This window comes from Gopherus evgoodei, chromosome 4 (assembly GCF_007399415.2).
Source record: "Gopherus evgoodei ecotype Sinaloan lineage chromosome 4, rGopEvg1_v1.p, whole genome shotgun sequence".
Classification (NCBI taxonomy): Eukaryota; Metazoa; Chordata; order Testudines; family Testudinidae; genus Gopherus; species Gopherus evgoodei.
In genome coordinates this window covers 140,125,092-140,250,111 of record NC_044325.1, presented here as the reverse complement: position 1 = coordinate 140,250,111, position 125,020 = coordinate 140,125,092, and the positions used below count along the sequence as shown (strand labels likewise).

Sequence of the window (125,020 nt, the reverse complement as noted above, 5' to 3'; positions counted from 1 at the left end):
CCTTTAGTTAAGTTTGATAAGAATGTTTGGTGGTTATGGCAAAGGCCTGAGCATCGTGAGTGCTGGTTCCATTCCTGACCGTGACACTGAATCCGTATCTGAACTCGGGCAAGTCAGTTTCCTGCTGTGGGCCTCAGTTTACCCATCTGTTAACTGAAGACTACAGCTGGTCAGAAAAACTTCTGATTCAACAATTTGCCGATTCAGCAAGACCAGAACATTTCACAGATCTGGCCCAATTTCACTAAAGAGCCAATGGAACTAGGAAGGTGGAACTGTAGGGAACCTGGCACATTTCAACACGCTGGAGGTGGGGGGGACTTGTTGGCCTCTAATCTTCTGCTACAGAATCCGAGTTGATGTCAATGGGACATTGAACTCATGGGCAGAAACATGTAGACACTCCTGATGAGCTACTCTGAGCATGGGCAAATCTAGGGGCCAAATTTTGCTCTCAGGTACAGTGCGCTCAGCTGCAATCAGTGGGAGTCACTCGTATCCTGCTTTGGGGTAACGGTGCCCCAGAATTCCAGTCCTGGCTGTACTGCTGACATTTGATGTGACAGAGGGCAAGTCACTTTCCCTCTCTGCCATATGGGGTAGGAACACTTTCCTCCTTACTTATTTACCCTCACAGCCGCCTCGGGTTGCCAGTCTTGGCTGGACGTCTTCCTGGAGGCTTCATCACATGACTTAATCTTGAATTAAAGTTTCATCCTTAGTTCCTGGAGACTCCAGGATGATCCTGGAGGGTGGGCAACCCTGCAGCCTCCTCTTTTGACATTTGTGAAGGCACTTTGAACTCTGAAGAGTGGATTTTTATCTCCGCTACACCACCATAACCTAGAATAATTCAGCATTGGGCTGTTCCTTGCTAGAAAATTAAGTCACGTGGGAACGTGATGGTTGTGTCTTTGCTCTCTGTATAATGTTAAGAATATGTGGAAATCACACAGCCCCAACTGGGTTCCAAAGAACTAGGTTTACTAACTGCATGCAGATAGACAAAGACGACTACATGGGTATGGTGCTGCTTGGGCAGGATTCCAGTGGCTTCAGCAATAGAAGACAAGGATCCTGACTTCAGCTTAGCCTCCCCACCCAGATCTGGGACTGGCAGGGCAGAAAGCCTGGGTGCTCAGCCTCCATGCCCCCTTCAGCTGCAGGCAGGCAGAAATGAAATTGACAAGAGCGTCTCAGGCTGCCTGCTGGGGAGCTGTCACTTTGATTTTCCTGACTGGGAGTTGACTATTTTTTGGCAAAACCTGAAGTTTTCCCATGGTTTTGCAAAAAGGGTGTTTTTCTTGGGAAATGGTTCAGACAAATTATTTCCCACCAGCTCTAGTAAGAACCAATGGTACTCAGGGCCGGTGCAAGGATGTTTTGCTCCCTAGGCAAACTTTCACCTTGCCCTCCCACCCCCGCGCAGCAGCTCCCCCTCCACCCTGAGGCACCCCACCTGTGACAGCTCCCCACCCTCCATCCTGAGGCACCCCTGCCCCGCCTCCACCCCAAGCACCCCTTCGCGGCTTCACTTCTCTCGCCTCCCAGGCTTGCGGCACCTAAGCTGACTGGCACTGCAAGCCTGGGAGGCGGGAGAAGTGAAGCAGCCACGGTGTGCTCAGGGAGGAGGCGGGATGGGGGTGAGCTGGGGTGGGGAGTTCCCCTGCGTGCCGCCCCTACCTTGCTTGCTGCAGGCCGCCCTCCCTGCGCTCCCCTGACCCAGCTCCCTCTGCCTGAATGCCAGCGGTGGTTGAAGATCTGGCCACTGCGGTCACTGTCGAAGAAAATGCCGCCCCCCGAATCCCAGGGCCCTAGGCGACCGCCTAGGTTGCCTAAATGGTTGCACCGGCCCTGATGGTACTAAATGACCAGCCCCCAGAAGGCATGTAACCGTAGGGCACATTTTGTGGCTAGGTTGTGCTAAGAACAGATTCAGCTTTCTCTTGGGATCTGTGTAAACTGTCTGGTCAGTGGTGTGGCCACAAGATGTATGTGGCTCTGTGACAAGTTCATAGTTCCCCTTGTTTGCTCTAAGCCCCTGCACCGCCAGCCTCACAAGTAACTTTTGGAGGGTCTCAAAATGCTCTTCATAACTGTCGCCAGGACTAGTATATTGTCTTAGTAAAACTGCGTCCCAGGAATGACCTATGATACGCAGCCCATGGCTCACTGCCAAATAGCAGGTGCACAAATGATTCCAAACACTAGCTGGTTAGATTGGGTAAGCCTTTGCCTGTTAATCTGGAGACAGGGTTGGGCGAGGTTGATCATGGAAGAATGCTCTTCATAGCTAATGAGGCAAATCTAATCTCTCTTCCATGTAAAGTACACTGATCCGCATGCAATATGGGCTTTATGGTAGGGTGACCCAGATGTCACATTTTTATAGGGCCGGACAGTCCTGTTTTTTGGGACTTTTTCTTGTATAGGCACCTATTACCCCCACCACCACCTGTCCTGTTTTTTCACAGTTGCTATCTGGTCACCCTACTTGATGGGATCCTTGAAACGGCCTCTATAGGGGGTGCTACATTCACTCCAGTTAACCTTAGATAGCTTTCCAGAGCTGTCTCTGTCCCTGGCTGTATTGCAAACAGTAGTGGATGCACTTGAAAAAATGTAGGCATTGCCCTCCGGTGAAATTTTTGCTTTCATGTGTGTTACCTTGAAATCGCTGTAAATACCGACAGCCCCATTCTTTTCCTGCTGATGCTATAAGGGTGCATCATTCACTGCAGTTAACCTTGGATACAATTTCAGCCTCCTGTAGCTGCTGCAGCTCTTCCTCTACCTTTTGGCCCTATCACAAAAGGTTACTCGATGAGTTCCCAACATTAAGCACAATTTTTGCTTTTATGTCTTATATTTGCTTTCGGAAGCATTGGGGAGCAGTGACTTGACAGAATTTCCATAATCTCAGCAAATCTTTCATCGGTTGGTTAAACATGTGTAAGGCTGTGCAGCAAGTTATGGGTTTCAGCTGCCATTACGCTCCGTAAAGCCACCAACTTTTTTTCATCATAGATATTGTTAGCTATGTGCACTGTTCCTGTCTCGCAATATAGGTAGCTCAGCCCTCTGCTGAGCAATCAGACAAGTAAATGTCACCCAGACATACAAACATTTATAAAGTAATTCTTTTATCTACATGAGCAGGTCACTACCAGTTCCTGTGTTGCAGGCATCCCAGGATTAGGAATCTATCTTCATCACCAGTTGTGATTTTGCTCACTCGAAAAAAATGGTATGTTCCTACTTCATGTTAGCGAACACAAGGCAACTAACATGAGATACAATCCTAGTGGCGACAAGGCAATACATGGTTTTCATGTGTGGGAGTGTGACATTGTCTAATTACAATATGACCTTGCAAATCATTGTTGCTACCGCTGTTATATAATTGCAACAAATCTTATGCAAAGTGTGATGTATGGCCAGAAAGGGTTAAGCATCCTGCAGCATAACTGACCCAGAGTCTCATAGACTTCAAGGTCAGAAGGGACCATTATGATCATCTTGTCTGACCTCCTGCACAATGCAGGCCACAGAATCTCACCCACTCATTCCTGTAACAAACCCCTAACCTATGTCTGAGTTACTGAAGTCCTCAAATAGTGGTTTAGAAACCTCAAGGTGCAGAGAATCCTCCAGCAAGTGACCCGTGCCCCATGCTGCAGAGGAAGGCGAAAAACCTCCAGGGCCTCTGCCAATCTGCCCTGGGGGAAAATTCCTTCTCGACCCCAGATATGGTGATCAGTTAAACCCTGAGCATGTGGACAAGACTCACCAGCCAGCACCCAGGAAAGAATTCTTTGTAGTAACTCAGGGTATGGCTACACTTGAAATTTCAAAGCGCTGCCGTGGCAGCGCTTTGAAGTGTGAGTGTGATCGGAGCACCAGCGCTGGGAGAGAGCTCTCCCAGTGCTGCATGTAAACCACATCCCTTACGGGTGTAGCGTGCAGCGCTGGGAGCCGTGCTCCCAGCGCTGTGGCACTGATTACATTGAGGCTTTACAGCGCTGTATCTTGCAGTGCTCAGGGAGGTGTTTTTTCACACCCCTGAGCGTGAAAGTTGCAGCGCTGTAAAGTGCCAGTGTAGCCAAGCCCACAGATCCAACCCCATTAGAGAAATGTTAGAACAGCATGTAAATGGTAATTAAGGCCATTCCATGGTAGGTAGGCTAGAACGTTGAAATGCAAACCTGTAGTGTTAGAAATTAGAGGGAATGCTAATTGTTTGTGTGTACTCATATCTTGTTTGATGCTAGCCATGTAAACAGGCAGTTTTTGTCTGTCACTATAGCTATTGATTCAGAGACCAAAAGAACATACTAACATTTAGATGAACTGTAAACATATTAACATCACTGTGTTCGTTTCTCTTTGAAACGTATAGCAAATCACCTGAGAATGATAGAAAAATGGGCACTTGTCTAAGTTAATCCGTAGCTAATTACCAGTGATGCTTAGGAAATGGATCTACTTCAAAAGTCCCCATAAGTGCCTATTGTTCACCAAAGGACTTGGAGCTGTCACAAGGCAGCCTGAAATTGTATAAAGATGCCTTGGGTCCCAATTCTTTTTATCTCCGATCTGCTTGATGCTTCATGCAGGGGAAGCTTAAGCCACAAGGCTGAGATCTCCAGTCTTAAACTGGATTCACCCTGAATATAGACATTGAACTATAACCTATGGACTATTTCTGAAAGAACTCTTTGTAATTGCAAAGCTCTACTATGAATCTGAGCTCAGAACTGTTCTCCTGTCGGTATGTATACTGATTTTTAATCAATACTCTTGCTCTTTTCTTTTTTAATAAATTTTAGTTTAGTTGATAAGGATTGGCTGTAAGAGTGTATTTGGGTAAGGTCTGGAACATTCATTAACCTGGGAGGTAATGTGTCCGATCCTTTGGGATTGGTAGAACTTTTTTATATGATGAATAAGATTTTCAGTAATCCTCATCATATTTGACTTGGATGTCTGGGTGGAGGACTAAGGGCTTGGCTACACTGGAGAGTTGCAGCGCTGGTGAGGGGGTTACAGCGCTGCAACTCAGGATGTGGCCACACTTGCAAAGCACAGCCAGCGCTGCAACTCCCTGGTTGCAGCGCTGGCTGTACACCTGGTCTGCCTCGGGTGTAGCGATTCCAGCGCTGGTGATGCAGCACTGGTCAGCAAGTGTGGACACCACCAGAGCTTTTATTGGCCTCCGGGGTATAAGGAGGTATCCCAGAATTCCTGTCCACAACAAACCAGAAGAATGGCTGAACTCCGATCTCCCCATAGCTACTTGCTAAAAAACAAACACAGCTGCTCTGTGCTCCAGCGAGCGAGCCAGCGAAGGCAGGAGAATTGCTTTGGAATGTTCAAAGCTGTTTGCTTGAGGAGAGAGGGGGGAGGGGTAATGCTGAGCAACTGTTTATGTGGTCTGATGGCTATTTAGGAGTGCATAATTAGCATTTAGTGAATAAGAGACAGGTGGGGGAAAGGTCAAAACTTTTTAAATGATTGAAGGTAGGCACTATGTATCTTCCAGTCCTTACAACTTGCAAGGCAGGGAGCTGAGAACAGTGTCAGCTGCAAAAATCCACTCTCTCTGTCTTCCCCACGCTCCCTGTCACATTCCATCCCACCCCCCTCTTTTGAAAAGCACGTTGCAGCCACTTGAATGCTGGGATAGCTGCCCACAATGCACTACTCCCAACAGCGCTGCAAATGCTGCAGATGTGGCCACACTGCAGCGCTGGTAGCTGTCAGTATGGCCACACTGCAGCGCTGGCCCTACACAGCTGTACGAACACAGCTGTAACTACCAGCGCTGCAGAACTGTAAGTGTAGCCATGGCCTAAGGGTTTGGCTACACTTGCAGCTGTATGGCGCTGGGAGTTAAAGCTGTCTTCGTACAGCTGTGTAGGGAAAGTGCTGCAGTGTGGCCACATTTGCAGCATTTGGAGCGGTGCATTATGGGCAGCTATCCCAGCATTCAAGTGGTTGCAATGTGCTTTTCAAAAGAGGGGAATGGGGTGAAGTGTGACACAGAGCGTGGGGGAGAGAGAGTGGTATAAGATGTGTATAAGAGAGAGTGGTATAAGATGTGGACGGGGAGTAAGTTACAGCGCTGTAAAGCCACCACCACACTGAAACTCTCAAATGTAGCCAAGCCCTAAGGCTGGTTTACTTCAAGGGAACTGTATTGTTGGTTTCTGGGTAACCAGTGAGGTGTTATAGAAACTGGGTTGTGCGGATTTGGTAAATCTTAGGCCTTGACTACACTGGCGCTTTACAGCACTGCAACTTTCTCGCTCAGGGGTGTGAAAAAACACCCCTGAATGCAGCAAGTTACAGTGCTGCAAAGCGCTAGTGTAAACAGTGCCCCAGCGCTGGGAGCGCGGCTCCCAGGGCTGCAAGCTAATCCCCTCAGTGAGGTGGAGTACCTGCAGCACTGGGAGAGCTCTCTCCCAGCTCTGGCGCCGTGACCACACTCACACTTCAAAGTGCTGCCACGGAAGCTCTCCTGTGGCAGCGCTTTGGAGTTTCGAGTGTAGCCAAGCCCTAAGGCCTGAAGAGTTGCAGTGCTGGTAGTGGCTTTACAGCGCTGCAACTTACGCCCCGTCCACACTGGCAAGGCACATACAGCGCTGTATCTCCCAGGCTACAGCGCTGGTTGTACTCCACATGCAGGACCTGCGCCAGTGTTTTTGGTGCCCTAGGTGCACGGCCATTTCACCGTCCCGCGTGCTGCTCCTGCGGCTTTGGTGGAGCTGCCGCAGGCGTGCCTGTGGGAGGTCCACCGGAGCCGTGGGACCAGCGGACCCTCCACAGGCACACCTGCGGCGGGTCAACCGGAGCTGCCTGCCGCCCCCCAAGAAAAATGCAGCCCCAAAATAATCCTATCTCCCTAGGTGATTGCCTAGGTCTCCTAAATGGAAATGCCGGCCCTGTCCACATGGACGAGAGGAATAAAGAGAACAGCGCTGGTGCTGCAGCGCTGGAGTGCCAGTGTAAACAGTGATTAATCTTACTACGATGTAACTGACCTCCAGTATTTTCCCATAATGCTTTTAACTAAAGAACTCTCTTTGTTTTGTTGGGAACTCGGGGCTCCCGGAGCGGCTTATCTAAAAAACAAACACAGCAATTGTCTGCTGGAGCAGAGGCAGACAGGGAATGTCCACAGCTAGTGTTTGCCTGAGGAGAGAAGCAGCATGGCTGGTGGGGGAGGGAGTCCCTCGGAGCAGCTGCTTGTCTGGTCTGAAGGCTATTTGCATTTAAGAGTGAATGAGAGAGGGGTGGGGGAAGTGGTCGGAATTTGCAAGGCAGGGAGCTGACACAGTGTCGGCTCCAAAAATCCACTCTCTCTCTCTCTCTCTCTCCCTCCCCCAGGCTCCCTGTCACACTCCATCCCACCCCCCTCTTTTGAAAAGCACGTTGCAGCCACTTGAACTCTGGGATAGCTGCCCATAATGCACCACTCCCAACACTGCTACAAATGCTGCAAATGTGGCCACACTGGAGCGCTTTCCCTACACAGCTGTACGAAGACAGCTTTAACTCCCAGCGCTGTACAGTTGCAAGTGTAGCCAAACCCCTGGTCTTCCCTAGGGGGCGGGGTCGATGTAAGATATGCAACTTCAGCTACGGGAATAGCATAGCTGAAGTTGAAGTATCTTATTTTGACTTACCTCCCACCCTCATGGCGCGGGATCGATGTCCACGGCTATTAAGAAATGTTGTTTTGACAAAAATGGAAAATGTCTCCCTCAAAAATCAGGATTTCTTTGAAATTTTGTATGTTTTAACCCCAAAACACTGTTCAATTGAAATATTTAAAGTTTGGAGTTTCTTTTTAAGAAAGTGGAAGAAATGTTGATGGAAATAAAATGTTTCCATTTACATGGAAATTTTTTACAGGAAAAGAAATGAACCAACCAATTCTATTCTAGAGCAATGTCTATATGAAAGACTTTACAGTGGCAGAGCTGTGCCGATGCACCTGTGCCACTGTAAGATCTCTCGTGTAGCTGCTCTTTGCCAGTGTGAGAGAGCTTCCCCATCAACATAACTAAACCACCCCCAATGAGCATCAGTAGCTATGTTGGTGGGAGAAGCCGGTGGAACTTATGTGACCCTGGTTTGTGTGTGTGAGTGTGTGTGTTTTCACACCCTTGAGCGACATAAGTTTTGCTGACATATGTGGTAGTGTAGATATGACTTAGATTTACACTGGGGTAAGTGAGAGCAGAATCTAGAGAATGTAACCTGATATAACTGCTCGGCTCCACCATTAGGATTGCTATGGGTTTGGGTTAAACCTCTTGAAGCTGGTAGGAATAATGGCGGTCTTTCATTCAGGATAAATGTAAAACAGAATGGACTTCCTTCAAGGCATAAATAGCTGAAACAATAGAAACCTCCACCCAAAGCAAAACCACAGGCAAGACGGGAGTAGGAGCCAGCTTTGAGGCCCAAAGGGAGTTCTGTTGCGCTCACAGCAGAACAGAATTTTTGGGCTGAAATTTTTCCACAAAAATGCAGTTTTGTTTCAACCAAAACATTTTGAAAATTTGTTTTAAATTCACCAAATTGTTTCAGTTGAAAAAACAAATGAGTGTTTAGTTATGACATTTTATAAATGAAGCTTTTTGAGTGAGTCACAACAAATTTTGTTTAGAAATGTACTCCTAGTTTATTTATTTATTTTATTTATTCATGAATAAGCTCAAAAGCAAAACCAAAGGCTTTGTTCTGGGTTAAACAATGCACTTTGACCCCCAAATTTTTTTTAAAGATCCAATGATCTAAAAAAAATCAGTTATTCACACAGCTCTAACTGTGATCCGATAACTCAGGATTGAGGGATCGATTGGACTGGAGTGGTGTGTCTGTGTGTGTGAGGGAAGAAGAGAAACACCACAGAAACAAATTCAGGAAAGTCCTGGGAGAGTGGCTCTGAGACAGAGCATAGAAAGAGGGAGATTTTGGGGCTAAGTGCTAGCTAGAAAATGGCTTGGAACTGTGAGCAAAAAAACTTTCTCCTGATGTTTGATTCCTGTTGTTTTCACGGAAACAGGACTTTGTATGGTCTTCGCAAGTGAACCAGATTGTATCAAAGAAATACCTGACTCCAACATGACTTTCTTCTCCTAAGCAAAACAATCAGCAAGGCCTTGAATTTTGGCTAACCGCTAGGGTCAAAAAGAGAGAACTGTATCAAATTTCTATCCATTGCTGGCTGCAATGGATTTCTTCATTTTTGGCAAGGAAGTTTTGGAGCAAACAGATAAGGCTCCAGTGTGTTGACATTTTGACAACACCTTTCTTTTGTTGTGAGCAGATGTTTGCTTCTGAGCAGACCTTAATTGTTTGATCTTGCTGTCAAAGGTGCTAATTGCTTTACAATCTCAGCACCCGACAAAAGGAACAAACATCTTCATACTTCACGGGAGAAATAAAATACACCACGTGTTGACGTTTGGGTGAGCACCGTGATATGAGAATTTGGGTGCCAGCACATAATGGAGCAGGGGGCAGTGCCCAGGATATAAAAGTAGGAATTGTAGATTAGATGCGTCAGCCTAGTTTTGCGGCAGTGACCAACGTGTTCTGATCAGGAGCTGCTTGGTGGAAAAATCGAGCACCATGAAGTGGCTCATCCTGGCTCTGGTTTGTCTCCAGCTCTCAGAAGGGCTGGTGAGGTGAGTATTCCAGAACAGATATTGTAGTGAGGAGTGCATAGAAGTATCCACATAGTAAATAAATGAAGCATTTCTGTATTCCGCTAAGTAATGTCCTTATGTTCCTTACAAAGTGCTACTAATTGTATGATATTTGTAAATATATTTCTTCCTCTGCTCAGGTGTCCTCACTTTGGGTGGTAACACACTGATCTGTAAGAGGTACTTAAGCGGAAGGAACAGCATTATGGCAGGATACAGAGAGGAACAACATGAGAGATGCTTGGGAGGACGAACCATTTCCTGAGCTGCTCTTGTTCTTACAGAGTCACTCTGAAGAAAGGAAAGTCTATGCGAGAGGTGATGAAGGAGAAAGGCATTCTGGAGGATTTTCTGAAGCATCACAAAGTTGATCCTGCCAGGAAGTACCACTTCAATAATTACAATGTCGCTGATGTACCAATAGCCAACTACCTGGATGTGAGTATTAAAGCTCTCTCCCTGTCTCCTTTCTTTATGTAGTCTTCCTAGCCTTCTTTCCTTCCTTATTACCTAGTCAATCTATGTACTTCTGTGGTTATAAGTCAAAAGATCCCTCTTTTCAGTCTTTGGAAATCTGTAAATATTTTGAAGTGGTTTGGATGAAAAAATCTAACAGAATACAATGAACACACAGGTTCTGCTTCCAATTGTATTTCCGTTTGGAGTAAAAGCAGAGTCTGGATTGCCCTGCTTCCTCCCACTCCCACTTTATCATTCCCAAGTGTTTGCTGTGTTCCCTGAGACTCATCATGTGTCTACTCCAGAGACTGGATGTCAAGAAGTCACAGTTCTGTTCCTGGCTCTGACTGACTTGCTGGGTGAATTGGGCAAGTCACTTCTCTTCTTCATATCTCAATTCCCCCATATGCAAAATAATGGACCACCCCTGTGGACCTTAATTCCTTAAAAGCTGTAAAGACCTTTGGCATCTTCAAATGGAAGATGCTAGAGAAATCAAAATGTTGGAAAATGATTAAGAGCACAAAGGAATCTCCCGGCCCACACGTCTTCTCTCTTTGTAGTCCTTCTACTTTGGAGAGATCAGCATTGGAACTCCGCCCCAGAACTTCTTGGTTCTCTTCGACACGGGATCCTCCAACCTGTGGGTGCCCTCTACTTACTGCCAGACTGAGGCCTGTTGTGAGTACTGCTCAGCTGTTAAATATTCAGTAGATGCGTGTCCTGGGTGCATTGCTTCTGAGAAGTGGAGTCAAATTCCAACTAGGCAAGAAGCTACAGCATCTTCCAAACCAAAAATGATCCTCTCAGACAGTATTTGTGAATGTCATACTAAGATATCTGCTAGCCTGCTAAAGCTCTTTTCTAAGCCTTGAATACAGTATGAATCACTCTTTCCTTATAAAAGGTACTACAGTTTTCTAAAGTGGTAGTCCAAAACTCTACAGCTGAGATACTGCACTGTAGAATAGTGTAGTGTGTATACTAAAGTTTAAGCAGTCGTGCTGGGAGACAACAAATGCTGTGAATGGCATAACTATTACCCAGAGTTTTAGCTGGTATAAATTGACTTCAATAGAGCTACACTTATTTATATCAGTTGAGGATCTGGCACATAATTCTTAAATGTTATGGTTACAGGTACAATATAGGTAAATAAAGAAGATGGGCATTAAAAAAAGTCTGAGGTTATCTGGCTTAATATCCGTGCTTTGCTCTGTCATATAAGAACTCCTGGGCTGAGTCTTGGTCCTGTTCTTTCACTCCATGGGAAGTCAGCTGTTGGAGAAATGCTGCCTCGTCAGGGCACTCAGTCCGCAGTTGGATGGGACCGGCTCAAATCACATTGCAGCCACCAAAGAGAATGGCCATGATGTTGTAATCTTGTTTTTAATCTAGCCAATCACGCAAGGTTCAACCCCAACCAGTCATCCACCTTTTCCAATATTGGAGTGACCTACACCCTGGACTATGGGTTTGGAGACCTGACTGTGGTTTTAGGTTACGACACAGTGACAGTAAGTGAAAGTTGCGCCACCCCCGTCACACATTGTCATTTGAGCTGTGTCTCTGGCACCGTCAGAGAGCATTGGGATTAAAAACATGTGGGGTTGTGGATAATAAAGTCTTGTTTTGAATGCAACTTATTGAAGCGCGTACCCCACATAGCAGCAGAAATACGTGCTCTGTTGTTCTAGTTTAACTGCAGTGGGCTTGGAGACATTTATCTGAGGACACTTTATGAGCTAAATTCCACTGGCCTCCATGTTGTGACACCAGCAGTGAATTTGGTCCTGTACATACGATTTTTATGTTGTTAATTAGACCCTGTTAATACAGGACGTAAGGGCTTGAGAAACTTGCACCAGTTTTAATTTAAGATGTGAGTTTAAACCGATTTAGTAAAATCGGAGCAAACCCCAGGGTGGATGCCCTTGTGTTATTTTGAATGGCTTATTTTGGTGTCATTGAAGTTGATCAGGAACATAAGAGTGGGTCAGCTTCGTTAAGCAAAGTGACATAAAGCCACACTTAAAGCGAGAGAAGAGCTTCTACAAAGGAGTTTGCACCAGTTTAGCTGAACTGGTTTAAAAAATGATATAAGTTAAACTTGTCTTGTGTAGACAAGCCTTGAGTTAACCAGTGCATAGGTGAGTTAGGAATAATGCTAGCTATACTGACAATTACTTGGCACAAATTCGATTTTGCTGTGCCTTGAATTTTCTTTTCTGATTGAGACACTGTCCTCAGCTGACTCCCATACCATATAGAGTATATGCAGCTGCATAGAGAAGCATTAGGTCGGCATCTAATCTAATGATGTGCTTTATCAGACTGTCTTGAGTGTCAGCCACCCTTGAAAATGAAATAGTTGGTTGTTTTTGTTGTCAACATTTAGAATAAAATTCTAGCCAAGAGCAATGATTTTTTTACCCTGGTAGATCCAGAACATCGCCATTGAGCACCAGGAATTTGGTCTGAGTCAGAATGAGCCTAGCAGTCCCTTTTATTACACGTATTTTGATGGAATTTTGGGAATGGCTTATCCTCCCGTAGCCATACCGGGGTACAGCACACTTATGCAGGAGATGCTGCAGCAGGGACAGCTTACTGAACCCATCTTCAGTTTCTATTTCTCACGGTAAGATCTCTCTCTCACACCCCTCCTTTGTATTTTCAGTCTATATTTCCACCTCTTTCTCTCTCCCCACCATATATTTACCCTTTAGTCTGGTTTCTTACTGTCAATCCATCACCCAGTCCCCCCATCCACATGTATCTTACGCCCCATGCTCCACAGGGCAGAATTTGATTCCTGTCTGATATTTTAACCATTTTGCGTTTCCAGGCAACCCACGTATGATTACGGAGGGGAAGTCATCTTGGGAGGCGTTGACACCCAGCTGTTCTCTGGCCAGATTACCTGGGTACCTGTTACCCAAGAAGTTTACTGGAAGATTGGTATTGAGGAGTAAGTTCTGTTTGCAATCCTCCCTTTATTAACGTGGGCGTGAGCCTTTCCTCTTTATTGTCCACGGGCACTTTCCAGCTGCAATTAGTGAAGTCAGCTGCCTTTGGTGAACTCTACTTTTCTGTGCTTGAGGCTGACCAAAGGAGGGTTTCTGTCCCATTCTCTAGCTAGCCTAGAGAGATTATTACTTACACAAGATCTGATCTTGGCCCAGGATAAAGGTTGGGTCTGGATTTCAGACATTCTCAAAAGATTTTGAATCCAGGGTTTTGGTTCAAGTAATGCTAAAAGTGCCTCTTCTAGGCCCCAATTCAGCAGAGCTCTTAAGCAGTATTTTTAAACACGTCTAAGTCCTGAAGCAGCAACTTAGAGATAGGGGGATGCTTAAGTGCTTTGCTGAAGAGAGAGGGAGATAAGCATGCACTGAAAGTTAAGTGTGTGCTGCTGTCCTTTGCTGAATCGGGGCCAGTGACAGTGCTTGGCTTTATAGAATAAGAGGCCACTGAACTGCACATTACGGAGTATCTGAAGCCTTGTGCTCTTGGCTCAGCCTGCATCAGAGGCATTCTTGTGGCTGATAGACGTGCACAGTGAACTCTGTTGGGTTTCCCTCCTTAGGTTCACTATTGGACAGCAGGTGACTGGCTGGTGCAGTCAAGGCTGCCAGGGCATTGTGGACACTGGGACGTTTCTGCTCACCATTCCACAGCAGTACATGGGGGACTTCCTGCAGGCTGTGGGTGCCCAGGAATCCAATGGAGAGGTAGGAGCAACAGGTGCCTTGCCGCACTGCTGAGGACATCTGTGAGGGATTTTGCAATGTCTGACACGAGGAATCCAAGACACAAGAAGATGAGACTGATGGGCTTTTGGGTGATCCTACAAGGGTTTCTAGAAGAGCTCAGGGGTTTAAACCAGAAGTTTAAAGCTGCTGACAGCCTTAAGTACATCTGGGGAACAGAAAGTCTCCCCTGAGTTTGGGGAGAGAGCTTCTGATCTCCCTTTCCCCAGTGTAAATCAGAAGCAAGTCTGCTGAACTCAGTGGGCCAGATCATTGGTGGTATAAATGGGCGTAGCTCTGGAGTGATGTTGATTTACACACCCTAAAGTGCTGTCTCAGTGTAAAGTCAGCATGAGATCTGAAGCAGGCCGAGTGGGTGTACCATTGTGGGTGGCCACACATCAGGCAGAAGAGCATGTGTGAAGCTGGTGAACTGCTGCCTATGTAATGGCAGAGTGCTGCAGAGGTGTTTTTACTAGAGCTGTGTGAATAACTGGTTTTGCAGTTTCTCCAGACAACCAAAAATTCCGGGGAAATATTTAGTTCTGTTCCAAAAATGGTCGTCATCTTTCAGCAGATTGGTAAAGTTTATGTCAAGCCATCAAATCTGGTGTGAGCATTTCCCTTGATAACCGATAGCCCCCTGGTTAGGGAATGGGAGAGCCCCCGGTCTGAACTGCTGCTCTGGAGCAGGGACTTGAAATCAGAGTTTCCTCTCTCCCAAAGGAGTGCTCTAACCACAAGGGCCTGGCTATTCTGGGCTGTTACCTGCAAAAATCTAGGGCACTGTGCCTATACGCTATCGAGGGCTCACGGCATGACCCGGTTAATTTAGGTACCCCCACCTTCTCCCTACCGAGGGCTTAGGGATGAGTGTAAAGCACCTACCCTTACTCACGGGGCTCAAGGAAAACCTGGTCAGTTTAAGTACCCGCCCTTACCCACGGTTCTCAGGGCCATACGGGTCTGCGGGATCTTTTCCCGGTGAAGACCCTCACACAGCTGTGCTCTGAACATCTATTTATTAGCAATGTACAGAGAACACATATGTCAAGCCAATCTCTTATGCTCATCACTCCCAATATACAGACAAACTTCACCCAGTCAGGATTCACTCGTCCGGGAGTGCCGGTTGATGCCTCTGCACGTCATGGTCATGCAGAGCGCTCAGAGTTCTAGCTCTGGTTCCCAAAGAACATTGCTTTTTATTTGCATTACATAGGTAAACTAGTGACCACCTTTAACTTCACTAAACCTATGACATTATTCGATCCCCCTAGGTAGCAAAATGTAACCTGTCGTGCACTAGCACCTATGTTTCCTACTCCCTGCTCAGATCTTTTTCATGCTTTATCTTTCATGCCCGAATTGTCACCTATTTATAATCTTCTTTGTTTGTGCACATGATCAGCATAAATTCTCAGGTCAGAGCTTATCTGATCTATTTCACCGTTTGTTGGGGTCTTTCTGTATCCTCCCTAAAACTTCCCAGTGCCTGGGTGTCGCTACGTTACAGCCGTTGGTGTTATAACTCTTGGTGGGGGCATTCCTGAGGTGGGGATGCCTTAAGCACTGGAGTAATTTTTTCTCAATTTTAGTGGCTGATCAAGGCTAGTTTAGTATAGGGGTGAGTCAAGTCACAGGCTTACAGGGCTGGCTTGCTCTCGATTGCTTCTGTTGAAGCTTGTTCCCCTTTGTATAAAAGCTTAAATATTTATAATGCCAAAGAGATTTAAATCATTCTCTGCCTGATTCTCATGTTGAAATGGAACAGCTTCAACAGGAGAGACTGAGAGAAACACACCCCATAATAGCCTAGTGGTTAGAGCACTCAGCACAGGAGAGGTCTGAGTTCAAGTCCAGCTACTGGGTGGGGATTTGAATGTAGACTTCCCATCTCCCAGAAAGGGCCCTCACCATGGGGCTAAAAGTTATAAAGAGGGAACACATGTCTGAGTGTTGGCATGTGGTTTACTGGCCCTGAAAAACTTTCCACAGCTGAAACTATCAGGTCAAGTTCACAAATAGTTTTGGTCCACCTGAAACTGCATTTTTCAGCAAAAAGCTTCTCCCAGCTCTAATTTCTACCCTCAGTTGGGTAGAACTGTAGATACCATATAGTGGCCATTCTCCTCTGTTGGGAGCAGCCTCTGCTCTAGGTTGTTACTGTCTTAACCCGCTCTTGTTCTTTTCTTCCACAGTACGTGGCTGACTGCAGCAACGTCCAGAACATGCCGACCATCACCTTCATCATTAACGGATCTCAATTCCCGCTGCCCCCCTCCATCTACGTCCTCAATGTATGTATTACTTTAAAGGCAAAACCAACTTCTATCTTAGAGAGACAATGAACCATGCATGGTTTCCCAATCAGGAGTCAGAGCTTTTCTGCAAAGGCAGAGACCTTTCCCCAACCACCCCACCCCACTGTAGCGCTGTTTGCCTGTCATTTCTAACAACACTCAAAAAATGATGGGGTGTTTGGGTTCCAACAATGTGAGCTTATGGGAGCCTGCTCCTGCTCCCATCAAAACCATTGCGAAGCTCCTAAAAATTCTGTTGGCAGCCTACACAGCCCTAGAGACGTGTCTAACTCTTTTTCCCTCTTACAGAACGATGGCTACTGCAGTGTTGCAGTATCTTCTCAGAACGAGCAGCCAATCTGGATCCTGGGTAACATCTTCCTTAGGGAATATTATTCTGTCTTTGATATGGCTAACAACAGAGTGGGCTTTGCCCCATCAGCCTAGCCCAGCCAGGCCTCACCAGAACCGGATAAAGGCATTCCCTTTCCTGTCTAAATCTTCTCTCCTGGACACTGTTGGAATCAGACTGAGTTCATATGGACAAATTGAATCATTCTTAATGTACCTTGCGTACAGCCATAACTTGCTTTTGGCTTGTCGGTAACAATCAGTGCTCTCCAAATGTATTATTGTGAATAAACTGCAAAGAGTCAAATTCCTTTTTGTTGAGTGAAGATGGAGCCCAGCTGTTTGTTGGTGGTATCACAACCTTATCATCACACACCACTTGCTACTCAGGTATAAAGGAGGAAATTAACCTCTCAGTGATCCATTTCTGCCCCAATTTCAAAACAGCTAAGCACTTAGCAGCTCCCATTGAGAACAATGGATTAACCCCCTCTTTTGTTCCTATTAGGAAATCTTCTGCAGCACAGAATGACCTTTCTTTGCACAGCTGTAATGGAGATGCCGATTCTTGACTAGCTGGCAAGGGGATGTGGGCAACTTCATCCCCTGATGTTTGCAATAGGCTTTGAGATTCTCAGATGAGATGGGGATAGCGGGCCAAAATGTGGTTGCTGTGAAGGAGGTAAAGATCCTGTTTGTGCTCTGTATTTACACGCTATTACCATCGCATAGACACCCTGAGGCTGTGCCTCTGTTCCTATCAAGACTACCCTAACCAGTGGAATAGTATGTAGTAGGGCTCTCAAGCGATTAAAAAAATTGATTGTGATTAGCTATGCAATTAAAACAATTAATCACACTGTTAAACAATAATAGAATACCATTTACGTAAATATTTTTGGATGTTTTCTACATTTTCAAATACACCTCTACCCCAATATAATGTGACCTGATATAACATGAATTTGGATATAACACGGTAAAGCAGCAGGGAGCCCCAGGCCCTTTAAAGTACCACCTGCGCCCCTCTGCTTTACCACTTCATGTCCGAATTAGTGTGGAGCCCCAGGCCCTTTAAATCACTTCCTGAGCCCCACTGCCAGAGCTCCAGTGGTGATTTAAAGGGCCCAGGGCTCCCTGCAGTGGCTGGAGCATGGGGCCCTTTAAATCGCTGCTGGGGAAGCCGGTCCGGTCCAGCATGGCTTACTTTAACCTCTGGATACAATGTGGTTTCACCTATAACGCCGTGAGGTTTTTTTTGGCTTCAGAGGACCATGTTATATCACGGTAGAGGTGTATACTGATTTCAGTTACAACACAGAATACAAAGTGTACAGTGTTCACTTTATATTTATTTTTTATTACAAACACTTGCACTGTAAAAAACAAAAGAAATAGTATTTTTTAATTCACCTACTGTGGTGCAAACTCTTTATCATGAAAGTTGAACTTACAAATGTAGAATTATGTACAAAAAAAAACTGCATTCAGAAACAAAATAATGTAGAACTTTAGAGCCTACCAGTCCACTAAGTCCTACTTCTCGTTCAGCCAATCGCTCAGAGAAACAAGTTTGTTTACATTTGCAGAAGATAATGCTGCCTGTTTCTTGTTTACAGTGTCACCTGAAAGTAAGAACAGGCATTCGCATGGCACTGGTGTAGCCAGCGTCGCAAGACATTTACATGTTAGATGTGCTAAAGCAGGGGTGGGTGGCCAGCCTGTGGCTCTGGAGCCACGTGCGGCTCTTCAGACGTTAATATGCGGCTCCTTGTATAGGCACCGACTCTGGGGCTGGAGCTACAGGCTCCAACTTTCCGATGTGCCGGGGGGTTCTCACTGTTCAACCCCTGGCTCTGCCACAGGCCCTAACCCCACTCCACCCCTTCCCGCCCGCTCCCCTGAACCTGCAGTGCCCTTGCTCCCCTCCAGAGCTTCCTGCATGCCACGAAAGAGCTGATCTGGAGGTGTGGGGAGGGAGCAGGAGGCGCTGATTGGCAGGGCTGCTAGTGGGTGGGAGGTGCTGGGATCAGGGTGAGGGAGCTGTTGGGGGGCTGCTGACATATTACTGTGGCTCTTTGGCAATAACAATATAACAATAATAACAATATAAAGTGAGCAGTGTACACTTTGTATTCTGCGTTGTAATTGAAATCAGTATCTTTGAAAATGTAGAAAAACATCTACATTTTTTTTAAATAAAATCCAGTTGGTATTCTATTGTTTAACAATGCAATTCAAACTGTGATTAATGGCGACTAATTTTTTTGAGTTAAGCATGTGAGTTAACTGCGATTGATCAACAACCCTAGTACATGGAGTTCCTGATTTCCCATGACTGCAGCTTTAGTTTCGCCTAAGGCTGGTTACTGTTTCACATGTTGCCAGTGCAGAGCCTAATACGGAAACACAAGCTCAGCCTTAAAGAGGTGATGGACTAGGAAAGAAAACAGACAGTAGTTGTCCGAACTCTGCTCCCGCTGAAGTCTCTGGGAGTTCCGCCATTGACTTCAAGGGGATCAGGATTCGGAGGTGCAGCGCAGGCCGGCAGAAGAGCTGCCAGGATGGCTGAGGACTCAGCGGGTAGGGTTTCTCTCAGCTGATGCGTGTGGGGAGCTGTCCACTGAAACTCCTCACCTGCTAATGCGTTTGCAAATCGGCCTTTGGCTACTGCTGGAGAAGGGGAACCTGGGCAGGAAAGCATGAGAGGGATTAGATACTACAGTCCACAGCATAGTTCAGTTCGTGTCTAAAGCATGTTGTCGCTTCGTGTGCTACTGGAAGGTGCTCTGATACTATGGTGATGAGCACAGTATAAGAATCTATGTAGACTAGACTAGAATTTCCAGGAAAATGCAATGCAGCCCTTCCAGCACTGTGTGTGTGTGTGTTACTATGTATCTGGGTCCATTGAATGAGACTTTATGATCCACAGTTATTGGATTACAGGGCACTTCTGTAAGGTTAAGGATTTACCCTGGAGAACCTGCTTATTACTATTTAATATTTATATTACAGTAGCAGCTAGAGGCCTCAATTGAAACTGAGGTTTTATTGTGCTAGGTGCTGTATGGACATATACGAGAGAGTCCCTGCCCCAAAGAGCTGACCATCTAAATACACAAAGGGTGGGAGGGGAAACTGAGGCGCGGTGATTTCTACAGCAGGTCAGCAGCAGAACTGTGGCAATAATGCAGGTCTCCTGAGTCCCAGTGCACTAGCCGCTGCCTCTTGGTCAAAATATCCTTTCTCCTCATGGTTGTGTATTGTGTTCTGTGCTAATTAGCTGCTGCCATCCATCCCAGAAGCAGCTGCATTCTGGTAGCGCTTTGGTAGTCTGTCTATAAATGTTGGTTTCCCAGCCCACTCTTCTTCGGCCCATTTTGTCTGAGGGAAAGGAAGCACACAGTGACCTCAAAGCCTGAGGGCTTGAATGCAAATGCTCAGCATAAAGGACCCAAAGAGTCAGATCCTGCTTTCATTTAAATTGGCATAAAACCAGCAAGATTCCACTGATGTTAGTGAGGTTCCTTTACTCACAATTTTCACAGTTGCAAGAAAGCCCAATTTGGCCCCATCATTTTACCACTGAGAAATGTCCCTGGGCCTTTATATTTGGCACAAGGAAGGGCATGAAAAGCTTTTAGATGTAGTCATGTGCCAGGGCAAGGGCTGTGAGCTGGGGAACTTTGTTTCAGTTTCCAGTGCCCCTCATTTCAGAGCCAACTGTTTGCCACCAGGAAGCATCTCGGCCCCTTGTGGTGGCATGCTGAGGCGCATGCATCGCTATGGCAGAATCTATAGGGAGCAGCGGGTTGGGAACTTCCTTGTCTGAAGGCTGGGAAAGGAAAGTGCTTCATAAACTAGCCAGAAGGCATGAATGTGCCAAAGCAGAACTGCGAGAGCGTGCTAACGTTGCCCCAGATTTGAGAGGGGGTGTCCCCCATATTTTGGTGCACAAACCATATTGTGTGCATTCAGCCAGCATGAATTAATAAAACAGAACACCACATCGTTAAGGGTTAATTTGAAGAAGCAGAGCTCCTGGAAGCAAGGTCAACGTTACCTGTAGGTTTGCAGTTTCTGCTAATCGGAATGGGAGGAGAGGAGAAAAGAGTAGACATATTGAGACTGAAAGAAAATAAGGGGATGAAAAGCTTGAATTTGGATGCCTTTGAGAGAGAAGCTTATTATGACTAAGATTGTTAGGAATGTTTGTTGATAAGTAGTTTACTGAAGTTAGGAGAGGTGATGATCCAGTAGAGCAGGGGTTCTCAAACTGGGGTTGGGACACCTCAGGGGGACATGAGGTTATTATATGGGGGGTTGTGAGATGTCAACCTCCAGCCCAAACTCCGCTTTGCCTCCAGCATTTATAATGGTGTTAAATTAAAAACACTTGTTTATATATTTATAAGGGGAGTTGCGCTCAGAGGTTTTCTATGTGAAAGGGGTCAGCAGTAAAAATGTTTGAGATCCACTGCAGTAGAGGGTCAGTGTGTGTTTTGTAAAGTTATAAAAAGACTAGATAATAGAGCGTACTTTGGAGCAGTTCTCTGAAGCTATCCTGTGAGACTCTTTCCTGACACCTTACTCCCCAGTGGGGAAGCCACCAGCCATCCTCACATTCCAAACCAGTCACATTGAAATAATGTGGCATTGGGGTGTTAGGAAGATGATCTGGTCCTGATAATGCCCATCACCAGCAGATAAAGAAACAGATCTTAAGATGGTTAAAGAAAACTTCATTTGATAGCATCCTGCCAGGAAGAAATCACTTATCAATGGTTGTGGTTGTGAAACCTCCATTTCTGTATTGTTTTATCTTTATGGCTCCCACTTTTCTATTGTTAATCTGCCTGGTTCTCTAATTGTTTCTGTCTGCTGTATAATTAATTTTGCTGGATATAAGCTAATTAGGATAGTGGGATATAATTGGTTAAAGAATTATGTTACAATATCGACAAGGAGTCCGGTGGAATCTTAAAGACTAACAGATTTATTTGGGCATAAGTTTATGTGGATAAAAAACCTCATTTCTTCAGATGCATGGAGTGAAAATTACAGCTGCAGGCATTATATATTGACACATGGAGAGAAGGGAGTTACCTCACAAGTGGAGAACCAGTGATGACAGGTCCAATTCAATCAGAGTGGATGTAGTCTACTCTCAATAATAGATGAGGAGGTGTCAATTCCAGGAGAGGCAAAACTGCTTTTGTAATGAGCCAGCCACTCCCAGTGCCTATTCAAGCCCAAATTATGTATTGTAACATATGTTAGGATTGGTTAGTTAAATTTCAGTAAAATGATTGATTAAGGTATAGCTGAGAATATTACCATATAAACTGGGGTCAAACAGGAAGTGGGGGCAAGGGAAATTGGAATCATGTTTGCTGGGAGGGAACGGGAATAGGGAATGGGGAACAGGGACACAGGCAAGGCTCTGTGGTGTCAGAGCGGAGAAGGGAACACTGGGGAACAGATTCTTTCGGTGTATAGAGATAAGCTTGACTGGTGTGAAGGGCTTTGGAATATGCTTGCTTGGAAACTAACCTCAATAAACATTGCATTGTCTGCGCTTCGAACTTCTGGTCTTCTGCTTTCTGTCTACGTGACAAGAACCAGGGGAGAGGGTGCAGGCAAAGCCTTCTAACATACCATCTCAGATTCTAGATAATTATGTGGGATGTTCTAAGCCTATTGCTTATGTCTGTGTGTGCATAAATCTAATAAATTATAGTTTTAGATAAGAGCATGCTGACTTGTATCAATTTTCATCAGCTGAAAGCGCTGTGTTACCATTGATTTATTCCTGATGCTGACTGGTGTGAAACTATTAAGTCACCATTGCTGTGGGTTCTGAAAACCCTGGGTAAAGCTATTTCCAATGCACTGCTGCCTGAGCCCCCGTTGCTGTCCAATGTCCCTGAGGCCTCCTTGTATTACATCTGTTCAAACAGAGGATCAGTAAAAAGCTGTTGTCAGGGCATGTGTGATCCAGCATCCAAGAAGGGGTTAAAAAGGTCCACCTGTGTAGCTACAGGGATATCTTGGAGAGTTCCTGGAGGCCTCACCGTTCCTATTATTTCAAGTGGCAAGAAGAGGAAGGCTTACACCACATACGGTCAACCGGTGGAGTGCCTTGCCAGAGGATGCTGTGAAGGCCAAGACAACAACAGGGTTAAAAAAAGAACTAGATAAGTTCATTGAGGATAGGTCCATCAATGGTTATTAGCGTGGATGGACAGGGATGGTGTCACTAGCCTCTGTTTGCCAGAAGCTGGGAATGGGCAACAGGGGATGGATCACTTGATGATTACTTGTTCTGTTCATTCCCTCTGGGGCACCTGGCATTGGCCGCTGTCCGAAGACAGGATACTGCACTAGATGGACCTTTGGTCTGACCCAGTATGGCCATTCTTATGCTCTCACAATGAGCTTTGTCCTCAGATCCTGTGCAGATCTAGGACTGTGGGACTTAGCCCCTGAGTTCATGTTACAGAAGGTGAGTTGGTGTCAATGACACTTACCTGTTTTGAAGTAACTCCTTAGGAAGTTGGGGCCCAATTGTGATGTCAAGCACAGTGCCCTCAGCTGCAATCAGTGGGAATAGCTGAAATCCTGTCCTGGGAAAACAGTTCCACAGAATTCGAATCCTGGGTTTTCCTGCCTCGTGTTTGCTGACGGACGGTAAAATCCTAGCGATGACAAGACAGTTAGGGGTTTTCACGTATTGGAGCAGCTCAAGATTAAGAAGTTGGTGGAGCCTATGGTTTACCTTTTCCTGGTCACGTGTTAAAATCACAACACCTTTTCTTTGCTAGATTCTACCTCATTTCAGGGCTTATCTACGTGGTAAATTACCGTATGGCAAGCGAGGCTGTCGATCTACAGTGAATCTTTTTGCCATGCAGTAATGGCTACTGCTACAGTGCACAGAAAGTCTCCAGGTACAGCTTGGTGCACTGTGCTTTCAAATAGTAAGCCAAGCCACACTCTCGCACTTTCAGTGTGCCGGAGCAGCGTTTGCATGGGATATTACTGCGTAGGAAGATGGGGCCCTGCAGTGTCACGCCCTGGCTGGCTCCACAGTAGTTTGCCATGTAGACAATCCCTTAATACCACGTGTCAGTTTTTCTGAGGTAAGAACACACCTTTTTCCTAGTGGTGACAAGGCCTTCCAGCACTAAGTGACTTCAGATTAGAGCTGGTTGAAAAGTTTTTGTCTTAAGTTTTTTTTGTTTTTTGGGTTTTTTTTTGCTTTTAATGAGCAAATCGAAGCTTGCTCCAAATAAAATTCTGATCTTAATTTTTAAAATTTTTTAAACAAAAGAAAAGAAACGCAAACACTTTACACTGTTTTTTGTTTAAGTTTTTGCTTTTCAATGGAAGGTCAAGAAATTTTGATGCAAATTAAAATGTTTCCCTTTCATTAACATTTTTTGTAGGAAAAATAAATTTTATATACATTTATACACTTTACATAACTGCCCCTTCATTAGTATTATCAATTTCCATTCAGTCTAAAGAATGTCTAAAGAATGTTTTCCTTTGTTTTTGAAAAGAATGGGCTTGTGTTTGAAGCAAACAGATAATAGTCCAGTGTGCTGATTTTTCGATAAGACATTCCTTTGTCAGACGCAGAAGTTTCCTTCTTATTGGACCTCAATCATTTGATCTTGCTATCGAAGGCATTAATTGCTTTATAATCTCAGCACCCAAGAAAAGAAATGAATTTTTAAATACACAGAAGGTGTTGACATTGGATTAGTGCGGTGAGATAGGAAATTGGGTGTCAGCAATTAATGGGTATCCTGGGTACAATACCCATGGTATAAAAATAGGGACTCCATATCACAGACTTCAGCCCACTTCTGCTGTGGTGACTGACACATTCTGTACAGGAGCCGGCTGGTGGAGAAATCGAGCACCATGAAGCGGCTCATCCTGGCCTTGGTTTGCCTCCATCTCTCAGATGGGCTGGTGAGGTGAGTATCCCAGTGCCAGTATTGTAGTGATGAGGACATAGAAGTACCTAGACAGGTAACAGAAATACGTCAGCATTTCTGTATTCAGCTAAGCCATGCCTTTATCTTTCTTTAGACCGTCTATAATTTCTGTGGTATGGGCAAATCTATTTATGCCTCTGCACGGCCTTCCTCACTTTGGGTGGTAGAACATTGACCACTAAGAGGTCCATAAGATGAGGGAACAGCATCATGGCAGGGACAACATGACAGGTGACAGAAGGATGAACGCTTTCCTTGCTGATTTCTGAGTTCTCTTCTTCATTCTGTGCAGAGTCACACTGAGGAAAGGCAAGTCTGTCCGAGAGGCGATGAAGGAGAAGGGAGTGCTGGAGGACTTCCTGAAGAACCACAAAGTAGATCCAGCCAGAAAGTACTACTTCAATAATTACAATGTTGCTGAGGAACCAATAGCCAATTACCTGGATGTGAGTATTAAGGCTCCTTCTCTCTCTTCCTTGGCTGTTCTATAGCTCTAACTAGCTATTCCTTGCTTATTACCTACCTACCCACACAATTACCTAATGCATCTATGTACTGGTATGGTCCCATTAGTCTCAGACCTTGGAAAACTAAGTATTTGTAGAAAAAGGGATGCTTGGGTTCTGCTGTTTATTTTCTGCTTTGTTACTCTCAAGTATTTGCTGTATGTTCTCTGGCACATTTCCAGAGAAAGGTGTTAGGATTGTAGTATGGACTGGGAGTCAGATCTGGGGGTCTGTTCCTGGCTGTGCTACTGAATTCTGGGTGAGCTTGGGCAAGTCACTTCCCCTCTTCATGACTCCTTTGCCCAGTATGCATCAGGGGAATAATGGTAAACATCTTATCTCACCCCTTGTGAAGCTTAGCTTGTTAATGGCACTAAAAACCTTTAGGATCCTCAGCTGGAAGTAGTTAGAGAAGGACAAAATGTTAATTTAAAATGATTAATAGTGCAAAGGAATCCACCTGCCCCCACGTCTTTTCTCTTTTTTACAGTCCTTCTACTTTGGAGAGATCAGCATTGGAACTCCGCCCCAGAACTTCTTGGTTCTCTTTGACACTGGCTCCTCCAACCTGTGGGTGCCCTCTACGTACTGCCAGAGCGAGGCCTGCTGTGAGTACAGCTAGGCTCCTTAGCATAGGTGCATATCCTGGGTGCATTGTTCCTGAGAAGGATAGTCAAATTCCAACCAGGCAAGAAGAACTAGTCCTCTCAGACAGGCTTTGGCAATGTCATACGCCCCTATCTGCTACTCCTGTTCTGGAGAGCTTCACTAAGCTATGGCAACAATATGGATCGCTCTTTCCTCGTAAAAAGGTACTATGGTATTCTAAAGTTGTTGTTGACAACATCAGCAGTGGTGCTGTAGTGTGTTCTGAAGTTCAAGGAGTCACGCTGGGAGGCAACTACTGCTTTGAATGGCATAACTATTGGCCAGGCTTCAGCTGATATAAATTGACATAGGTGCATTGGTTTCAAAAGAGTGACATTGATTTACAACAGAGGACCTTGCCCAAATTTCTTAGCTACTCTGGTGTTGGGTGCAATAGAGATAAGAAGATAGATAATGTTGGTGACGTAAGAACTCATGCTCAGTGGTTAGTGCAGGGGTCAGGTTAGAGGAGAAGATGGTAGTCAGGAACTGGAGCTCAGGATCTGAACTGGAGTCAGTGGCCCCATGCCAGAAGCAAGGGTCAGAGAGTTAGGAATCAGAGCGGAAAGTCAGGACCCGGTTTCCTGGAGCAAGGCAAGGTGGGAGGCACAGAAGCTATCACAGCTGTAGGCAGATGCTTTGAGCAAATGCTGTGCCACTGCTGCTGCCTTAGGCAACTAGTTTGCTGACTCTTCACAGCAATCAGGCAGCCTACCACAGGCCAGCTGTGCTCCTTAGGTTGCCCAGGGCTCTGCTACAAGCCCTGATTCCTGACAGATAGTTACATACAGAATGAGGTGATGCGCTTTGCATTAGTGTTCTTCTCTGTTATACAGAAACTCCTGGGCTAACTCTTGGCTCTGTTCTTTCACTCCATGGGAAGTCAGCTGTTGGGAAATGCTGCCCTGTCAGGCTATTCAGTCACCGGGTGGATAGGAGGCGGTCAAATCCAAGAAAGTCACCATGATCTTGTTTTTAATCCAGCCGATCATGCCAGGTTCAACCCCAACCAGTCATCCACCTTTTCCAATGATGGACAGACCTACACCTTGAGCTACGGGAGTGGCAGCCTGACTGTGATTTTGGGTTACGACACAGTGACAGTAAGTGAAATATGCACTGCCCTATCCTGCATTGCCATTCACACTGTCCAAGACCAGAAGGGACCGTTGCGATCATGGAGTCTGACTTCCTGTATAACACAGCCCATAGCACTTCCCCAACATATTTCTTAGAGCAGAACTTTTAGAAAAACAGCCCATCTTGATATCAAAATTGCCAGTGATGGAGAATCTACCACAACCCTTGGTAACTTGTTCCAATGGTTAATTACCCTCATGGTTAAAAATGTATGCCTTATTTCCAGTCTGAATTTGTCTATCTTCAATTTCCAGCCATTTGATCATGTTAGACCTTCCTCTGTTAGCTTGAAGAGTCTGTCATTAAACATTTGTTCCCCCAGAGATACTTTTAGGGTGTAATCAAGGCACCCCTTAACTTTCTATTTGTTAAGCTAAACAGATGGAGCTCTTTGAGTCTATTGCTATAAGGAATGTTTTCTAATCTATTTGGGCTGCATCTCTAAAATCATCAGACTGCGTTACTATTAAAAACAGCAGAAATCACTGATAAAACTTTTCTCTAGAATATGTGATACATTGCTCTAGTTTTACTGCATGGGACATGGGGACATTTATCTGAGGATACTTCATGAGCTAAATGGTTTCAGTGTTGTGACACCAGGGATGAATTTGGTCCTGTACATTTGATTTTTATGTTGTTGATTGGACCCTGTTAATACAGGACATAATAAGGGCTTGTGTACATGAAGCTTGCATCAGTTTTAACTTAAGGTGTGAATTTAAACCGATTTAGTTAAATCAGTGCAAACTCCAGTGTTTACAGTCCTATGTCTGTTTAAGAGTGGCCTATTTGGGTATAGCTGAATTGATCAGAAGCATAAGAGGGCACAGTCATCTGATTTTGTTACTGTAATTTTGTGTAAAATTCCAGGTTAGAGTGATTATTTTCTTCCCTGCTAGGTCCAGAACATTGCCATCACCAATCAGGAATTTGGTCTGAGTGAAGATGAACCTACCAGCCCCTTCTACTATGCCTATTTCGATGGGATTTTGGGAATGGCTTATCCTGCCATGGCAGTAGGGGTCTCCTATACACCTATGCAGGAGATGTTGAAGCAGGGCCTGCTTACTGAACCCATCTTCAGTTTCTATTTCTCCCGGTAAGATCTCTCTCACTACCCCTCTCTCTGTCTCCATTACCACATATAACACTCTATTTTCCCATTTCTCTTTCACATTGTACCTATCTCTCTATATATCATATACCAACTCACTCACCCACTCTTTATTTGACTCTATGTATCTATACATCTGCTCACCCACCCACCCACCGCTATGTCTCTTTTCCCACCGGGTGACACGGGATGGATCACTTGATGATTACCTGTTCTGTTCATTCTCTTTGAAGCATCTGGCATTGGCCGCTGTTGGAAGACAGGATACTGGGCTAGATGGACCTTTGGTCTGACTCAGTATGGCCATTCTTATGTCCTGTCTGTCGGTCTACTACCATAAGTACCCCTCTGTTTATTTTCTGTCTGTCTAACCATTGACCCCCACACACCACACATACCATCCCACTCCCCATCCACATATATGTTACAACTCCTGCCCCATAGGAGGGTAGTTTGTGTAACACATGTCTGATGCGTAACCATGTATGTTTCCAGCCAACCAACATATAATTATGGAGGAGAAATCATCTTTGGAGGTGTTGACACCCAGTTGTTCTCTGGCCAGATTACATGGGCACCCGTGACTCAAGAGGTTTACTGGCAGATTGATATTCAGGAGTAAGTTCTGTTTGCAACCCCTCCACCCCCCCTACCCTTTATTAACATAGGCATCGGTCTTTCCTCCTTATGGTCTGTAGGGAGCCTTTCTGGCTGTAATTAGTGGAGTCAGTTGCCCTGTGTCAACTCAAACTCTCCCTGGAGGAGGATGAATTTGGATCAGATCTGGATTTCAGGCACCCTCGAAAGGAGTTTGGATCCAGGTTTTTGGTTCTAGTAATAAAAGCTCCTAACCTAGCTTTCTATTCTGCAAACCAATTTGAACTTTAAACACATGAGGAAATCCCATTCATGTTAATGGGACTTAAGCATTTACTTAAAGTGAAGTGTATGCTTAAGTGCTTTGATGAACAGAGATGGGCTTAAGCTTGTACTAAGAGTTAAGCGTGTGCTTCTGTGCTTTGCTGAATCAGGGCCAGGGACAATGCTTGGCTGTATAGAATAAGGGTGCCAGGGCTGCAGGTTATCGTGTATCCAAAACCTGGTCTCATCTTGTATCAGAAGCAGTTCCTTTTGCTGACAAGTTGCTATAATGATGTTTCTTGTATTTCCCTCCTTAGGTTCGCTATTGGACAGCAGGCGACTGGCTGGTGCAGCCAAGGCTGCCAGGCTATTGTGGACACTGGGACGTTTCTGCTCACTGTCCCACAGCAGTACATGGGGTACTTCCTGCAAGCTGTGGGTGCTCAGGAAGCCAATGGAGAGGTAGGAGCAACAGGTGCCTTGCCGCACTGCCGAGGACGTCTGTGAGGGATATTGCAATGCCTGACATGAGGAATTTGAGACACAAGAAGATGAGAATGATGGACTTTTGGGTGATCAGGCACAGGTTCCTAGAGGAGCTCAGGGACAGAGTCTTAAAGCTGGTGATGGCACTAATTACAGCTGGGGAACAGGAAGTCTCTCCTGAGTTTGGGGAGAGAGCTCCTGATCTTCCTTTTCCCAGTGTAAATCAGAAGTAACTCTACTGACATCTGTGGGCCAGAGATCTGGCTGGTGTAAATCAGCACAGCTCTGGAGTTGTGCTGATTTACCTCAGTTGAGGAGCTGGCCCAGTGTAAAATCAGCAGGAGATCTGAAGCTGGCATGGTGAACGTAAGCGTGTGTGGGGCTGGTGAAGCTGCTGCCCATGTGAGGGCGGAGTGCAGCAGGGTGGTTTCTCCCCTCTATTGGCTAGAAGGGTCGATACCTGGCAGTGCTACTTGCATCTATTGGAGGCCCTGTAAGGACAGCTTCTGCTCTCGACTGTCACAGCTGTAACCCTCATTTGTCTTCCGTTTCCACAGTACGTGGTAAACTGCAACAACGTCCAGAACATGCCTACCATCACCTTCGTCATTAGCGGATCCCAGTTCCCGCTGCCCCCCTCTGCCTATGTCTTCAACGTATGTATTATTTTAACAGCATAAAACACTTTTATCTCACCGAGACAGTGACCCAGCAGGAAGCCAGAATTTCCGTGCAAATGCGGCGACCTTTCTCCTGCACTGCAGCTCTGTTTGCCTAGGCTGGGGTGGTTGCATTCCATCACTGTGAGCTTGTAGGAGGGCCTGCTGCCGCTCTCATCAGTCACTGCAAAGCTGCCACTAATTCTGCTGGGGCTTCCATGGCTAGCCTACATAGCCCTCTGCCTAGTCAAACAGCCCTGATGCCACCTCTCTCTGTTTTTCCCTCTGATAGAATAATGGCTACTGCACAGTTGGGATTGAGTCCACGTACCTGCCTTCCCAGAATGGACAGCCCCTCTGGATCCTGGGAGACGTCTTCCTCAAGGAATATTATTCTGTCTATGACATGTCCAATAACAGAGTGGGCTTTGCCCCATCAGCCTAGACAAGCAGTTCATCCGCCTGAATCGGACGAAGCCTTTCCCTTCCTCTTTTCCGCTGGACACTGATGGAATCAGACTAATTTCATATGGACAGATTGCATCCTTCTTCATATGCCTTGCATAGCTTTTCTTTGGTTTGCATGCAACAATCAGTGCTCTCCAAATGTATCATTACAAATAAACTGCAGTGAATCCAATTGTCTTGTGTCGTCTTTGGAGTTTGTTGAGTGAAGGTTGAGCCCAGTTGTCTGTTTGTGGGTCCCGCAACCTTATGATGGTGCACACACTACTCACTGGGACACAAAGCAGCAAGTTAATCTGTTGAGTCCTTCTACACTGCCGTAAAAACCCTGCAGTACCAAGTCTCTGAGCCCAGCTCTGCTGACGTGGGCTGGGGCTGCAGGGCTACATATCACAGTGTAGAGGGCTTGGGCTCTGAGACCCTCCCCACTCATGGGGTCTTGGACCCTGGGCTCCAGCCTGAGCCTGAATGACTACCTTGCCATTTTTAGCTCCGCAGCCTGAGCCCCGCAAGCCCGAATCAGCTGAGCCAGGCCAGCTGTGGCCATGCTCTGGGTTTTTTATTGCAGTGTAAAGGTACCCTCTGTTATCCACTCTGGGCCAGACTTTTGAAAGAGCCGGACGCTTAGGCTATATCTACACTTCAGTGCAAGCGTGGGCTCAGACCCAGACTTGAGCCCAAACCCCTTTCTGTCTACACACACATCCCTCAAACTCCGTCCCAGACCTAGGGTCCTATCATTAACTTTCCTATTATAAATCAACCTCTGTGGTCTATGAGGGCCTGCTTCCAGACAGTTATAGCAACCTGCTTCTGGGCTGGTAAGGCTGCCCCCTTGCATGTATTGTTACACTGGAGGGTTAGGCCAAGCTGCTCACAAAGTTCCATATGCAAGTTCTGGACCTGCTGCTGGTCATCTGAGGTCAGCATGACAATGTGATCCCACCAGTCTGTGCTTGTGGTCCTGTTCCAGAAGGGCTGGTCTGCACAGGGGGCATCAGTGGCTATACCGGCTGTGTTGAGCCACATCAGCCAGTTCATGTCTGCTGATGTCAAAATGTCCACCAGTAAGTCATGGAAGCGCTGCCCGTTTCCTGACACAGAAGTGAAAGCGCAAGCCACAGAAGCTCTTCAAAAGGCTCCTCCTCCATGTTGCTGGCACCTGTAGATGGGAGCGCACAGACCAAAATGGCGGCCCGGCAGGTTGTCTTGGTGGGCTGTTCAAACTTCCTGTAACACGCTGGGTGGACAGGCAAGGTTTCCCACTCTACACCACAGTAAAAGGACTGGAACAGCCACATTTCAGCAGGGTGCTGGGAAGTCCAGGGAATGGTTGATTTGATGCGTGTCTGCGTGATGCAGTGTGCGCACCAGAGCTCCAGGTTTGCACCCAGATTAGAAAATACTTAAAGTAGGGTTAACCATCCATGTAGATCAGTAGTTCCCAAATGGGGGTTGGTGAAATATTACTGGGGGTTCTCGGGAAAAAATTCCCTAATGGTGGACAGAGCTGTCCCTAGGGACTCCGGACAGCTTGGGGCCAGCAGCCCAGAGCCCCTGGATTTCCAAGAACCCAGTGGATCAAAGCAAGTATATCGATCACACTGAGGAGTTTTAAACTTCAAGACTCCTTATAAGAAATGGAAAGGGAGGTGGATATTTTTTGCTGTTTTTAAAATGAAATTGGCAGCTAGTATAGTTTTTAAACTTATTATGAAGAACAAGTTTAAGCTTTGTTGTAACATGTGTTGTTTACCTGGACAGTTTAAGACCTGCATGCGTGTGTAGGAGGAACTCTTAAGTTCGCTTCTTAAATAAGGCTTCATGCTGTTTCACATCTGATACTCTTTGATTTCCAAGATCACTGCTTTTATAATTTATACTCAGGTAAAGGAGAAAATCCCTGGAAATATTCATTTTTAGGAGGGAGTTCGTGAGACTTGACATTTTAGTGAAAGGGGTTCACGGGTTTGTTAATGTTTGGGAACTAGTGGTGTAGATACTCAAGGTCTGGAGTTTTTAAACTAAGGTGAGCTGACTTGATTCCCACTAACCTTGGGCTTACATTGCAGTGTAGACAGACCCTTTGAGGACAATGAAGAATTCCTCCTATATTCCTATTGGAAACCAAAGTTATGAATTCTCTTTCTTTGCACAGCTGTGATGGAGAGGCTGATAGTTACCTAACTTACACAAGGAAGCTTCATTCACTGATGATTGTAATATATTCTGAAATTCTCAGATGGGAGAGGGCGTAACAGGACAAAATGTGGTTGTGTTGAAGGACGGAAGGACCCTCTATGTTCCTTATGCATGTACAGTATTCATAAGAACATAAGAATGGCCGTACTTAGTCAGACCAAATGTCCATCCAGCTCCGTATCCTGTCTACTGACAGTGGCCAATTCCAGGTGTCTCAGAGGGAGTGAACCTAACAGGTAATGATCAAGTGATCTCTCTCCTGCCGTCCATCTCCACCCTCTGACAAACAGAGGCTAGGGACACCATTCCTTACCCATCCTGGCTAATAGCCATTAATGGACTTAACCACTATGAATTGATCCAGTTCTCTTTTAAACACTGTTATAGTTCTAGCCTTCACAACCTCCTCAGGTAAGGAGTTCCACAGGTTGACTGTACGCTGAATGAAGCAGAACTTCCTTTTATTTGTTTTAAACCTGCTGCCCATTAATATCATTTGGTGGCCCCTAGTTCTTATATTATGGGAACAAGTAAATAACTTATTCCCTTTCTCCACACCACTCATGATTTTATATATCTCTATCATATCTCCCCTTAGTCTCCTCTTTTCCAAGATGAAAATTCCTAGCCTCTTTAATATCTCCTCATATGTGACCCTTTCCAAAAACCCTCATCATTTTAGTTGCCCTTCTCTGAACCTTTTCTAATGCCAGTATAATTCACATGCTGTAACACTGCATGGACATCCTGAGGCTCTGGTTCTGTTTCTAGACAAGACTATCCTAACCAGTGGAGTGATATGTGGTGCCCCTGCCTTTTCATAGTTGCACCTCTGTAGATTTAGTTTTGCCTGAGACCCGTTACTGTTTCACACATTGCCAGTGCAGAACCTAATACGGAAACACAAGCTCAGCCTTAAAGAAGAGATGAACTAGAAGAAACCATGAGCAGAAGCTGTGCAAACCCTGCCCCCATTGAAGTCTCTGGGAGTTCTGCCATTGACTTCAATGCGCTCAGGATTCGGTGGTGCAGCTAAGACAGAAGCAGACAGCACCGATGAGCTGCTGGAGTGGCTGAGGATTCAGGACAGAGGAAGGTTCTGTTATGGGATGAAGCTGATAGTGGGGAGCTGGCTACTAAAACTTCATCATTTACCAGTGAATGGACGAGAAAACTCCATCAGCCATGAATGCAGCATTAGTTAATTGGCCTTTGGACACCAGTTAAAAGGGGCGTCTGGCCTGGAGCGTGTGAGAGAGATTAGATATTACAGTATACAACGTGGTTCAGTCTGTGTCCAAAGCACGTCGTCACTTACTGCAGTACTAGAAGGTGCTCAGACACTGTAACGATGAGCATGGGATAAAAACCTCTACAGAAAAGAAATTCCTAGCAGGTGCAACGTGGCTTTTCTGCTATTATGTTCCACTCAATGTGTGTGGGGTCCATTCGATGAGATCTAAAAATCAGGGAGGTTTGATTCCAGGGCACTTTCATAAGGTGAAGGATTTTCCCTAAAGGCCTTGTTGTCGTTATCATTACTTAATATTGATATTACAGTAGCACTTAGAGGCCTGAATTGAAACTGAGGCTTATCAGGGCTGCCTGTCGGGGGTGGGGGGCAAGTGGGACAATTTGCCCCAGGCCCCGCAGGGACCCCGTGAGCCCTGGCCTGGCGGCAGTCCGGATCTTTGGCAGCATTTCGGTGGCAGGGGGCCCTTCAGTACTGCTGAAGACACGGCAGTGACTAAAGGACCCCCAGTCGCCAAAATACCGCCAAGGACCCGGACCACCGCAGGGTGAGTAGAAGCACCGCAGCTCCCCTGCTTTGTCCCAGGCCCCCTGAATCCTCTGGGCAGCCCTGAGGCTTATTGTGCTAGATGCTGTACAGATACATAAGATCCGGAGCAGCAAATTAACTCCTCTGAAGCAAAGAGAGAACACACCCATGGTCTGACATTTTGATAGGAGCTTTCTCTGTTCTGAGCAGCCATTTGGATCACAATCATTTGACCTTGCTATCTTTGAAACATAAGCCTGGCTTAATTTGCTTAAGCTACATTGAAATAAAGCTAACTGTTTATTGAAACAAGAACTGTCACCGAGGGGTTTGCAGTGGTTTAATTAAATTGGTTTTAAAAGCTTTTTAAGTTAAACTAGTGCAACTTTTTCATGGAGCCAAGCTCTGACTTAACCAGGGCGTGGGTCAGTTAGGAATAATGTTAGCTACACTGACCATTACTAGGCATAAGTTCCACAGCTATACAGATGCCCCCGACTTACGCAATAGTTCCGTTCCGGAAAGCCTTGAGTAACTCAAATTTTGTGTAAGACGGAAATGTATACCCATACGTTAAGCAAAAATTTCTGCAACTTGAAAATCCTATTTCTGGCTTATGGAACTTTTCCATAAGTGCGAATTCGAGTAAGTCAGGTCTTGCGTAACCCAGGGAGTGTCTGTATATATAAATATATAGATATTTATTTGTTGTTTTTCATCTATATAGTGGCCTTGAATTTTCTTCTCTTAGATAGTGTGGCCTCCACTAACTCCTGCCCCAGATCAAGTATATGCAGCTGTTAAGAAAAGCATCAGATCAGCATCTAACCTTTGTGAGATGCTTTATCTCATTTTTTTGAGCATCACTTACCCTTAATAATGAGACAGTCATTTGATTAAGTTACCATAATTTTGTGTAAAATTCTAGTTGGGAGCAATTATTTTCTTCCCCTCTAGGTCCAGAACGTTGCCCTCAGACACCAGGCATTTGCTCTGAATGAGGATGAGCTTTCCAGCCCCTTCTGCTATTCTTATTTCAATGGGATTTGGAGAACAGTTTAGTCTGTTTTAGTGATAGCAGGACACAACACAGTTATGCAGGAGATGGTACAAAGCAGAGCCAGCTTACTGAACCCATCTACAATTTCCATTTCTCCTGGTAAGATCTCCGTCTCTCTTGCTATAATTCTCTATATCACCAAATGTTGCTTGTCTGTCTTCTGTGTCTGCCAACATATAATTATGGAGGGGACATCATGTTTGGAAGTGTTGACCTTCTGCCTTTCCCTGGTCAGATTACAGGGACATCCATTACTGTCAGTTCAGTACTGAGGAGTAAGTCCTGTTAGCAAATCCCTGTTATCAAAGTGGGCATGAACTTTTCCTTCTTATTGTCCTTTGGGGAGGCTCTCCAGATGTCATCAGTGGAGTCAGCTGCCCTGTGTCAACCCATCCTCTCTGGGCAGGAGGCAGAACAAAGGAAGAAACCCCTGTGCCAACCTCAAGATAAAATGGAGGGATTACTGCTTAAAGAGTGGTCTGAACTTGGCCCAGGTGAGCTTGGCATTGGGATCTGGATTTCAGACACTCTCAAAAGGTGCTTGGAGCCAGTAATGATAAAAAGCTTCTATCCTAGGCCCCAGTTCAACAAAGTTCTTCAGCATGTCCTGGACTTTAGATACATGAAAGCCCTCAAAGTTAGCTGCATGCTTTGATGAACAGAGAGGGAGTTAAGCATGCCTTGAAAGTTAAGTGAGTGCTTCTGCCCTGTGTTGAATCAGGGCCAGTGACAGTGCTTGGCTCTATAGAATAAGGGTCTCTGAACTGCAGGTTGAGTATCAGAAGCCTTGTGCTCTTGGCTCAGCCTGCATCAGAGGCATTCTCGTGGCTGACAGACGTGTACAGTGAAATCTCTTGGGCTTCCCTCCTTAGGTTCACTATTGGACAGCAGGTGACTGGCTGGTGCAGCCAACGCTGCCAGCCCAGGCTATTGTAGACACCAGGACGTTTCTGCTCCCCATCCCAGAGCAGTACCTGAGGGTCTTCCTGGAGGCTGTAGGTGCTCAGCAGAAAGACCAGGATGTAGGTGCTACAAGCGGTTTGCACAGATGCTGAGGAAGCCCTGTGAGGGTTTTTGCAATGCATGATACAAGGACTCCAAGACCATAAAGCTGGGCTGCGGTATGTTCAGGCAAAGATTCATAGAGGAGCCCAGGAGCTGGAGGCTTAAAGCTGGTAACAACATTAACTACATTTGCAAGTAAGTTCAGAATGTCCTTCTCTGAGTTTAAATTTGGAGAGAGAGATCCTGACCTCCCTTATATCGCTGTAAATCAAAAATAAATCTACTGAAGCCCAGGGGGCCTATCACTGACTGGTGTACATCCACGTAGCTCTGCTGAAGCCTGAGGAGTTATGTTGACTAACCTCAGCTGGCCCAGTGTAAAATCAGCAGGATATCTGAAGCAGGCTTGGTGAACGTAACCTTGCTGCTGTTCCCATGCAAGGCAGGGGGCAAGGGAGCATGTGTGAGGCTGAAGAAGCTGCTGCCCGTGTGATGGCAGAGTGCAGCAGGGTGATTTCTCCCCTTTGCTGGATAGAAACATTGATACCTGGAAGTGCCAATCTCCTCTGTTGATAGGCACTGCAAGGGCATCCTCTGCTCTTGTTTGTTAGACTTAACCCCTCTGTTTCTTTGCTTCCAGAGAACATGGTTGACTGCAGCAATGTCTAGAACATGCTAAACATCACCTTCTTCATTAATGGATCCCAGTTCCCTCTGCCTCCATGAGTTTCGGTGCAGATTCAGAGACCTTCCCCCATGCTGCTGCTCTGTTAGATTGTTCTTTCTAACAGCTCTCTAAATGATGGGGTTAGTCTTCTAGTAATGTGACTTTCTAGGAACCTGCTCCTGCTCCCATCAAAGCCACTTAAATCTCCCGGTGCTTATGCCAGGGCTTCAGGGTTTAGGCTACGTAGTTAAATCACAGCACTGAAGCTGCCCCTGTCTGTTTTCTCTCTTACAGAAACATGGCCGAGGTTGAGATCACTTACTTGCCTTCTCAGAACGGATGACTTCTTTGGATCCTGGGTGATGTCCTTCTCAAGGAATGGTCTTCTGTCTATGACATGGCCATCAACAGAGCGGGCTTTGCCCCATCAGCCAGGAGTCAGCTGGAAAGGACCACACCATTCCCTCTCCTGCCTAATCTTCTCTCCTGGATGCTGATGGAATCATACTAAGTTTATATGGACAGGGTGTATCATTCTAAATGTACCATGGGTACTGTGTGAACCTGCCTTCTGCTTTTGTATATTAATCAGTGCTCTCTACATCTATTGTTGCAAGAAAATGGCAATGAGTCAAATTATCTCTTGTCTTCTTTGGCGTTTTGTTGAGTAAAGATTTAGCACAGCCGTTTATTTGTGAGTCTTGCAGCCTTCTTATTGCACACAAAGTAATCAGTGGGTATAAGGAGGCAAATTAATCCCTCTGTCATATGTTTCTGGCCAGACTTTCAAAATAGCAGGGACCTCAGTAGCTTCCCAATGTGAACAGTGGAAAATCTCCAGTATGTTCCTATTGGGAATAATGGGTGCTACTCTGTGCTGAGCACTTGTAAAACTCCTGCCATTTCATTTAGGTGCTTAAATGGGAACTGAACATTATGGAAAATATGGTCCTTCCTAGTTGACTTTTAATTTTAAGGGCCAGACTTTCCAAAACAGCCTCTGAAATGGCACTAGTGGATTTCCAGGTCTATGTTTCTACATGGACAAATATCAGGTTGGAACCTCAGCTAGTGTAAATCAACCTAACTGCACTGACTTCAGTGGAGCTGAGCCACTTTACACCAGCTGAGGATCTGGCCCTTGCATCTTTGCACACAAACTGGATCGGGGAAGGGGAAACCTTGTGGTTGAGGCACAAGACTGGTGCTCAGGACAATTGGGCTGTAGTTTCCTGATCTACTTCAGACTCCCTGTGTGACCACTTGAGATCACATCTTAAACCTGCTGAATACCTTGAATTCACATCGAATTCAATGGGAGTTGCAGGTGCTCAGCACCTTTCAGGATTTGACCCATTACTTATCTGGGCTTCATTTTCCCTACTGTAAAACAAGGATAACACTGACTGACCTCATGGGGGATTGAGAGATTTAAATTAGTTAATGTTTGTAGAGTGCATTGAGATTATCAGCTGCAACGCAGCTGAAAAAATGTCAGCTGTTGCCGTGTGACTGCTTAGATCAGGGCGCAACATACAGAACTGTTTGATTTTCATGTGTAAATGCAGTTTGCACACACAAGTCCAGGTGTTTGCATGCGCACACACAAAAACCTAGAGATGAAAATGTATGGATACAATTTTAGGGGTTGTCTGAAGGTCTCTTGAAAAACTTCATTCTGAACAGTTGCTCTCAGTTTGAGATGAGCCTGAATTGGGGAGAGGAAAGTTCTAAGCCACCCAAACTTTGGGACAAGTTGGCTTTGGTTCTGAACTGCTAGCCTCACTCTATGACTCGTCTTCAGTCCTCATAGTCTGTCTCTTTATTACTAACAGAATCACAGCATTGGGCGAATGGCTTTACGATCCCTGTCCCACCTGGTTCATCAGCTGCAAGCAGCTTGCAGGCTAATTTGGCTAGGTACTACAGCAGAGAAGAAACAGAGTGAGCCATCATATTCACCATTTAGCATCATCTTGGAAATCCTCAGCAACCCGTCCACCTGGAAATATGCCTAACTTGGGAGGTGTTGGATGTGCAGACAGAGCAGTGACATGAACATCCCTTTATCGTCTTAAAACCTCAGTGCTTTTCTGCACATAAACATCAGGTCCTATGCATTCAGGGTGGGATTTTCCAAGGAGTCTGAAAGGTCTAGATGTCCAAACCCCAGTGAAAGCCAGTAAGATTTGGGCTCCTAATTCCATTACACTCCTTTGAAAATTCCAGCCTCAGCAGCTGGCTGTATTCACCTAAACGGGGGTAAAGATTGCTCAGGGCCCAGCAGGAGAATCCGTTCTGTCTTCAAATACTAACACTGAAAAGTTAACTCTAAAGACCCATGGGGGAGAGTGAAGGTTCTATTAATACTTTGCAGAGACAGAGGCCTTTCATCTTTGGATCTCAATGGTGAGATAATTTCTCCTCTTCCCTGCAAGGAGGTAAATAGTTTACAATGGGCAAAACCATGGCACAGAACATGGAATTGACTTGCCTGAGATTACACTGTGAATCAGTGACAAAATGGGGAACAGAGACCAGGTGTTCTCCTATTTCTTCTGCTACTTCAGCGTGTGACATGAGTGTAACTGAAAGCTGGCTTTGGCTCACTGATCACACTCGTTTGAGAGATGTATCATGGGCTCAAGGCACCAGGAACAGCCTGCTTATTATGTATAACTGATGATTGTTATTACCATGTTCTGGAAGGTTTGATCTCGCACTACTATAGTGGGGTTTCCTATGTGATACAATTACAAACAGATTCAGTATTTCTTATTCCCCTGATCCCTTCCACATTCAGCCACCCACCAACCCTTTCTGGGTGTGTTTCCAGAATCCTTTGCACTGATTCCCATGCCTAATCAATGGAGGTAGCTGGGACATCAGGAGAAGATGGTTTAAGAGATGCTCTTGAGGTCTGAGCAGGACCCAGTTGCAGCCAACAGAGCAAGCCTGTTTCAGGAATGGAGCTGGTTCATGAACTGCCCAGGTGAGCAAACTTTGTACTTCTTTCTCTTCTCTCACCTTCTCTTGACCAAACATTTATACTGAAGAAGTGTGTAAGGAGGGGAGCCTGAGGGCTGAATTTGCTTCAGCTGAGTTACACACTTTACAAATATTTTACATTAACACTTTAAAAAACATGTTATTTTCATCTACATGGTTTAAAAGCCGCAGGAGCTGAATGCTCTGATTGAGGGTGTAAATCTGGCTATAATGCCATTATCTTCAGTGCCGTTACTCCAGACTCTTTTTGGTTTAAATGAGAACACAATTCACCTCACAACATGGACAAGGACTAAAATATTTAAACTCTGGTGAAGTATCTCATAAATAAAATCCATTTCACTTAATTTTATAAACATGCACCATCTAGTGGATGTTTTATTTTCTGAAAGAAACTTTGGACTGAGGTGACTAAAATACCTGAGTCTTTTGACTTCTTGATGACTCCAATTTTCTTCCTAATTTATCAGCAAGTTTGTCCCCCCTTATCAGATCCTAATCACCTCATGCTACTGTAACTGGCAATACATGCTTTTACTGAAAGGTCAGTGGAGCTGTAAAGGACTTTCTCAGCATACTTAAGGAAAGAAAACACACACAAAGGTTTGCCCTTGGGTGAGTGCAGTGATATGGGAAACTGAAGTGTAAACAGGTAGGGCACCATGGGCCAATGCCCCGGGTGTAAAAGTAGGGATGCTAGACTTCAACTCACTTCTGCTGCAGTACCCAAAGTGTCCCACATAGGAGCTGGTTGGTCGAGAAACCAGTCACCATGAAGTGGCTCATCCTGGCCCTGGTTTGCCTCCAGCTCTCAGAGGGGCTGGTGAGGTGAATATCTCAGCTCAGAGGCTACGGTGGTGATTGTGGTCAGAGTAATTCACTAGCCAGCCAGATAGCTGGAGCAGTGCACGTGTATGCAGCAAGGCAGCACCTGGCTTTATCACTAGCAGAGTAGGTCATGCTGGAAGTCACCCTTGAAGAGCCATGGTAACTAATACTATGTTAAACTCTCAGTGAAGACAAGGCCATTGCACCAGCTAGTCATGTTTAACCCAAAGGCAAACTCTACAATTAACTATCAGCTGCTGACATAATGCTAAACACAACAGTCCCTGTCTATAGTGAGTGGTAGTTCATGGCTAACCTTTAATTGCCACAACTTCTCAAGCCCTGTGAGTGGCAACATAATTAGCTGCGGGGGGACCCAAACGTAGGGAACAGCATCATGGCAGGTCCCTAAACAGACAAGTGCTTGAAGGATGAGCAATTTCCCTGCTGAGTCCCTGGCCTCTTCTCTTCATTCTGTGCAGACTGACCCTCAAGAAAGGCAAGACTATCCGAGAGGTAATGAAGGAGAAGGGAGTGCTGGTGGAATATCTGAAGCACCACAAAACTGATCCAGCCAGCAAGTACCGTTTCAATGAGTACAATGTTGCTTTTGAACCAATGATGTATATGAATGTGAGTAATGGTTTCTTTCTTTCTTTCTTTCTTTCTTTCTTTCTTTCTTTCTTTCTTTCTTTCTTTCTACACAAATCATCTCTGTTCATCTCTCTTCCATAGGCCCTGTCACCACAGGATACATTATCTTTAAGGGATATGGCTCGTACCATGTGCCACAGAAGATGCCCCCAACTTGCAAGATCTTTGACAGGCATCTTGTCACATTTCATGCTCATTTGGCCAACGGGTGCATCTGAAACTCAAATTTCCCATTCCCTTTGTGAGCGCCCAGCCCTCAGTGACCATCCTGAAGAAACAGGAAATTTATCTGATTTGGGGATTACTGTCTGTTCTCCAGAGTGTACAAGGGTCCAGCATTATTTCTGGTGTAACTCTCTGGCTGCACGGGGAGTTACACCACAACTCAGTCCAGCTCACCGTCCTCTTTGGGAGAACCTTTGTTGAAATTCATATTGCAATGTGCCCTCTCTAGGCATCCTACTATGGGGAGATCAGTATTGGAACCCCCTTCCCAGAACTTCCTGGTCCTCTTCGACACCAGCTCATCCAACCTGTGAGTGCCATCTGTGTACTGCCAGAGCCAGGCCTGCAGTGAGTAATCCATCCCGGCCGTCTGTTAAAGAATTTTGCTTCTAGGTGATTAGAGCCTTCAGTTAATGCACAGACATGTCCTCAGGACAGGTCGATTCCTGAGAAACTGAATTCATACTGAATTCTCATCAGTCAAGAGCCACAACCAACTGGATTCTGAAGGCCGATCTCTTTATAAGAGCCCCTATAATGAATCATGAATTCCTGGCCCTTTCACCAGATGGCTGTAACACACTTTCCAGGCATCAGGAAGTGTTACTACCTCCAATATATAGATGGGTAACCAGAGGGATGGAGCAGAAATAGAACCCTGGAGTCAGGGCTCCCAGCTCCCCCACTTCAGCTAGGGATGCCATGTGTCCGGTTTTCGAACGGAACACCCCATTGAGAAAGGACCCTGGTGGCTCTGCTCAGCACTGCTGACCGGGCCATTAAAAGTCTGGTTGGCGGTGCTGCGGGTCTAAGGCAGGCTAGTCCCTACCTGTCCTGGCACCCACTGTGCCCCACCCCGAGCACTGGCTCCACACAGGAACTGCAGCCAATGGGAAGCTGGCAGGTGTGTGGTGGAGCGACAGTGCCTGTGGGCAAGAGCAGCACATGGAGTTTCTAGCCCCCTCATCTAGGAGCCAGACTTGTTGGCTACTTCTGGGGCACAGCGTGGAGCCAGGACAAGCAGGGAACCTGCTTTAGCCCCACTGTATCATTGACCGGGAGTGCCTGAGGTGAGCCCATGTCCCAACCCCAAGCCCTAACCCCCTGCTCCAGCCCTGAGCCAAGCCTGCACCTCCAAACTCAGAGCCCCTTCCTGTACCCCAAATCCCTCATCCCTGACCCCATCCCAGAGACCACACCCGCAGCCCATAGCCCTCGCTCCTGACCCCAATCCCCTGCCTCAACTTGCAGCCCCCTCCTGCATGCCGAATCCCTCGGCCCCACCTCCAGCCTGAAACCCCCTCCTTCAGCTCAAACCTTTCATTCCCAGTCTCATCTCAGAGCAGTCACCCCCTCCTGCACCTCAACTCCCTGCCCCAGCCTGGAGCCCCCTCCAGCACCCTGAACCCATTTCTGATCCCACCCTGGTGCCTGCACCCCCAGTTAGAGCCCTCACCCCCTCCCACACACCAACCCCCTGCCCCAGCCCAGTGAAAGTGAGTGAGGGTGGCGGAGAGTGAGCTATCGAGGGAAGGGGAAAGTAGTGAGTGGCAGCATGGCCTTGGGGAAGGGAGTGGGGCCTCTGAGCAGGGGTAGGCTAGGGTTTTTGGTTTTGTGCAGGTAGAAAGTTGGCAACCCTAACTTTAACCCTTCAGAGCTGGGAATCAAACCCAGGACTCTGATCTCCTACTTCCATCCTCTAACTCTGAGACCACACAATGTATGAATGCAAATTTATTTGGAAAGCAAGATGAGGGGACAACTAGTGGTAAAATTGTATTGTGTTTCTAGGCAACCATGCAAGATTCAACCCCAGCCAGTCCTCCACCTTCTCATCCAATGGGCAGACCTTCTCCTTGCAGTATAGCAGTGGCAGTTTCACCGGGTTTTTTGGCTATGACATCATGACAGTAAGTGTTATTTCTGTGACACAACAATCCGTCGAGTGAGTCAGTCTAGTGAGGACTAACAATCATTAGGAACTTTCTGGCTGAAACCTACCGACACAGAGCCCTGGGGAGGCACTCCGCCACGAATCCCTAGGCCTTCCCTCCCTCTCACAATGGAGTTGTTCTGGTGTGAGTGAGAGGAAAACCAGGCCCCAGGGCATATTGTGGCTACTAATCTGAGGCCTTTCACAATCCCTTAGTACTGGTGTGAGTCACCGCTGAGGAAGCTTCCCCTCGTCCTTCTGGCTGTGGTAGCCACTCTGCTCCCCGTGCCCCCCTCCCATCACTAGTGGAAATGGTGACAAGGAGACCTTAGAATGGCATCAGTGAGGCCACTTGGCCATAGGACAACCATGAAGCATTCTACCTCTCCATACCTCACAGGTTGTATCAGTGAGATAAGGTGGGTGAGGTGATATCTGGTATTAGATCAACTTCTGTTGGTGAGAGAGACAAGCTTTCAGCCTACCCAAAACTCTTGTGTAGCTCAAAATCGTGTCTCTCTCACCAACAGAAGTTGGTTCAGTAAAAGCTATTCCCTCATCTCTCTCATATTCTGGGATTGACATGGCTACACCACCACTGCAAACAGACTTAGTGACACTTTCCCACCCTCTCTTCAGCTCCAGAACATCGCTGTCGCCAACCAGGAGTTCGGTCTGAGTGAAAAGGAGCCTGGCACCAACTTCATTTATGCTCAGTTTGACGACATTCTGGGTATGGCTTACTCTAGCCTGGTGGTAGGAGGTGCTACCACTGCTTTGCAAGGGATGCTGCAGGAAAACCTGCTTTCTCAGCCAATCTTCAGTTTCTATCTGAGCAGGTAACAGAGCAATCGAACCATCCATCTATCCTATTATTTATTTTAGTGACAAGAAATAAAGGCAGTCCAGGCCCCAAAGCGCTCACACTAGCTCCATCTCTCTGTGTTTTCTCATGTCTCTCTCCCTGCTTTGTCTTTTCTTTTCTTTTGTCTTTCTTTTTCTTTATCTTTCTTTTTCCCTCTTTCTCTCTGCCTCAACTAACCATTCTTTCACTCTCTGTGTCTCCTGTCTCTTCTCATTGGTAACTTAGTCAGTTGTAGAAATGCTAACCAAGGACGTCATTACTTTTGATGTAACCAGTGTCGATTGTGATGGCCCATGTGGCGCTCCCTTCCTTGTACTCTACTGGCCTTGGCTGTATCGTGTTGTGAATGTAGGTAATGTCAATAGCCAGAGGGACATGCTTTCTTTTTTTGCGTGTTTTCATTTAAGTTACCTTGAATTGAAATCCCACCCCCGTGTTAACTGTCGATCTGTCTCAGATCCATGTGCTTTGCTGGGAAACCAAAGACAAACAAGAAGGGGCTTTTCTGTATGTTGACAAATCCCCATCACCAGGCAGGGAATGATGTTCTTGTCCTTTTAAGTCTGGAGAACTACTGAAAGCCTCTAATCCTGCCAGATATACAGTGTCTTTGCTAGATCATTTAGAGATTACTGTGTGTAGCTGATCCTTTCCCTTTGTGCTCACAGCCAGTCAACCTCTCAGTATGGTGGGGAGGTCATTTTTGAAGGAGTAGACAGCAGCCTTTATTCCAGGCAGATCTACTGGGCTCCCGTCACTCAAGAGCTATACTGGCAGATCGGCATTGATGAGTGAGTTGAGTTTCCGATCCCTAATTTCAAAATCATTCATCGTCTGTAGTGGGCTTCTGCAACTGAACATATGGGGCCATATTGCTCGGTCTGACCCTTGCACGCAGCTCAGGAGGGGACTTTATCATCCTCAGTATAAATGCATTGATGCCCCCATGAGCAAGGAAAACTCATGGCTCTAGGGGTTCAAAATAAGTAGCTGAATTCTTGTTTTGACTCATATTTTTCCCACTGAGCTCAGTGGGATTTCAGGGGTGCGACACAAGGCATAAGTTGGCCCAAGAGCTAGCACTGGAGCCTGGCTTCCTAGCAGGTAGGCAATGCTGAGTAAGGATCCTTAAGCCATTAGTGTATATGGGGAGCCTCTCACACTTGGCTCAACATTTGCACCGTGAGCCCAGCTGCATTTTTCTCCTCCTTAGGTTCACCATCGGTGGACAGGCAACAGGCTGGTGCAGCCAGGGCTGCCAGGCCATCGTGGACAAAGGGACCTCCCTCCTCACCATCCCACAGCAGCTCATGAACAGTTTCCTGCAGGATGTAGGTGCTCAAGAGAATAAGTACGGCGAGGTAGGTGGAGCAGCTGCACTGGAGTCGCTGATGGTATCCCTATGCCAGTAGTTCTCAACCCGTGGTCCTCTGGCTACTTGAGGCCCAATCAGCACACAGCTGTGGCCCATGTGATGTCCTCAGGGTCATAGAGGTAGTATATATATTGTGTGGATGAGGCCCACATAACACACAGAGAGCTGCATATGCGGCCCACAATGGTAAAGAGGTTGAGAACCACTGCTCTATGCTCATGGAATGCCAGGAATTGAGAAGCACAGCACGTTGGGCCTGGTGAGGCTGAGTACGCCCCCCTAGTGCTTATGAGAGCCTGGGTGGAGGAAGGAATGAAGCTGATAATCAGCTTTTCTATCTGCCAAAAGTGCTCAGTGACTGTGAAGGCTGGGGAACCTCCTCATGGTCAGTGCTACAGTGTCCCTCCCAGAGTCCCAGCTTTCTGCTGGTACAGGCTGTTCAGGTGACCTTGCCTTTCTTTTCACAGTATGTGGTTGACTGCAGCAGTGTCCAGAGCTTGCCCACCATTTCCTTTACCATCAATGGAGTTTCATTTCCTCTGCCTCCCTCAGCCTACATCCTCAACGTATGTATTATGGGTTTGGAAGGGACAAGCTCCTCTGATATCTCTTTAGAATCTAATTGACAGAGAGGAGAGCCGTGATTCTTAGTCAGTAATGGGACAGTGTGGAAATATTTCTGATGATATGATATCATACAGTGCAGTGCACTACAATGCCACATAGCAGAATGCAAAGCAATGCAACGCGGTATCATGCAGTACAGTATAATGCACTGCAATATAGACTAATGCAATGCAACAGAGTATATTACAGTGCACTGCGAAGCAGTATGGAACAATGCAATGCACTACGGTACAATGCAATGCAATAGAATAAAATTGAATGCATGTTAATATAACTTAGTTTAGCATAGCCTTCTTCACACAATAACTGTGTTCCAAATAATTTTACACAACTAAATAATCACTAGGAGAGGGAGGAAAAAATTAGCTGACACAGGCAAAAGAGAAAAGGGATGTTTCCAGCTGAGACTGGGCATGAGATGGAGAATCAATGAAAAGCAAGCACAAGCAGTTAGTTCCAGATTACCGGACTCGGAGCTGCAAAGAATCACGACAGGTGGAACAGAAGAGTAGGAATAACAGATTTCTTTGCACCTGATCCTCAGCTGGTGTAAACTGGTGTAGCTGCATAGACAACAATGGAGAATCTGACTCTTTGTTTATATAAAGTAGACATTTGTGAGGAGTTCAGATAAAGCTATGGTGAGTGCGGTATAAATACCTAGATAGAGAGAAACTTCCAGTATTGCCAGCCACAAGCATATAAAAATCATGTGTGAGACTGCAAATATCATGAAATTCACTTACAAATCCTGAGAACTTTAAAACAATACATTTTGGGTGCTTTTTATTTGCCTATTGAATTCTGAGCCTTTAAGGCCCATTTGCTTCATGTTTTCAACTTTTCTTTGCAACCATGAGAACTCGAAATGTACTTTAAAAAAAAAAAAAGCTTAGACTTTCATGCTTTCTCCAGATTCCAGCAGCTGGGCCTTTTAAAAACCACACCCTTATTGCGGGAGTTAGTTAGCTACAGTGCTGGAAGGTTGGATGGGGTGGCCAGAGAGGAGGCTGATGCTACGCAAACAGTGGGTATAGAGAAGGCAGAAGTTTGAGATCCTCTCTCCCTGTGTGTTTGGAGTATGTGTAGCCCATTGTGGGCACTATGGCAATATAATAAATAAATCACATATCAGGCTGGCAGCAACAAACCTGTGGCGCATTTTACAGATGAGGTGGGCAGCTCTGAGCTGGCTCCTGCAACGAAGAGGGTGTCAGCAGAGCTGTATGGGCCTGGGGATGCTGCAGTCACCTGTTCTTCTTCTCCTTGCTCATTGTGTAATGACCAGCCTGTCTCTTGCATTCTCGCAATCCCCGCAGAGGGCGCTGAAATAGAGGAGTGTTTACACGAGTTAGATGTAATTTGTTCAGTTTTCCACCCAGGGCTACCTTGTGCTCATGATGTCCCAACCCTTCTGAGTCTCACTCATCATGTCTTACCTCCTTGGTTCATAGAACAATGGTTACTACTCCATTGGGGTTGAGCCCATGTACCTGCCTTCCGAGAACGGGCAGCCCCTCTTGATCCTGGGAGACGTCTTCCTCAGGCAGTACTACTCCGTCTGTGACATGGGCAACAACAGAATTGGTTTTGCTGCCGTTGTCTAGACCTCCAGATCATCACTTGAGCTGGGCTGGGCAGCTTGTCTGTTTTTTCCCATACCCTTCAGTTCCTGTGGATGGATCCTTCTGAACTAACCTTCCTCTCGGCTCTCTTTTTCCTTCCTTCAAACAGTAATAATAACCTTTGCTGCAATAAATCATTAAAGCAATGTATGCCTCGAAGTCTGTCATGCACGCCTCAAAGTCTGTCTCAAAGTCTGTTCCTGCCCAAGGGGGTGCGAGAGAGCAACATGTATTGCTACAATGCTCAGGTTCTACCTGTAATGGTCCGCAAGGTCAGATAACAGCAGCCAAGCTGACACCCAGCACCTGCCACAAAGAGTTTGGGGGAGGTTATTGGGGTCTCTATAGCCTCAGTCTCTCCATGCTGCAAGTTCCCCTTCCTTTCCCTTTCATGCGCTGCCTCAACATACATACTATCTTTTCCCCATGGATCTTTGCCACTCTGTTGTCTGGAAGAAGGAGACGCTGCTGCCAGCTTCTCATCAAAAGGCCAGTGAAGAGTACAGCAACCTTTGCTCTGCTATCACAGATAAATGATCACTTCGCTGAGGCAGCAGTATGACCCACAGAATTGCTTTAAGACCCCCTCAAACAGCAAAGCATTTAAGCACATGCTAAAGTCCCATTGAGGTCCATGTTCAAGCATGTGCTTAAATGCACAGCAGAATTGGGACCTTAATGCAGAATTGCCCTGCAAACAGCTTGCACAGCATTCTCGAACCCCTGAGCAGTCGCTGATTGTTCACTAGCCTATGGGAATGTCTGTGGCTTTGCCACAAATACACAGGAATGATCACATAGAATCATAGAATATCAGGGTTGGAAGGGACCTGAGGAGGTCATCTAGTCCAACCCCCTGCTCAATGCTATTCACAAGCTCTTCCTGAACAATTCATTGTGTGCCCAAATATTTGAGTGCGTGCATGAATTTTTCATTAATCATTCATGTGTATTTGCAAATAATTGGGGAGCAGAGCGGGGCAGAGCTTCATGACTTGACTCTGGATTTGAACTTCCCCAAAGTTTGGAGGTATTGGAATCTATCCCAACATGCAACCCCACATCTAGATGTTGCAATGTCCAGATTTTTGTCCTATAGGACAATTGGAGAAGATGGTAACTGTAGGCAATGTCTTATGTAAGGTGATATCAATGCTGCTATATTGCCATCTAGCGGCCTAACTGATACTCTAGTGGTAAGGGCGACAAGCTGGGTGAGGCCGTATCTTTTATTAGACCAAATTCTGTTGATAAGAGAGTAAAAAAAAATCTCCTGCTCCCCGCCTTGTCACTGTAATATCCTGGGACCAACAGGGTTACAACAATACTGCATATAACCGAATGGGTGACCAGAAATAACCTGTACAGCAAAGACTGCAATACCAACTTGGTGAAGCAGCAGGACAGCTGCAGACAGTTGCAGTGAGATCTGACCCTCTAGTCATAGCGATATTTAGGGGAAAGAGAAGACAAAAATGCCTTTAATTTCACCAGCATGCACTGGGGTATGACACAAACTGGATCAGGTGAACAGTTTATGAAACCCCGTTTCCCGCTTCCTGCTAAATCCAACACCTGATGCGTCACATGATGGGGAACTCTCCCACACTGCTCTTGGGCAGGGTTACAAGTGGGAGGGGGAACTTCCTTCCAGCTCCCTGGAGTGATCAGTTTACATGGGATCTTATCTGCATAATGACAGACATTAATATTGGTCATAAAAGTATCCCATCCTTTACAAAAAATCTAACCGCTGGTATTTGACTCTATTACCTCCTGTGGCATGGAGTTCCACAGGCCAACCACACACTATAGCCCAGTTTGTATAGTCAAAGAATCAAAAGGCTGGGAAGGAACTATCAGCTCATGTAGCCTGACCACCTATATAGCACAGGCCACCATAGGGTGACCAGATGCCCCAATATCAGGTACTTTGTCTTATATAGGACCATATTACCCCCTCCCCAATTTGTCACACTTGCTAGTTGGCCACCCTAGGCTAGTGGTTCTCAAATTTCATTGCATCGTGACCGCCCCACCCTTCTGACAACAAGATTACAACACGATCCCAGGAGCGGGGACCAAAGACTGAGTTCGCCTGAGCCTCACCACCCCGGGCATGCAGGGAGGGGCGGGTGGCACATAACCTTAGCCCTGGGCAGTGGAGCTTGTGCTCGAGACTTGCTTGGGCCCAGGGCCAACACCAGCCTTGGTGATCCCACAAAAATGGGGTCCCAACCCACAGTTTGAGAACTCCTGCCGAAGGCCACCAACACCACTCACCCACTAGACCCACCCACTGAAATTAAACCACGGGAGACTAGACTACTATGTGCTGCAGGCCAGGGAACAGGAGGGACTCAGGTGCACCAGTGCCCTAGGCTCTGCAGTGGCAGGGAAATGATTCAAAAGAGCCCAGTACTCATTTAGACACCTAATAAAAATACTCCGGCCAGGGCTACACTACAGACCTATATCGATATAATTACACTGCCCAGGGGTGTGAAAAATCCACACCCCCGAGTGATGTAGTTTAACCGACCTAATCCCTGGTATAGCCAGCGCTATGCTGGTGGGAAAGCGTCTCCCACTGACACAACAACTGCCTCTCACAGAGGTAGATTAACTATGCTGACGGGAGTGTTTCTGGAGCAGCTTCACTTAAGCACTACAGCGGTGCAGCTGCATCGGTGCAGCTTTTGAAGTGTAGACCAGTCCTCAGACTTGCAAAAGGGCTCAGCAGCAGCCACTGAGAACAACAGAGACTCCTCCCACCCTGCGAGAACAATGGGAGCTAATGAGAGCATTTTTGAAGCTCTAACAGCTTCTTGTTGAGAGGCCTAAATGGGAGGCGAGCACTTTTGGAAAGCTGGCTGTTTAGGTCTGATTTGCAGAGGAGCTAAGCACATGCAGCCCCCATTGACTCGTGAGGTGACTTGTGAGGTGTTTAAAAACCAGGCCCAGGGCATGTCTACACTTAAAATGCTGCTGTAGCACTTTAATGAAGACTTTCCCATCAGCTTAGTTACTCCACTTCCCCGAGAGGCAGTAGCTATGTGACAGGCAGTGGCGGATTAATGCACAGCCCCCAGCCAATTTGAGAGTCCTCATAGGAACGCTGGAACCTGGATAGAAGTGGGGGGACAGTGGCACCAGAACTGTGGCTCTGCCCCCTGCACCTCCTCTTTCACTGTGGCCCCGCCCCTGCTCTGCCTCTTCCCCCCAAGGCCCTAGGATGACCAGACAGCAAATGTGAAAAACTGGGACAGGGGGTGGGTATAATAGGAGTCTATATAAGAAAAAGACCCAAAAATCGGGACTGTCCCTATAAAATCGGGACATCTGGTCACCCTACAAGGCCCTGCCCCCTGGCCAGGCCAGAAGCCAGAGACAGGCAGTGGTAAGAACTGCCCAGGGAGCTTAGGCTGCTGTGGGGCGCTCTGGACCCTCCACCTGTCTTGGACGGGGGCTGAGGTGTCCAAAAGCAGCCGCCAGCCTGTGTCTCTGCCCCCCCAAGGCACGATGCTGTTGGTGGGACCCAGGGGCAAGGGCTCCTCTCCAGCCTCTTGTCACCTCCCTGGGGTCTGCAGACACATGGCAGGGAGAGGAGGCCCTGCCCTGGCTGGAGGCAGTGGGGAGCCCCGGGAAGGTCACAGACAGCAAGAAGCTGGGCAGGGAGGGCTTTTCCAGGAAAGCTCCCACTGCTACTGGCCCAGTCTTAGCAGCCTCCGCACTTTGCCCAGGCTCACTCAGTGTCTGCAGCTGGCTCCTGGCCTCCCGCTGCCAGGCTGCCCCCCACCAGGTCCCTCCTGCTCCCAGTGACAGGCTGCCCGCTGCCACCTGGGCTTTGTGCCCAAGGCAGCAACCATGTACAGCACCACTCCTCCTGTTGCCTCTGGCCTGAGGCTTGCAGCTTTGGGGGGGCAATGCCTCTTTTCCCTCCGAACTATGCCCAAGCGGCCGCTGCTCCGTGCCTGCCTGAGGCTACTACACTCATGTTATAAAGTAGACAGGCATGGCTTTCCCGCTTTCAAAAGTGTGGGAAGACATAGCCCACCAGCCTCCCTGGCTCTGGCACCCCAGGGCCCCCAGGGTGTGAGGGGCCCAAATATTCTTTGTGCCAAGGGCCCCAATAAATCTTAATCCGCCTCTGGGGACAGGAGAAGCTCTCTCGCTGACATAGCGCTTAGGTTGGTATAACTACATCGCTCAGAGGTGTGAATTTTTCACATCCCCTAAGCGATGTAGTTATAACAAAAGAGGGCTGTAGTGGAGACCAGACTCTGGTGTGAAGAAATGTCCCGGATGTATTTCCCTGTTTGTCTCATCTCTATTTATTATTATTCATTATCAACTATGATTTATTAATTATTATTATTATTTTGTTTGGTATTGAAGTAGCACCTAGGATCCCTGGTCTCAGATCTGGACCCCTGCTGTGCTTGGCGCTGTACAAACCCTGAAGAAAAAGAGGCCTCAATACCTCTTAAAACTTTCCTGGTGAAAATCAATTTTGGGGGAAAATATAGTAAAAATGAAAAATTTAAAAGAAAAGTTATGTGTGGGGGGGGAGGGAGGAAAGAAAAAAAAACCCAGGGAACAAGGACGAAACTACAAGTCCCAGCATGCAATGGGCGCCGGGTGGCTCTGGGAGGGTAACCGCCTCTCAGCGGCCCCGGCGAACTACAAGGCCCGGCATGCCCCGCGGCGGCGCGCCCCCGGAGAGTGCTGCCCTCTTTTGGGTGCCGCGAGGAGGCGGGCGAGAAGGTGCCTGACAGCGGGCGGGGGGAGCGCTGCCCGCCCGGGGTCCCAGCAGGGGTGACGAGCCCGGCCGGAGGCGCAGCGCGGGCGGCAGCGGCTGGAGCGGCCCCCCCGGGGTGTCCGGCCAGGCGCGCGGGGCTGCCGGGACTTGGAGCAACTTGGGGAAAGTCCGCGGCGGGCGCTGACCTTCACGGGAGGGTAAGTGCGCGGGGCGGGGGCGGCGGCCCCTGCCTGCAGAGCAGCCCGTGGGGGGGCGGGAAGGCAGCTGGGGCACAGGGGGTGTTGGGGGGACGCTGGGGTCGCCCCCGAGTGGGGCAGGGTGCGTGACCGGAGAGCGGCCCTGGAGCTAGTGGCGGACCCGGGACCGGCTGGGGGCGAGCGAGCAGGTGGGCTCCCTGCCCGGGGAGGGGGGGTGCAGCCGGGGGCCGGAGTGGTGGTGACAGCAGGGGTCTGTAGCCGCTCAGGGAGAGAGGGGGCAGGCTGGACTCCGGTACTAGCACCCGAGGGGCAGGCATGAGTGGGTAGATGGGACACCCTTCCGGGGGGGGGGCACGCACACTCTGGACCCGGTGCCAGAACCAGGGGCTCGGAGCTGATCATAGCAAACGGGGCAGGAGTTACCCCTTTTCCCAGCAGACCCCATGGCTGTGGGAGGGGGAAAAGCAGGAAGGGGGGTGTATTTGGGGGGGGTGCCTGCTTTCGCAGCCGCGCAGAAAGCAGATTAAAAGTGAGTCTTATGGATCTTATGTAACTTGTTACGGTGGGAAGCCAGCGCTTGTGTATGAGCGTCAGGCAGGGCTGCGCTGCTCAGCAGAGTTGTTTTGTACTTGTTCCTTTTGCCTTCTGGAAGTGACTGCTCAGGGTTTTCTTTAAAGATGAAATCAACTTTGGAAAGTCCTTCCCTGTGCTTGAAAAGAGCACCAGAAGTCCAGCAGGAAGGAGCTTTCTGCTGTCATTGATACTGACAAGTGTTTGGAAAATATTGGGTGGCAAACTCTCTAGGCAGTTGTTGTGTGATTACAGTGGGATGTTTAGACTGAATAATGAATAAATACTTAGTCTGATTTGAGAGTCCAGCTCGCAATGGGCGCAGTGTGGATGCAACAGTGCTTTTTGCTTTTAAAGCACTCTGCAAACATGGTCTGTGCTTTATTATTTACTATCTAAGGATTGAGTGTACGCATTTGGTGATGCATGCCGCATCTAATGTTTAGAATCTGAGGCCCTGATCCTGCAGTTGTGTCAGGGAAGAGGTGAGTGGTGCCTGTGCAGATCTTGTTTCAAGATTAGAACCTTTAACACACAAAACAAATCATACCCAAAGGGCTGTATTAGAGCTATTGTTTAAAATTGTATGTGAGTTCATTATTAATAGCATTGTTAATAATAACTTAGCACTGCTATTATACTACTTTTATTATTTAGATTGTGATAGCTGCAGGCACTTTCCGGACACAAAGGAAGATACACTGTCAGCCTTAATCTGTGTGCAGTTTTAACATGTTTTCAAAACATGTTGCAAACCTTAGCTAGCTAGTACTCACCAACCCCTTCTGAAGTAGAAGGCCCCAGTCCTTTGCCTTGGGATCCATTAATGTAAGCCCCTTTGCTTGTACTGATTCCCACTGACTTCAAATGTTGTTAATCCCCATTTTATTGATGGGGAAACTGAGGCAGATAATCCATATTTGCTGTTACTCTGCACCTTGCTATTTACACCAGTGTAGAGTGGATGTAAAATGCTGCCCTTCTGATTTGGTGTGGTTTTCACATCCATGATGCACTGGTGTAAATGACTCCACAAAGTACAGGTCAACTGTGAGTTCGGCCTAGGGAAGCTGGTTATTTGATAAACAATTAATTGTGTTAGTGTCAGGGATAAAATGCAGGGGTGCCTGGCTTCCAGTCTTGTGCTGTTAGTGGTGAGACCACACTGTGCCAGATTCAGATTGGGTGCAACTACAGCCTCTGATTGATTAATTATAAAGCAGGAAGGATTGCAACAGCCCTCCAGCATGTTTCCTGATTCCACTGAACCTCAGCAAGTCAGATGATGGAGAAATTTCCCTTTAAAAAAATGTGGGTTTTTTTTATTGTTTCTTTTAAAATGCAACAGATTCTTCATGTGACCAGGAGGGCTTCTCCTTGAATTGTTTGCATGATTTTGGGTTGCTTCTTTCCTCTCTGAGGGCCTGAGACCTTTTTATTGAAGAGAGTTGAACAGATGGTAAATGGTTAGCTTTATCTTTCTTTCTTTTTTTTTTTTTGCCTTTTAATTTCCTCTGCCCTGTTTGTTTGACTTCATGCCACAGTGCTCCTGTCTGTGGGGGCTTGGACTGGGGCTGGGTGGAAAGATCCCTGCTTTGTGCTTCTCCTTGTACTTCTGTTTATGAATGCTGGATCTACACCTAAACATGACTCTCTTTCTCTGTCAGGTGGGCGGATCTGATAAATAGCAGTAGTGGCTTGCTTTATTTCCAGAGCATTTGTGTCTCCAATTCAAAGACAATTAGAACAGGACTACTAAGGCCCTGATCCTGCAGTCAGATCCATGTGGGCTGGGCTTCTGTGCTTAGGGCTCTGGCTGAGTGGATCTAACTGCAGGATCAGGGACTTGTCAAGTGATTATTTCTATTCTGCAGAGTTCATGTCGGTGAAAGGGTCTGGATTGACATCCCTGCAGGCTAACCACAGAGCAGGCAGCAGGGAAAGTGGTGCCATATACTTTTAGGGCTATGGAGTGGCCACTGTTGGAAGCTCTTCAGGTTTTGGGAATAATCCAATTGGACAGCAGAAGCCATGTGATTCAGGTGACCAGTCGTGCAGCACCAAAAGCAAACGATGAATCGCAAGTACTTGAAGCAGTAGTCAGGGAGCACTCCTTGGCAAGCGGCTCAGTAACATGTTTACTGTGGATAATCTGCAAATACAAAAAGGGGCGGAGCTCGTTCCATGAATTGTTAAGAAGATAAAAATGATGAAACTGGGTCAGACCAATGGTCCCTCTAGCCCATAGCCTGTCTTCTGACAGTGGCCAGTGCCGGATACTTAGAGAGAATGAACAGAACAGGCCAATTTATCGAGTGATCCATCCCGTCATCCAGTCCCAGTTTCAGGCAGTCAGGTTTAAGGACACCCAAAGCATGTGGTTGCACCCCTGACCATCTTGGCTAATAGCCATTGATAGACCTATCCTCCATGAAGGTATCTAATTCATTTTTTGAACCTGGTTATACTTTTTAGCTTTCACAACATCCCCTGGCAATGAGTTCCACAGGTTGTGTGCTGTGTGAATAACTATTTCCTTATGTTTGTTTTAAGTCTGTTGCCTGTTAATTTCACTGGATGACCCCTAGTTCTTGTGTTATATGAAGGGGTAAATAACACTTTTTCTCCATGCCATTCATGATTCTGTAGATCTCTGTCCTATCCCCCTTTAGTCATCTCTTTTGTAAGATGGGGAGTCCTGGTCCTCTTTAATCTCTTATTGTATGAAAGTTGTCTCATAGATCGAATCACTTTTGGTGCCATTCTCTGTGCTTTTCCAATTCTCATATATCTTTTTTGAGATGGGGTGACCAGATCTTCTTGCTGTATTCAAACTGTGGGCATACCGTAGATTTAGATAGAGGCATTATGATATTTTTCATCTTATTATCTATCCGTTTCCTAATGGTTCCTAATATTCTGTTAGCATTTTTGACTGTTGCTGCACATCGAGCAGATGTTTTCAGAGAACTGTACACATTGACTCCAAAATCTTTCTTGAGTGATAACAGCTAATTTACACCACATCATTTTGTATGGGTTTTCCAATGTGCATCACTTTGCATTTAGCAACATTGAATTTTATCTGCATTTTGTTGCCCAGTCCCCCTCTTTTGTGAGATCCCCTTGCTACTCTTCGCTGTCAGCTTTTTGATGTTAACTATCCTGGGTAATTTTGTATCGTCTGCACACTTTGTCATATCACTGTTAACCACTTTTTCTGGATCATTTATGATTATGTCGAACAGCACTGGTCCCAGTTCAGATCCTTTGGGGACTCTGCTATTTACCTTGCTCCACTGTGAAAACTGACCATTTATTTCTGCCCTTTGTTTCCTGTCTGTAAGGACCTTCCCTCTTATCCCATGACTGCTCTCTTAGCTTAAGAGCCTTTGGTGAGGGACTTCGTCAGAGGCTTTCAGAAAGTCAAAGTACACTATATCCACTTAATCACCTTCCTCTACATGGTTATTGACCCCCTCAAAGAATTCTGGTAGATTGTAAAGGGAAATCCCTCCTTCCCCCAACACATTGAGTTCATTCATGTGTCTAATTGTTCACTACAAATGGCTCACCAATCTCTAGTGCATGTACTCAAGGAACTTGTTGCATTTATACCTGTCTCTGTATTTGCACACATAAATGTACATGGGGCACTATTCTTCTCTATTATTATTATTTGATTGTAGTACAGGAAGACATTCTCTGACCCAAAGATTTCTGCCTCTCTATTCATCCCATGATGATCACTGTGGTATCTGAACATTGTCACTGCTACTTGAGCTATTTCTGTAGAGCAGAGGTGGGCAAACTACGGCCCATGGGACCCTTCTGCCCGGCCCCTGAGTTCCTGGCCTGGGAGACTACCCCCTGACCCCTTCCCTGCTGTTCCCCCTCTCCTGCAGCCTCAGCTCACTGCGTTGCCAGTGCAATGCTCTGGGGACTGGGGCGGCGAGCTCTTGCCGGGCAGTGCAGCTGCAGAGCCGCGGCCTGACCCGGTGCTCTATGCTGCGCGGTGGCATGGCTGGCTCCAGTCGGGCGGTACAACTGCCTGTCCTGGTGCTCTGGGTGGTGTGGCTATAGTGCTGCCACCTATCAGTGCTCCAGGCAGCACAGTAAGGGGGCAGGGAGCAGGGGGTGTTGGATAGAGGGCAGGGGAGTTCGGGGTGGTGGTTGGGGGCAGGGGTGTGGATGGGATCAGGGTGGTCAGAGGGAAGGGAACAGGGAGGTTGAATGGGGGCAGGGGTTCCGGGGGGGGGGCAGTCAGGAAGAGAAGGAGGGGTTGGATGGAGTGGCTGGGGGCAGTCAGGGAGAAGGGGTGGTTGGATGGGACAGGGTTCCAGGGGGCAGTCAATAGTAAGAGGAGGGGTTGGATGGGGCGGTGGGGGGCAGTCAGGGGCTGGGGGTCAGGGGACAGAGAGGGATGGGTGGGGCAGGGGTCCTGGGGGGGCTGTCAGGGGACAGGGAATGGGGAGGTTGGATGGGTCAGGAGTCCTGGGGGGTCCGTTGGGGGCTAGAAGCAGTGGGGAGTGGGTGGGGGGCTGGGCCATGCCTGGCTGTTCGCGGAGGCACAGTCTCCCTTAACTGGCTCTCCATACAATTTTGGAAACCTGATGCAGCCCTCAGGCCAAAAAGTTTGCCCACCGTTGCTGTAGAGGCTCTTGCTGTGTGAGTGATCAGTTTGTGCGTTGTGGGCCGATCACCTTGTGGGAGGGTGAGCAAAAGGGTAGCAGGTCAACTTGTGTGTCTACATAACTGGAAAGTACACACTCTAACATCCAGGGTATTTGCAGGGGAAGTCAGGGATGTTTTCAAAGGGACACTGGGCTCGCCTGATTCCAGGGTTTGCCCTTATCAGTAGGAAATTACACCAAGGTGTGGCTCGGTGGGACAGCATGAGTCCAGTTTCCGGGTGCTTTGTTTGAAGCCTCCGTTTTTCGATGCAGAGCAGCAGGTCTGCTGCGCACATGTCCCAGAGATTGAAATCGGGCGCCGCCTCCCGCCCTGCAATGAGGTTTGCAAAGCCGGCCGGGGGAGACAGCAGACTCTCTGCAACGCTGTCTGGAAAAGGAAGAGAGACAGCCATGTATTTCGTAGGAACTGAAGTGATTAGTCATTGTGTGTGTTTGGAGGTGAGGGTCAGCCACAGTGCTTGGAGGATGTAATGGTAAAGCCTGACCTGCAGCAGCAAAACCTATTATATATTTTAAAACAGAGAGGCTGTGGAGGCAGTGCAGGGGACTTCCCCCGCGCCACGCTGGGGAAAGGGGTTGAAGGGCCACTCCTGTAAACGTCCTTCTGCTTCCCCTACACCTTTCCCCACCTGCCGAGAAGTATGAAGCTGGAGCTCAGCCTGGGAAACCCGGTGCTCTCCTGTCGTGGCTTTGTGTTGGTTGACCTCTTGTCTCGTGACATGACTCTGTGTGATGTGCTGGGAAGCTCTGTGCAGTGTTGTGCCGTGTCCGGGGTTGTTGAGTCATATGGTGTGATGCCAGCCCTGGGCTGAGAGTGCTGGGGCTGCTCTGGCAGTTAAGATGCATTCAGCTCTTTGCAGATCTCTGGAACGCTGGCTCAGCATGGCTTTCCCCGGGGTTTGGTTATTGCTTTAATGGCATGATTAGCTGAGGTTTATAGAGTCTCTCAGCACCTGTAGCCGACAGGGAGGCTCTGGAGAGGAACGTAGGTGGTGAACTGCAGACTGTGATGTGATCTTATTCCTTGTAATCTAATTTAGTCCTAGTGAAAGTTGCTAGAATGACAGCCCTGGAGAATAACAGCTTCTAGTTCAGAGTATGGCCCGGGCCGTGGCAGGGCAAGCGTCTCCATCACGATGCATCAACTGGCTTTTAAGGCGGCCCCTAGCAAGTAGTTCTCCATGGCCTATTTGGTTGTTTTCCCTTCTGATGAGGCCAGGTACAGGAGTGGAACGAACTCCCACAGGAACAAAGAATGGTCACAGACCTCACTATCTTCCCCTCCCTCTGCAAGGTGTCTTTCTTCAACCTGCCTTCTCTGACATAAACACAAAGCAGCGTGGACATTTGAAAAAGCCAGCCCCCCAAAAACAAAACTCTCCACTCCCGGCACAGTTCTTCCCCTTGGATAAGGATGAGAGAGTGAGCGAACCACACCTATTAGTCATGTCATTTAATGCACTGCTGGAAGGTGCCCATGCACTGCCGTGAGGAGGGCAATAAAGGAACCTAGCTGGAATAGAATTGGGATGGGGCCCAGAAGGCACTGGACTGACACCCACCAAACTGATTCCGTCTCAGGGCGATCCAGCTCCCTCTTTCTATCAGTGTCTGTGTTGCTAGCTCTCGGTCACTTTCTTCCTGTTTCTGTCCATAGATACAGTGTATTTGTAAATCTCCCACTGGGATTAGCAAAAGTCCAAAGGCCTCCATTAAACACTGAAAACTAGGGTGAGTCTCACTTTCTTCTCCATTAAGATTTCCTTTAGCAACACTGACAGTCCAGATTTTGGTCTGTCTAGGTGCTTATATGGCCAACATTTGGATAGCATCTGAGCGCTCCCCAAATGTATTTAGAAATAGCACTGAAATCTCCCTTCTTCCTCCTGGCCTGTAGGAGAAGTAGCCTGATTGTGTATCTGCAAGTAGGTGTGTTGTGTGTTCATGTTGTTGCGTTGTGTTGTGTTGCGTGTGTGTGTGTGTGCGTGAGATGATTACTAAGAGGAAGCTGAGTCTTAAGCTTTGCATTTAGTTCTGAGCACAGTGAGGCCTATGTGTCTAATCTCATTGTTGTTCTTCATTATCTATGTACTGTGGTAGTACCTAGGAGCTGGAGTCATTGCTCAGGACCCAATTATACTAGGCACTGTACAGATGCAACAAGAAGATGGTCCCTGCCTCATGGAGCTTACAATCAAAGTATAAGGCAAGAGACAGGTGGGGACAGACAGACAGATAGGGGAGTGCAGGGAATGAGATCGTCTCTTGAGGCAGTGAGTTCCACAGTCTAGGTCAATCTCATGTGAAAGTTCCATCTCCTGCATTTATGAGCCTTTGCCTGTTGGTCAATCATTTCGTTGTTCTGATGGGATGTACCCATTCTGGGCAGTGGGGGTTCCAGAGAGAGAGAGATGACCTCTCAGGTAGTCAGGACCAATCCAACTGGAGCTCTTGTGTATGCTACATCAGTAATTTTTTTGGCTTCTTAGACTTAACAACTCTCAGACTTTTGATACCCTGCCACATGCTGCTGATAATTCATCAAAGGGTTCCCACAGAAATTCCCCCTCAAGAAACTATGGCTGCTTCCATAGAAATATATAGCAAAACTCCCATTGATTTTTAAAGGGCCAAGTCATTAGTCTTTAACAACCCCCCTGTCCTGGGTAAGTGTGTTTCATCCCTTTGTTTCCTCACTTAACCAATGATGCTTTCTCATACTCAAGAAAGGAGGCAGCACCAGCTGGCAGAAAGAAGTCGATTTAGGGCACTTGCTGGAATTGATCCTGAGGAGGATCTGAATTATACTGGTAGGAGAGAATGTGGGAAATTGTAAGTCATGGCAGTGGGAGTTAAAACTCTGGGGTATCCTGGCCTATTCTTAATGAAAATGCTCCCTTGCTATGGGTATGTGAGCCCTAAGGATAAATTCTCTCTGGGCGGGCTAATCTAGCCGTATCCAGGGGGCAGACATCTATTGTAATGTTTGTTATTGTTACACATATTTATTGTGGCAGCACCTAGAGGGAAAAGGGTGGGAGAGGAAACAGAGGGGAAGTGACCTGCTGGAGATCAGACAGCAGGTTAGTGGCAGAGTTGGGAGTAGAACCTAGCTCTCCTGAGTCTCAGTTTGGTGCCCTAGCCACTAGCCCATGCTGCCTGTCAATGATACTGATTACTCCATTATTCCAAGTCTGGCAAGGTGTCAGGAACTGTGATTTTCCAGGGCAGGATGCCTCTCTTTGTAGCACTCCCCAGTGCAAAAAGGCAAGGCCGGCTGGAGAAAGCATGGGACTGTGTTTTCCTGGGTCTGATTCATGCTGGCTCACGGTCACAGTTTCTGGTCAGGGGCTGCCATGGTGCCATATTTGCTTTTGGAAATTAGAAGGAATTTTATAAGCTACAGAAGCTGATATACTCGGCGTTTTACGGTATTGTACAAGAGTGCATGGGTTGAGGCTCAGCGCGCGTCTAACGTAGCACTGCATCGCAGCTGGGCTATGCAACAGGCAAGCAGACGTGCTGGGGTACCGGCTCTTGAAGCTGTAGATGGCGTAGTCAGACAACGCAATTGTCCCTGTGCTCATGGTCAATATTGGTAAAGCACAGTATGCGGGGAGGGGGAGGAGAGAACCTAGGATTGCATGAGCAACTGGATTCCTCTTGGACCAGGTGTGGACAGTCTGCTCAGGTCATAGCTTGAGCCTGGTGTCATGTTGGGGGAAACAACATGGTTTCAGTGGAAGCTGAAGACTGGATGAATATGGAGACTGCATTTCCCCATGGTGACAACAAGAGATGGCTCTATTGCAGTTGATGGCTCTCTGAGTGGCGCACTCTCGAAGGCAACTGATGCCTGCAGGACTCTATGCCAGCATAGAAAACCATGGTACCCCAACCGTACCATATTAGCACCTTCTAGGTTAGGACTGTGTTGCATCAGCATGGAGAAGCTTGTTAGCACGTCTTCCCACTTTTTGAAATCACCAGAAGGCAACTCCCACTGCCTCGCCCCGCTTCCCAGTTGGCTGATGGCTGTTTCCCAGGAAAGGTTTCTGGTGAGCCACATAGTGACTGAGAGGAAGATGAAAGCTGGAGGGGGCCGTGGTAGAGAGTCCAAATTTGCTGTTCTTATTTTAATAGCAGGAAATGCTTTCTGAAGTGCAGAAAGAGAAGTTTGGGCTTTAATGTGCTGGAAGACAAAGGGATTTTTTTTTCCCGATGTATCACAGTGACAAGAAGTATGAGTTAACTTTTTTTTCTTCATGTATCTTCCTCAGCAAGATCCCGGAAGATCCCCTGTGATTTATAATAATGCCATGCCTTTGCCTCCTGACAGATTTTGAGGCCTTGCAGGTTTCCTGTTGGAGGAGAAATCAGTGAGACTGAGACAGGGCGTTTTCATAGTGTGACTTCTTTATTTACACAAAGACACACTAGTCTGGGAACCCCGGTGGTCACAAACGGCATACAGGCAATCCCTTATTTTAGAAATCTCAGATCAAACACCTATGTCCTGTTCTCCAGAAGCAATCCTGCACTGAGAATTAACTCTAGAAAGAGAGAGATCAAGGGAGAGACCAATCCTTCTTGCTGTATGCAACAGCTCCCTCCAGGTAATTGGCCTCAAAAAGCTAGTACAAATATCGCATATCTTCAGAGACACTGCTTCCAAACTAAGAACCCCGCCCCCGTGTTGCACAGTTTTACATTGCCATCTGCTGACTGCCCCATAGCAATGATATCTCATGTTTATATAGTACCCGTCACCTTGAAAAATGCCAAAATTCTTTACAAACTTCTTTGAAATTTTTACATTTCAACATTGCTTTTGCTGATGTAAACAAGTAATGTATCTATAGATAGTACATTATAAAGAAAGAAAAATGCCACACAATTTCCCTGTGAATAGAGGAAGAGAGAGAGATAAAGAACCACATGTGATAGATGTTAATCACATTGCTCAGTGCATGTCTGGGAAGCACTCATATTATGGTGATGAGGACAGTACAAGAACTTCAGAAGAAAGTAACTTCAGAAAAGTTTAAGTGAATTTAGCACTGGACACAGGTGCTGAATTGACTCCTGGATTCTTTTCAAGATTCTGTCATTAACTTGCTCTGTTTCTAGCTACTAGACCATTAGAAATAAGGCTTGCATTTTTAATGGTGTTGATGATTCACCATTGGAACAAACTAGTGGTGGTTCTCCATTCTTGGTGTCTTCAGATCCAGATTGGATGCTTTTCTGGAAGATAAGCTTTAGTCAAACACAAGTTCTTGAAGTCAGCCAGAGATTATGGGTCTACTTCAGGAGCAAGTGGGTGAGGTTCTGTGGCCTGTGATGTGCAGGAGCTAAGATTATATGATCATGATGGCCCCTTCTGATCTTAAAGTCTATGAGTCTGTGATACAGAAGTGTAATTCTTTGGCCTGTGTTATATCGGAGGTCAGATTAGATGATCACAAATGCCTTCTGATTTTAAAAATATGTGGATCTAGACCATATTCCAGCCTTGAAGTCTATTTTGGGGAGGCCTTCATTGGCTGGGTAGGTTAACTCCAGGATGCTGCTCATTCTCTGTTCTGTCTGTGCCTCCGTTTTCCTAAGTGGGATAATAATACCACCTAAATAAGGATGATAATACGTAACTGCATCCCAGGGAACGTGTGCGATTTCATTACTATTTTTAAAGTGACTTGAGGCTCTTGGCTAAGAGTTACTCTCGAGGTATTATTATTATTGTTGATTATGTATTATCAGCTTTCATCATATATTATTAACAAGAGCAAAATCCGGCAGGTTTTTGGGGGTTATTGGATATGCTTAGGCTCTAATTTAGGTTGTGGTATAAATCCTTGATTTTATGGACTTAAATGGTGTGGCAAACTTGGCACGAGGCTTTGGAGTGATTTTTATTTTTATTTTGTTTTAATTTTAGAAGCAAAACACCTGGGGTGGTAATTCAGTGATTTGTGGTGGTTTTGCCTTTTTTAAAGCTTTTTATTTAAAATATATACCGTATATACTCATTCACAAGCCGCATTTTTTTAGTAAAAAAGGGAAGCACCAGAGAAGGGGGTTGGTTTATGAACTGGTATAGAAGGGGGGGAGACGTGGGACACAGCCCCATCCTCCAACAGAGGGGGCAAGGAGAGGCAGCAGAGCCAGAAGGGAAGAGGTGGGGCCAGAGTCTCTCCTCTTCTGGCCACTCTGCTCTCCCCCCAGTCTCCGAAGCAGCTGCAGCTTCAGGGCTGGCAGGCTGCGGCCGTGCTGCTCGGACCTGCTTACTGGAGCATATTGTGACTGCGCCGCCCAGCCCTGCCTGCTGGAGCATGCTGCAGCCAAGCCAGAGACATCCTTCCCTGGCCCGCCCCAGCTAAGGTGGGAAGGGATGGGATGGGGAGAGTGTGGAGGTCCTGGGCTAGGGGTTGGACAGGGCGGGGCTACATGGGGAGGGGTCATGTGCCGAGGTTCCAGGTTAGGGGTCGGGTCATGTGGGCGGTGGTCACAGGGGTTACGCCCCTGACCTCCAGCTTCTTCCCTTCTAAAATATTTCCCCACCAGTTGCTGTCCCGGCCCGTCAGGGTAAGCCGCTGGCAGGCCAGAATACTTTGTTTACTTAGGTTTACCTCCATGCCTGTAGTGGCTTAATCTGATGGCCCGGGAACCAAAGTTTGCTGACCCCTGAATTATAGAGTCGGTTTATGAATGGGTCATGAAAAATTGCCATTTTTATTTATCTATCTTGTGGAGGTCGGCTTATAAATAAATTGGCTTACAATACGGTGTCACGGAGTCACCGGGCGATGCTCTGGAACTGCTCCCCACCAAGCCAGTCAGGACTTTGGGGAACCTCCTCTCCCTTGGAGCAGACTTGTTCAGGGCAAGAAGCTCACACAGCTTCACCTCCTGGGTCTTTCCTTGGAGCATTCAGCATCCTCTGCCCCTCCGTGCGCTTCCCACAGCGAGTCCACCCCAGCGGGGTCCTGGGGAAGCCACCGGGTTCTGCACCCCCACTTTGCAGTCAGACGTGACTCTCAGCCAGCCAGTAACACAGAGGTTTATTCCATGACAGGAACAGGGTCTAAAACAGAGCTTGTAGATACAGCGAACCGGACCCCTCGGCTGGGTCCATTCTGGGGGGCAGTGAGCCAGACCCCCAGGTCTGCCCTCCACCCTTGACCCCAGCCAGCTCCAGACTAACAACCCCTCCCTTACCCCTCCTCTCTGCTCAGCCCCTTTCCCGGGCCAGGAGGTCACCTGATCCCTTTGTCTCCAACACCTTCAGCTGGCACCTTTGCAGGGGAGGGGCCCAGGCCATCAGTTGCTAGGAGACAGAGTGTCAGGCATTTAGGTGCACTGGCCCTTTGCTCTGCCAGATACTTAAGAACTGCCATGGGGACACTGAGGCACCAATACAGTATTCAGAGAAAACATTAAGAACTTTCCCAGTTCATCACATACGGTACTTAAGAAATTCGAACAACTTAGAGCCAAATGCAGTGCTGGTGCAGTTCCTACGGACATTGCTGTGGTCCGACGGTTGTAATGGAGAACAGAATGTGGACACCCAGGATTTAAAGAGTCCAATAGAAGAAAAAAGGCGGGCTCAGACCTAATGGAAATAGTCATGAAATAGATTTCATTGCATTTCTCTGCATCTCTCTATCCACGCCTTTCAAATGTCCCTCGTCTTGGGTCTTGTCTACATGAGAACATTGCAATGGTTTAACTTAAATCAGTTTTTAAACTAATATAATTAAACTGGGGTGAATGCCATTGTTGATGGTCCTGTTTTGGTTTAAGAGTGGCTTAGCCTGATTTGTCTGAAACCTGTGCCCAGTCAATGTAAGTGAAACTGAAAAATGCCACTTTTTTGTTGGAATAAGAATATTCACATGGAGTGTGACCAATTGAACTGAATTATTATTTTTTGTATTGCGGGAGCAGCTGGGAACCTGAGTCTGGGATCCAGCCCCCTCTGTTCTAGGTACTGCACAGACAGAACAAAAAGACAGCCCTGGCCCCAAAGAGCTTACAGTCTAATCTGTTCAAGTTCATACTTTAAATTAAGCTGGTGCAACTTTCTTGTATAGGTAAACCCCAAGACCCAGAGACACTAATGTTTCATGCAGATTGAGTGTCTCCCCACTTTTGTTGTTGAAAATTTGCTTCAGACATAAAGAATCCTGAAACTGAAGTTATAGGTAGTCATTTATGTTAAAGGGAGGAATTCCAGAATATTTCAGGATACCTACACGAAGATTTTATTATATTGCATGCATCTAATCTAATCTATCCGTCGTCCTCCCCCATCACTGTGATATGTGAGTAGCTCTGTTTTGGATTTAAATAGCCCCCCAGAGGGTTGAAAGCTAAGCACAACTGTGCAATTGTTGCATGAGAACCAGGAATGGAAACTTAGCAGAAACAGAAAGTGAAACTGACCAGGCTGGCTTCAGGGTTGTATATGGAGCTAGTGCCCTAGATGGTACTGCCAGCACTTGTGCCATCAGTGTTGAAAAGTGAGCCAATCAAGTGTTTAATGTGGGTGAGTTTTTGCTTGAGGAGGGAATTGCTGATTCATCCTTTGTATTTCTGAGAGCAGGGTGCCTCATTGGTGCAGGCTGGAATCAGAGCAGCCAGTCACCTGACTGATTTGTCAGATTCCCTAGCAGCCTGGTGGGAACTCTCAGAAAGGCCTCAAAGCTGCAGCAAGACTGAGGTAAACAGTGTGTTGTAATATTAGCAGATGATAATGCAAAACCACAGGCAAGCCAGGGGTGGGGAGGAGAAGGAGGAGGAGGATGGAGGCAATAGGAACAGATATGCTCCCCTCCCCTGACTGGAAAGACATGTTTACAGCCAGAGAACAGAGAGGGGACTTTTTGGAAAGGTGGGAGGGAATGGGAAGAGATTCCTCTAGCTTCCTGAATCGCTGAGGACAGCATTAGCTTTAGACCATTTCCTCCTAGTGTGAAGGCTACTTCCCTTGTCCTTTGAAGGAAGATAATGAGTGAGGTTTGGTTTCAGCATGGAGTGACTGGGGGGAGGAAGGGGTGTGAGAGGAGACCCGCACCCTATCCATGGGGTGAGGCTCCCAGAAGATGCTCAATGAATTGGGACCGCAGAGTTGTGTAACCTTATGTGGAGGAAGCTGTTCCATGCTATTGCCCTGCAGAGCTCTAGCTCCGGCCAGAGGGGCATGGGGAGAATGATGCGAGCCACTCTGGGTCAGTCGAATTGCCAGATATTTCTCCAAACCACTAAATATATTTTATTAGCCATTAATATGGGAAATACAGCCCTGTCACCTCACCTCTTCCCTCATCTGCAACAGGTTCAGGGCACAGGGGGCTGATCCATCTGCTCCGAATGAAGGCCCTTCTCTTGTCTTTCAGGACTCTAATCTATGCCCTTCTGCTCCTCTGGATTGTTCCTTTCATAGGCTCCGTCTCTTCGTGCCCCAAGCCTCTCCTCACCATACCCTTCTTGGGAAGCTAAGTGACAATGCTGATAATCAGACCCAACTGCTTGGGCCAGAATCTCTCAGCTCGCTAGTGATTTGAGCTTTGATAGTCGGAGCTTTGTGGCAGCTCTCGACCCCACTGAGAACCCAGGCCTAGGGGGTGCCCTGTTAGGGCTAGACCCTGATCTTGGTTGTGCCAGCATCACTCCATAGTTTTCAGTGGGATTACTCCGAGGTCAGACTCAAACATCACCTTCAATAAACACTAAAATGCAGGGTTGGGGGTGAGGTGGAGGAGGAGCAAAGCTGGTGGTGCTGATTTCTCCATTGTCAGTTACATTTTTACAGCTGAGAACTCTGCCCTCCATTAATTAACATGCCTGAGAAGTGGGCTCCGGGCTGGGACAAAGGTGGATCCGGGTGTGAAAGCAGGGACAGTTGTAAGGGCTATTTGGGAAGTCAAGTCACACTCTGTCCTTTTGACTTGTTTATTATTGGGTGTGAGTAACAGCTGCAGCTCCTGTGTCCAGAGAGGCCGAGAGTGACGAGTGACGCAGGCACGGTACAATTACATGCAATCCACCTTGTGTTAACCCTCCCAGCAGCCCAGTAGGGGCTGGCTGATGCACATTTATAAATACTACCTGCTTCCCAGCACTGTGGTGCATCTTCCAAAACAGCCAAGGTGAGGGGAGATGAGGGGGATGGATGGAAGTTTCATGTAGGTCCATCTCCCTTAGGAAGGTTCCTTCAACAATTGGCTGCTTTGTCCCTTTCGTTTGAGATTGCCAGGAGCTTAGAGGTTATATCTGTGCTTCGAGCTGGAGCTGTAATTTCCAGCTCAAGGAGACCCAATGCGAGCTCAGAGCTAGTATACTGATCTGATTCTGATCTGCATTACCCCTAGTTTACATTGTTGTATTTCCTTTAACCTGTCTGAATCAGAGCAGATTCAGGTTTTGCTTGAGTACTGATCTTCTGTGCTAACTACTGGACCATGATCCATCTTTTTTTTTTTTTTTTTTTTGGTAAGTTTCCCCCCCCCTTCTCCCACTCCATTCATATGAGCTGTACAGGGATCGCTCCTCTCGGGGTAGCCATTAGAAAGTGTGGCTTTTGCTGAAATTAATCTGAAGAGCTGCCATTTCCGCCGTGTATGTGGGGAGAGCCTTTCCCAAGGGTTTGGCCAAGGTCATTCTGATTTTTCCCTTTGCCCTTTTGCTCAAGGATAAAAAGAATGGGGGTGTTCTAAACACTCGGTCCCTGAGCGTTGCTGGGTTCCCTTTGCCTCGTTTCTTGGGTCACTGAGCTCGAGTTGATTTATCTTAAACGGAGGATTGATCTCCTGCTGTGTCTCCAGGGTGTGTGGTCTTGTGACTTGGTCAGGACAGAGGTTTAGTGAGTTTTTCTCACATGTCCCCTTCCCACCCCCACTGCCTGGCTTGTGATGTTTAATTCCGGTGGGGGATTGCCACCCCTCCTTGTGAGCGCACAGCTGGCCAGGTGGACTACAGAGTAGTTCTCCCTTTGGTGGATGGCTCCCCAGGCAGAGTGGAACACTGGGATGATCAGCTACGGTGATCCCTGTGTGTTTTTCTGTACCGCCTTCCTGCTTCCAGCAACTTGAGTGCGTACCCAGAATCCTCTGCAGCAGTTGCATGGTTCCTAAGTCAAGGGACGAGGGGAATGAGTGCGAAGGCACCCAGTGTTCGAGGAGGACCAGATGCCAGGGACGGGCATGGGGCCAAGCCGATCCTACTCCTTCCTCCTCCCACATATAGGCACATTGAAGGCCACGACCTCCAGCTGTGCTGGGGGTCATGCTTTGAAGTGTGATTGATCATTGATCTCTCTGCCCTGGGTTTGCTTTCCCTCACCTAGGATGGGGGAACTGGCAGGTTTAGAGAGCTGCTTTTGTTAACTCTGTCGCTGCTGCCACAGAGAGCAACCAGGGGCATGGCGGTTTGACCAAGGGGATGGATGTACCTGGCACATTGAGTCAGAACCAGATCCTCCTGTGTGCCTGGGGCAACACCTGTCCAGTTCAGGTGTCTGTGGATGCTCCGGAAACCCTGACACAAGTGCACCCGAGGTAAATAGGGCTTGCATGTCCCCCTCAGCTCAGGTCCTGCTGTTCCACGCCCGCCTGGAGGGTAACGTTTTCACTGTGCTAAATGTCTGGGCTGCTTCTGACTGTGGTATTTAAAGTAAGGGAAGGGAAAACATTTGGCCTCTGACCCAAGTGCCTGTTAACAACACAGTGGTCCACGTTGCTGAGATGCCGGAGCTAAAAACAGGCCCTGTGACTCAGTCGCTCGTTGGCCTCCTGCCCTTATTTGCTAAGGTCTCCCCTCCTGAGGGGCTCTGGGGGGCCTGCCATGCCTATTAAAGGGCCGCTTCTCCCTTTCAAGGCTGCGTGTCTCTGGTGACATGAAGGGGGCCCAGCCCAGGATGCTGCCCATGCGGCTGTGGGCAGTTGTCTTCCGTCCATCTGCCTAATCGATTTCTCCGCTCCTGCCTGCTTTAGCTGTGAGGTAGCAAGGGCAGAATTTCACAGTTTGCCACTGGGCTTATGCAGCCGGGTGCCAAGGATGTTTGGAAACAGCAACATCAATCAGATTTCCCCTTTGGTCTTCATCCCCTTGCATCTCAGCCCCTTCACAAAGCCAAGTGAATGGCTGGCAGGTTTCATTCCTGTACCATCTTCTGGTGAGCAGCAGGGCATTGTTTCCACATAGGTGTGTGGCCCATGTTTTGCCCACGTTGCTTAGTCTAGGGGCCTGCACTGGATGGGATTGGATCGAAGAGTGAGTCGGTTGAACTGTCGGTAGTGCCCGTCACAAAACGTCACTAGTGTGACAAAAATAATAATAGTATGTTGGTGGTGAACCATGAATGCACAGCGAGTGTGCAAATGGTGCAGAGCTCGAACACCAGTGATATACTACCAATGCACAACTACTATGCCAGTACACAGCTAGTACATCCTTAGTGCACAGCAAGTGTGCCAGTGGTGCATTACTAGTATGCTAGTAGTGAACCGGCAGTACATAAATAGCATATTAAGGCTACCCTGCCAATTCACGAACAGTTTTCCAGAAATATGCCTCTGCTGCTCCTCCAGTGCACCAGCAGTTGGCTCTTTCACTATTAGTACACCCAAACTACACTGCTGGCACTCCAGCATGCCACCAGCTCATGAGACGGACTCCGGCAATGTGAGCGTGCAAACCCCTATTGCCATTGGCCTTTCTGGGGTCGGGAGGGCTTTCCCGTGACTGAGAAGTACCACAAAGGTGGCAGGCGCTATGGAGAAGATAGTAAGGATCAGTCCTAGAGTTTAAGGCCAGAAGGGCCCATTAGATCATCTAATCTCACCTCCAGTGTCTCACAGGCTAGCCCTCCCTTCAGTGTTCAGCATGCGAAGAGACATAGCCTCGCGGGAAGCTGCCTGAGCCACAGAGATGGCTTTCCGATGATACAGCCTTCCAGGGCCTGCCAAGGGCTGTAAATAGCCCAAGTGACAGCAGTCAGTCGTCTCAGTGTAGGCTCATAGGATACGTCTCCTCAGGTTTGCCCTCTGCTCCCCTACGTAAAACAAGACTTGCAGTCCTTTGGGGACGCTAGCCTCTTGTTCACAGTGCCCCTCTCATGCCTGCCTGGGGTGGGATGTACCTCTGGTTCTAGCTGCTTTGACCCTTCTGTTTCAGAGGGCTTGGGTGAGGAGGCTTTCCGCAGCCTGTGGTCTCATCTCTCTGCTCATTTTGGGCCTGATCCTGGGAATTGCAGGGCATGGCAGTTTGGAATCCATCAGGATCAGGCCTTTGGAGAGGTGGCAGGATTAGCTGGACTGGCCCCTTCGTTGCTGTGGCTCACTGAGAGATGCATGTTGCGGTAAACTGACTGGCTTGGGGATGGGCTACTGTGGAGCCTGGCACTGGTTCTGATCCCACCTGGGTCAGTAGGGACCAGAGTTGTTTGCATTTGGCTATGCTATGTGATCAAGGTGGGAGTCAGTCTGTGGGGTAGCAGACAGGTGCCCAGGTCGCATAGGTTGCCATCATGTGGCTAGGAGCAGGGGGGTGGGAAGTGCTGCCCTTTGTGTCAGTCTAACAGGAGGGACAAGGACTTGAAAGTCTGTCACACTGAACTCCCCACTCATGCCCCACAGGGTCCTGCCAGGGGAAGGCTGGGGCCAATGGCGGAAGCTTGCTTTGCGGCTGCCAGTGCTGTCCCTGCTCTGTGCTCGTAATGGGGGACTCCTAAACCCTAGGAGGCCCCCCAGCCGAGGGGGGCATAGGATGCCCAAGAGATCTGTGCCCCATCTCCATACACACGGGGAGAGAACTAGCCCCTGGCTTGCAGTTGTAGGTGCCCAGTTCTGATCTATGTGAACGGGACCTTGAAGGATTCTGCTGATGAGAAGGGCGCTCAGCCCCGCACCCTCCTCCAGCAGCGTGTGGATCAGGTCTGTATGCATTAACTGATAAATAAACAGATGCCTTCTGTGTCCCTCCTAGCTATTTAAATCCACATACAAGTGAAAAGATAAAGATAGGCCTTCAGTTCAGCTGGCCTGGGAATACTGGCAGCGGGAGCCCTGCTGTAGGGGCCTCTCTGACCCCAAACACAAAGTGGGGAGGTAGTAAATAGACTCTCCACAAGGGAGGGTGTGTACTGGAGTCCCTGGGCAGTGGAGCCAGCTGTGTGAGCCTTCACACAGAGTCCTTGTCGCTGTCCCCCTCTGAATCGGACTCTCGCCCTGGGGGTTCCCGCTGGTGCCAGCTTGGAGTGAGAGGCTCCTGGTGTCAATGCCGCATCTGTCTGAGCTACCGTTGTGTCTCTGCAGTGTTCCGATGGCCACAGGGAGCGCGAGGCTCCTGCTGTTGAAGTCTAGGTGGGGGCAGATATTAGTGAGAGTGTAGCAGGGGGGTTGGGGAAGAAACAGCTGACTGTGTGCATGCAAGAGCCATCATCCTTCCCCCAGAGTATGGGAGGTAGCTGTGAATGTCCTGCACCATTACCTGGTCACTGTCAGCTGTGGGTGTGCCCAGGGGCAGGGGAAATGCTGCAAATGGAGTTTTGGTTTGTAGCCACAGCTGCTCCTCATCTGCTTAGCCCCGCTTTTCCACATGCACTGTCTTCCTGAGCGCAGCAGTTTTGCATGCTTGTTTGCCCCTGACAGGTTAGTGCCGTTTCACGTGGGTTGGGGGCAAAAGCTGCGACGGTTGTGCTTCCCCCCCCAGCTTGTGCAAACCACAAATGATGGGTGCGTGGGAGACCAAGGCATGAGACAGCCTACAGGTTTGTATGTTCAAAATGGACAGGGGCTTGGGTTGTTAGGAGCAGAGATGAGACCAAGCCAACGTGCCCCCCCCCCAATCAAGGCACCCTGAACTTGGGGGCCAGTTTGGACCTGAATCTGAACTTTGTACCTGTCGGGTTGGGAGCTGACAGCCATGCCCTGGGCCACTCGAAATTCTAAGGTCTGATTCTCTGTGATCCCACAAAAGGGAGTGTAAAACACTACTGAATGAGAGTGGCAAGGATTTACATCTGCTCTGTTGTGGTGGAAATAACCCCCCGAGGTGTAGGGAGAATCATGCCCCTGGTATGATCACTGACAACACCTGTGCAAGGTGGATGTAAAACTTTAGCACACCAGGCTTCTTCCCTCATTCACACTCGGGGCAACAGTCAGTGTCCTCTTTGCCTAGGTGGCATTGAGTCTGCAGGCGGCAAAGCAGGACTTGGCTCGGGGTGTTGGCTTAGCTCTACATTAACTCCTAACTACTGGCCAGGGACCCAGCTCATGTCCTGATCCTCAGCCGCTGTAAATCAGCACAGCTCCCTTGAAAGTAGTGAAACTATGCTCACTTACGCTCGCTCAGGATCTGACGAAATATGCCTAGCCACTGGACTAGACTGCGATTCATTTGCAAGGGCAAACGCAAATAGCAGAGCTCACTCATCTCTGAAATGCATCTTGTTTCCCTTTGAATTCCCCAGCTTTGCTATGCCGGGGTGCATATTAGCTGTCTTTCCCTACTGCTTCCCCATCATTGATCCAACTGGTGATAGGACAACAGGGGTAGACAGGACTCTGGCAGCTCAGGGTCTGGCCATTGGGATGCCTAGCCTTGCTCAGAGCAAGTCTAGGTGATGCAAGGGTTAAAATGCTGTCACTCTGTCTACTATAGGGCTCTGTTGATAGAGCCCCGCAGGTGGTAGCAAGGGGGAGTTTTAGGGGAAAATCAGGGGAGTTTTACTGGAGAAGATAGCATAGTGTGAGAGAGGAGTTGGTCCCATGGCTTCTCACCATTTGTGGCCATGTGAGCTCAGCAGCCTCTGTTTCATTAACCCTTTCACTGACCTACTCTACCCAGAGTAACACTTGATTGCATCATATCAGGGGCTTCTCTGCTGCCAGAAGTGCCATCTTTGGGGTGAGATGTGAAATCAAGGCACTGACCTCTTGGTCAATAAGGATCACATGGAATTTTTCTCAAGAATAAGGGTGTTAGGGTCCTGGGCAAATTCTAAGTTGGGTAACTGGATCCTTCCTATTAAAATTCCAAGCTCTCCCCCTGCAGTTTCAGTAAGATCCATGATTCTTACTGCTGCTGCTCAGAATTGCTATGCAGCTGTTAAACAAGTCGCTTCTTCCCCAGAGGCAGCTGCATTTCAGCTGTGGGAACACTGAGTCCTCCAAATTCGTAAAGCGCTTTGAGTGCCATTTAGACAAAGGGCAAGTCTAGTGCTGAAAGCACAGGTGTGGGGGCTGGTATCCCAAAGACTCCCCCTGGCCTTGGGTAAGTCACTTGTCTTTGCCTTAGTTTCCTTGTCAGTAAAATGTAGCTGATAATTCCTGCCACACGGGTGTTGCATGGCTTGGTTAATAAATGTCTGTGCAGCGCTTTGATATCAGTGGGCAGAAGTTGCAAAGGAAGGGCAGATTATTATTTCATGGAGGTTCATTAGCCTCTAGGAGAGGTGTGTGGGCCTAGTGGTTAGAGCAGAGGACTGGGAGTCAGGCCTTCTTGGGTCTATTCTTGGCTCTGCCACTGACTTCTTGTGTGGCTTTGGGCAATTTCTGTAGTTTTGCTTCGTGTCTTGGCTTGCATATCTGTAAAAGAAGGATAATGACCTGTCTTGTGGGGTGGGCTGTGAAGCTTGCTTAATTGATTTATGACTGCAAAGCACTGTGATATCCTCGGATAATACCATGTAATAATAGTGCCTGGCTGTTTTGAGTGTCATGATAAGACTATGCCTGGGTTGAACAGAGCTGCCGAAGCCTTATGTGCTGGCAGAGAGGAACTATAGACATGCGCCCTCGACCTCCTGTCCCCAAGCAAGGGGCATCTGAGTGTGACTGCAGAAGCTTTGCCTCCTTCCTACATGTCACAGGTGGCTGGTCACATCCCCTCTAGCTAGCGGGCAGCAGTTGAGAGGTGCGGGAAATGTGTGTGTCTTCTTGGAGAGGTCACAGTCCGTGCGGTAGGAGGGCGGGAGATGTGGTGACGCCTCATGGCCGTTGGGTCTGTTTATTTATTTATTTTAGCCTGGCTTAGTAATTTCTTCGTCTCGTTAAGAGAATGAGACAAGTGGTCCCAGGGGCCTTTTGCAACTTCCTCTCTCCCGCTGCTGCCGGGCGCTACATTAAAAGCGAGGCCCTGAGGAAATGAGGAAATGCAGGCGCGGTCTAAGAGTTGGACAGATGTACCCAAACAGTGAGAGGGGGATGCTGCTGGGTGTCCCTGTATTAGTGAGGATCTGATCTCATCTCTCTACTATTCCTGGCTGCGAGGAGCCACTCTCGGCATTCAGGTAATGATAATTTTGAGCAGCGGGCATGTCGCACGTTCCTCCGGGCGCACGCCCAGTAGGTGCCAGATAGAGCAGAGCAAGTGGCTGTCCTTGCAGGACAGGAGAGTGGGGTGTGGGTGCAGAGGGCACTTGTGGGACTATGTGATGACAGAGCTTGTTGGTTCTCCCATGCTGGAAGGAGGGCTGAAAGCGGGTGTGGTTTAAAGTGCCAGAGGGCTTTGTTCGTGGGACTCCTTGTAGGAGAGTAGCCAGTTCTGGGTGGAGAGGAAAAAGGCTCTGCAACTTCGTGGTGCCCCCAGAGAGCACTGTGATTGTGGGACCGGGGTTCAGATGGCAGGGGGAGCTGTCTGGAGGAAGATGGATGTCCGAGCTTTCAGCTGTTTTTTGTCATTACAATTTCATAGTGGGGAAAACAAGAACAAACCAAAGCCACTGGTCATGGTGGGCGAGGATGGGAAAGGCCTGGCGCCTGTCAGAGCAAATCTCAATGCAGAGTAAGCGTCTCTGCTCTGCACCCTGTCTCGGTTGCTGGTTCTTACTGGCTCTGCGTCCTGAACCAGACAAACAAGCATTCCGTTCAGAAGGGAATAGGGGAAATATCATCACCCCTACGTCTGTGTGCCTCCCTCGTTGTTGCTCCCTATTCATCTCCATGGTGCATGCCAGCACCACTGCAGTGCCCCCTGGGCACCAGCTGGGTGGTGCGGGGGTGCAGCTGGCAGCTCTGCCTACACCTGGTGTGCAGTGCAGCCTTCGCAGTGTAACGTGCAGAGCGTGAACACCTCCATGGGATAAAACGCTCCATGCCATCTGTGGTGCAGGGCCTGTTTGTTACAGCTATGCAGGGTGGCAGTGAGCTCAGTGTGGAATAACCAGCTGAGAGATGCAACCTTGCAGTGACCTCTGTGCCAGCTGTGAGTAGAGCCTCCTCCTGGCTCTGGTATCCTGTGAGCCCATCGCTGGTGACACAAACCTAGAGCAGGGACGCTCAGATTGTCTCCTCCGCCCCATGAGCCTGTGATGTGACCCCCAACTTTTTAACCGTGAGCTGGGGCCTGCGTCACTGTACCCTGGAGTCTCTGTGGCTGTGCCTAAATTTTAAACTTGAGGATGGTGGTGATCGCCTGTGCTTTTTTTGGGGCCCTGCAAACTGGGTGTGGCTCTGAGCCAATAGCAGCTGCTTGGCTGGGGTGAGTTTGGGTGCCCCTGGTGTTTTAGGTGTGTCTGTATATCTTTTGGTTCTGCTTCCTGAGCTTCTGCCAAAACTGTGTGAGGCTTTTGGTGCCGAGCCGGGCTACCCCTTGGTGGGGCACTGCCCTTTCCTTCCCTTAGTGGTATTCAGAAAAGAGAAACAAGGAAGGAAGATTGCTTTTTTCTTTTTGTATAAAGAAACAGTTATTTTCATTTCTTTCTTTTCTGTTTCCTTTCCTAAACACTTGTGTTTATCAGTGAAGCAGCACAAACTGAGTGTCAAAGGTCAGATCTCCCCCCACCCACCGGGCCTTCCCCACTCCCCATTGGCTTCCTGTAGCAACCTTTCCACTGCTTGTGAGTCAATATTCTAATTGATCTTTCCATTCATAAAATGCCATGATCAACCATGGCTGAGTGGCTCAGGGGATTAGCAATGGGCCATCAAGCCTCCCTGTTCTTGGCCTCCAGTTTGTATCTGTTCAGCAGGCCTTTGTGGAATGAGTTTGGTGGCTTGTAGTTCCGTCTCCAGCAGAAAGGTATTGAAGGCACCGCGGTTAGTCCCTTGCGTTGTGCGTCTGAGCAGAGAGGCTTCCACCTGCTCCCCAGAGAACTTTTGAGAGTAGGGTTGTGGGGCACTATGTAGGAAGCTTGCCCTGCTGTATTTGGCACTGTGGATCAGTCTCTGGGGCAGGCACTCTGGCTCCCTGTGCTCAGTGGTGCTGGAACAGTTCTGTGTAGTCGGGGGGCTGAGAGCCATTGAACCAAACTGTAAACTTTGCATACAATGGAAACTGCTTCAAGCCAGGGAGTGCGATAGCACCCCTAGTTCCAGCACCTATGCCTGTGCTCTAGGATTGTGGGGCACTCCACACAAATCTGTTACTCCACAGGGGACCCTGTCCACCTGTGCGTAGCATCCGGTGCCCAGGGATGTAAGTCAGAGTGACTCCTAATAAAGCTGATGTATCAGTGACACCAGATCACACAACCTCACCTCCCTGTAACGGCGCAGCTGCTCTGCCCTGGGCAGTCAGACTGTGCCCTGAAAGAATGGTGCTGTGCATGTGCCTTGGCAGCTGGATGTATATTATCCATGGCAGGGACAGGCAACCGTGCCCAGGATATTGCATCCAGGGGCCCTATCACCAAGTGACTGCTTGGTACCTCTGCCTTACAGCTTTTATCTGTGGTCCTTCTATGGATATATTATTTATGGTGCATTAAATGTGTCTTCTATGGTGAGGCCCAGCTTCTCCTCTGCTATGCAGGACAGAGTTCCTGCCTGTGTGAATCTCTGTCAGCCATTACCAGAAGCGTAGATAGTGCTTGGAGAGGCAGCATCCCCTCCTTCTGTCCCGAACACGCTGTACACACAGAATGAAATTGAGAGTGGAGGGGCCAGCAGGAAGAGCTGCTGAAATCTCATATGAACCTTGATATTCACCCCTGTGCAGGGGAACCCTGCATGAGGCCTACAGGAGTGTCTGTCATACCTCCTTTTCAGCCTCCCAGTGAGTACCACGATAAGGCTGGCAGTTGGTTCCCCTTGGCTAGGGTGGAGGCCTGTAACCTGAGCCATCCTGTGTGCTTTGCATGTGCTATATCTGGAAACTGGCTCGTTACAAGCTTTATTTTTAGTCCTGATTTTAATTTTGTTCGCTTCCACTGACTATGTGGCTCAGACTTTCCCCACAGGCATTTGGTGGCAAGGAGGGTCCCATTGCTTGGGAGATCTGGACGGTAGGAGATTGGGGGTGTGGGTAGTTCAAAATGGCAGCACCTTGCTGTGTGAAGGAGAAGCTGAGCCAAAAGCAGCGCTGGGTGTTAGGCTGCCATTCCTTCTGTATAAATAACTGCAGGGCATATTTTATAATGGCACGGGGCGTACTGAGCCAACTGAGTGATAACTAGCTTCTCGGCAAGCGCAGCGGTGCCTGGTAACAGGCAGCTCCATAAATCTGGTCAGTCGCTGAGCTATGGCTGTGTGCAACTTTGGAAAATACACCCTGTTGCCAAGCAACTGTCCTGATGCACCAGGAGTTGCTCTCTGTTGTTAGATGCATGAACGGTCAGTAAAAACGACTTCAGGGGTCTGATTCTCTGGTGCATCACAAGTGTCATTTGCACCTGTGCATAGGGAGTGCAAAGTCCTCCCAAAGCACAGCCTTCCACTCCCACTACCGGTAACGTTTTTGTACCTGTGTTGTACTCACTTTGCACAGGTGCAAGTGACAACTCAGGTAGGGAATCAGACCCTGCGGGCTTTCATTCCATGGTGACTCATGCTGTATAAAACCGATCATAGACAGACGGGGACCAGTTCTGTCCTTGGTTACACCAGTTCTGTTCTTGGTGGAATTATTCCAGATGGACACTGGTGCAAATGAGAGAACAATAAGATTACGACCCCAGTGAAAATGAAAAAGATCCATCAACAAAATGTGCATCAGTAAATAACAGTGAGATACTTTTAAGGAAGATTAATTATTTATTCTGGCATCATCTGTTGTATTTCAGTCCATTAATTTAACTTACTGGGGATATCAAAAATAAGCGGTTAGCTCCCATGCTACAAACTTCCTCTCTGCAAAATCGCAGTGGGTGTGATTGTCTCATTTACTGTGGTGTAAAATGGATGAGATTGGGATGAAGCCTAGTATTTTATGTTTACACAGCAACTTTTCCCCACAGGATCCCAAAGCACTTCACAAATTTAGGGCATGGTCCTGCAAACCTGTATGACTAGGGGCTGGTTTACACTGCAAAGTTAGGTTGGCTTAGCTACATTGCTCAGGGCTGTGAAAAATGTCACGCCCTGTGCGATATAATTAAGCCACCATATAACCCAGCGTGGCCATTGCTAGGAGAGGTGGATTTACCGCATTGATGGACGAACGGCTTCCATCGCTGTAGTAAATATCTGTGCTGCAGCTGTGCTGCTGCAGTGTTTCTAGCGTAGGTATATCCTAGATTTTCCAAAGATCCGAAGGCCAGATTTACATGTGCTCAGCACCCAGGATTGGGGCCAGGCTTTCTAAACGGCTCAGCACCTAAATGTGTTGCGTCTTTTTGGAAAAATTGGCCATTTAACTGCTACCTAAATGGGAACACAGCTCTTTAGAAAAACTGATTCTTAGTATAGCAGATCTCCAACTGTGATCCATGCTATATAAATCCAAACTGTTGGGCTTTTGTGTGTTCTTTTCTCTTTACTTTGGAAATAGGTTCTAAAGTGCTAAATTTGGATCTGAATCCAAATTCAGAACCGTACAGATATTATATTTAAACCCACCCTTGTGTGAACTGTTACAGATTTGCCGCATTCCACCCCAGAGACAGCTCCGTTTCAGTGTTAAGTGAGGTGATCCCCATGTAGTATTAGAAGATCAACTTCTAAAGCTCACTGGGATCCTTTGGGATTAATGGATTTTAAATGCGATGGGCCTGAGTCTGATTGTCCTTTTAAATTATCCCTGTGTAAATCTGGAGTAACCACATTAGTATCAGGGGTAAGTGAGGAGAATCAGAGAAATAGGTCAGTTCTCTCCTGCCATAACTCTTTTTTGGCCCAACGTGTTGTTCCTAGAGTCCCACCTGCCAGAGGGCAAATGCCATCATGGTATCAACGTGGAAATTCCCCAACAGGTGATAGCAGCAACCTCCCTGCACCTTGGCTCAGGCAAGGAATATACCCCAGATTCTGCAGGGAATGGCTCTTCCTCTCTTGGTCCCTGGCTGGCACCCAGTGGGTGATCAGCATTGTGTTAGCGTGAGGTATGAATCAGCCAGTCCCCACCACGATGTGTCTGATACAGGCCCTGCAAGCCAGGGAGGAGCAGCTCTCTGCACTGTCAAGTTCTTGGCCTGACCCCCAGCTGCGGCTCTGCGAGGCTCCCATTTTTATCTCAAGGCTGTACACATAGTGCCTTTGTTAGCCTGAGCTCCAGCCAGTGGGGTTGGGACGCAGAGCATGTCAACTGCAGAGCATCGCTTCTTCTGAGTGGGCCACTCCGTCCCCCAGGCAGGGAACAAATTCAGGGATGCCACTGGAGACTGTGTAGGGGAGTGAGCAGCCCTTTAGCTCAGGGATATCTAGCAGGATGATACAAGGGGCCAAGACATCAGTCCTCAGCAGTGTAGTTGGGGACCAGGCCCTGGGTATCGAGTTCCTAGTGCACATTGGGCCCACTCCTGCTGGTCAGGACTCTTTTCCTCCTTTGTCTCCCTTACTGCTCTGCACCTGCTTCCTGTCCTCCTCCACTGCTGCTCTGGACCCTCCGCCTCCCTGCTGTTCCCTAATCCATCTGAGTTTAGGATCCACCCTCTGCTCATCATTCATAGGCTGGGCAATATCTGTAGGGGTGTGTGAACAAGACTCCAGCTTCCGAGATCCTAACAGGACTCCTGTGCAGGTATTCCAGCCCCACAGCTGACCAGACCTGTCAGTCTCCCTGTCCCTACTGCTTGCCCTCTGCACAACTCCAGGCTTCCCTTTGGCATAGGCTACCGGACGCCTGTATTTTCCCAGCTCTGGACTTTGTCCGAACAGTGTGAGACTGAGCCTTATGAAACAGCTCAAATGCACTCTGGCTGGGATGGCTGTGAGGTGATCTTCAGAATCTGATGTAAATCCCCCACCCCTATTGAAAGCTGCTTGTGCTGTCTCATCACCTGGTGTAAATTGGCATTGCTCTATTGACATGAATCTACATCTGCTGAGGATCTGGTCTTCTGAGAAACATAATGTATCCCTGCGTGATGGGGTCCTGGCCTGTGACTGGGGCTTCTAGGTGCTGTGGTAATGCACACAATAAACAATAATTTATCATGGTGCAAGAGATGCAGTGAAGCTAAGGGAAAGGGGAAGTTATCCTACATCTGGCGTGGGGTCAGACCAGACGTAGCAACACATGCTATCTAGAAAAGTTCACAGACCGCATGGATATGGGTGTATGTCCGGTAGTAGAATTGCCCTGCCAGCATGGGACAGATCAGTGACCGTAAGGACCAGCCCACAGGTAGTGACCCTAACAGAACAGGAACAGGGTATTAACCCCTTAGTGCCTGCTGTGTAACCAAGAATGTGGTTGGTGGTGAGTTAAAGGCACAAGGACGAATGTTTCCCTGTAAGCAGCATGGTCGGCCTCTGAAATGACCTTTCCCCTCCCTGTAAATTGGTCTCCCATCCTGGGGCTGGAGATACCTGATAATGGGGAGGGGAGTGGTACTGGTTGATCTGGCCCGAGGCACCTCTACACCTGTGTGGGTGAATGTTCTTGGGGCCCTCATATGACCTCCTTCCGACCCTGGCACCTCTACCTTGCCCCACTGTTGACATGAAATCCAATGTCTTCCTAAATATATAGAAGCCTGGAATCCAGCGAAGGGTCATCCAGGGACACAGCATGAGCTGAGTGATTTATAGAAGGCACCTGGGCTGTTTGGTTGGTTGCAGCTCCCCGTTTGTGCCATTCAGGCTCCTGCAGTGCAAGAGCAGATGCTGCTGCAGAGAGAAAGCATCACTCCCAGAAGCATGGTGGGTCCCTGCCTCTCCTGCTCCCGCCCCGGGGCAGCCACACAGCTCCTTGGAGGCTCATCTCTCTGAGTTCCTTCCTCTCGGTTTCTCAGCCCCAGGTCAGCAGCAGCAGCACCAGCCCAGGGGTCATTGAGACCCATTGTAACCAGAGAACATGATCCTTGCCTGGGTGGTGGAGTAATTGCCCTGCTTGCTGGAGCCCGCTGCCCTGAGCTTCCAGCAGGGAGGGTGGCTTCTGGGGTGGGTGTCCAGAGCTCTGTTTCAGATGATCCTGTCCCAGATTCTGGGGCAGAAGGCAAAGAAATTCTATTCTCTTCCTCTTTTTTTCTCTCCCTTTCTTTCCTTCTCCACTCCCCATTCGTTCTCTTTTGCCCCCTCTCTTCCCTTCCCTGCCCCTCTCCTCTATATTTTCTTCTTCTCTTCCTTTCTCTCCTCTCCTCCTCCGATGTCTATACACTCTCTTCTTCCTGTCTGCCTTCCCACTCCCTCCCCTTCCCCTCCTTTGTTTTGCGAGTCCTCTGGCCTTACCTCCCAGTGACTGACAGGAGGCACTGCTCTGAGCGGGGCCAGTGGGAACAGGTGCTCGGGTCGCAGGGCTGGAAGGAAACCCAATCCCATTGGCAGGGCTGCCTTGCTGACTGACTACTGATGCACCCTACAAGCCCCGAGGACGGGCCTGGGGGCTGCTGCCCAAGACAGAGCAGCCAGGTGGTGCCTTTTGCTTGGGGACTTGGCTTGGTTGGGAGGAGCAATTGCTTAGATTCATGTCAGGCCCTGCCTAACTGGGATGGGCCCTCTCCTTGGCTTTGTCCAGGTTTAATCTGGGTTTAGACTCGGATGCGATTGCACTAGTGCCTGTAAGACCTTGCACGAGGAAGGGTCCTTTTTCTTTCCCCTTGCCAGAGGCCTGCCCTTCTGCGAGTCACTTGTTTCCTGCTCCAGGGTAGGAACCAGTAAATGGGATATCACATTCTAGCAGCAGGGAAGCACGGAGCTAACAGAGATAGGGAAGGGGTTACAGAAGTGGGGAATGTGGCTGGAGTGGTGGAGGGAAGGGGGCAAGGTGGCTGGGTGAGAGCTGGAACCTGAGAATGATCTGAGCTGTAATCTACCTCATCTATGTCTAGCTATACTTAGATCTCATTTGTTGTGGCTATTTGTCTCTAGATCTAGATGTTACTGGATGACATTGAGGCTAACGCCTCTCATCTTGCAAAGAATAACAAGAATCTTTAGTGGTCAACAGCTCACCGGGACCTCACTTGTCCTGAAAGAAAGCACTGCTCTGGGCCAGTGGTTTCGTTGGCTCTCAGAGGGAAGAGCACTCCCTAGTGAATCACCAGCACCACATCCTGTGGCACCTTGGGCTTTCCTAGGGCAGGTTTCTCCTCCAAGTGCTGACAGGCTCCCCTCCCACAGCTTAGTTCAGGAGGGTTCATGAGACCCTAGTCTGTGGTGGCCATTCTCCAGGCTGAGCTTGCTGCCTTGGGTTTTCACGGCCCTTGTGACTCCAGTGGTTTTCATTCTCATTCTGTCAGACCTGTTAGCCTCCCCGCACTCTGCGGGTGAGTCAGAGCGAAAGCAGAAGCTGCTGAGCGTTACCGAGGGTGAAGCCAGGCAGAACCGGCCGGGCTATTTTAAAACCAGCCTGATTTTCCCCCTCCCCATTTCACATCAGGGGCTTGCCCTCACTTTGGCTTCCCTTTTCCCCTCACCCTCACCTCTCCCTCTCCTTAGGTGATTGGCTGAGGAATTTCCTAAGGGGAAATAGCAGAATTCTCCACTCACCAACACCCCCTGTTTCTTGTAAAGCAAGTTCACAGTTAGGGGAAGGAGGGAGGCACTGAGGGGCGTAGATTTCTTGGTTGCCTTAAGCCCTGACTGTGTTCACAGGCAGCCCCACTGAGAGACCAGTGGCAAGCAATCACAGTCATTTCACTCTTGCTTGTTATCTCGTATCCTGTATGTAGAGTGCAAGCTCTTTGGGGCAGTGGCTGCCTTTTTGCTCTGTGTATGTACAGCACCCAGCACCGTGCGGCTCTGACCTTAGTATAGGGCCTCTAGGTGCTACACTCATAGAAATAATGAACAATAATAGTGACCTCTTAAGCATCAAGATGGATATGCAGGAGTTTGCACCCACTGAGCTAATCAAGATCAATGCCTGGTTAGCTCACTAGATGCAAACCCCAGCTTGCTCGTGGGGGTGGGGGTGGTGGCGTGTGATAGGCAGGAGGTCTGACTGGATCTTCTGGGCTTAAACTGTATTTATTTGCGTGATGTATGCAATCTGGTCATGCCAAGCTACAGCATTCTTATCAACAATGTTCAGGGCATGACTTGCCTAAGCATAGGGGCCAGCCCTGGCCCAGCTACACCAACTGCTAGGCACTGATGGCTGACTCAGGGCATGTAAATAAGTTCTTCAGTCAAGATATGCCATGGATGGTTTTCCTGTCCCCTAGCTTATTTTACAGTGGTGTGAGGTAACCTCCTTGCTACATGCTAATCTGTGCATTGATCCTCTGTGCCGGTGCATGTTTCCGTGTAGACTCCCCAGTGCTTCCAGTTGTCTTTGATCTGCCGATATTTCAGATGCTTTCATGGCAATTCCAAGTTGGATCCTGAAAGGCACAGAGTACCCTCAGCCCCCCAAAGGAACGTGAAGGCACTCAGCACCTGACAGAGTTCACCCCCCATGTCATCTCTCCTTCATCTCTTGGTTGCATCAGCAAGGAGGGAGAAATGCAAACCCGACCAGAAACCTGGAGTCAGGAGGAGCAGGGTCCCGTGGATATCATGTGGCAGAGTGAGGAGGCAAACATTGCTGGGGGCTCTGGTACTGCAGTGATGAAGGGGCCATGTAAGACCCTGGATGGAGAGGGGCTGCATTGTGCTCTGTTGCGATGCCATGAATCTGGAGTAATTCCACTGAAGTCAGTGCAGCTGTTCCACATTTATGACAGAGTCGTTGAAAGCAGGGTCTGGACTGGATGGTTGGCCCCGTTGCTGGGCATGAGGGACGGATGCCATCATTCTGTCTGCACCGCCTGGGTCTGCTCCCATGGGAATGTGGACTTTGGGCTGCAGCGACGGGGCAGGAAGGGAAGCAGGTTCTGGTTTACGGTGACTGTCAGGGACAAGCCTGCGTTGTAATCTGAGGTGGGTGGTCATGGCTTGGTGCACATCACATGACCCCCTCCTCCCCAGTAGATAGCCTGTTCTGACTCTGAAGGGCCCAGAGTGGGCTACCAGCATCCTATAGGACCCAGCCTCTGTTTCGGCAAAGAGACAGACTCATCCTGGAGCGGAAGCAGAGCTTACTCAATTCTAAGCTGAGAGCCATTCTGTTCTTTCATTTCCTACTCCTCCCTCTCCCATCCTGCTCATCTCTAGGTTTGTCCCTACAGCTTCCCCCTCTTTGGGCTCTTCCAGCCCCTGCTGGTCTTGGACATGAGCTGGGGATGCCGATTCAGAGCCTCCAATGGCAGCACTAATTCCTCCTATTCCCTGACCCAAGGGGACCACCTGTGCATGTGAGAAGGCAGTTGGGCCTCTCTGGTCCAGGCAATCCTTGACCTGGTTGCTGCTAGCGAGTGCTGGTGGGTTCTGTGCTGTGGATACCGGTATGCAAGGAAATGGACTGAGGCCCACTCTCATCCCAAAGGTGATAAAGCAACTTCACAAGGGCTGGATTTGAAATCCCTTGCCTGCACAACTGTTTTCCTATCAGCCTCCCCAAGCCACCCTGTCCTCAGTGGAAGGGATTATTAACTGCTTCATTGCCAAAGCGTGGCCCAGGTATGTTCATGAAATGTGCTCCTCCAGTTCAGGGTTTCATTTTCACTTGCTCTCCTGGCTATGTAGAGTTGCGGTGTGGCTTTTAAACAGCTGCTGTTTAATAGAGAAGCAATTTCAAGACCGTTTCCAAAATGCTTTTGGGTGCCTCCAAAGATGGGCACCTATGATTTGTTGTCATTGCTACTCTAAGGCTTTTCCTTGCATGGGACACTTAATGTTTATGATTATTACTCCTCACTTGCATTAGCTGGTACTTGTCCACAGTCAGCCTCATTTTATTAGTTCCAGGCCACTCTTGTCTCTCCATCCCCGGGGCGTTTATTTCTGCACTTCCCTTGACTCTGCTGCCCCTCAAGGCTTAGCATCATCTTACAAATTTTGCCATGTTCTCTGCTCTGTCTTCTAGCTAGTTTGCAAAAGTCATCTAACCGAAATGACACTTAATCTCCCTCCCAGTGGGACCCCATGGGCACCTCTCACAACTCTTCCCCCCACCCCCAAGGAGATAAGCCACCATGTATAATTAATTACCTTCCTCTTGCGTTCAGTAGCCAGCTTTTGATCCATGTAATCGTATTTCTGTCCAAGCTGGCTTGATTTAATTTCCCCCTTAGGATATCTCGTGGCACTGTGTATCAGATGCCTCATTGAAATCCAGATATATTGTATCCACCACATCTCCTCTGGCCAACATTATGTATTTTGTCTAAATAGAAAAACCCTTTAGATTTGTCTGACTACATTTATTCCTAAGTAAACCCGGGTTATTTGGCTTCTATGTTTCCCCTTTAAATATTTCCTCATTCCTTTTGGTAGAGGATGTGAATTAACGCACAAAGAGGGTCTTTACCCTGATTGTTCTTTGTTCCCTCTTTAAAAATTGGTATCAGGCTGGCACAGGTTGTGCCCTGGAATGAATGGGAAAAAAGACCAAATAAGCCACTAGTTGGTGCTGTTTCCCCCTCCCCCCCACCCCCATGGACCCTGGCCTCGATTTATTTATGTTGTTTTATTTATTTTCAGAAGTGACTAATGCTTTTGGATGCCTAGCTAGAGACACCGTAAAGGGGCAGAGAGGCTCAGTGCTGTTTGATAATCAGGCCCCTTTAAGAGGTCTCAAGTTAGGCCCCCAAATCTCTAGTGCAGTGGTTCTCAACCAGGGGTAGGCAGAGGCCTTCCAGGGGGTGCACCAACTCATCTAGATATTTGCTTAGTTTCACAACAGGCTACATAAAAAACACTAGCAAAGACAGTACAAGCTAAAATGTCATACAGACAATGATTTGTTTATACTGCTCTGTATACTGTACACTGAAATGCAAGTACAATATTTATATTCCAGTGGATTAGTGTTATAAATATATGATAAAAATGAGAAAGTAAGTAATTTTTCAGTATTGGTATGCTGCAACTTTTTTTTGTATTTTTAGGTCTGATTTTTGTAAGGAAGTCATTTTTAAGGGGGGTGAAACTTGAGGGCGGGCAAGACCAAGCAGACTTCTGAAATGGGTACGGTCGTATGGAAAGGTTGAGCGCCACTGCACTTCTGAAACTCTTGGCCTGTGTCTTTTGCCTGAGATGTAAAACTCCGGCCCTGCCCACCTGTAGGGCATGAGAGAGAGGGAGGATTGCCTAGTGGTTAGGGTACTAATCTGGGACTTGGGAGACCTGGGTTTAGTTTCCTACTGGCCCACAGACTTCTTGTGAGAGCTTGGGCAAGTCACCTAGCATCTTTGTGCTTCAGTTTCCTCATCTGCCCTGCCCTGCATCACAGAGGGTTGTGAGGAGAAATGCTTTAGAAAAGACTGTGAGGTGCTCAGATATATGGTGCAGTAAGTGCCAAGGATAGATGATGATGCTGCATCTCTCTTTCCCCCACCACCCCCATAGATCTCAAGTTTCTTATAACAGTGGGTCAGTATCATTGTTCCTGTTTTACCAATGGGGGAAACTGAGGCACAAAATGAGGATGTGACTTGCCTGGCTTAGGTCACACCGTAAATCAGTGGTTGTGCCAGGACCGGACCCTAGAGCTTGATTCTCAGTTGCTCCATTTTCATGCTGGAGGGAAGGGGGCTTTAAGCCACTTCTGCACTGCCTGGATTCTGGAGCCATGCATGGGCTTGCCCAGTCCCCTACAGACCTCGGGAAGCAAAGAATAACTACAGCACAGTACATTCTGCCCATGCCTCTGACGCCCTATGTCAGGGGCTGGAAGCAGAGGCCGTATGGAGCCCTTTCACTAGCTCACACTTGGTCGTGCAGTGTCTTTTCTCAGGGGCCTGTTCCACACCCTTTGAGGCCACTTTATGCTGCCAGAGTAGCACAGAAGGGCCTTGATATCACTGAGACTCAGCCCCACTGTCTTTTGATTTGTACTCCAGTGCCCTATCTCCCTTGGGTCATGTATGGCTCTTTTTGCAAATGTTGTGATGTTAGCTCAGGTGTCCTGGATAAATTCCCTTTGAGCTAATTGCATCCTGCCTCCACGAATACCTTTGCAGTTTCCACTGCACTCATTTTCTCCAAAATGCAGTGCTGCTGTTATTGGGCATCCTTAAACAGCACCCTGTATTTTGCCTCAGAGGTGACTGCATTTTAGTGGTGCGAGAACTGATTGCTATTATAGCAGCAACTCTGTAGTGAAGGGGCAGAGACAGTTTCCATTCTGAGCCCAGTTTTGATGTGTTCCCACCCCCTAGAATATTAAAATACTTTGGGGCCTTTCTGAAAGAAAAACACTCAGTAAATGTAAGTCATTGTTTGGGCCTCTGGACTGGATTATTATCCAGAGCTGTTGATTGATGTGTGTGTGTGTGTTGGGGAGCAAAGATACGGTATTTAAAAACAATACACCTGTTCAGACAGTGTCTCCATGTACCCCGCACCTTCCACATCAGATAGGTAGCATTAGCCACGCGTTGCAAACAGGGAGAATGAGGCGCAGAAAATTTAGGGGACTTGCTTGTGGTCCGAAAGCCACGGATGGAGCTCAGGGGTCCTGGCTCTGAGACTTGTGCCTTAAACACAAGATCATCCTTTCTCCTGCTTCCTTGGTTATCAGCATCATGGGTTCCCAGGTGTTCGAGTGTGCAAACCTTGGAGAAGAGAGAGAAGGGTCAGAAGTGAAGCGCTGACAGGACTGTGTGGGATGGGAGTTAGACAGGTCTTCTCCCCCTGCTGCATTTTTCTGCTCTGGATTGGCCTCTGTAGGACATTTTTTTGCATTGTCACAATTCATGGGAGTGGCATGTCTTGGCTGAGTGGAAAGGTACCTCATTTCCCCCTGACCACACTCAGTTCCTTAAAAGTCCATTCAAAATATACAGGGAAGCATCCCTTCCCTACATTGCCAGATTCACTGCTCCTGCTGCTGAATTGTGCACCTCCTGCCTTCTTCATCTCTACTGATATCTCTCCTCTCCCCTCCTCCCCCGACATGTCTTCAGCCACTGCAGTCTGGAGGGAAAACTCTGCTTTGAACCACTCACCATCTTCCCCAGGTTATGGATGATGGGCTATCCCAGTGTGAGCTAGCAATTGGAGCAGTGCACTGGGAGTCAAGACCCCTGGATTCAGTTGCACAGCCTGCATGGGCGGGTGGTTTAGTGGATTGGTTCCCAAACCTTTTCCTAAGGTGACTTACTAAATGCATAATATATTTGTTTTTGTGACCCATCATTACATACATGCACTCTCTGCCCTGGCACTGCAACCCTAACCCCAGTGAGCCATGCCTGCACTGACCCAGCAGCTCCTGTCCCTCAGGGCCGGGCCGAGCTCTGGGTTCATGGTGGGCTCACCCCCACCCCTGCAGGACCTCCCTTCTGTCTCAGGCCAGGGGAAGTGTGTGTTGGCTTAGGCAAGGGCCCCGTGATGTGTTACTCCGGCCCTGGATGTGGTGACCCACTTAGAACCTTCCTGGGACCCACCGTTTGGGCGACTCTTGTCTAGTGGGTAGAGCAGACGGTCACATGTCAGGACTCCTGGGTTCTGTTCCCACTGAATCCCTGTCCCCATCTGGAAAATGGGGGTAATGACACTGAACCGTACCTACTTCCCAGGATGGATGAGTCAGTAACACTCAGTTATGGCTCAGGTAGGGCGGCTCCCTCTGGAGCCCTCTCGTCTCTGCAGGCTTCTTTAGCACTGCTTTGCTGCACCCGAATGGGCTCCCATCCCCTTTGTATGGACAAACAAGAGCCCTGTCTGTATCTGGCTGCGTCGCTCTCCGTTGCCTCGTGCTGCCTCTCTCGCCTCCAGACTCTTGTGTGCAGGCTCCTGGGACAGAAGGGGCATTGTTTGCATTGTTCCAGGGTTAAGGTTTCCCTCTGGCTTTGGGTTTAATTACTCCTGACAGTCTCCCCACCACCATGCTATGGGGAAGACCTCTAGGTTTAGGGGACAAGGGAGACTGGGTATGAGTCGTTCTAGGTCAGCAAGAGACAGTTAAACCATGTCATTCCACTTCCTGTGGAAGGTTCTTTTCTTTCTTCCTCTTTCTCTCTCTGGTTGTCTCTCTCTCATGTTCTTTCTCCTCACATCTTTCTTTTGAGTCCCACTAGCAGCACATCAATGGGATTTCCCTTGAAATCCAGGAATAACTAACTGGCTATTACCCTCTTTCTTCTCTCTCTGGCCTATTCGCTTGTCTTTCCCTTTGTGCTCCCACCCCCACTCCCAGCTGGGTTCCTGGCCCTTGGGTTTCTCTTGTAGCAATAGAGACATCACCTGGAACCTTTCCATGGACATAAGAGGCAGGTTTGGGTCTGGGTGGGTGGCAGAATATCTGGAACCTTGACTGGTTCCTTGTCTCAGAGCTGGGAAGTGCCTCAATCCAGGGCATCTATTTCCAGCTTCCAGGAGAAACCAGCACAAAAAGATCAATGAGTGCTGGGGTCTGGATTTGCCTCACTGCAACAATTCCACGCACTGCTGGTTTTCTTCACCCACCCACTTTCTTTTGCACCTATCAGGCTCTGGCTCCGATTAGCAGCTCTCTCCCCTTCTTCTGCCAACTAGCCCGGTTTTGACAGCAAGGCAAAGTGAGTTTGTCATGAAAGAGCCTGGCATCCGAGTACACACAGGGTCCAGACCTGAATCATTTCCTCTCCCAGAGCAGGGACAGCAGCAAGTCCAGGCACAGCGGGACTAGAGAGACGAAGGCCAAGATTGAAAAGAAATGAAGGGGCCTGAACTGAGGCTCCTTGGCTCCTACTTAGATATGTGACTATGTGCAGCTGCTATGCCCACAGGACCTTCTGGTGCCTGGCATTTCTGAAAATCAGGCATCGCTTATCTAGGTGCCGAAATATCGACTAGGGCACTGCATTTTAGACCTCCTATTTTTGAAAATCTTGGCTGAATTTCCAGTCCCTCAGCAGAAGATGGCCTATTGAAATCTGTGGAGTGAGAACATCAGGCCTGAATCACTGGAAACTCATCAGCCCCCTTCCCTAGCAGAGGGCTGTGCCTTTGTTCCCTTGATATGGCAGCATCCCTTGGGAAAGGGATTTAGGTCAGTGAATGGGGAGCATGCACCATGGCCTAATGGATAGAGCTCTGGACTAGGACTCAGGAGACTTGGTTCTATTTCCAACTCTACCACTGGTTTGCTAGGTGAGTTTGGGCAAAGTCTCATCCTTGCCCTGTGCCTCAGTTTCCCCATCTGTTCAGTGACCTCCTTTATAAAGTGCTTTGAGCTCTCCTGATGAAAAGCACCAGATAAGAGCTAGAGATTATTTTTTATTCGAGTGCCTTCGGTGGGTCATTCCAGATCAGTGGCCGAAGGTGGAAAGATGATTTTGGCCCCAAGTTTAGTGCTGTGGAGGTTTTTTTGTTTATTTTTTTAACCCCAAGAATTTTACAAACCGAAGGACAATTTTTGAAGCTGTCATAGGAAACAGTGGATGGCTTTTTTGTGTATTCCTCTTTTGGGGGTTGGTTTATTGCTGGGGCTGTTTGTTTTTGCTGGGGCCCAAAGATGGAAGCCCTGTTCTGCTTGGTGTTGACTGGGAGTCAGAAGGTCTTTTCCTGAGTCGGGGAGGCAGTTTGACACACTGGTTAGAGAACTGACTTCCTGCGGTTCAGTTCCCAGCACTATCACAGGCTGCCTGCATGTCACTCAGCCTCTCTGTGCTGCAGTTCCCCACGTATAAAGCAGGGATAATAATCCTTCCTTTGCCTCATGTATTTCGATTGTAAACTCTTCCGGGCAGGGGCTTTATTACGTGTATGTACGGCACCTAACGTCCTCATAGTTAACCCTTATATCGCGCTTTTTAGAACGACTCCCCAGGGAATAATCACAGGCTGGCGCTGCCTTAGTAGGTCTAGACTTGCAGTCCTTATGGAACACTGGGGCCCTGATCTTGGCTGGGTGGTAGCAGTCACTTGGCTGTGGATGCAGCTGTCAGAGAAATATTCTGGGTGGCCATGGGCAAACTCCTTTGCTGCCCTGTTTCTCAGTTTCCCCATCTGTAAAATGGGGATAACATTACTGACCCTCCCCACATGAAGCACTTTGAGATAGCTCGGTGATGGGCACAACCCAAGAGCACTGCCATTAGAGCCCGATCCCTTGGGCTTGATTTAATCCTATTGCAGCCTTTGCTATGGTCCAACCCATCTTGTTTTTCTCAGCAATTCCTTTGTGCCGCAGGAGGAGCTGTAACCTGCCCCACACGTGCATGATGGCGTCGCGCATCGGCCTGCGGATGCAGCTTATGCGGGAACAAGCACAGCAGGAGGAACAGAGGGAGCGGATGCAGCAGCAGGCGGTGATGCATTATATGCAGCAGCAACAGATGCCGCTGGCCCCCACACCTGCCATCAACACTCCAGTCCAATTCCAGTCCCCGCCCTCTGTGCCGGGAGAGGTCTTAAAGGTACAGTCCGGATTAGTTTGTTTCCTTCTCTCCTGGGGGAGGGGAGGGGAAAGTTTTGGCCGTGTTGAGAGCTCTAATTGATTTTCCCTGCCTGGGGTGTATGTGGATTTTTAGGTTCAGTCGTACCTGGAGAACCCCACCACGTATCATCTGCAGAAGTCACGGGACAAGAAGGTCCAGGAATATATCTCTGAAACCTACGGGAACAAGTTAGCTGCTCAAATCAGTCCTATCCGGCAGTCTCCGAAGCCTCCCCCTGCTGCCTCGCCGGGCATCAGGCCTGGCCATGTCATGTCCTCTTCAGCCGGCAACAGTGCCCCCAACAGTCCCATGGCTATGCTCAACATCAGCTCCAACCCGGAGAGGGAGGTAAGGAAATGGCTTGGCTATAGAGCACCAAGATGACTATGGGAGAGGAGGGGAAGGATTTAAAAGTGGCATGTGATCAGGGTCTCTCCAGTCCTGGCTTCTCTCAGCAGGAGGCGCAATAAGGAGCAGAGCGGAGAGCTGGGATTTCCCAGCAGGGGGCGCGGTGGGACATGAGGTACATATACCTAGCTAGCATGTACAGGTCTGTCGCATATTATGCGCATTTAACATGCACAATTTCAGCTTTACACAGTCGGCAAAAAGAAAACAAAACAACTCCCCAAAAGAGAAAAACAACAGTTTTAATACTGTACCTGTAGTGTGGGTGATTCCACTCGCCATTCAACTCAATGTAGTTTTGACTATACGTAGTTTTCGCTTTACGCGCTAACCGCAGAACGGAACCCCCTCGTAAGATGAGACTTGCCTGTAGCGCATTTCATGGACAAGGTAGCACATAGCATCAAAAATGAAACCACTGAACCGAGGAAACCCTCAGCTGTCTCTATTTTCGCCCAGTGACCCCGCACCTCCAGCCATGTGCTCTATCAAAATGCAACTTTCTCTTCCAGATAGACGAGGTCATTGATGACATCATGCGTCTGGATGACGTTTTGGGCTATATTAACCCAGAGATGCACATGCCCAACACCGTGAGTGTCTCTGACTCCTGGCCTGTTATCCTGACTCTAGAGGGAGGGGAGGAGCCTGCATTTGATATGTGCTGGCTAGGGAACAATTACAGTATATGTTCTCTAGCTGGAAGAGCTCAGTCTCCTGTAACCCTAAAGGGTAGCTGCAGGAGGCCCTCCAGGGAGAGTAGTGACTCTGCTACCCATACCCTCTGGGCCGGATTGTCTGTGGCTCTCTGCCCCTTCTGTTGGTGGCTGAGAGCCAGGGTAACCGCTGTACACTGGTGCAGTCTAGCAGACCTGGCACGGGGGGCGTGGATGGAGCACTGCTGTGTTCTTGCTATTCTTAGCTGCCAGGCCAACCCCTCGGGGCTGTGGGGAGCAGAGAGTAAGAGTAAGCTAGAGCAGCCTAAATGGCTGCTCTAACTCAGACTGGGGGCCAGACAGGCTTTTGACTGGGCTCAAAATATAGGGGGGCTAACCGGAGGCATAAAGCTGCCTTTACCACCTTGCCCCCTCAATTCTTGCCCTGAGCGGAGCTCAGCTGGACCTGAGAATCTGGCAGCCAGGGTGCCTGCGTTGATTGCTGCTTCTGGCTGTCAAGGCCGCAGCCCGGGATTTTGTTGCACCATATGTCAGTGCTGGCTCTTCCTGACAGGCAGTGGGAAATCATGCATCGTGGTGTGTACAAACTGACTGAGCCTCTCTCCCCTTGCCGAGCCCCTAGAGTTGTAGCGATTATTATTGTTGAGTAAGTCAGCAACAAGGGCTAGTGTGAGCTGGCTGCAGCCTGACCTAGAGACAGTAAACATCAGGTTGGCATTGCTGTGTGTGGGCTGGGGGAGGGGAAAGCTTTGCAGTTGCATGACTGACTGCTATGAGACTCCGAGCCCTTTCCTTACGCTCCTACTTTTAAATGAGCCCCAAAGGGCTGGGAGCGTTTAACAGATTCTAAGCCCAAAAGGGACCATTATAATCATCTAATCTGACATCTGCTACGACAGCCCTAGAACCTCTCCCAGCTGTTCCTTTTATCTCAACTGTTTCTTGTGCGGGAGCTGACGCCTGATTTTTTTTTTTTTTTTTTTTTCCCCCAAAGACTTCTGGTCTTGATTTAAAAAAAATCCAGATTCTGTTTCGTGCAACCGTGACTGTCCCCCATTGTGCAAACTCAGCAGGGTTTGAGGCCTGCACTCCCAGCACAGGCTGCTGCCACTTGAACTTCTGGCCTGACTTTGAGGATCACAGTTTGGTGGTTAGAGCAGGGGAATTGGGAGTCTTGATTTCAGTTCTTGATTCAGCCATTGTGTGTCCGTGAGCGAGTCCATTTACCTCTGTGTTGCCATCTGTAAAATAGGGCTAAGGATACCTAACTCTCAGGGTGCGTGGTGAGGCTTTCTTGATTGTGCTTTGAGATCCTGTCCTTGGATGGAAGGCACCATAGCAAGGTGAAGATTGATTGATTGATTTTTTTAACATCCTCTCCCTTTCCGTCATCTAGCGTCCCACCGTGAGAATGTATCATGCAGCTATGAGGTTACTTAATGCTTTGTAAATGTTTCTAGCTGGGGTTTTCGGTGGGGCTTAAGGGAGTTGGTACTTAGCGCCCAGTGAAAGTCAATACCTCCCTTAGAAAATCTCAGCCTGATGGATTCAGTGTCCGAGTCATCACCACCCTGGCCTGTGTGAATTAAGTCAATAGCCTTGGTCTCATTTTGCACATAGGGAAACCGAGGCACGGAGTGGTGAAGTGACTCACCTAAGGTCCGGCAGAACAGGGAGTAGAAATCAGGAGTTTCCAGTCCCAGTTGCATGCAGCTGCTAGATTGTGGTGCCCTTCACGCTAGGCCTTGTGATTTGGAATCTTCCTGGAGATCCAGCCCTAAGCCAGCTTTCTACCTCCCTGCTCCCATCTCCTGCTCCTCCTCCTCCTGGACAAGCACCATACTAGTCACGTGCTCCCTTGTTTTTCAGCTTCCAATGTCCAGCAGTCACATGAATGTATATAGTGGTGACCCCCAGCTGATGGCCCCCCTGGTGGGTGTCACCAGCAGTTCCTGCCCCGCTGATCTCACTCAGAAGAGAGACATGACAGGTAACGCATGTGAGTTCTGACTGCAGCCTATGTGTGTGTCCGTGTTTATCAGGTCAGGCCAAATCTTGCGTCAATGCTTGTGCCACTGATGGTGGCGAGGGTTACGTGGGCTGAGGGTCAAACAGAATCCTGCCCAGCCCGTTTGACATTAGGTACTGAGTGATGCTGGGAGAGATGGTGAGAACACAGCTTTGTAACACAAGTGGTGTGACCTCTTGGGTCTTTCTTGTAGATGCTGAGAGCCGTGCCTTGGCTAAAGAGCGTCAGAAGAAGGACAATCACAATCTGAGTGAGTGGATGGTTCATTCTAGCTGCATGGCTGGGTCTCCTGCCCTAGTTCCCTTCAGCCCAACCCCCATTCTTTTCCTGGAGGCCCTTCTGTCTGTATCGCTGGTTTCCTACTCATCTGTCTGAACAGCCCATTCCACCAGCACCTCTCGTGCATGGCGTGCATGTAGGGATCCCCACAGCATCCCCCGAGCAGGGCTTCATCTAACCCAGTACCCTGGCTGACAATGGCTAGCCCCAGATGTTTCGGAAGAAAGTATAAGAAACCCCATTATTGTGATTATTTTATTTTTATTGCAGTAGTGCCTCAGGTCCCCAGTCATGGACCAAGCCCCCATTGCGCTAGGGGCTGTACATACAGAACAAAGAGACAGTTCTTGCCACAAAGGTCTTACAATCGAAGTAAGATGAGACTGTCCCTTCTGGACAGTTATGGGATAACCTGTTTTGGGGGAAGTTTCTTCATGAGCACTGTCAGGCCCTCATCACTGGCTTGTGCCCTGAAATATGAGGGTTTGTATCCCATAGATATTGGTACCATGTCTACTGTAACTCTAATAGTCTCTTTCTCCATAGAAATGTCTCTTCCTTTGTTTGAATAGTGCTAAGCTCTTGGTCTCAATGGTTTCCTATGCTAAATAGCACCCTAAATCTCTCCCACCCCACCTCCGAGCCCCCTTGTCATACCCAGTACCTCCTGTGACACCACATGCTATCCTCAACCACTTCTCTCCCATCCAATGTGGCTCTACACGGCCCCACCTTTCCCAATGTCTCCTGCAACCCACCCTCCTCTCTAAACCATCCCTCACCCACTGAATGTTTCTCCGTCTAGACCTTTGCCACCCCACCTCTGACTGTCTGTGCCCATGGAATCAATCACAGGTCAACTGCAGTCCTCCAGAATTTAAGAATGCATGTTTGGTGACAGCGACGGGCCAGCTTCTGAATAGTTCTCCTAGTCCCTTCGCCCAAAGTTGGGTGAGGAGAACAAGGGACGAAAATCTCTCTGGGGAACTTGGTGATTCCCATAATCCAGGCTGGGGACAATGGGGGCTGAGCGTGGTACAGACTGCAGAGCGTTGAGGCTGATCCCAAATTCCTAAACTTGGGTCAGTTTCCATCTTTCTCTTTCTCTTCCCTCTCTTTAGTTGAGAGAAGACGAAGGTTTAACATCAATGATCGCATCAAAGAACTCGGAATGCTGATCCCAAAAGCCAATGATCTGTAAGTATCACTGCAAGCAATACAAGTCGCCTTGTCTTAGATATCTCCCGTGGATTTGGTGGTGCATGGCAGAGGAATTGTTAAGGATGGTCCAAATGATGTTGCCCTGGGGGACAACTTATTCTGTAGATCTGGAGAAAACTTTCTAATGGCAACTGTTGAATGTTCGTCCCAGAGAAACAGTGGTGGTCCCATTGTTTGACATGTAAAACTTGACTGGACAAGGCACCTGAGGATTTACTGTGGAGATCAAGCCTGCCCTGGCCAGAGGATGGACTAGATACAGATAATTGTCTGCTGTGTCCTAGTAACAGGTTGTTCCAGTGCCGAGTCAGATTCTGTTTCACATACTGAGAATTTTCATTCCTTCATCTGATCTTCCAGCTGGGCAACTGCTTTGATACTGGCTGGTCGGGTGTCAGTGTCTGGTCCCACCTTGGATTCCCTAGGAGTCTGGTGCTTGGTGTTTTCAGAGATTGGGATAGTGGCGTGTGTGTATTGATCAAGGCCAGTGCCATTCCTTACATCAGTGTGTCCAGGAAGTAATTCAGGGTATTACATTTGCAGAGGGGCATTTCAGTACAGCAGTGCTCTGCAGAACTTGTCCAGCCTTGGACCTGGTTAGAAGGAACTGACAGGACAGACTGTAATGATTTCTCCCATGCTGTACCCCAGGGATGTTCGCTGGAACAAAGGGACGATCCTGAAGGCCTCGGTTGATTACATCAGGAGGATGCAGAAGGACCTGCAGAGGTCACGGGATCTGGAGAATCACTCTCGGCGTCTGGAAATGACGAATAAGCAGTTACTGATCCGTATCCAGGTGGGTTCCCATCTTCCCCCCGACCCTCTGTTCTAACCCAGCCCGAGGGTAGGTCCTCATTGTAATGAGAGACCCATGGCACGGCCATGGGTCACCTGGGTCAGTTGACTTGGGCTCACGCAGCTAGAGCTGCATGCTAAAAATTGTAGTGTAGCCGTGCAGTCTTGGGTTGGGAACCTGGGCTCTGAAGCCCTGTGCAGGAAAGGGCATTGGAGGGCAGGCTCCGGCCTCACCTACGTTGCTGTCTTTAGCTCTGTGAGCCTGAATCAGTTGACCCAGACTTGGAGACTAGGTGCCACCGTTTTCTTTTTTTCTTGGTGTAGACGTACCCTAAAACACCATCAGGGGCTCCAATCTTGTTCCTGCCCCTTCCCAGTGGGTCTGGGCCAGATTCTGGGCCCTGAAATTGGAGCATCTTCATTGACCTAAGTGGAGTCTGTCCAGACTCACGCTGGAATAACCTGAAATTCATTTTTGTCCCTTTGAGATGCTCCATGCACACGCTGAGCCAAAGCTAATGAAGTCACTGGCTAGATTCCCACTGACCTTCAGTGGGCTTTGCATCAGGCCCCTAGAAATGCTGTTTGCACAGCTCACTTACTGCAGACATTCAGGTGTGGTAGGGGCTGCTTTTGTCTTGTGACTTGTGACTCTGACTTGTGAGTGCTGCTTCCCAGGCCAGGCCTTTGGCTTGCAGCTGACTGGTGCCCTCCAGTAATAGGGATGAGTTAGTTTGGGAGAAGTTCCATTCAGCACAAGGAACACTTGCAGCTCTGGCATTCGCGTGGGAGCCAGGCTTGCTGTGTTCATAGCTGTCCCTGCTGTGGGGTGGCCTGTGCTTCCTGGGCTATGGCACTTGGGCTAATGCTTTCAAATCTGTTTGCTAATGGCAGGCTTCAAATCCATCTCTGGGCACCTAAAGAGAGGTTTTTAAGGAGCCTCGGTGTGGATTTAGGAGGCTCACCAAGCTGCCAGGTTGACCTAGGGTTTATGGTACCTGGTGGGGATGCTGGCACCAGCTTTAGCTGGGAATTTCATGTAGGGTAGCGAGCAGCCTGCTTGCACTAAAGCACTGAGCCCGCAATGTCTGCCTCACCTTACCCTTGGGTCACTGACCGCTGGAATTCAGCCTACGAAATAGCAAACCTGGCAGGGACTGGGGACTGTATGGGTTAAAGTTTGAAGTGCTGTTTTCTTCTTTGTCTCTTTCTCCTTCTCTCTTTCCCCAGGCATCCCCTCCCACTCCCCCTCTTTGTGTAGTTTACTATCTTCCTCTTCCGCTGTCTCCCTTGGAATCTTTTCACCCCCCTCCCAAGGTCCCCGGCTATCTGCCTTTTCCATCTGGCCTTGTCACCAGTTCGATCCCCTGACAGGGATGTTTGAAAAGGGTGGTGAACCTCGAGGATTTGAAGTGAGCCACTCTTAGTGGCAATGGGAAGAGGTGGGAGTAACCACAAAAATGCTGTTAGTGGTTCTGGGAGCCATGGGTCTTATTTGCCGTACTTGGAGTGAGTGGTGGCCAGGGCGAAGGTGGTCAAAAGTGCCTGACTTAAGACATCTGAAACCATTCTGATTTTCAGAGGGGTGGGTGCTCAGCCCTGTCTGAAAATCAGGCCCTTTGAAGGCATCTCAAGTTGGGAGCCCAAATCACTACTCACTCTGGACAGGCTTGGCCTGTAGCGTCTGCACTGGCAGCTTTGTAAACCCTATGGTCCTTAATGTGACAGTGGCGCCTTTGACCCATTATGCCTGGCTGCCAGAGTCTGTCAGTTCAGCTCAGGCTGGGGGAGGGTTCCCCACAGAGCAGTTAGTGGGGCAAGACCATCTTGGCTCCCTCTGCTCCCTGGTGTGTCATTGGTGCCCCTAGTAAGGACTCTTGGCTTGTGTGCTCTGTCCTACAGGAGTTGGAGATGCAGGCACGCCTCCATGGGCTGCCCGCCTCCTCGCCCTCCAGTGTGAACGTGGCAGAACTAGTTCAGCAGGTCGTGAAGCAAGAAGTGACGGGAGAGGACGGGTCGATGGAGCCTCAGCAGCCCCAGCTACCTCCAGACCAGGAGACGCAGCAACAGCAACCCCTGCCGCTGCTGCCTCCGTCTTCCTACCAGCTGGACTTTACCCACGGCCTGAGCTTTGACGATGGCTCCAGAGGGTTCCGCGACCAGCTGGACCCCAGCCACAATGTCTCTTTCCCCTCTTTATCCAAGAAGGAGCTGGACTTGATGCTGATGGAGGACACCATGTTACCTCTGGCTTCTGACCCCTTGTTCTCCGCCATGTCCCCCGAGGCCTCCAAGGCCAGCAGTCGCAGGAGCAGCTTCAGCATGGAGGATGCTGACATGCTGTGACAAGGAGCTGCTCGGAGCCTGAGGAAAAGGACGAGGAGTGAGGCTTGTCTGTGAAGACACCACACACACACACACACACACACACACACACACACACACACACACACCCCCAAGAGGACCCCAGTCCACACTTGAGCCTAAATAGAAATACATTTCTTTATGCAAGTGTTGTCACAGTCACTGGGAAAGTCAGACCCTTGTTGCTACAGCTTGATCTGCAAACTTTCTTGCTTTGCCATTAACTGAGCAGAGCTCCCTGGCTTCGAATGACCCTAGATTTACAGCCCAGATGCCTTGCCTTTCAGCTAAACTTCCCACAAGCCACACGCAGTGCAGGAGTGGAGGCTGGAAGCCAGCCCATCAGGTATGAGAAGGAGCCTTCGTGTCCTTGTGGAGGCTAATGGGGCTTGTCGCTCAGAGCGCCTTGCTGCAAATGTGCATCCAGCCAAGCTTTACCACTTGAACTTGCGTTCCCTCAAAGTCTTCCCAAGCCCTAGCGCTATCGTCCTGAAGACATTGGCAGAGACTGCCTCGTACCGTGTTCCCGCATTAGGCTTCTCCTTCTGTTTTTGGGCAGGGATGTGCAGCTTTCCTGAGGGAGGGTGTGGTGTCCCTGGTCGTCACAGCATAGGGGAGGTGTGTTTCTCAAGGCTCATTGGGTAAGAAGGTGCAGCGGGGAGGAGGAGGAGGAGGAGGGTAATCTGAACAAATTATTTAGTGATACCAGAGGGACACTTTCAAAGCCAGGAGCAGGACTTGGATGCAACCATCTCATTTATTTGTCACCAGGGTTTGTAAAGGCACCGGCTTTGAGAGTGGACCTTTTGAGACCCACTCAACTTCCACCCCATTAGAGATGGGTTCCTAACCCTCAAAAGCGTAATGGGGGTTAGGAACCCATCTCTAATGGGGTTGGGATTCTGGTTTGGGCCCATCTCTGCTTCCTCTCAGTCTGTTCAGATGCATCCTGAGACTTCCAAGTGATACTCGGTCAAAACCATCAGTGTGCGCCTGGTATGGAAATAAACCCTTATTGGTGTGTCCAGATGCCAGCTTCTGGCTTTGCACCCACACTTATTGGTGCCAGCCATTTTGCACTATAAAGCACTTGGGCGGCTTTTTCAAATGCACGTACGGGTGTGTTCACACTGCAGCTGGGATAGGGTGACTAGAGAACAAGGGTGAAAAATCGGAGTGGGGTGTAATAGGCGCCCGTCTAAAACAAAGCCTTGAATATCAGGACTGTCCCTATAAAATCAAGGCATCTGGTCACCCTAGCTGGAGTGAGCCTCCCAGCCCAGGCAGACTCGTGGTAGCGGGGCTCACGCGAACAGGCTAAGAACAGTAATGTGCTGGTTGCGTTGCGACCTAGGGGTTGAGGCGGGCTTGTACTCAGGCTGGCGTGCATTGCTGCCTGTGCCGTGCCATTTATATTGTGGTGTTTAGTGTGCTAGCTGGAGCAGAGCAAGCATGTGTTCGCCTGCCCGAGCTGGGAGGAGCACTCCCATCTGCACCTGTAGCCGTGCCCTGAGTGACTTGTGACTACCAAGTATGTCTTTGGGCTGCATCTGAACCTGAGACCTGGGGGCATATGTGTGTGGGAATCTCCCCTACGAAGCACACCTGGAAAAGGGGTTTGCATGTGCCCTTGTACACGGAAACCTCCAAGTTAGGACCCTCATACCCAGCATCCCTAGTGCCTGAACCTAGCAAATCAAGCTCATGGAAGGCACCCTAAATAACTGGTTCAGTTATCGTCAGGGTGAGCTTAGATCTCTTCCGTTAAAACACTCAGTGGGCCAAATCCTGGCAGGCTTTGAGTGTCTTCTGCTCCCAGTGAAATAAGTGAAAGACCTGACTGAGTTGTTTGCTTTCTCAGTCTTTACTCAGGCAAGCCACCCATTGGGGCCAGTGGGAGGTTTTGCCTGAGTTGAGGGGCCTCTGTTCAGTGTCATCACGAACACGTGGAAGATGGCCACATGAGGTCAAGTGACCTGGATCCAAATGCTTTCTGCTGAAATGTCCACGGAAGGAATTTTTCTGCCCTTAAAGAGTACAAACCCAGCCAGCAGGGCCGACTCCAGCTTTTTTGCTGCCCCAAGTGGCAAAGCGGAAAAAAAAAGATAAAGCCGCGATTGGCAGCACTTTGGCAGCTCTGCTGCGCCACTTCATTCTTTGGAGGCAATTCGGCGGCAGGTCCTTCGCTCCAAGAGGGACTAAGGGACCTGCCGTCGAATAGCTGTCAAAGACCTGGAGGTGCCGCCTCTTTCCATTGGCCGCCCCAAGCACCTGCTTTCTTCGCTGGTGCCGGGAGCCGGCCCTGCCAGCCAGGGGTAGAAGCTGGGGGAAGTTACAGGGGGTGGAGGGGAAGGATGGAGGGGGAATCTGAGTTTATTGCTCAAAGAGCTTGGCTCTGAAGAGGAGGAGAACGAGGTCTCTGTTCTGCAGGGTTCTCTGGCAGCGCTGAGGAGCTCAGTGATATGGGGAAACTGGAGTTCTAAATCTCTCAGGTGGGTGCTCCTCCAAGCCATGCCGCCCCTTCTTGAGATTGTTCCCAGAACCAATATCCCTTTGACGAGGAACTGCCAGGGAAGGTTAAAAACAACCTCTTCCCTCCAACAAGTCCCTCTTCGACTTCCTGTGTCTTCATGTTCAGGTTCTGCTTTCTCTCGTTGGGCGTGGCATCCTAGAAACCATGGAAATTAGCCTTGCTGAGGTCAAAAGCAAATATTAAGGAGTTATCCTACTCTGGGAAAGGTCTCTTCTGTGTCGTCATCGTGGCTCTCTGTCTTCCCCCTCGCCCTCAGTTGCTTCCATGTTTCTGTCAACACAAGCCGTGTTCTTGCTGATTGGAAGAAGATATTTCCATCCCTGACCAAAACAAGGTTTGGTCAATTAAGAGAATGGAATCGAGGACTCCTTCAACAGGACCAGCACTGGCTCCTGACCTCATTCATGTCGTCATAATTCTGAGTTGGGGCTCTTCAGACAGAAGGCAAATCGGTCTTTATACCATGTCTTCTGGATCCTTAATGTAAACCTGTATCTGGGCCCCCACATAGAGACTGGGTAACAGGGCAGCCACCCTGGTGTGAAGCAGCAGGAGGAGGATTGTGCATTGGTAACGATTGCCAAAATCTTAGCCAGGGCTCTTTGGCTTCTAAGAGTCAATCCCCTCTCCCCTCGGCTATCCTCAGATAGTTTTTGGCCTAAAGAGCCAAACCACTGAAGAGTTTCTTTGCACAGCTTTGTAGCTCAATTGTTTTCTGCTTTCTCACTGCTGTTTATGTTGGCACAGCCACAAGGAGAATTGGGGTGGGGAAAAGGGGTGGGAGTATCACTTTTATTTAAAAGAAAAGATGACAGTATTCTACAGTAAGAGCCTAAGGGGTATATGGGGAAGATGGGGCAATCTTTAGTAATGATTAGGGTTGTCAAGTGATTAAAAAAATGAATCGCAATTAATCATGCAATTAGAATACCGTTTCTTTAAATATTTGTGGATGTTTTCCACTTTTTCAAACATATTGATTTGAATTACAACACAGAATACAAAGTGTACACTGCTCACTGATATTTATTTTTTATTGCAAATATTTGCACTGTAAAAAACAAATAGTTTTCAATTCACCAAATACAAGTACTGTGGTGCAATCTCTTTATCATGAAAGTTGAACTTACAAATATATAATTATGTACAAAAAATACCCTGCATTCAAAAATAAAACAATGTAAGACTTTAGAGCCTACAAGTCCAATCAGTCCTACTTCTCATTCAGCCAATCACTCAGACAAACAACTTTGTTTACATCTGCAGAAGATAATGCCATCTGCTTCTTGTTTACAATGCCGCTTGAAAGTGAGAACATGCATTTGCATGGCACTGTTGTAGCCGGTGTCGCAAAATATTTACATGTCAGATGCGCTAAAGATTCATGTGTTCCTTGATGCTTCAAACATAATTCCACAGGACATGCGTCCATGCTGATGATGATTTCTGCTTGATAATGATCCAAAGCAGTGCGGACTGATGCATGGTCATTTTCATCATCCGAGTCAAATGCCACCAGCAGAAGGTTGATTTTCTTTTTTGGTGTTTTGGGTTTTGTGGGTTTCCACGTCAGAGTGTTGCTCTTTTAAGACTTCTGAAAACATGTTTCATACCTCATCCCTCTCAGATTTTGGAAGACACTTCAGATTCTTAAATCTTGGGTTGAGTGCTGTAGCTTATCTTTAGAAATTTCACTTTGGTATCTTCTTTGCATTTTACCAAATTTGCAGGGAAAGTGGTGTGGGCAGCATTATCTCCTGTAAATGTTAACAAACTTGTTTGTCTCAGCGATTGGCTGAACTGGAAGTAGGACTGAGTGGACTTGTAGACGCTAAAGTTTTACGCTGTTTTGTTTTTAATGCAGTTATGTAGCAAAAAAACCTACATTTGAAAGTTGCACTTTCATGATAGAGATTGCACTACAATACTTGTATGAGATGAATTGAAAAATGCTATTTCTTTTATCATTTTTACAGTGCAAATATTTGTAATAAAATTTCAATTAGTATTCTATTGTTTATCAGTGTGATTAATTTTTTTGAGTTAATTGCGTGAGTTAACAGCGATTTATTGACAGCCCTAGTAATGATATTACATTATATACCCCAGTAACTGCCTTAAGTATTGCAGGAAGACTACAGCAAATTGTAGTGTTTGGGGCCTTTACTGGAGAATGATGTAATATCTTTCTTTTATTAGTAACGTCTGGATCTCAACCCAAAAGTTCAGGAGCCCTCGGATCCAGGCTTTTTTTTAGATCAGGCCCCATCTCCAGCCCTGATTCTGCACTGAGAGCTGCGTGGATGGGCCCCCTGCACGCACACAATGCTCCCTTGACTTCAAACCGTGGTGACTGGTGCTGGGCCAGGACCTAAAATCGTAAGGGAAAACTCAACCTGCCAACTCCCTGAGGAGGAAAGGGCTCGGGAATTGGATTGTAGGGTGCTGCGTGTGCACATGACCATAGGGTACAGCTGTGGGGCAAGCGCAGGTCTGTGATAGGAGTGAGATGATCGCCAGGGTGTAGGCATTTCCCGAGCTGACAATGAGAAGTGCCAGTAGGAAGTGACGTTTGCATGTGATGGCAAAAAGAGCGAGTGAGAGAAAGCGGGAGAGAGGGCAGCACCCTTTCACCTCTTGAGATGGGCAGTCCCCAGCCCCTGGCAGTCAGGAGAGTCAGCGCAGAGCAGGGGAAAAGGACGTCCCTAGCCTGTGTTCCCTTGCCCATATAGTTGGTAACAGGAGAGGGAATGACTGGTCAGTGTCCCGAGATAGGAGTCCCGCAAGGGGAGCTCTTTCAAACGTCAGTGATATAAATGCAGGGTTTCTGTGGGAGGTGAGCAGACAGGATTCTCTGTGGCTCTTTCAGTGAGTGGGGCCTGCAGGATGAGTCATGGGAGTGTCCGTTGTGCCACGTTAAACCAGGGCATGGGCTCCCTCTGAGTGAGCCATTACCTGCCTATGAACAGGAGTAGTCCTTCAGGGCAGGCCCCTGGAGCCCTGTAGACTTGTGTTAAGTGCCTATGGATGTGCAGTGTTCATCCTCGAATACAGCCATTAAACTCCTTTACGCAACACAAGCGTCTGTGTGGACGCAGTGTGTCCTGTACACATTTAAAGTATCACCTGGAGAGTCTTGTGGACTTCTGCTAAGTGCCTGTGGGTAGGTGGCATGCATCCTTTGCAGCAGAACCTATAGAACCTTATAGATCCACATTAAGTGCCTATGGATGCACTGCCTATCTGCAGAGCCTCGCACATGTAGACCTGTGGATGTAGGCTAAAAATCCAGCAGATACTGGAAGTGGTGCACGGTCAGAGCCAGTTTAGGAAGAGTTGGTGAAGTTATAGCCAGTGAGATAGGGTAAGGTTCCAGGAAAGGTGGGTGGGGAGCCGTGCCCAATGGGATGAGAGTCAGATTCTTGGAAGTTCTGGTGGAGCCATAGCCAGTGGGCTGAGAGGAACGTACCTAGACAGGCCTAGTGTGCTTTGTTGCTCAGGTGCTCTCATGAGGAGAGTCCCTTAGAGGAAAATAAAACTGCCTGGTTTGAATCCAAAGCTCTTTCTGAACCCACAGCAGGTTGATTCTGTGTTATAACTGTGCACTGTTCACAGCATGCTTCAGCAAACATAGGATGCAATATATGGTGTGCATTATGCCGTGTGCTTGAGTGGCTTCAGGACACGGTACATACTAGGGATGGGCACATATGTAACCTTCACTTAAGATGTCAGCTTGAATCACTTGACTTTTCTGTTCTTGAGGTCTGAAGCCATGGCATGCCTTTACACTTCCTGTTGATGGGTGGGACAGGAAGTGATGTCATCTAGCGGAAAGATTTTTTTCCCTGGTCTGTTGCAGCATCTGCAGTTTGACTGAAGCCAAGATTTGTGTGGGAAGACCTGACATGATAAGATTTCAGATATGATGCGGACCCAACCGTCTCAGAAAAGTATGTGAATTTGGGAGGGCAAAGCTTGGAAGCCAAGGTTTGCAAAAGTGACTAGTGATTTTGGGTGCTGTATTTTCAGACAGTGCTGAGCACCCGACCCTCTGAAAATCAGACTCCTTTAAGATAACTTGAGTTGAGTACCCAGAATCACTAGTCACTTTGGAACAACTTAGCCAGACACTTTGTGAAGTGCTCCTCAATAGTATGTACCGTAGTGCAGCATGTTTCATGGACTGTGAGTTGCGGTGTGTGCTGTATGCAGAATGGGGTCAATGTCTGTCAGATACAGTATATACTGCACTCAGCTCATGGCTATGGGATGCAGAACATGCCACACCATTATCCCCTGCTCTAGCCTGCGTGAGAAGTGGGGTGCTCCCCATGCCATGAGAGAACAGTCAAGGATTTTTTATTTCTTTTGTGTTTTGTTTTTTTTAATGCACTGTGCTCTGATTCAAAAATTTTACTACTGTTTTATAAATAAATGTACAAAAGAATGAACTAGAATGAGAAAAAATCATTAAAATATATTTATTTACAGCCTATCTGTGTGTAGAGGTTTATTTGTGTGGGGCAAAGAGCAGCAACCATGATGATCCCATGCATTTCCACAGTGGCTGTCATCCCAGAGATCTCAAAGTGGTTTATGAAAGCAAATCAGTATCACTTATGTCCATTTTACAGAAGGGAAAACTGAGGCACAAAGTAGGGAAGTGACTTGTCCAAGGTCACATGGGCCAGAATTTTCAATAGGGCTCATCTCCCATAATCAGGGACAGATTTTCCAGAGAGTTCTAGTCACTAGATTTGGGTCAGGAACGAATTCCCAGCACCCCAAGTCAGATTAGCAGGAATCAGATTTTTTTCACCTTTCCTTATGGCACTGAGTGTGACTTGTCTGCTGGGATCACCTGGGCATTTTTCACCTAGTCACTTCCCTGACATTGCAGGGGTCTTGGGCATTGGTGGCACCTTGGTCTCTCTTCTCTGCCTGTGGCACCCAACAGTTCAGTGTCCTGAGGACTAAAATGCTTTAGTTTTACTGAAATCGTAGGGCTCAACATAGGGGTATTAAGGGGCAACTGAAAGGCCTGGGATATGTAGAAGGGTCAGATTAAATGATCTGGCCTTAAACTCTATAGTATTCTTTGAAACTATTTAGGTGCCTAGATACACAGCCAGGTTTTTGGAAGAGCCCTGCACATGCTGAGTTATTGAAAATCTGGCCGTGAGTGTCACAGGGGGGAGTTGCTGGGGACTAAAATCTGTTTTTTAATTGGGTGCCCGAATGAGAGCTGAGCTTTGCTGAAAGCTGGTCCCACGAGTCAGTAGTTTTGGGACAGTTTGTGGACTTAGTGTTCAAATCTTGACTGCCATCAGCCACCGGTACTTTTGAGTTCAGTGGGATCAGGATCATCCCCTTCAGTTTGTCCTTCCATTTGTCAAATGCTTTTTTTACACACATCTCTTCCCATGCACGTTTTCTCTATTGATGCTACGGTTTTTATGCACGAATATAACCCTGACATCTAAATATGCCTGGTGGTAGAGAAATCTGTGTCTGTATCCATCATTCAGGATCTTTTCCAGGGTGTAATTTTTGCCCTGTGATGCTTGTTACTGAGCAAAACCGGATCCTTATTTATACAGGTGCACTTTGCATTTGAAACATACTGCACTTGTGACATGGGAGCACAAGATGGTGCTGTTGGCATAGCTGTTCCAGGTTTTGATTTTGAAGCTGGAGCTCACTTGCCTTCTGCAAAGAAATCAATGAGAGGAACTGGTCTATAATTATTTTCCTTTGTCGGGGGTGCTGAATAGTGACAGTCAGAAGCCCTTTAAAGATGCACATAAACTCCCAACTTTTGGGGGGAATTCAGACTATTTTGAGTTATTTTTAAATGCTGTAGAATTTTGTTTGCAGTGTTGTTGTAGCTGGGTCAATTCCAGGATAGTAGAAAGAGAAGGTGGGTGAGGTAATATCCTTTTATTGGGCTAACTTTGCTGGTGAAAGAGACAAGCTTTTGAGCCACACAGACAAAACCCTCTCAATCCCCCTGGGAAGCAGGGCAGGGATATTATATCCAGTGTGCAGATGGGGACACTGAGGCAGGCTCTGACTTACCTCAGGTCAGGGAGTCTGCAGCAGAGACCCAGGTCTTGTATCTGAGGCCAGTGTCCTAACTGTGTAGACATTCTCCCTCTAGTTTGTGTTGTGCTCTCCAAAGCACACCAGCTCTGTGGTGTTATCAGCTGCCACCCATCCTCAGTGGGTCAGTTTGGGAAGATCTCTGATATGTACGTGCAGTTGACGGGGGGTACTGATGGAGAAAGTGTGTCCAGACTCGGGCACAATGAACGTGACAAGTCTGGCCTGGCTCTGTTCCGCGGCATGCTGGCAATGTACCCCTCTGGGGGATGGACGCATGCCATCCTCCATCCCTGCTGTGGTGTGGGCAGGGCCTGAGTTGGTGGCATACTGCCAGCTTGCCAGAGATGAAGGTAATCATATCTCTCTACCTAAAGCACTTCAGATGGCTGTTGAGCAAAGCACCCTTTCTGGTGCTACTGGGGAGAAGTGAGAGTCCCACCTTCAGCCTTGCTGTAACTAGCTTGAGCACAGGGACTGAAGCTCTCAATCTGAACATTTACGCTCTCCAGGTGGGATGCAGGGAATGGCTTCTGAATATATTCAGGGGTTCTCCCGCAGTGTGGTCAGGTTTCCCTGAACAGTGGTGGTGTCTGAGGATAAAGGGAGAGCGCGATGCCAAGTTTCCCCTCAAATTTCTTGGGCTATATCCATGCTACAGCCAACGGTGCAGTTCCCCTGCTTATGCCCATGTACTCAGCTGTGTCTCCACTGCCCCTACCTGTGCTATGCTGCTGTTTTATGCTGACACAAGCTTGATGGGAGCTAACGTGTGTACCCAAGCAGGGCACTCTCACCCCTCCCTTATAGGGTCGATGTAGCCTGGGTGCTAATGCCCTGGAATCATGACCCAGTCGTTAAAGGGGAGGTTGCAGAGGCAGGACTTCTGGGCTGCACGCTGAGCTCTGGGGAGGGGCTAGAGCTTGAAACACACAGGTTTTTATGCCTCCCTGTGGTAGGGAATGTGGTTTAGTGAATAGCCCACTGGCCTTGGCTTCAGGAGCCTGGGGTTCTAGTCCTGGCTCTGCTGTGTGCCTCAGTTTCCCCTAGCTGTAAAATAGGGATGCTGCTGCTGACATCCTTTGTCAAAGGCTGTGAGATCTACTGATGGAACATGTTTGGGTGGAGCTTTTAGTGGTTACAGCAGAGGGGTTGGGAGTCAGGACTCCTGGAGGCTGCAAACAGCTCCTGGCTGGAGCCTGGTTTAGCCATTCCAGTGAGGAGCAAGCAGGCAGGATGCATGGGTTCTCTGTCCAGCTGCACCACTCTGTGATCTTGGACCAGGCAATCAGGCCAACAGTTTTCATAGTGGGTAGCGAAGGCTTGGCCCCTAAGCAAATGGCCTGGTTTTCAGAGGTGCTGACACTAACGGCTCTCATCAGCTTGACACTTTGAAGATCAGCATTTGGCCAATTTAGTGTTAAGTGTAAATGAAGCTCCTCCATCGCTGTGTGAAATACAGCTTGGACCACAGGACTGCCGTGGGTAGAAAAGCAGAGTTTCCCCAGCCCCTCAAACTCCCCCTCCCACCAAGCAGCCATTTACATTGGGCCCATTCTGACATCCTGCCGTGTGGCTGAGGGGGCTGTGTGGCTGGGTCTGGTAACCATGGTGACACCTTGCAGCTGCTGGCCTCTGATTAGCAGTCCAGCTGGCTAATTAAACCCTCTGGGAAGGTGGGTGCATGTCTCTCAAACAAACCAGATCCTACCTGAGGAGTGGTGCGTGTGTCTGTTAGAGCCTGCAGAGAGGGCTGCCTTAGATTTCCATGGAGGAGCAGGTATTTTTTTTGTATTCCTATGTTATCATGCAGGGACACAGAGTTTGAGTTTGCCTCTCCCCATCCAGCCATCTCCCCTCAAAATTCAAATTCATGCATGTCCTAGAGATAAATTTAAGGGCCTCCCCTGAGTTGACCCAGCAGCAACCCTAGCGGGGTTCTCACTAACAGTGGCTTGTTCCCCCAGCCATGGAAGCAGAGGGACTGGGTCTACAGCGGGAACATGCCAGTCCTTCCAACCAGGCTGCAAAGTTTAGGAGCAGAGAGGAGATGAAGCTGCCTCATTCTTATCAGGTGATCTGAACCGCCTGAAGTTCACAGGAGTGGTTCAGAGCTGAGTGTTTGGGTCATCCCGTTCCAATGAGACAAAATTTTCATCTGGATCTGGGTGCAGATGTCATGTGCTGTAAAGTTCAAGAGTTGGATCTGAGCCCATCTATAGGCAGAGGGAAGTAGGGGAAACTAGCTTATTGGATCTTTTTCTCCAGGCCTTTTGGTTAGAACCGAGGGCCTGATCCAATACCCATTGCAATCAATGGGCCAGACCTCAAGTGCAATATTGTTTTAATTTCCCATTTGCCCTCTGTTAGGTGACTACATCAGCAAGCTCATCTCCTTGCTCTGGCAGCTAATCTGCCTTTTCCTTATTCCTGTAGGTTAACATTTTCAAGAGCGCCTAAGTGAAGGTCTTGTCTGTGCGGCGCCGCAGTGCAGACTACAGGGATGTGACCTTGTAGACCTTGCTGGTGTGAACTAAAAGGGGTTGATGTAGTCCCTTTTCAAACAAGACTATGGTAATGTGCACGAGGTACCTCGTTGTTTGCACCAGCAGGGTCTAAGCTGGGTAGTTAACGTGCTCCACAACTCGCAACCCTGTAGTCTGGACTGTGGTGTCGTGTGGACAAGCCCTAAGTCTCACTGGGGATTTGAGTTCTTCAATCGTTTTTGAAACTGGAATTAGGCTCCTAAGTCACTTTGCTTTTGAAAATGTTATCCCCTGGTTTTTGAGGCCGGAGATGGAGGATGGCCCAGGGATTAGGGTGCTGGTCAGGAACTCAAAAAGCCTAGGTACAATTCCTTTCTCTACTATAGGCTTTCTGTGTGACTTGGGCAACTTATGCTCTGTTCACCATCTATAAAAGGGAGATAAATGCTTTTCCCAGGTGCATTGTGAGGATTAATCCACTTAGGGACTGCGAGGCACTCAGATCCTACAGTCAAGGTGGCAGCTAAGTACCCAAGGGCGGTAGGTTCCGTTTTATCATGAACCACCCCACAAATCAAACCAGAATCAAAACCCTCAATAACAACCTGCTGCACCATACAAGCAAGGGACTGAGCATATGCTCACCAAAACTTCTCACATGTCTAAAGCTTCAAGCGAGTGAGCTCTTTGCTAGTGAGGCATTTTAGGAAAAAGCTACTCGTGCGGGTGGAGCTGCGGCATTTTTGTCTGTCACTCGTGAAAAGTTCCGGCTGTGGGTCAGCTCCTTACTGACAATAGAATTTAAAAAACTAAAATAAAAAAGAATACCTTAAAATAGATTTCTGGGATGGAAAAATCACACAGGCTAATCTTGGAAACTTTGTTAAAGGCGGGGGAAGGGGGGGGAGTGAAGAGGAGAGAGAGAAAGTAGTTTCAGACACTTACAAAAAAAACCCTGATTTGATTTATCTGGGGAGTGTGAACACTAAATAGAGAACAGCGCCTGAAGTGTGAATTATTTCCTATATTAACACAGAGAAAAACTGATAGCCTTTTCATGTCAAGAGAATAGCGAGGAAGGGAGGGGGGGTGAATGACATTGTTCAATCTCTGGGTTTGCTCACTCTCTATCAGACTGAGATCAAAATTTATTCCCAGGATGAGGCCTGCGGCCCGGCTGAGGCCCTAGAGATTTTTAAGGGCCTAATTAAGAAAACAGGATGAAAATGGCGAAATAAGAGGGCAATTTACTTCTTGCAGAATAGGGAGATCAAATCAACTTATGAGCAATTAATGTGCACAAGGAGAGAATAAAGGGATGCCGGGATGTGGTAGAGGGCCTCATTTTAATGACATGCTCTGGTGTTGGCATAGAGGATTACTCTGAAGGTCAGATGTAGATTGAAACGACCTTGCAGATTCTTAACCCTCCTTCCAATTAATAGAACCAACTCAGAAAAGCAAAAGACCCTGGCTTGGAGCGCTGTCATCCCTTTACGTTCAGAAGGGGGTGGGGGGAGAGGACGAAAGGGGGTTTCCTTCAGTTAAACAACAGCTGCCAAAGATGGGGAACTTGGGCAGGCGGGAGAGAAGGGCTCTTAATTACTACATACGAGCCATCCAAAGGAAAAAAAAAATCAGTGTCAAGGCTCCAGCTAGGATATAAAAAGGCAGGAGCGTGTGAGTTGGGGTTGCAATTCTTATTAACTCCCCTGCAGGGATAGCAGCACATGGGTGGCGTGCTGGTTAGGAGTCATGTTGCTGTTCTCTTCCTTGGGGGGCACTCTGGGACAAGGAAGCAATGCTGACAGGATGAGGGTGGTGGTGGTGTGGTGGTGGGGCTTTAAGCCAGATTCACAGTCACTGTTGTAGCTTGTGTAAGCTCTTTGCAGCTGTGCAAAGTGTGTGTGAATCACAATGGTCTCCTTTTGCACAGGTGTAAACGACTACACGGGGCAATGGGGACCAGGGCTCCCTAATCCTGCCGATGGTGCATTTCCCGCAGTCTTCTGCACCAGTGCAAAGTGAGTGTGGCTGTGGATGCTATGAGTTGGTGGTGTTTTACCCGCACTGGGTACAGGATAAATGCCCGTGCAAGTCACCAGCCAGGGAGAATCAACCCAATATGTTGCTTGAATGATGTCAGCCCATTTCCCTTGTTTTGTTTGTTGATGGAGTCTAGTGCATTGAAGCTCTTTGATGGTCATGGCTGAGGCCTCAGGGAGCGACTGCATTCCAGTAATCGATAGAAAGACCTAAAATCTGGATCCAAACCCTGGGAAAGCTGATGTTTGGCTCTGACTCTGGTGTTGGGGACACCTGGCCATCTCTACTAGCTGGATGCATGTCACTGTCCTGGCTATAAACTCCTCTTAGTTACTCAGCTCCTTTGGACATCTAGGGACAGAGTCTAAAGGAACCCAAAAGAAAATGCATGTGATTAAATAGGTCAGTTTCCAAAGGGCTATGCAGTATTCCGAAGCTCCCACTGAGAACAAAAGGGAACACCCCCTGCCCAACTAAGAACCGTGGGGAATCCCCTCCCTCCCCCTCAGCAGGCACTGAGAACAATGGGGAACACCCCTTGCCCCCCGAACCATGGGGAATCCTCTCCCTCCCCCTCCGCACTGAAAACAATGGGGAACACCCCTCCTCCTGCTGAGAACCATGGGGAATCCCCTCCATCCCATCCCCATTGAGGGCAATGGAAGCTGTTGGGTACTGAACAGGTAGTGACTGCAAGACCACAGCTGGTAACGCTTTCTTGGCCCCTTGTTATTGTGCTGGGCAGTGTCACCCGGCGACAGCTGCATGGTGCAGACAGATGTGATGAGCTGAACTGGAGGGGGTTTGGGCTTTGTGAAGTTGCACCCTGATCTGTGGATATAGTTACCTGACAGTGTAAGCCCAGGGTTAATGGGCCTTGAGTCTATGGACCCTGGGTTTCCATGTCTAGGGCTTGAGCATCCACCCGACATATTGACCTTTCGTTAAGAAATTTGGAGCCCAGGCCCCACCAGCGTCCACCCTGTGGTACGGAGATCTGAGTTCAATCACCCATATCCCAGACTTCCTAGCGCCCTCCCAAAACATGGCTGCTCTAGCCTGTCCTTTGTTTATGGTGCATTGTGGGAAAACTGGACTGTCGGCCCCCATGTGACACATCCCAGCTGAGATTAGGGTCCCACTGTGCTATGCGCTGGACACGGACAGAGTAATACAGTCCCTGCCCCCAAAGCACTTACAGTCTACATAGGTTAAACTGTACATTATTTTTATTATTGAGTGCAAAAGAACCATGCATAAATAAATTACAACGATCTGGACGTGTATCTGTGCATATTTATTTGTTTTTCCTAAAGTTAGTTAAATATTTTAGGAAAAATTCTCAGAGCGCCCACCAGCAAGAGTTGGTGGCTGTACTCTGAGGCCACCAAACAATATGCTGTGAGAACCGCTGTCCTAGAAGCTGTTTCTCCAAATCACAGTAACACCATGCAATTACTGCAGAGGGGGGGCTGCAGGTAAGGGAGATGGGGCAGCATCAAAACATTATGGGGTCCCAGATCTGGAACGATAGGCTCAGCTGAAAGATACTGCTGTGGTGCCCAGACAGAGCTGGGTAGGGGAGGTCCGGAATCACAGCTGGTTTATGCAGGGCAGAATTGAAGTGCATTGGCAGAGCTGAGGTGCGGCACAGAACTAGCATAGCTGAGATGTTAGGTTTGGATTGATACGCAGTGATTGATATACATGAGGGGAAACTGATACAGTACTTACCTATGGCAGGGGAGCATAGGCTAGTAGTTGGAGAATAGGTCTAGGAGTCAGGATTTCTGGTTTCTATTCCCAGCTCTGTTACTGGCTTGGTGTGAGACCTGGGGCAAGTTACTCAATGGTTCCATGCCTCAGTTTCTCTGTCTATAAAATGAGACTAATAGTACTTGTCTTGCAAGGATAGTTGAGAGACTTTTTATTAATGACATCCTCGGCCGATCTCTTTCAGGTTGGGATCATACGTTCTGTGATGTTGCACCCACCACCGAATGGAAGGGTCAAAATGAGGGGCGAGCACTGTTCTGTTGATATCTAGGACTAGTTCTGCACTGGGGGTTCAGACCTCTTGATGTATGAATGATATGTTACAAAATCAAACTTTGTCATAACTTTCCTAGTGTAGTATTGGCAATAGTAAGGTAGCACCTGGAGGCCCCAGTGAAGGTCAGGGCCCCGCTGTGCAAGGTGCTGTATTTACACTTAGTAAGAATCATAGAATATCAGGGTTGGAAGGGACCTCAGGAGATCATCTAGTCCAACCCCCTGCTCAAAGCAGGACCAATCCCCAACTCAGTCAAGAGATTGTCCCTGCCCCAAAGAACTTGCAGTCTAATCTGAGAAGAGAGACGAAGGCAGGGAGAGGAAAGAGGCACCGAGAGGGGAAGTGACTTGCCCAGTGTCACAGGGCAGAGGTGGTTTGCACCCCTTCTTAGAGAGAGCTTCAGCAACACAATGGCAATGGGTAGGTGGGAAACAGGATAGACCTGGGGTCAGCAACCTTTCAGAAGTGGTGTGCTGAGTCTTCATTTATTCACTCTAGTTTAAGGTTTCGCGTGCCAGTAATACATTGTAATGTTTTTAGAAGGTCTCTTTCTAGAAGTCTATAATATATAACTAAACTATTGTTGTATGTAAAGTAAATAAGGTTTCAAAATAGTTTAGAAGTTTCATTTAAAATTAAATTAAAATTCAGAGCCCCCCGGACTGGTGAAAATCAGCTCGCGTCGTGCCATAGGTTGCCTACCCCTGGGATAGACCCTGATACTTAGCATGACAGTAGTGTATTGGCTTTGCCAAGGGAAAGGCACACTGGCCCAGTATCAGAGCCCCTCCATGCAGTTCTTAATCTGCCCTTACTTAGGCAAGAGTCCTTAGACCTGGTCTACTCCAGGTCAGCTTAGCTATCTCACTCCTCGGGGAGGGGGTGAAAAATTCACGAATTCCCACTGGAAGCCAATGGGGGAAAGGAGGGGGCATAACTGTCCCCAAATAAGTGCTGAGAAGAAGTGGAGTAAAATCAGACAAGCAGCTAGGATTTGGCCCATTGTCCTGGCTGGATCTGTAAGGTCAGTCACCTCTTAGTGGCCAGCCTAGCATTGGTCGATCAAGGGCACATTTTCTCCTGAATCTCCTCTTCCCCTGTTCTCTTTAGGCCTCTCACAGCGGAGCGCTGTGCCTCTCTAGTGCAGGTGGGAATGCTACCCTGGTAGGAGATGAATCAGGCCCCCTGAATTCTGAGCTAGCCCTCTCAGTACTGGGACAAGTACCACAGGGGGCATCCCAGATGGGGCATCTCTCTGGGACCTGCCACCACACTTGCTCAGTGTCAAAGGACTTTCCTGCACTTGGATTCTCTTCAACTGAAATCGCTGCACTGTTGCAAACCCCTGGTCTACAAAGTGACTTGCACTAGTGCAACATGTCCGTGGTAGGTGTTTGCACTGAATGGTTCAGCTAGCAGTGTATCTACATCTTTCCAATCCAACTCCTTAGCGTAGACAAATTCTTTGTTCCTTGGTGCAAGGCAGATAGCTGCCACTGGCTCCAATCCCTCCCCTATGGCTTGCCACCATCTTTCCCTGCTTTTGTGATAGTGGGTTTGGTGATGACGTGAATGCTATGCCCACCAGGTACACCAGGGGGCAGCATGCCAAAGGAACAGCCCTGCAAGCACTTCAAACCATGCAGTACTGAGATGCTTTAAGTTCTCTTCAGTCACATACATTCCATGTACCACTGCCCCCCCACCCCTCTACCCCCAGCAAAAGCCCGTCTCCTTGGCCACTGACTCAAGTTCAGCCTGTTGTAACGAGATGGGTATGAGGTCACAATAGGTAGTCGGGGGAGGAGGAGGATGTCACAATGTGTTTTCATGGAGAAAGATATGAGGTCACTTTCAAGAAGGATGTCTCAACTCTGGGCTGGTAGACAGGGAGAGTAGGTGGGATTGGCTCCCAAGTTTAGCTCTGATTCATGGGCAGCCAGCTGAACCTTGAATGGACACAGGATTGCTCAGGGTTTGAGACAACAGGCTTGACCATAACTGTGGCAGGAACTGTGGAGGGGAGAAGGAACAGCAGTGCTGGGGGACAGGCACCAAGAAGAGAGATTGAGGTCCTTGCTGGTGGAGATTTGGAAAGCCAGCTCTCTGTGCCAGGCCAGGTTCTTTCCCAGAGAGCTACGGGAAGCACAGGGAGGCACTATATTAGAGACAGGGACAAATGGTCCAGGAAAGAGAGCCCCCCACCCACAAGGCAGAGAGGTTTCTGTTGAGCGGTCTCAGAATGTCCCAAACACATACTCCCCCTTCCCCTCCCAAAGCCAGATGAGGTGTCAGGATGGGAGGATTAAAAATAAACCTGACTGGAGACAACAGAGGCGCTGAGCAGCTGCCGCTCCCTTTGAAGTGTGGGTACTTGGCACCTCTGAAAAATCAGGCTCTGAGAGTTTAAAAATCAACTTGTGTAAACTGCCAGCACGTCTAGGGAGGAAAGCATTGCTCCTGAAAGATGCTTGGTTTTGAAATAGGCCAGCGGGGAACAGAGGGGCTGCAGGACAGGCGCCCTGAAAGCTGGGAGTATGAGCAAAGCCGACGCTTCCTTGCAACAAGGGGTGGAAGTGAAATGCTCCATGTACTACTTTATTGCTGGATCACAATGTCACTCCTCCAGTGCTGGGATTCTACCCAAATGGGGCCCAGGAAGGAAACCCAAGGAGATGGCACTCCTCCTGCAATCCAAAGTGACATGCTGCTTGGATAGGCATACCTGTACTAGCATTGAGCTAGTTCGCATGGCTAAAAATAGCAGTGAAGGCCCAGCAGCATGGGTTTTAGTGAGGATAGTACAAAGCCATCCCTGGTTATATCCTTGGCTTGCTAGCCTGCCCTGCGATCGATGGCAAAAGCACTCCCCTCTCCTTGAGTTCTGGCGGCTGCATTCCTACCCTATCCCACCCCCACCTCTTAAAGGCACATGTGTGTAAATCACTTGGCACATCACCCCCTTAAACTCTTTACTCTGCCAGGGAGTTATGCTGTTTGCCCTTGGGCATATTTAGCCTATGGGGAGCCTTCTCTTCCTCCTGGCACTCAAGGGGTTATGATCTGCTTTTAGGAACATGAGGACAAACAGACTGGGTCAGACCAATGGTCCATCTAGTCCAGTATCCTGTCTTCTGACAGTGGCCACTGCCAGGTGCTTCAGAAGGAATGAACACAACAGGCCATCCTCAAGGGATCCATACCCTGTTGTCCACTCCCAGCTTCTGGCAAACCAAGGCTAGGAATACCAAGAGCATGGAGTTGCATTCCTAATTGTCTTAGCTAATAGCTGGGGGAAGGCAGAATCCAAAGCATGCAACTATTTGTATATTCTAGGATCTCTCCCTAGCTTTGATGGGATCACTTCTGTAAACTGGAAACAGGTGGTAGGCTAGAAAGTTTTCCTTCATTTTTGTTTCTGAGATCCCAGGGTCTGCTTGTGCCTCATGCTACGCAGGAAGGTATAGTACAAGGGGACTGATTCTGATATCACTGATGTCAGCTCTGCATCAGTGTAATTCCATCAGCTTCAGTGAAGTTACTCTTGATTTATGCTAGAGTAAGAGAAGAATCATGCCCAGTAGGGTGACCAGAGGTCCTGATTTTATAGGGACTATCCCAATATTTAGGGCTTTTTCTTATATAGGTGCCTGTTACTCCCCACTCCTGTCCCAATTTTTCACACTATCCGGTCACTCTAGGGCTTTACCTCTAGAATCAGCCCCCTCAAAATCTAATAGTCAAGTTCAGGAAACTGGAGTGGACAAAGCAAAGGACAGTATCCTGGTGGCAGCAATCCCACAGCCAGGGGACACGGAGACAATTTATGAGACACTTCAAATCTCTGATTCTGTGGGCTGAACACTCAGGTCTTTGAAGACAGTGGAAGTCATGCCTGAATAAGGACTAAGAGACAGGACCTCAGGCTTGGGCTGCGTGGCTCTGCAATGATCTGCTATTTGGGGAAGACCAGTATTATCCTGAGAAAGCGTCACTGCGGAATTGGCCAATCCAAGTGTGATGGGGTTGGGGGCTGGTTTTACAAGGGGCTATCTCATTGAGAGTTGCTGGATCTTAGGACCTGGGTTTGAAGGGCCAGAGATGCCTTTGGGAAGCTATTCTGCTTCTAGGTCTTGTGGTATTTCTGTATTTTCCTCCCCTTCGCCCACCCTCACCCTCCTTTCTTTCTGGCTAAAGATGAGCCGCTTTAGCTGCCGAGTAAATCTGCTCCGGCTGCTCCTTCCCTGCCTGAAGTCATAATCCTCCATTGGTGACATCACCGGGGATTGTTGTGGGAACGGTTGCAATGAGGTCACAAACGGGATTACATTTTCAGGTGGGGAATAGGCAGCAAAGCCGGACTGGCTTTGAAGAAACAAGAGTAGCTCTTTGCCTGTAAATCTCCATGGGTAATAAAGAGAGAGCGAGAGATGAGAAAATATCTATCTCCATCCAGAATTGGTTCCAAAAAGAAGGTGTCAGGTTGATTCTCCGGGTGAGTCCATGGCTCCAATGGAGTTACACTGCAGAGGCATTTGGCCCAGTGTTTTACCATATGTGGCTTTTTAAGGCATTAGGATTCTGCTAGCGAACATGGAGCCCTTGTGGACAGCTTAATTATAGCCAGGATTATTGGAGAGATAGGAATAACGAGCAGAGCCCCAGTAGCAACTTGCCACCAGCCAGTGACACCAGCAGATCCGGAGACGAAAGGATTATGACTCATCAGGCAAAGGGTTGCGAAGGAGAGCATGCTGCAGTAGGATTGACACTGACAGAAAATGAGGCCCAGGTACAGAGGCCAGGAAAGGCAGCTAGGTCTGCTAGCCCACTGGAACAGCAGCTCACGTGAACCTCTTTGGAGCAGAAACAGATGACACCAGAGATGGACGAGGCAAGCTCAGCATCCCCCTGAGACTGCTTCTGGTGCTATGTCTGGTGGAGACTTAGAGAGCAGGGAGCATAGGACCGGTGGAGATGCCAGCTTCACACTCCTGGACAGTATAGTAGGATGACCAGATGTCCTGTTTTATAGGGACAGTCCCGATATTTGGGACTTTTTTTATTAATAAGCTCTTTTATCCTACCACCCCCGTCCCGATTTTTCACACTTGATATCTGGGCACCTTAGAGTATAGGCATCTGTCTGTCCCATGCACTGCTACAGGCTGGGGACTGACTGGCTAAACAGCAGTTCTACAGAAAAGGACCTGGGGATTACAGTGAATGAGAAGCTGGATAGGAGTCAGCAGTGTGCCCTTCTTGCCAAGAAGGCCAATGGCATATTGGGCTGTATTAGTAGGACCATTGCCAGCAGATAGAGGGAAGTGATTATTCCCCTCTATTTGGCACTGGTGAGGCCACACCTGGAGTATTGTGTCCAGTTTTGGTCCCCCCTACTACAGAAGGGATGTGGACAAATTGGAAAGAATCCAGCAGAGGGCAATGAAAATGATTAGGAGGCTGGGGCACATGATTTATGAAGAGAGGCTGAGGGAACTGGGGTTATTTAGTCTGCAGAAGAGAAGAGTGAGGGGAGATTTGATAGCTGCTTTCAACTACCTGAAAGAGGGGGTCCAAAGAAGATGGATGTAGGCTGTTCTCAGTGGTGGCAGATGACAGAACAAGGAGCAATGGTCTCAAGTTGCAGTGGGGGAGGTCTAGGTTGGATATTAGGAAACCTTATTTCACTAGGAGGGTGGTGAAGCACTGGAATGGGTTACCTAGGGAGGTGGTGGAATCTCCATCCTTAGAGGTTTTTAAGGCCTGGCTTGAAAAAACCCTGGCTGGGTTGATTTAGTTGGTGTTGGTCCTGCTTTGAGCAGGGGGTTGGACTAGGTGACCTCCTGAGGTTTCTTCCAACCCTAATCTTCTATAATTCTATGAGAGCTGTACAGCATGACTGGTGGCAGGGCAAGCTGCCGATGGCCCTGCCAGTGCACCTCACCCTTGACCTGGAGACGTCTCCTCTGGGTAGGTGGGATATTGTGTATATAGCACATTCAGTCATTGGCCCCTTTGCTGAGGCTGCCATCACAGAGGCCAGCTGTCTTTTGGTAGGAATTGTATAGACCTAGATCAGAGCTCTCTGGCTTGGGTCTGTTTCTTACTGCAGCGCAAGCAGGCCTAGGGATGCCACCTCTGTGGTACAAAAAAAGAGGATACCCAGGATGATCACAAGCTCCTAAAACTGGATGGCTGGCAATGTGTCCTGAGTACCCTGATGGGGTTTCCAAGATAGCTACCTCCAAAAAGGGATGGTCCTGGGAAAACCTGGATGTCTAGCAACCCTCTGCAGGCCATGAGGAAAAACCATGTGGCACAGTCCCCTTCTCAGGCCAACAAGCTCATTAGTTCTGAGGTGCTGGATGATTCAGTTTCCTCAGAGCCTGGAATTAGATCAGTGGAGATATGAAGAGAATTGCCTCCTGGTGCACGCTCTGGATTCCCTCCTGCAGCAGGAGGGTGACTTTGAAAGGGCTCATCCGCCCCCCATGACGTCAAACCATACCCTGATTTTCAGTGATGAGGAAAGCAGCAGATACAAAAACAGCTAATGCTGCATGGGAGCTTAGTGACAGTTATGGGCCTATTCTGGCACCCACAGTCAGGTTCAGCAACCCAAAGGATGCCCCAACTGCTGCCCTGAGACTAGTTAACCATTGCTCTGCTCGCTGTCCACCAATCACTGCTGTATCTTCCATTGCCACAGGCCTGATGCCTTCTGAAACAGAGCAGCTGCCTTCAAGCAATGTCTCTGGAAAGTTTGCCAGCAGCTAAGCAGTTAATGCTGCTCTCTTACGGAGATGCCTATGTATATTTCAGAGGGTAGTAAGGAGAGGGAGCAACTTGCAAACCAAGGAAGGCTCAGGCTTAACAGTGCAGTTCAGAAGACGTCAAGGCAGAGAACAAGGATGCCCTGGTGAAAAAGGCTCTGGCCTGGGAATCAGGACCCCTCCCTTCCCCGGCCCCTCAGCTCTGCCACTGACTCATTGTGTGATTTTAGGCAAGTCCCTTAATCAATCCGTGCCTCGGTTTTCCCATCCACAAAATAAGGATGACGATAATACTACTGACAGGGAGGGTAAATTAATTGCTATTTGACTGATTAGCACCTGGAGCTCCTCAGGTGGAAGAGGCTGTATAATTGCAGTGTTAACATTAAAAATGTCCTGATCCCGCTTAATCTATCAGCTCCTGTGTGTGACTTTTGGGGCTGAGTCTAGTGACAATTAGAAAAGGGCCCTGCAGTGCCAAAACCATCAGACCTCAGCCAACCTTGCTCTGCCTTGCCTCATGCATGATGAGCAGAGCTGAGTGCTAACCACAGACTGGGGAAACCTTAGAGCTGGTGATGCTGAGCTCAGGTACTACAGTGACGGATGGGTGCAGTAAAAGAGACACACATAGCCAGATTGCCAGCTGGCGAAAACTGGCACTGCTCCATTGGATTCAGTGGAGCTATGCCAGCTGAGGATCTGGCCCAGGGATTATAGTTGATGATAGGCAGAAAGAACCCAGCTGGATTTTCGGAGCCTAGACTGGGGCTTACCGCACTGGCCTCTGGAGAAATCACTTGTTGGCTTGTCAGTTAAGCAAAATGGCTCTGGAATTATTGAGAGAGAATGAACAGAGGACCCCTTGATGCCATCTTTACCATCATTTTTCTGACTGCAGAAGCACACACCAGAAAATCCAGACACTGGACTTCAGCTTGGAGTCTTGGAAAATGGGAACTTGGTTCTTCTGCTCACAGGCAAGCTGAGATCCTTAGATCCAGGATCCTTGACTCCTGGGGAAACAAGGTCTCAAAATTAGTTGTATATAGATTATGGTAGCACCTAGAGGTTCCTACTGAGATTGGGGCCCCATTGTGCTGGGTGCTGTACAAGTGTAGCAGAGACAACCATTGAGATCCCAGTACATTTGTTCCCCTAGTAAGCTGGGTCACTGGCCCCAGTATCCTTGGCCCATAGGAAAGCTGGAATTCCAGGAATCTTGGACTCAAATTTGCACTGGAAAGATGGGTCTTGGGGTCCCAGGATCTCTGACCCACCAACTCTTGGGAAACTGGGAGCTTTGGACATGGCATCCAGTGGATTCCTTGGCCTAAGCTCCACGGGGGAGGGTGTCTGTCTATCCCACAGTCCAAACTGGAATTCTTTCCTTCTTTTCCCCCACATTCCAGAACCAGTTTAATCAGCCTGTAGTTTTCATTTCATGCCTTTCTCTTTTTTGAGGGGGCAGTGAAATTTATACAATATTTAAGCAGCATAGCGGAGTCCTGGAAGATATTATTAATGTAAAAGGGACAGGCTGCAAATGCACTTGAACCTGGTTACAATTAGAGGGTGATTTTTCTAAAGGTCAATGAATTCAGATAATATCCACAGGGGGGAAAAGAAATTTAATACCTTTTTAGTGAATTAATTAATTATAATATTATATCGGCTTGGGGTTCTTTTCCAGAGTGATTAAGGGAACGATCTGTCTTCCGAGAGGCTGGGGGACAGGCAGCGAGCGAACGGAAGACTGACAGAGGGAGTGAGCAAGAGCAGGAGGGAGAGGGAGTTTAATGCAAGAATAATGGAGTCTTTTCTTTCCTTTCAAAACTTACTGTATTTCAAGGCCGCACATTCTGGCCTTGCTGGGCTCAGACCCTTTCATTATGGTCTCACTCAAGCCATAGACAGTAGAGGTCATCCTTATTTTTATCTTTTA

At 48.2% G+C, this 125,020-nt stretch overlaps 4 protein-coding genes across 6 annotated transcripts; all 4 read left to right on the top strand.

Moving 5' to 3' along the window:
* Positions 1–9,620: 9,620 nt before the first annotated feature.
* LOC115650882 (gastricsin-like) lies at positions 9,621–16,748 on the top strand. The gene is made up of 9 exons (XM_030561435.1): positions 9,621–9,701; positions 10,007–10,160; positions 10,745–10,862; positions 11,580–11,698; positions 12,623–12,822; positions 13,030–13,152; positions 13,771–13,915; positions 16,135–16,233; positions 16,546–16,748. Exons 1-9 carry the CDS (start codon positions 9,646–9,648, stop codon positions 16,681–16,683), a joined length of 1,152 nt encoding a protein of 383 aa, XP_030417295.1. The 5' UTR covers positions 9,621–9,645; the 3' UTR covers positions 16,684–16,748.
* A 7,749-nt stretch (positions 16,749–24,497) lies between these two features.
* LOC115651610 (gastricsin-like) lies at positions 24,498–30,461 on the top strand. Its single transcript, XM_030562700.1, has 9 exons — positions 24,498–24,578; positions 24,892–25,045; positions 25,596–25,713; positions 26,738–26,856; positions 27,796–27,995; positions 28,506–28,628; positions 29,189–29,333; positions 29,915–30,013; positions 30,309–30,461. The coding sequence occupies exons 1-9, from the start codon at positions 24,523–24,525 to the stop codon at positions 30,459–30,461; spliced, it is 1,167 nt and encodes a 388-aa protein (XP_030418560.1). The 5' UTR covers positions 24,498–24,522.
* A 10,515-nt stretch (positions 30,462–40,976) lies between these two features.
* Positions 40,977–48,318, top strand: LOC115651611 (gastricsin-like). The gene is given in 10 exon segments (XM_030562701.1): positions 40,977–41,032; positions 41,515–41,665; positions 42,141–42,173; positions 42,175–42,259; positions 43,703–43,821; positions 44,484–44,683; positions 45,378–45,500; positions 45,923–46,070; positions 46,552–46,650; positions 48,166–48,318. Coding segments are annotated over 10 exon segments (1,167 nt in total).
* A 4,861-nt stretch (positions 48,319–53,179) lies between these two features.
* Positions 53,180–103,170, top strand: TFEB (transcription factor EB). 3 transcript variants are annotated; one of them, XM_030561429.1, is made up of 9 exons: positions 53,180–53,295; positions 93,054–93,279; positions 93,394–93,648; positions 94,221–94,301; positions 96,255–96,384; positions 96,608–96,664; positions 97,815–97,890; positions 98,566–98,713; positions 100,615–103,170. In XM_030561429.1, the coding sequence occupies exons 2-9, from the start codon at positions 93,082–93,084 to the stop codon at positions 101,056–101,058; spliced, it is 1,389 nt and encodes a 462-aa protein (XP_030417289.1). In that variant the 5' UTR covers positions 53,180–53,295; positions 93,054–93,081; the 3' UTR covers positions 101,059–103,170. The 3 variants fall into 3 exon arrangements, with proteins under 3 accessions (XP_030417289.1, XP_030417287.1, XP_030417286.1); XM_030561427.1 differs by having other exon boundaries at positions 53,222–53,295; positions 96,255–96,375; XM_030561426.1 differs by lacking the exon at positions 53,180–53,295 and adding an exon at positions 75,838–75,861.
* Positions 103,171–125,020: the final 21,850 nt, after the last annotated feature.

Bases quoted from the DNA above. Each gene is read 5' to 3' on its own strand.
- LOC115650882 (XM_030561435.1), top strand. From the start codon at position 9,646: ATGAAGTGGCTCATCCTGGCTCTGGTTTGTCTCCAGCTCTCAGAAGGG. The intron at 10,863-11,579 runs GTGAGTACTGCT...TTTTTAATCTAG, and splicing joins CTGCCAGACTGAGGCCTGTT to CCAATCACGCAAGGTTCAAC. The intron at 12,823-13,029 runs GTAAGATCTCTC...TTGCGTTTCCAG, and splicing joins TTCAGTTTCTATTTCTCACG to GCAACCCACGTATGATTACG.
- LOC115651610 (XM_030562700.1), top strand. From the start codon at position 24,523: ATGAAGCGGCTCATCCTGGCCTTGGTTTGCCTCCATCTCTCAGATGGG. The intron at 25,046-25,595 runs GTGAGTATTAAG...TCTTTTTTACAG, and splicing joins CAATAGCCAATTACCTGGAT to TCCTTCTACTTTGGAGAGAT. The intron at 28,629-29,188 runs GTAAGTTCTGTT...TTCCCTCCTTAG, and splicing joins TGGCAGATTGATATTCAGGA to GTTCGCTATTGGACAGCAGG.
- TFEB (XM_030561429.1), top strand. From the start codon at position 93,082: ATGATGGCGTCGCGCATCGGCCTGCGGATGCAGCTTATGCGGGAACAA. The intron at 93,649-94,220 runs GTAAGGAAATGG...TTTCTCTTCCAG, and splicing joins GCTCCAACCCGGAGAGGGAG to ATAGACGAGGTCATTGATGA. The intron at 98,714-100,614 runs GTGGGTTCCCAT...TCTGTCCTACAG, and splicing joins AGTTACTGATCCGTATCCAG to GAGTTGGAGATGCAGGCACG.